This window comes from Podarcis raffonei, chromosome 16 (genome assembly GCF_027172205.1).
Source record: "Podarcis raffonei isolate rPodRaf1 chromosome 16, rPodRaf1.pri, whole genome shotgun sequence".
Classification (NCBI taxonomy): Eukaryota; Metazoa; Chordata; class Lepidosauria; order Squamata; family Lacertidae; genus Podarcis; species Podarcis raffonei.
Genome location: NC_070617.1, coordinates 26146731 through 26281029, shown reverse-complemented (window position 1 = coordinate 26281029; position 134299 = coordinate 26146731). Strand labels below are relative to the sequence as shown.

The 134299-nt window shown below is 46.6% G+C and overlaps 3 protein-coding genes across 13 annotated transcripts; all 3 read right to left on the bottom strand.

Annotated features, from left to right (window-relative positions):
• Nucleotides 1-316: 316 nt before the first annotated feature.
• UNC119B (unc-119 lipid binding chaperone B) lies at nucleotides 317-11009 on the bottom strand. The gene is made up of 5 exons (XM_053368295.1): nucleotides 10778-11009; nucleotides 7505-7618; nucleotides 6418-6526; nucleotides 5466-5638; nucleotides 317-4358 (listed from the first exon to the last, which is right to left on the bottom strand). Exons 1-5 carry the CDS (start codon nucleotides 10977-10979, stop codon nucleotides 4246-4248), a joined length of 711 nt encoding a protein of 236 aa, XP_053224270.1. The 5' UTR covers nucleotides 10980-11009; the 3' UTR covers nucleotides 317-4245.
• A 6995-nt stretch (nucleotides 11010-18004) lies between these two features.
• Nucleotides 18005-41707, bottom strand: MLEC (malectin). The gene is made up of 5 exons (XM_053368147.1): nucleotides 41357-41707; nucleotides 34557-34735; nucleotides 24532-24708; nucleotides 21610-21667; nucleotides 18005-20557 (listed from the first exon to the last, which is right to left on the bottom strand). Exons 1-5 carry the CDS (start codon nucleotides 41598-41600, stop codon nucleotides 20328-20330), a joined length of 888 nt encoding a protein of 295 aa, XP_053224122.1. The 5' UTR covers nucleotides 41601-41707; the 3' UTR covers nucleotides 18005-20327.
• A 15387-nt stretch (nucleotides 41708-57094) lies between these two features.
• CABP1 (calcium binding protein 1) lies at nucleotides 57095-130298 on the bottom strand. Of its 11 annotated transcripts, XM_053368538.1 has the most exons (9): nucleotides 129812-130298; nucleotides 102398-102522; nucleotides 75069-75187; nucleotides 68773-68949; nucleotides 65635-65665; nucleotides 62154-62297; nucleotides 61382-61491; nucleotides 59799-59946; nucleotides 57095-57681 (listed from the first exon to the last, which is right to left on the bottom strand). In XM_053368538.1, the coding sequence occupies exons 3-9, from the start codon at nucleotides 75111-75113 to the stop codon at nucleotides 57656-57658; spliced, it is 681 nt and encodes a 226-aa protein (XP_053224513.1). In that variant the 5' UTR covers nucleotides 75114-75187; nucleotides 102398-102522; nucleotides 129812-130298; the 3' UTR covers nucleotides 57095-57655. The 11 variants fall into 11 exon arrangements, with proteins under 11 accessions (XP_053224513.1, XP_053224512.1, XP_053224514.1 ...); XM_053368537.1 differs by lacking the exons at nucleotides 102398-102522; nucleotides 129812-130298 and adding an exon at nucleotides 95745-95836; XM_053368539.1 differs by lacking the exons at nucleotides 102398-102522; nucleotides 129812-130298 and adding an exon at nucleotides 94488-94570.
• Nucleotides 130299-134299: the final 4001 nt, after the last annotated feature.

Here is a 134299-nt window from a genome sequence, read left to right as displayed (position 1 = left end):
AGCGACAAAGCCACATTATATTTGGATGTTAGAACTAAGAGGGCCTCTGAAATGCTGCTCCTATTTTAGTCCAGAAACAGCCCCCACCACAACCTCAACCAGGAATTAAAGGACACTGATGAGCCCCTATCTCCTGCCTAGCCTCTTTTCAACAGCTAGTACCTATTCTAAGGTGATCTGGACCTTTTTATTACCCACTTGTATTTTCAGGGTTCTCAGATTTCCAGGTTCACAATACACAAGACCTGCCTGCTCACCACCCACCCAGCTCCCAGCACTAAGGTCACGCAATAAATAAGACAACAGCAGCTGTGTATTGATGGTTTTTTTTGCTTTTTTGTTTTTAATTACTATTGCTTTCAACAAAGTAACATTTTATACAAACGAGTCAGCTAGTATACTGTAGGTTTAGGAGACAAACAAGATGACAACAGCATGACGATGGTTCAATGTGGTGATCGTAATGGTCACACAGACTTCTTGGGACACTCCTGTCATCCTCTATGGAAAAATACCTTGACAGAAAAATATAACGTCCGTGATCTCTTTTCTGGAATTCACAAGTTTAAAAGGAACAACCTGCCACTCTCCAAACGGTCACAGATGCACACAGACAGACCAAAAATGGGTATATTATTGTCAGGCAAGACCACAATGGAATAGAAAGCCCTATTTTAAAAACAAATCTTGCAGGGGAAATCTTTCCAATGGCCAATTCAGAGACAAACTGGAGAAAGATGCATTTTGTCACAGTCCTGCAAATGTTCTTCTTCCTGCTGGTAAACCGATCACAGGATACCAGAAAACAGTTTTCTTTTTCCAGTCATCCCAGGAACATCTCTGAAAAATCAGTGGGACTGAGAAAAAACTATCCCCTTGCCTGGGCCTGATGGCCTTATAAAAACCCCCATTAATTAAAAAAAAATACATAGGAGGTCCAAACATGTTTGCTGGTGCTTCACCAAATGGGAAATGTAACAGAGCAGCCCTGTTATGGACCAGGTCTCTCCATTAGTTAGGGTGGGGCAAGCGGACAATGCAATGCGAGGACTTCAGTGCCTGCACAGCCACAGAGTATAAGATGGAAGCAGTCGCTGTCAACACCATTGGAGGGCAACAGTGAACCTTACAGATTAATGCTTTTAAGGCAGATACTTTTCATGGCAAACCTGTCATCAGTATCAATCTGCATACAATACAGAAGTCAATGTATTTCCAGTTCCCTTCCTCACTGACACTTCTTGCTTTCAAGTGTCCTGTGTGGTTTATTCAACATGGAGGGGCTCAGTTTCATTAACAATTCTCCAGAGGGACGAGGGCATGCAAAGAGGAAGACAAGGGCTTGAAATCAAGCCAGGGAGATGGCCTGCCAAACTTAGCAGAGGCCACGAGAAAGCCCCCGTCCCTCAGGTTATGGCTGGGGAGGAAGAACAAATTGTTGACGCCTTCCAATGGCAAGTAATCGCTTGCGGGAGATGGCCCATCTATTCCAGTTATAAATTTAGGTGCCCCTGTCTTTGGATAAATGCTGTTCTTGTATCTAGCCCCCCCCCACCCTGCACTAACACTATGGTCAACATGGCAGAAGCAAACCCTTCCCCTCCTCTTCCATATGCAACCCATGGATGCAGTGTTAGTGCAGCAGGAAGATGGCTCAGGGGGTGGGGGAGGGAGAGACAGGCTTCCACACAGGAATGCAGCATGTGGTCCCAAGGGGCAGCAGCCAAATGAGTGACAGATAAAAGTGCCGGCTGGACGAGGGCAGGTTCATCTTCTATCTGGTGGGGTAATTCAAAGAGCCCCTCTCTCTCTTGGCACAAAGTGTTCCAGAGAGCTCAAATCCACACATTTGGCCACATCCTCTGGGGCATCAGGATACCTGTCTCTCGCTGCCCCACGCTTCCTTCCCCATTTCACATATTTGGTCCCGCAAGGCAGAAGCAGCAACAGGCAGAATTTAACAAGCAAGCCCCTCGCCCCATTTCTGCTTTCGTGATTCTTCTTGAAGAGATGGGAGCTTACAAAGGACACACAGAGCATTAACACTCGGAAGGAAGGGGGGGCAGAGAGTTTCAGTTTTTGAGAAAGAAGAAGTGAGAAGGAGAAGAAGAGAAGAATCTGGAGCCCAGAGAAGGGGGCCAGCAGCTGGGAGTTTATTGCAAAGTACGGTACCTGCTCTTGGCTCAGATTGCTGCCCATCCTTCCCAACTGCTCCTGGGATAAATTCGTAAGAAAGCAAAGGCGGGACGTCCTCGGAAGGAGCCTGAGCAACAGTAAGAATGATGTTTAAAAGGCACCTGGTGTTTTTAATCACATTGACTCTGGAACCCCATAGCACCACCACCTCCTCCTGTGGAATGAGGAAGTGTTTCCCTCAACTGTTCCTCTGGGAATGTGGCCTTGGACATGGGGAGAAAAGGCACCTTTCTGTGGAAAGCATCAAGCGGACTGCAGCAGAACTGACTACCATCATCAATCGGTAGAGACAACTGGGCCACACAGTGCAGGAGCTGGAACATCACAGGTTAGGAAGAAAACAAGAACAAAAATACAGAGGGTTTTCTTTTCTTTTAACCCACAAACTTGGCTACACAGGGACAAAAAGCTCTGCCCTTTTCACCTTTATTACATCCCCAATATTTTGGGAGTGGTTAAGAACATCCTACCTTACAGCTAAAGAGTCCAAGCCATTTTCCTCTTGCGTTTCGCCTCCTACAAACGCTCTAATCTGTAACTATCCTCCTCCCCTCTCTAAAAGGGTTTGTTTCAGGGTAATGTGCATGTGCCTCCACCCCCCTCCAAAAAGGGCTAGTCTCAAGAGCCTGGAAGGCTTTCTCCCGTGCAGGCTGAATTAGCATCTGACACAGAACCGGCCCCTGACTGCAAGGCCTTTGAACACCAGCTTAACTTTGAAGCGAGAGAAAGGCCTGGGAGTGGAGTCCGACAGCAACAAAAATACTGCTTTGTAGTTGCCGACAGCCGCCTCAGGGCAAGATTCCTGCTTCCCTGGCTGATACACACCCTCCTCCCCAGGCCCTCATCCAGTACTCCCTCCTTACCTAACCAACAGGCATAGCGGCATCTCAGCAGCAAAAGCTGGCTGGTTTCCTACACATTTAAATGGAGCCAGTAAAAGCTCAGAGCTACAGATTTCAAGAGGGAAAAGTCCCTTATTTTCACAGCCATGCTGATTCCGTTACATCTCATTGCACTGGGGAGCCTATGGAGCCCACTTCAACGGCAGCACAAACCAAGGCAGGCAATACAAGCTGGTTAACACCACCATTACTTACACTAATACGTTTTGAGACAACAAACAGAAGATTTCTCCTGGGAAAATCTGCCCTGCTGCTTGGACAGGCTCCACCAGGCAATTCCTAGCTCCCGGTAACCTTTGCCCACCTCCTTTTGCACTCCTTTCAAGGAAAAGAGCAAAACTGAGATGCAGAACGGAACCTAGACTGAAGGCAGGATGGAGAAGTGTGTGGAGTGTTCAGGCTGAAATTCTCATCTCAGTCTCCCTCCCCCTAAGCTGGTTGGCAGAAAAGGCCTCAAAAGACCTCACAAAGACTCACAGTGGGACGCAGGCCTTTTTTTGCCAACCGGTACCCAACAGCGTTTAAGGAACATTCAAGACCACAGAACGAAGCCACAATCTGGAGCATCCGTTAAAAAACAACAACACCTCTCCTCCTTTTTGTTTTGTTTTTCGGTTGGTTGTGAATGGTGGGCCCTCACAGTCAATCATACAGGCTGGGTCACTGATTTTGCCAAAGTGATTCACCAGCCCTGCCACACTCCTCCAAAGGGGGGAAACCTGCTATCTACGTTTCATGGGCTATCTGGAAGAGGAAACAGCTTTGTGTCGGAGGACCCTTTGCCCACCGGAAAGGGGAAGAACATACAAGAAATACAGGCTAAGTGCGCCAAACTACAAGAACTGCTACATCAGTTTAACATTTAACAGACAGTCCAACCTGTAACCTGACCCAGGTGCCACTGGGGACCGAGCAGAGGACCAGAAAGCAACAAGGCTGGAAAGGTTTCGGGTTTGCCAGGGGAGCTCCTTTACTGTCACCATTTGCAACCTCAGCCCCTTCAACATCACATCTTGAGCCTCACAGAGCTTTCCGCAAAAGGCCTCGGAGTCCAGGGCAGCTTCCCTGCTCTCCTCCAATGTGACCAGGATGGCTGGCGGTAGTGCAAAGTCCAATGGAGGGGGGGAGGGGGATGCAGCGGCGGCGGCTACTGCCCTCCGTTGTAGGCATAGTCAGCCTTATTGTGCATAATCAGCTTGTTGTCCACAAAGTAGAAGCTGTCTGAGCGGGTCTCGTAGGGGTTCTCGACCATCAGACGGACTGCGTGGGGCGAAAGAGAGGGAGGGGGAGAAAGAGACAGGTCAGTTAGCCTCAGCCATAGAACATAGCACGTAAGGAGATCTCTATATGTAACAACTCCCCTGCTGACCACTTACTAAAAAATTGAGATGTGCTACATGAGATCGCTTATTTTACGTGCAAGAGCAACTGAACTACATAAGTGCAGCCAGTGAATGGAAAGCAAATATTTATTTATTGACTTTATATCCTGCACCTACCTCTAAGGAGCCCAAGGTGGCAAACACATCAATAAGAATCCAATTAAAATTTCCAAAAAAAGAGTTTTAAATAGCTCAGTTGGAAGGTTGCAGGTTTGATCCTTGTACGGGGCAGCTGCATATTCCTGTATTGCAGGGGGTTGGACTAGATGTTCCTCAGAATCCCTTCCAACTCAACAATTCTAGGTTGCTATGACCTTCTAAAACATATTTTTAACACCCAGAGCTTGTAACGAACAGAGAAGTCAACCAATTCAGTGCTTCTGCGTAACCACATTCTTCCCCTGAATGAGGAATCTTTTGACGAGAGTGAGCTGTGCTTACTCAAACTGAAATTAGCAGCAATACTCCCCACTTTTCTCTCTCTTTTTAGGCTGTGGTGGCCACAATTCTAAAAGGCATGGTATTTGAAATCTATCAAGTTCACACTTAAGATTTCTGTGTGAAGTTCTGTTTGGCCCTATCTTCTTCCTTGTGAAAAACAGCTTAAGCAGCTAGCAGGAAGAGGTTAGGTCAGGTTGAAGACTGTGCAAAGTTAGTGCAGAATACAGCGGTTGGGTTACTAACCACGAGTGAACACTGAACAGCTATTGCTGGCGCTACAAGAACTCCACTGGCTACCAACCGGCTTCTGAGTACAACTCAGTTTGAAAAGTTTAAAGCAATGCATGACGTTTGGTAGCTGATACTGAAGCAAAGTCTACTGTATCCTCTTCAACGTCATGCCCTCCAATTTTGGACTACAACTCCCATCAACCCCACTCTGCAGCCTGCAGTGGCTGGGGCAGATGGGATTTATGGTCCAAAATGACTTGGAGGAGACCAGGCTGGTCTTGAACCAGCTCTGGGTCAGACAAGAGATACTTACTGAGGTCCTCTGAAAGTTGTGGGAACTCGTAGATGTGCTCACAAGTGTTCCTGCTGCTGGGGATGCAGAAGCCAAAATCAAAGTCAAAATTCTTGAGAAGGCGGTCTCTGAAGTAATGCCTCTCAATCATACGGAAATTCGACACAGGCTTGTCTCCTACTGTGAACTCCACACTGCAGAGACAGGAGGGAAAGAGAAGAACAACCAGTTAGGTGGTCAAGATGGTCTCCTGACTAGAAGCCAAAACTTGGTTTCTGCAAGGACCCAGCCCTGGAGGCAATGCTGCCTGTGATGGGCACAGACAGAGCTGTAACTAACCTGCAGGAACAAAACATGGGCTGCTCACAAGCACTTGTTCCTAAAGATAACAGCTTTCATTTCCTAAACAGAATAATAGAATCAAAAGTTCCTAGTGCCTATGATTGTGAAGGTATGTTTGAAAAATGTGGCAGCGCTCAATGACATCTCAGCAACTGACAACTGTTTGCAGCAAACAAGCCTAGGGCTCCTTGCTCCTATCCACAACTAGCCAAATAAATTATGCAAAATAATGAAGATGGCTGGGTTGTGACAAGGAAGTGAAATCAAGCATGTTGTGAATTTTTACAATTTGCACAATGCCACTTCTAGTGTTGCAGATATATTGGGTTGTACCCAGCGTTGGTTCTCCTCCATGTAGACCCAATGAAGTTAATGAACCAGACTTAATGTAGGTCCTTTAATGGGCCTACCCTGAGTAGGACTTAGCTGGATACAACCCATTCCTTTTTTAAACTATTTTTTTTATTGTGAATCACAGATTACACCGAGCCCCAGGCACAGCCACTTCTCCAATATACATTCTTTGTGAGCTGATGAACCTGCTTGATACAATCTCAGAATCATTTGATTGCAGTCACAGGGTTAGCAGGGTAGCCCCCTTTCCCCCATCACTCCACAAGCTCCTACTCACGTTGCGCCAACTGTCCGGAGGCGCAGGAAGGCAGGTGTGAACTGATAGCGGACAAAGCGCCCTGCGCTGGTGTCCACCTCCCCGGCGTCACCGTCATCGTCCTCTTGCTCTGCAAGAAGCGACATTTAAGAAGCAAGTCACCCATGAGATATCATGCACACCTTTTGCTGGCACTCCCTCAGCCACACCTGTCAGGAAGGGGGCAGATTCTCCCATCAGGCCACCATGGCCTGCCACCCAAGCTCATATTTGAGCCTTCTTTGTGGCAGCACCTTGCTACTCCCAGAACTGCACCAAGCACTTTTGATGCAGAGCCCCCAACATCAGTTGAACAGGTTTAATTTACCCAGGTTGGTGACATTTTGCATGCTGAATCAATCACACTGTGGTGTCTTTGTTTGTTTTTACTGCTCTACGGTCACTACTGGTGTTAATGTTTTGTGCGTTATTGATTGTAACAGAAATTGTTTGCATTTTAGTATTCTTCATGTATTTTAAACCACTCTGAGGCCATGGACGTAAGATGGTCTATAAATGAAATTAATAATAACAACAATGATAGCGATAAGCAGCTCTCTGCTGGCGATGTGCTAAGATGGTGACTTGATTCATGTTACAGACAGTGTTAGTTCAGCTGGGCTGAACTGCAGGGTGGGCAAAGCTGGTGGTGTTTAGATACAACAGTATCAGGGTCCTATTGTGCTGTATACTGCATGCAAGAGAAAATGTAATGAAGCCTTTCCCCAAACTGGTGTCTGCCAGATGCTTTGCACTACAACTCCCACCAGCTTGTCTATATTAGTGGTGAGCAATATATCATGCAAAGTAGTTTATATAAAAGTTATTGAGTTGCCTTCCTAATCCCTATGGAAAATTTGCAAACTTCTTTAAAATATTTGTTGGGAACTTTAATGTCAGAAGGGGGGAGGGAAGGAGAAAAAGAGGCGGAATTGCAGAAATCATTCAAATCTTTAGAAGAAACTATTTAGATTCTGAAATCCCAGCAATTTCTAGACGGAGACTGGACCTTAGGCTTTATGTACAAGCTCTCACTTTATCTATTTTTTCTTCTTCAGGGCCCACTTACCTAAAGCTGAAGGTTTGGCAATTTCAAATAGCACCGTCCCTGTCTCCAGGTCCCTGATCTTGAATTTGGTGAAATCAATATTGTAAAAGTTGTCCTCTGGTCGGCAGAGATAGTCTAGGAGACAAAGGAAAAGGAAACCTGAGAAGTCCCATGTGGGGGATTACCATTTGGGAAAGACAAGACAGGTAAAGGGATCTTGGACTTCAGGGCTGGGAAGAGCCATTGCAGCCCAAAGCCTTGGAGGTCTACTGCCAATCTGATGGGTCCATCCTGCTAGAAATAAAGCTTCATGCATACATAAACCCAAGGACCTCATTTTTATATACAGGCGGTCACCATTTTAGGTGAGTCCAATTGACGTGTGATCGCTGACACACAGGTCCTTTTGGACCCGCAAGAAGGCAGAACAGGATCGGAGCACACTTAAATGTGCTCCTTCGACGAGTGTGGGGGACAGGAATGGAACACCTGCACGAAATGGCTGCCGCCTGTATATAAAAGAAAGGAGAGTAGATATTGCGGCAACACTGCAAATAAGCCCATAAATGTTACTAGCCTGCTCCCTGCCCATCCCCCCAAGTACTAGCTTCCTATAAAGCATGCACAAAAACACAGGCTTCTAGCCACTTGACAAGCTAGTACAGTGGTACCTCGGGTTACATACGCTTCAGGTTACAGATTCTGCTAAGCCAGAAATAGTACCTCGGATTAAGAACTTTGCTTCGGGATGAGAACAGAAATCGTGCTCCGACAGCATGGCAGGCCCCATTAGCTAAAGTGGTGCTTCAGGTTAAGAACAGTTTCAGGTTAAGAACGTACCTCCAGAATGTATTAAGTACTTAACCCGAGGTACCACTGTACTGCCTTTCCTTGCCCAGGTTTATTGAAGAAGGAAGGATAGAGCAACCCGCCAGTGTGCACAATAGTGAGTTAGATGGACCAATTGTCCCTTCTCCACCAGCCCTCTGTCTTATCATACTGGTTGTGGAGAAAAATGTTAGACACGGAGAGCCAGTGTGTGGTGTTGTGGTTAGGTAAAGGTAAAGATACCCCTGACCATCAGGTTCAGTCGTGACCGACTCTGGGGTTGCGTGCTCATCTCGCTCAAGAGGCCGGGAGCCGGCGCTTGTCCGCAGACAGCTTCCGGGTCACGTGGCCAACGTGACTAAGCCGCTTCTGGCGGACCAGAGCAACACACGGAAACGCCGTTACCTTCCCGCTCCTCACCAGAGAGTGGTCCCTATTTATCTACTCGCACTGTGAGGTGCTTTCGAACTGCTAGGTTGACAGGAGCTGGGACCGAACAACGGGAGCTCACCCCGTCGCAGGGATTCGAACCGCCGACCTTCCGATCAGCAAGTCCTAGGCGCCGTGGTTTAACCCACAGCGCCACCCGCGGTCCCTGGTGTTGTGGTTAGGGTGTTGGAATAGGATCTGGGAGACCGGGGTTCAAATCCCCACTCAGCCATGAAGCTCACATTTGGCCAATAACTCACTAACGTACGTCTAGGATTGAAGGTGGGGTATAAATGCAATCAATCAATCTGTCAATCAATCTGTCAATCAATCTGTCAATCAATCAATCAATCAATCAAAGAAAGGACTCAGAGGAGGAATGGGCTGGTCATTGGCCTGCAGGGAATTCCTGGTATGGAGTGGAACCCATTGAATGCATTACATTAGTACAAGGATTTCTGTTTACATCACAAATTCCCTCTCCATCTCCCTATGCTCTCACCATATCTACTCTGAAGGAACAGATTTAGGGGGTGTGCTGGGGGGGGGGAGAGGAGAGAAGTAGGGAAGTTCTGATGCACAAGTGGAAATTCTTGCACTGACAGAACACATTTTAGCGTTATACTGGAACACCCTATGGTTATTACATGAGTTGTTAAATACAGGGCAACCCTGTATTTCCACGATTGTAGGCAGACTGCAGAGAGAAAGTCATTCTAAGCCAGAAAAGACTGACGGCAGAAAGAAAAGAAGTTATTCAGAATTATGACTGCAGTGATGACTTTCAGGTGTGCTCACAGTTCTGCAAGTAGAAAAGCATAGGGAAGCTATTACCATCTTGTTAATTGAAAGTACTGTATTAAGTAAGAGGGAGTAAAGAGATTATTCAAAGGGGGGGGATGGAAATGCTCTTCAGAGTACCTGATATACTAATATGCGGCAGGGTGGTGCTAGGGTGCCTTGGGGCTCCCAGATTTTTGCGTCTTTGGTGGAGTTACTCTGACAGAAAAAGGGACTGGCTAGTTGGTAAGTAACTAGAGAGGTTGCGCACATGAAGTGGGTGGCAGCAGCAACATAGAAAGCTGATGGTGTACTCAGGGTTTCCTAGTTTCAGGGGCACCCAGGAGTGAGAAGTTATCCATATCAATTCTTTAAATGAATGAATGAATCTTTATTTGCGTCAGCCTTACAGCTAGGGCTAGACAAAGCCCTGAGCAGTTAAATATACATATCCTGAGTTTCTCTTAGTTGCAAATAGAGGGATAGATTTTTTTGAGTGAAACAAGAAAGCAGGGTGCATGCTCTGTCTCCCACAAATTTCCTGCGCTCAGGGACAGGAAGGAAATGGAAACCTAACAGACACTTGGGGGCCCTAGTTTATGGGTCTAGCCGGTGGGGCCATTAAAGGGAGGTTTCTTCGGAACAAAATGCTAGCGGGCGTGTAAAGGGAGAATGTGCTCCGCCGCTCCCAATTTCCTGCGCCCTGATTGGAAAAAGAACATGACTACAGTGGTACCTCGGGTTAAGTACTTAATTCGTTCCGGAGGTCCGTTCTTAACCTGAAACTGTTCTTAACCTGAAGCACCACTTTAGCTAATGGGCCTCCTGCTGCTGCCGGAGAACGATTTCTGTTCTTATCCTGAAGCAAAGTTCTTAACCTGAAGCACTATTTTCGGGTTAGCGGAGTCTATAACCTGAAGCGTATGTAACCTGAGGTATCACTGTATTCAGAGCAAAAGCATAATCGATGTTGGGGTGCCCAGAAGAGTCCATAGAAGGGGCAACCTTCAGAGGCAAGAGAAGATTTTGGGGGGAGCGTGAGGACCACCCCTCCCAATTCCCCTGGCCTACGGAGAGGGGGGGCAGGGTAGATACATGGGTGCCCACCTAAGTGAATCCACGAACTGGGGTGGGGCGGGGGCTCTGGGGAGTCGATACCGGGGCGCAGAGGGGGCTTGGCACAATGTCGGGGTTCGCCCGGGGGGCTCCTCCTTCCTGCTGCTCCTCGCCCCCCTCGGGGGCGCCCCTGCTACTCACTCTCAGTGACGCGGCTGAGCCCCAGGACGTGCTCGGGCCGGACCGCGTCCAGCGCCAGCAGCTCCGCCTCGGTGCGGGGCAACACGGCGGCCCTCAGAGGAGCCACGACCGCGGGCGACGCGTCTCCGGAGCCTCTCCGGCCTCGCAAGCGGCTCAGCGCCCCGCCGGCCCCCGACGCCACCCTGGGCTTCGAGCCGCTCATCGCCCCGTCGGGCCCGCCGCCGCCGCCGCTGCCAAGATGGCTGCCGCCTCCGCCGCCGCCTCCTTTCGTAGCTATGGGAGCGAGGGGGCGTGGCCAGGAGGACGCCGTTGACGGAGGTCGAGGAGGGCGGAGCCAAAGGAGGCACGTTGGTGGGAGGTAGGGATGGTGGGTGGGGCGAAGGACGCCGTGCGCATGCGCACTCCGGAAGGAAGTTCCTCGGACAGCGGAGGGGATGTTGCGGTTTTGGAAGGGAGTCGCGGCGCGAAGCGGTTTGGGGCGTACCTGGACATGGCAGGCAAATCTCCGTAAGACGGATTTTAGGCAGCGAAACCAAAATGTTGCAGGAGTATCCTCCTCCGCAGCTGAATGCTTCATAGGGAAAGATAGCCGCGCGTAGTCCTCTGTTCTGTAAAAAGCAGTCCTCTGTTCTGTAAAAAGCGGACCAGAAAGGGGCCTTGTAACTACCCATTCAGTTGCTATTAATTAGTTTGACTTTTATTATATTTTTATCTGTGCTGGAAGGCGCCCAGAGTGGCAGGAGAAACCCAGTCAAATGGGCGGAGTATATATAAGACAAATATTATTATTATTATTATTATTATTATTATTATTATTATTATTATTATTATTTCTTTTGCTATGGCAAGGCGGATTAAGTGTATTCCCCACTAGGATAAAATCTATTTCATTGTGAGTCATTGTTTCTACGTTTGCGTCCACACATGCAAATCAGCACGTGCAAGCTTCATGCACATTTTTGTGTCCTTTTACTCCCGCCTACTCTGCCTGGTAAGGCAACGCAGCACAGCTCAGACAAGGCCAGAGTGGCTTGGAGGGCTGCAAACTCCGGCCAGGCAGGCTGCTTCTGGGCCACCACCAAGAACCCACCGACAGTCATCTAGGGCTGCAAATAGCAGCTGGGCAGCAGCAGATTTCTCTTCTCCATGTGGTATAATGGCTGAAGTAACAAAACTCTGCACACTGTGATACCAGCACTGGCTTTCAGTAACTGCTGACTGGGCACTCACATCTCACCCTCCCTATGACATGGCAGCCAGGGGTGTTTTGGGTTGTTTGTGTTTTTTTTAAAAAAATAAATGTTTCACCTTCCATCTTTTGCTTTTTCTCTTCTTAAAAAATGAAGCTAGAAATAAAATTATGGTGATGGTGAAGCCCACTTTAAATCAAGCTCTATTATGTGACTCTAGTGCATAACAAAATAAATATTTCCGAAGAGGGGATGATGAATCACAAATCGATCATGCCCAGGGCCTTGGCACAAGAGAGAGAATTGGACAAGGCCCAGCCACTGGGCCAATTCAAGATTTAAGGGACAGGTAGGAATGGACGTCTCTGCTTTTCCTGTGCTTGGGGGGTGCGGTCTAATTATTTCCCAATCTAAGGTGACACAACAGAATTCAGCCAGCTGCGGCTTTATTATCACAAACCCTCTACAAAATACATTTCCCCTTTTTAAAAATTGGACCCACTATTTACTAAATGTATGCTTGCACCCATTCACAGAATGGGATTTGATGTGGAGGAATAGGACGCCCAACTCACACATGAGCCTCTCAGGATCAGGAAAGTTTAAATGCACAAGCCACTAGAATAGAGAGAAATGAGATGCCACCACCCATAGGGATGAGCAACAGGGCAGTTTTCAGCAGAAGCAGGAGCAGTGTTGCTCGGACGCTGTAATAATTCTGAGTTGTGGTGATGGGGTTTTAAAAATTAAGTCTCTTTGCCAGCCTGCAATAGCTGCTGCAGTGCAGTTTAAGCCTCTGGCTCCATACAGCTGAGAGCTATGAACATTGTCTCTGACATAAATATGTCCCTCATTTATTTATTTGTTTGTAAGAAAAACGCCAGTTCCTTTGAGTGACAATATAATTTTGTTTTTATTTATTTTTAAACACACTGCTGGTTAAAACTGCCAGCCAGTAGATTTCTGAACATTTCCCCTGAAACCAGACATCCTGGGAGAAAGAAAAGTAAACCCAAGAAAATTTTATTTGTTAAAAAAACCCAACCAGCTAAATGTATCAGGGGAGAAGAGAAATAAAGCAAGAATAATTCACTCATACCTGTTCCACTTCCCCAGGAATTTTTTTTGGGGGTAGTCCTTTTGCAAAGCCAGTACAATCACACACACACACACCTGTGCTTTTTACCCTTTGCCCAAAGTTATTCAAAAACAAAACATACACCAAGAAGAAAAGCTGCAGATGATTAGACATAGAAAGCAAGAGATGGTTAAAGACACAACCCTCCTTCAAAATCAGGAATTAACTTTGAAGTTACAGAACTACCAGTACAGAAACTGATTCCATAAAGCTTAGGCTTGTAACCTTCAAGCTTACATCTGGCTTGTCCTAAGAGCCCAGGAGATCAGCTGCCTGAAAGCACACCAATGCCTCATAAGTAAGCAGGGGCACAGATCCAAGCTTCACGTGTGGTGTGGGAGAGATTGATAGGAGCCCAGCACGGTAAAGCAAGATGGGCCTCAATCATCTGAAAACTGCAGGAGTTCAAAGTTCCCACCTGCTTTAACAGTGATAAAGAGTATAATCTTGATGAACAACTGATGGACAGGACAGGGGTCTAACTTTGACCCTACCTGCTTAGGAAGGGGGGGGGGAAATGGCCTTTCCTCTGGAGTAACAGAAGGCACTCCCTAAAGGCACCCCAAAGATCACCCCATGTAAATGTGAAAGGCACAGGAGCATCCCAGGATGTGTTCAATAAAGGAGCACAAAAATAGTCCCTCAGAGGCCACTAACCTGCTCCTGGATCTTCACTGCACTCATGACACAAGTTATTCGTTTTTTTCGGACACTTTTTCCAGTGAAAGAAGGCATGCATAGCCTTTTAAAGCCTCCCCAGCTGGCCCTACTATTAGTCTTCTTTCCTGCTTTTCTCCCCTCCCATCACTCAGTCCTTCAGACACCAGGTTTCCCTGGGCAGTCAGGAAGCTTTGTGGGGGAGCGGGTGATGAACCTGAAGGACTGGGGCAACTTGCCCCACGAGTTCTGGAAAGAGGCTGCGGTTAAGGATGCCTTAAAAATTCTGGGTCTGAGATTTTCTGTCTTTCTAGACCTGTACAAAGCAGTCAGCCTCTAAGGGAACAGGCTGCAGGCAGACCGTTTCTGTAAAACCTTTCCTTAACTGCAGACAACACTGACACACCCGCGATTTCCTCCTCAAGAGAGAGATCTTTTGCGAGATAGTCAAGGTACCAGAACATAAAAGCATCCATAGGAGGGTGGAAAGCACTTCAGTTTGTTAGAATAAAGCATCTGCCCAAGGCAGGGGGGAAGAAGGGACAGTAATAAAGGGGTGGTGGTAAAGCATTTGATCAACACTGGCCCTTTCTGAACGGACAAAGTATATGCAACACCCCATAAAAGAATCTCATCTCTTCAAAACCATTTCTCTAATGTTTAACTATAAGTATCTCCCCATCTGTGGCAGAGATCCTTTCTACAACAGCTTACCCAACCTGGTGCCCTCCAGATTTTCAGACTAAAACTTCCATCGGCTTCAAGCTAGCACAGCTGTGCTGATGGAGGATATAGCCCCAAACATCTGAAGGGCACCAGGTTGGTGAAGACTGCTCTATGCTAATGCCAGCAGTTGCGTTCATGATGAAAATGTTTTGGTGCTGCTGCTGCAATGGTCATGAGTTCCAGTGGCCTTTAAACACACTCTCCTTCTTCCTTAAGCTAAGATCAGGAAGTGCCAGACCCCAAGACAATAGTCTATTGACTAAAACTTCCTCTTGTTCCCCATTGGGTGGGGGGAGAGAGAACAACTGCAAGTTCAGACAGTATTTTGACCCTGCAAGCTTATGTTGAACAATCATTACTGAAGAAAGAAGCAATGCTTTAATCTGCATCCAACGCTATCCTTGGAAGAAGCTTAGGCTCAGAGGCTCACAGTTGATTTTACCCTTGTGGATGTCTTGGGAGACCAAGAACAGATGCATATCATACATTTAAAGGACCTCCAATGCATATTTAAAGCACATGACTTTAAAGGCGCTGGGACTTGTAGCTCTGTGAGGGGGGGGGGGACTAGTTCTCAGGACCCTTTGGAGGAAGTCATGTGCTTCAAATGTACAGGTGTGGATCTGCCCTAACACTTTTGCGACTGGTTTCTTTCCCAAGTCCTGACCCTCGTTTTCTCTTCAGCATATATAAAGCCAGGCTGCCTGATCCAACAGCTTCATCTCATTTTCTGGATGCTTTGATTCATGGTGCACTTAAAGAGGATTCTGTTTCAATGCAATCATATGACTGCACCGTGATCTCAGGATGATATGGGAACAACATGCTCCCAACATGCTGTAAGAGATGGTGCCTATCAGAAGGAGTCTGAAACTGCCTCACAAAACAGCAAACTCTCATAGCTGTGTCCCAGCACAGGAAAGGGCATTTCTGCCAACCTGCTCTACCTGCCAGGAGGGCATGTATTAGTGCTAATACAATGCAAGGTGCTGGGGAGGAAGTCTTGCCTGCTGTCACATCATGGAGTGCTAGCAAATCCCAGTGTCTTGTAGAACTGGACATTAACATCAAATCACCTGGGAGGCAGAAGGCTGGCCCCATGCTCCTCTTCTACCATCTTGCTCTAACCCAGTACCTGCAACACAAGAATCCAACATAGGGGTAGAACAATTCTGAAAGCCCAACCATTGACAGGCACCGAATATAAATATGCATGCTCTGAACTGATGCCAAGTCTCGGCTGTAGATCAGGATAGTCTCGATCAATGACTGTTCAGATCAGCCTTTCCCAAAGTGATGCCTTCTAGGTGTTCTGAACTGTAACTCCCATCAGTCCCAACCAGATTGCCCAATAGTTAGGGATTATATTATGGGAACCTTTGCTAACTGGTGCCCATCAGATGTTTTGGAGCACAAATTCCCATTGGGGACTGATGCAAGATGTATTTCAACGTGTCTGAAGTGCACCAGGTTGGCGAAGGCTGGTCCAGAGGGTTCTACTGAGAAGACATTTGGAATTGCTGAGGAATTAAGCTTCCATTCTACAGTTCAGGTTTAGATGTGCTTTGTGGCACCTGCCAGTTTGCCTTCTCTGAAGCATAACTAAACTTGAACTGTAAGAATGGAAGCTCTCCCTAGCTCACCAGCATTTCCTGACAATGCATGGAGTAAAATGCACAGAGGCTGAACTTCCCCGCGGTTTTTGCATTTGTAAATGAGGAATGTCTGGTTCACAGGAGACAGCTTTCCCACCCATCCCACACACATTTGTCTGTTTGAAAAAGAGGAAACAGAAGTTACTTAGAACAGAAGCTTCATTACAAGCAGAACCTGTTGTCATTTCACTACCTGAAAAATAAAGAAGGCACAAATAAGATGGAGAGACATAAGATTCAACTTTGGCATTCCTTCGGTTTCCACCTGCAACGTCCTCCAAAATAAAAATAAAATAAAATAGTGCAGCTCACTGCTACCTCTTAGATGCCAAACATTAGGAAAGGAAGAAAGCGCCCAAGTTGTCTTTTTGCAACTTAATTCAAAAAGAGCAAGCTTATCAGAGGAGCTCTTTCTCAGATCTCCCAAAGCAAGGGCAGCATTTGGCAAACCCAAACTTTTCATTGCACAGCAACTAGAGCCAAGGGTGTCTTTGTAGGCAAAGTGACCAGATCATTTTTCATATCCCAAGCATGGGACTCTCAAGACAATCTCAGCCCTCTCACTGAATCTTTTTCTAGTGGGAGAGCGTTTGAGTCAGCCACTGCTCTATGGCCTTTGAGAACCTTCAAGATTATAGGGAAGAGAAACAAAATCACATCATTTCCTCACTGCGTGCAAGTGCTCTTGCAGCAAGGACCAATTTCTGACCACACCACCAAATCCTGCTCAACCACACTGCATACATTTCAGGCCCTGCCTTACATCAAATGGTCTCTTTCCCTCTTAATGAAACAGATGGGAACACAAGACACATTCAGGGAGGCAGTTAGTACCCATCAGTGTCCTCAAATCAAGAAGGTACAGGGCTGGAGAGAAAAGGGGATGAAAGTGGGCTTGTAAGTTCCTACTGGGTAGTAGGAACTTGGCCCTAAACTGTTGCCCTCCAGATGTTCTGGACTCCCACTTCCATCAGCCTCAGCCATTACAGTCGTAGGATGCTGGGTCTGATGGGAGTGGGGCTCCAAAACATCTGGAGGGAGGGCAATAAGTTGGGGAAGGCCAACGCTAGCAATGAGTTACCTGGCAGGCAGAGGACTTGCTGCATGGTCCTCTTCTCCTGTGGCACCATTTTGCTTGAACCCTGTACTAGCTGCAGTTTTTCTTAAACTCTAGCCTTGTTCTGGGAGAGGTTAAACCTGCACTTCACCCTGCTTTGACCCTCAGAGGACATAAGATGCCCTGCCTGGGATGGAATCCTGCAATTCTAAAGGAATCAGGCTGCCTTCATGACATGCTAGCAGTTCTGTTTATCTGTCAGTCCCAAATGGGCCCAGAAATAAGCAGCTGTCAAAAAGGAAGTTAAATATGCAGGATCATAACGCACGAATGGTATGAAGACAAAAGCAGCCACCCACACTCAAGGCCATGTACCTGAGCTCACATCCCACCTTCCTGCTGTGAAGAGATTAAGCCAGCCAGACCAAACTGTGGCTGAGTTCAAATCAAACCCTTTGGAAAAGAGCTGGGATTGAAAAGACACAGCACTGCTTCCCTGCTCTGTAAAGCAAGCTCTACTGCCGGGAGAAGGGGCAGATGGAAGGAGTAAACAGCAGGATGGCAGTGCAATGGGGCACCTGGCTTCCAAGCCCAGGGATTATTCCACATCCCTGCCAGTATCTGCAGTTATGTGTTTAGATGAGGCTCAACAACCACGGAGAACAAAAACTGGGCAGACGGGTGGTGGTGAAAGAGGAGAAGCAACATTCACTGGGGCCAAAGACGCAGCAGGAGGCTGAATCTGGACAGGCTCTCCTTTAAGCCAAGCAGCTAAGGGTTGGGTGGAGGAAAAGAAGTATCTGGTTGAGTTTAATGCATTTATTGGCAATGTGAAACAAAGGCCCCTTTCAGATACAATTTCCCTATCGAGACGGTACCTGGGAGGAAATCAGCAGAGGACCTCAAGGGGCGCATATGCCCCAACTGTTAACACAGGACAACTTATAGTAACAAACTGCAAACTTCTGCACTCTGAAGAAGGGGTGAAGGAGGCTCAAGGCTCAGGGCTCAAGGCTCCCAAAACTAGGCCAGTCTTGCCAAGGACTGCAGGACAGAGGACACAAAAAAGCTGCCAGCCACATACTAAGACATCCTCAAGTGACTGTGTAAGGAAATGGCAGGAAGTTTATTGTGTGTGTGTTTGGAGCAGAGGGAAATAAGGGTACAGGGAAGGAGCACAATGAAGAGGTGACAGTCTGGATCAGCCACAATAGTCAGTCTAGGCAAGACCACTTTGGCTGGTGACATGAGGAGAAAGATTGCCTGCAAAAAATGGGTGCAAGGGGGGCTCCAGCCTTGCCAGTTGCCAAGTGTCAACTAATGCCCAGTTCACAGTTATGCAAGAATCTTCCCTGTGCAGAAAGACAAGACAAAAAGCGAAATCTGCTTCAAGCCAACAACTGGAGATGCGCCCTCTGTTTAGTTTCCCCATGAAAGGCCTTTCTCTATGCTGTTTTGTTCCTGAACTGGACTGCCAATTCTCACTCTCTTGTCACAGCAATGGAAAACCACAAAGCCACAAAAACCCAATGTACAGATTTAAAATAATTCTCCCTGTTTTCACCGGGAAGCGGGAATCAGACAGGCCCTGCGATGTAGGTGTCACTGAAAACTGATCACAATCCAGGTCAATATGACAGCTCTCTCCTATACCACAAAAGGTTAAAGTGGGCATCTCTCTTGGTCATATTCTGAAACCGCCTCCCCAAAACGAGGAAAGGAGAAGATGCCTACTTGGCTCATCCTTTCACAGTGCATCGCAAATATTCTGGCTGCACAGGATTTGCCACTATACAATCTGCAGTTCTCGGGATGGTACTCCTTTCTTTAAGGGCTATTTCAGACTGTTAATGTTAATCTCCCAGAATTGGGGGGGGGGGGGGGAGAAACAACCAGAAACTGGTGGCCAGCAAACCAGTGAAAGTGAGATACACCTGATAATTCAAAAACAAAACACTGGCACTTGGTTTTTCAAGTCCATTTAAAAACACAAATACACAAACATAACACAACTGAAGCATTTCAAGGAGGTCCAGGGGCATGGAGACAAGTTGTGACAGAGGTCTCCCTGCGCTGGTGCTCCTAAAAACAAATGTAAAATGCCTTCTTCAGCTCAAAAGGTGGCAGGTCTCCTGGAACAAGGGAGATTAAAAGGCTACCAAGGAAATCAAAAAGATCCTAAATCTTTGCCAGAACTCCAATCTTTACGTACCAAGTTCTCATCAGGGACATGCAGAATGGAAAGGGGTCCTGAGTGTCGAAACAGGTGTGTGTGTACGCGTGTGTGCACGCACGTGCATTAGAATAGAGGGACATTTAAAGCAACAATTGATGGGGCATTAGAGGAAATCCCCCAAGGACAAGCAAATGGGAAGTGGGAACCATTCAGGGACAAACAAAGGGTTCTGTGTCGAGAAAAGAAACTGCCCTCTGGAGGCTTAAGCCTTTCCAGAGTGGCCGGTCAGATGCTGCAATGACCATGGAAAAAACATTTCTCCCAGGCAGGGCAGCTGAACAAGACCAACCTGTTCATCTTGCTCCAGTCACCAAAAGCCTTTCTACCCAAACAGCAAGGGTGAGCCTCTCTCTCTTTCAGAAAAGAAAAGAAGTACCATGGGTTGAGTTACAAACATTTCAGCAGGAGTCAAAAAGCCAGCCTATTTTCCCCACCCCCGCAAGCAGTCCTAGCACAAACGTGGATTATTCCAGCCAAGGCTGTGTGATGGCAAAGTCTGCTTCTTCATGCCAACATTTGGAGACGTGCCCCTCCCTGTTCGTTCTCCCCGCTGCTCGCCCTTGCCCCTCCATCCTGCTGTTCGCTGGGAAGATAGTTCATCTGCATCTTAGAGCCAGAACTACCCAGGCTTTGCTTTCAAGATTCTCTGGACCAGAAAAGTGGCGGCTCATGGTGCAGCTGGGTGGCTCAAGGAGGCGGCAGTTGCTGCGAGGGTGGGTAGGTGAAGGCTGCCTTCCTCAAAGAGGATGGTGCAAACTTGCCCTTTATTGTACCTGCTGCTCATTAACAAACCTTTTTAAATTTTCCTTAAATTATGAGAAACCGAAACAGCCTCCGCGCTTGGTCCAACTCCTCCCCTCTGGCCTGCCACTGGCCTTGCAGTCTCGTCCTTCACAACCTGCACAGGCAGAAGAGGGTAGGAATGAAGACACCAAAGGCCACTAATATAGGGAACATGAGGCTGCTGTTGTCCGAGGCATAGGGGTTTGGTGTGCGGGGGCCTGACTGGACCCGGTTCTTATTGGTCTGCTTTTTAGTGCTGGAGCCTTCTTCATACTCCTCTTCGTCTTCCTCCTCTTCTTTCTTCTCCAGGCCAGGGTGGGGCTGTAGCTTTGGGACATCTGTGGGAGGGAAGAGAAGGAGAAATGCCAGGGTCTGTGATGTACGCAGAACAAAGCCAACTGGAGTGTCCTAGAAAAACCTTCCCCAACTTCGGGAAAACCACTCTGCTTCCCAAAATTATTCCAAATTCGGCAAAAACCTAAATTTTGCCATCCAAACTGGTTAACACTGATGCATATCATTTATTCTTTTCTCTTTTTTGAAGTTTAATACTTTTTTAAACATTAAAAGAACACATAATTAGCAAGAGAGACTTTTGAGACTCTTCATATAGCAAGCTTATTGGGGATTAATTACTACCCGAGACTGACTTTGCATGTAAATCCTGCAAATTAATTAGCTTTCTTTTAATTTTTTCTGTTTAAAAACATTTGGTCTTCAGTATATTGCTTGCTTAAAAAAAAGTCTTTGAAACAGGAAGAATAAAACCACAAGACAATAAAATAATAATCATAATAATTAGAGAAAGATTAAAGAAGAATGAGTGGTGTAAAATATATTCCACAGTAGAATTCAAGGTTCATATTTGTACCAAACATACCAAATATTCATGAATGCTGCCAAATAAATTCACATTTAGTAAGAATGTTGCCACACATCATTTATTCTAAGCAGAGAGATCTGTGTTTCTTGGTGGAACATTTGTCTAATGTGGGTGTCTGTACAGAGATGCACAGATGGAAATTGGTCCAAATCAGAGAATGTCCTGCAAGATCCACAAGGATGCAGAAGAGCCATGCTAGACCAAATCAAAAGGCCTATCAGATGCCAGACTAATTTCTCCACAATAGCCACCCAGATACCTCTTGGAAAGCCCAACAGCAAAAGCTCTCTCCCACTGTTGCTCCCCAGACACAGATACTCAGAATATTGAGAACCTCTAGCAGAGGCAAGCTGAAGCTTTCCTTTGTTCCTATGAGGGTGTCATAGAATGGGGTCTAAGGGAGGAATAGGGTCTTACTTGAGCAAACTTTTTGACTGCAGTAACAGAAAAGGCAACTGGTGACCAGGAGGAGGTTGAAATTGGAGGGGTTATAAGAAATAAACTTACCGTCCACTGTTCCCCGGAGGACGTATAGTGCACAGACTTTTGGATTATCATAGTACCCCTGTAAAGAAAGAAGGAAGCAGAGATGAGCTTCATTCTCTGTCAGCTACTCCAAAATTGTCTACAATGCTGATTCATATAAACCATACCGGTTTTAGAAATTCTGAATATTGAGTGGTATATAAATACTTGAAATGAATGAATGAATGACTAAATAAGATAAAAAAAAAGTTTGAAGTCATCAGTTCCTTTAAAAATTAGACCTTTATTTACAACAAAAACAAAGTTAAGTTTAAAGTATTTGAAATCTATGGGTCTGAATGGCAAAAAAGGGAGGGGGAATCCAAGTTTGAATATTAGGGGAACATTCAAATTTGAGGAAGGCAAGGGTTCCCAAATTCAGTAACACTTCCAATAAAGGCAGCTTAAACCACTGATTTAAAGTACAGTGGTACCTCGGTTTTTGAACAGCACAATTCCCAACCAACTTGGAACTTGAATGCTGCAAACCTGGAATTCAGTGTTCTGGTTTGCAAACTTTGCTTCAGAAGCTGAATGTGCTCCTGAGCTTCCGCTTTCACTGTTGCACTGCTAATTTGCGTCCCCCCCATTGTAATCAAAGCCTTTTTCCTCCCATTTTCACGGTTGGGCTGCTAATTTGTGTCCCCCCTCCCCCCCGTAATCAAAACCTTCCATTTCCAATTGCAGTGTTCTGAGGTGGTATTTGGAGCTTATATTTGGTGTTTTAGTTTTTGCTAATCTTTTTTGCATTTTTGCGGCTTTTTTGTTTTTGTGACTGTGGTTTGTTCTTCGTTTTATGATTGATTGATTGATTGATTGTGACTTCTGAAATGGATAAAAGCCCCCCATCCAAACAATGACTATCATCAGTGCTGGTAAGAAAAAGTAATAATTGTAATTTTTATCATGTACATTGATTATTGTTTTCATTTTATTGATCAATGATCTTGTTAGATAGTAAAATTCATGTTAAATTGCTGTTTTAGGGATTGTTTTTAAACGTCTGCATTACTTTCTATGGAAAAGCGCACCCTGGTTTTGGAATGCTTTGGTTTTGGAACAGACTTCCGGAACGGATTAAGTTTGAGAACCAAGGTACTACTGTAATAAAAAAGCACTGATCTATATCAAGTTTTCAACTTACTCATTCAAAGATTTAACAGACAAATTCATGTGATTACTAGATACACATAAAATGTTTCTATTTGCAGCTATGCAGAGCCAAAAACCTCTGGGCATGCAATCCATGTGCCTTCTGTAATATACAGAAGCTTTGGTCAACATGGGTTTACAGGGGGTGGGGGAAACAAGACATCCAAGGAAAGGGATGTGGAGGGGGAAAATAGAGGATGGACAATGTCAGAACAAAGCGATGAGATGCAGGCAGGCATTTATAGCCAGGCTGATCTCTCCTTGCTGAAAGGGGTGCTGTGGTTCCTGATGGTGCCAGAGGCAAGAGCATGTTTCTCTTCATTTTTGCAATCCAAATATTACAGGGAGTGTTTTCTTTTTGGCAGGGTGGATGCTGCTTCCCTGGCTAGTGGAATGGAGCCAGAATGGTTGAATTGTGTCCCCCTTGTGATGCTCTATCTAGGAGCCAGATATGGGTGTGTGGGTGTGGGTGTGTGTACACAAAGAACTTTCCAGTAGTCCTAAGTCCCTGTACTGCCTAACAGCTGCAGTCATGGGTTGATTCTCTTGGCTTCCGCAGCCTCAGGGCAACTATTCAGTTCTCTATGTACATGTAAGGCTCTGAAGAAAGAGCCATGAAGGCTCAGTGCTCGGAAGCTCCTAGACACACAAACTGGCAGTTACTGAGCAAGACAGTCCATTTCCACAACATGGAAGTAAATAGAGTAGCCATTTCATCTGATATCTGCCGTGGCCCAAAATAATTCAGCAAACAGAAAGTGGAATATCCGAGAGCAAAACCTGTACACATCTCTGTACCTCTTGCTTGTTTAGTTGTATTTTAAAACACACATTGAAAGCCACATTGAGAACTCTGGTTAATAGATGAGCATAAATACTCCAAGCAAACATATGAAGATTTACTTCCATATCATGCTTGTATTCCATGTAGATATAATTGTAAACCAAGTTATGTAAGGACACTTAATGTCAACACATATTATTAAGACATTTTACTTTTTTTGTTTTCTTTTTAATCCATCTGGGAAAGGGAAGGAGTGAAATTCCTTAAATCTCTGTTAATATGGCCCTGGAAGACTATTTTGGATAGTCCAAATGTTGTGGAATTTTGCTTATTCACCAACATCATGCCATTGTCAATAGGATTTCTGATCTTTTAAAAGAGGGATATTTTTCTCCTCCTGAATCACAGACATAGGAAGGGAAGTATGTCAAGGGAAAGATTGCCCACACAGCTTGGGGGTGCAGTCCTATTGCAGCCCTTGTTTCAAATCCTGCTTGGGGGTTTAACATAGGCATAGACATAGGGGGTTTAACATAGGTTGGCCATTTTGAGAATAGGATGCTGGACTACATGGGCCCTTGGCCTGATTGAGCAGGCTCTTCTTATGTTCAGGACCTTTGCCAGCAGAGGCTGCATCAGATCTGACTTCCCTACAAACAGTTCTCCATGTTCAGCACTTAACCTTTCTCAAAAGGCATGAATGGTAGCCCTTTACCTGAATAAAGGGAGGCTGGATCAAGAACATGAGAAAACCCATCATCACTGAGAATCAAACCTGCTCTTGCCTAAGCCTCCTCCTGGGGATAGTTGGGCCAGGGGACTTAGCAATATATAAGGAATGAGTGAACCTTCCTAATTCATACCGTGTGTGTGTGTGTGTGTGTGTGTGTGAGAGAGAGAGAGAGAGAGAGAGAGAGAGAGAGAGAGAGAGAGAGAGAAGCCACTTGTGAGCAATGGCCTTTTCTTACCTTGACAAACTCAATGTTAAGTTTCCCTGTGAAAGTTGAGACCTCTCCCTGGACGCTCAGCTTCCCTTTCTTGATGCCAATTGGAATAATCTCATCATGCGCTGTGCTGTGTCCGACTCGGTCGAAAATGTCCAAGTCCTTCACCACCACATGGCCATTCAAGCGCACATCAAAAACCTTTGGAAAGAAATATGGCAAAGGAATGAGGCCTCTTGCATAGTAGAAGTCAGATCAGGAGCAAAGATGGGAGGACAACAAGCTATGGATTGGAGGAACGCCGATGCAGGAAAATCATCCTGACCTTGCCACTGTGCAGGACCAGGAGAGCAGTCTAACTGACAACTTTCATGGGTGTAGCAGCATGCAAATTTTCAAGTTTACACAAACTTCTTAGGGAGGATGGAAGCAGCTGCCTTTCCATACTGCCCAGTGAAAAAGCCTGTGTAACTCAAAAAGCCTATATGTGATGCTACCGACAGTCATTGAACCAAGGGAGATGCTGCCTGGCTGATTTTGTATCTCAGCTGGAGGAGTGTGTTTGTGCCAAGACCTGGAACTCATCTATTGGCAGAAAAGCAATTTCCGTAGCTGGTCAAATAAAGAAGACAAGCAACTTTTGGTTTTGCTTGTAAAATAGGTCTCTATTTTATGGGAAAGGGCTTGAACTCAGTGGTATGGCCTCTAGCAGCCAGGGAGGTTGGGTGAGAGGGCTGCCCCAGGATCATGGGGTCGTGGGTTCAAGTCCCAAAAAGATTCCTGCATTGTATTTTTTTTTTAAAAAAGATATTTATTAAAATTTTCAAAGTTAGTACAATAAAGATATAAAAAAACAAAAAGAAAAAGGAAAAAAATACGAAAAAACAGAAAAACCAAGATACATAAAAATTAAAAACACATTAAGTTCACAATAATTTACTTTCATTGACATATTTTCCCGACCTCCTCATACCTCCCCTTTTTGTATTCCAATTCAAATTATTGATTCAGCAAATCCTTAACCATAATTCTTAACCTAATTCCACCTCTCTTTTTTTCCCCTATCCCTCAGAACATTACAGCTGAAAACATCTTAAATTCCATCCAACATCATTCTAACATTCATTAATTTTACAATATTTCTGTAGATAATCCTTAAATTTCTTCCAATCTTCTTCTGCCGACTCTTCTCCCTGGTCACAGATTCTGCCAGTCATTTCTGCCAATCCCATGTAGTCGATCATCTTCAACTGCCATTCTTCCAGAGTGGGCAAATCCTGTGTCTTCCAGTACTTTGCAATAAGTATTCTTGCTGCTGTTGTAGCATACATAAAAAAAGTTCTATCCTTCTTTGGCACCTGTTGGCCGACTATGCCTAGAAGAAAGGCCTCTGGTTTCTTCAGGAAGGTATATTTAAATACCTTTTTTAGTTCATTATAAATCATTTCCCAGAAAGCCTTAATCCTTGGGCACGTCCACCAAAGGTGAAAGAATGTACCTTCACTTTCCTTACATTTCCAGCATTTATTATTGGGCAAGTGATAAATTTTTGCCAGCTTGACTGGGGTCATGTACCACCTGTATATCATTTTCATAATATTCTCTCTTAAGGCATTACATGCCGTAAATTTCATACCTGTGGTCCACAACTGTTCCCAGTCAGCAAACATAATGTTATGTCCTACATCTTGTGCCCATTTAATCATGGCTGATTTAACCGTCTCATCCTGAGTGTTCCATTTCAGCAGCAAGTTATACATCTTAGACAAAATCTTAGTTTTAGGTTCTAACAGTTCTGTTTCCAATTTTGATTTTTCCACCTGGAAGCCGATTTTCTTATCCAAATTACCGTATTTTTCGCACGATTGGACGCACCGGACCATAGGACGCACGTAGTTTTCAGGGGGGGAAATCAAGGGAAAAATATGATTCCCCCCCTCCCAGCTCTGGGAGCAGTGGACAGGCTGCACGCAGCCTGTGCGCTACTCCAAGACCTTCTCCCTGCTTTTGCGGGAGGTGGCAGAATTCCCCCACCTCCCGCAAAAGCCCACAGGAGCCCCGCGTGACTCCTGCGGGCTTTTCGACCAGGAGGGAGAAGGGACTGAAACGGCCCGTCAGTCCCTTCTCCCTCCTTGGGGAAAAGCCCCCAAGAACCGCTCGCTCTTTAAAGGCTGTGCGGCTCCTGCGGGCTTTTCTAGGAGGTGGGGGAATTCCTAGAAAAGCCAGCAAAGCCGTGCAGCCCCTTTAAAGAGCGCACGGCTTTTGCCTGCTTTTGCGGGAGGTGGGGGAATTCCCCCATCTCCCGCAAAAGCCCGCAGGAGGGAGAAGGGACTGACTCGGCCAGTCAGTCCCTTCTCCCTCCTTGGGGAAAAGCCCCCAAGAGCCGCTCGCTCTTTAAAGGGTGCGCGGCTCCTGCGGGCTTTTCTAGGAGGTGGGGGAATTCCCCCACCTCCTAGAAAAGCCAGCAGAAGCCACGGAGCCCCTTTAAAGAGCGCCTGGCTTTTGCCTGCTTTTGCGGGAGGTGGGGGAATTCCCCCATCTCCCCCAAAAGCCCACAGGAGGGTTGGAGAGTAGCGGGAAGGCGTCGCACGCCTTCCCGCTGCCCCCCAATCTCTGGGGCTGGCGATGGGGGAAGCGCTTTTTTCCCCACCGCCAGCCTCGAAGCCGGGTTGGAGAGTAGCGGGAAGGCGTTGCGCGCCTTCCTGCTGCCCCCCATCCTCTGGGGCTGGCGATGGGGGAAGCGCTGCTTTCCCCACCGCCAGCCTCCAACCCGGGTTGGAGAGTAGCGGGAAGGCATCGCTGCCTTCCCGCTGCCCCCCAATCTCTGGGGCTGGCGATGGGGGAAGCGCTGCTTTCCCCACCGCCAGCCTCCAACCCGGGTTGGAGAGTAGCGGGAAGGCATCGCTGCCTTCCCGCTGCCCCCCAATCTCTGGGGCTGGCGATGGGGGAAGCGCTGCTTTCCCCACCGCCAGCCTCCAACCCGGGTTGGAGAGTAGCGGGAAGGCATCGCTGCCTTCCCGCTGCCCCCCAATCTCTGGGGCTGGCGATGGGGGAAGCGCTGCTTTCCCCACCGCCAGCCTCCAACCCGGGTTGGAGAGTAGCGGGAAGGCATCGCTGCCTTCCCGCTGCCCCCCAATCTCTGGGGCTGGCGATGGGGGAAGCGCTGCTTTCCCCACCGCCAGCCTCCAACCCGGGTTGGAGAGTAGCGGGAAGGCATCGCTGCCTTCCCGCTGCCCCCCAATCTCTGGGGCTGGCGATGGGGGAAGCGCTGCTTTCCCCACCGCCAGCCTCCAACCCGGGTTGGAGAGTAGCGGGAAGGCATCGCTGCCTTCCCGCTGCCCCCCAATCTCTGGGGCTGGCGATGGGGGAAGCGCTGCTTTCCCCACCGCCAGCCTCCAACCCGGGTTGGAGAGTAGCGGGAAGGCATCGCTGCCTTCCCGCTGCCCCCCAATCTCTGGGGCTGGCGATGGGGGAAGCGCTGCTTTCCCCACCGCCAGCCTCCAACCCGGGTTGGAGAGTAGCGGGAAGGCATCGCTGCCTTCCCGCTGCCCCCCAATCTCTGGGGCTGGCGATGGGGGAAGCGCTGCTTTCCCCACCGCCAGCCTCCAACCCGGGTTGGAGAGTAGCGGGAAGGCATCGCTGCCTTCCCGCTGCCCCCCAATCTCTGGGGCTGGCGATGGGGGAAGCGCTGCTTTCCCCACCGCCAGCCTCAAACCCGGGTTGGAGAGTAGCGGGAAGGCATCGCTGCCTTCCCGCTGCCCCCCAATCTCTGGGGCTGGCGATGGGGGAAGCGCTGCTTTCCCCACCGCCAGCCTCCAACCCGGGTTGGAGAGTAGCGGGAAGGCATCGCTGCCTTCCCGCTGCCCCCCAATCTCTGGGGCTGGCGATGGGGGAAGCGCTGCTTTCCCCACCGCCAGCCTCCAACCCGGGTTGGAGAGTAGCGGGAAGGCGTCGCACGCCTTCCTGCTGCCCCCCATCCTCTGGGGCTGGCGATGGGGGAAGCGCTGCTTTCCCCACCGCCAGCCTCGAAGCCGGGTTGGAGAGTAGCGGGAAGGCGTTGCGCGCCTTCCTGCTGCCCCCCCATCCTCTGGGGCTGGCGATGGGGGAAGCGCTGCTTTCCCCACCGCCAGCCTCAAAGAGCAGACTCTCCTGGCTTCAGCGGAAGCAACGCAAAGCCTCCGGAGCGCAGGCTTCGGAGGCTTTGCCTTGCTATCGCTGAAGCCAGGGAGCCTGCATTCGCTCCATAGGACGCACACACATTTCCCCTTCATTTTTGGAGGGGAAAAAGTGCGTCCTATAGAGCGAAAAATACGGTATATGCCTCCATTATCTGATAATAATGAAGCCAGTCTCGCACTTTGTTCTTTAGTTTCTCAAAACTCTGCAATTTCAGTCTATGACCTTCTTGTTCCAAAATTTCCCAATATTTTGGCCATTTGGCCTCCATATTGAGCTTTTTCTGTGCTTTCGCTTCCATTGGTGACAACCACCTTGGGGTTTTATTTTCCAATAAGTCCTTATATCTAATCCAAACATTAAACAACGCTCTCCTGACCATGTGGTTTTTGAATACTTTATGTGCTTTAACCTTGTCATACCACAAATATGCATGCCACCCAAATACACTGTTAAAACCTTCTAAATCCAAAATGTCTGTATTCTCAAGAAGCAGCCAGTCTCTCAGCCAGCAAAATGCTGCTGATTCATAATGAAGTTTAAAGTCTGGCAGGGCAAATCCACCCTTTTTCTTTGCATCCGTTAATATCTTAAATTTTATTCTAGGCTTCTTGCCCTGCCAGACAAATCTAGAAATATCTTTCTGCCACTTCTTGAAACAGTCCATCTTGTCCACAATTTGCAATGTTTGAAATAAAAACAACATTCTAGGCAATACATTCATCTTTATAGCTGCAATTCGGCCCAACAAGGAAAGCTTCAAATTTGACCAAATTTCTAAATCTTTTTTCACTTCCGTCCAACATTTTTCATAGTTATCTTTAAACAAGTTCCCATTTTTAGCTGTCATATTAATCCCCAGATATTTCACCTTCTTAACCACAGTCAGACCTGTTTCACTCTGGAACCTCTCTCTTTCAATCAGTGTTAGATTTTTCTCTAACACCTTAGTTTTTGCCTTATTCAGTTTAAATCCTGCCACCTGACCAAACTCTTGAATTAGTTCCAAAACCCTTTTAGTACTAGATTCTGGCTCCTGTAACGTTAAGACTAAGTCATCTGCAAAAGCTCTCAATTTGTACTGTTTGGCTCCGACCTGTATACCTTTAACCAACCAGTCCCTTCTAATCATGTTCAGCAGGACCTCCAGGACCGATATAAAAAGCAATGGGGAAATTGGGCACCCTTGTCGTGTCCCTTTTTCAATCTTGAATTCTTCCGTGACCACGTTATTTACAATTAATTTGGCCTTTTGTTCAGAATATATTGCACCTATACCATTCTCAAAACCTTGACCCACCCCCATACCCTGTAGGTTCTTTTTCATAAAACTCCAAGAGATGTTGTCAAAAGCTTTCTCCGCATCCACAAATATCAAAACTGCTTTAGTGTTTATATTCACTTCTAACTTTTCCAAAATGTCAATTATGTTCCTCAAATTGTCCGATAGATGTCTTCCCGGAAGAAAGCCCGCTTGATCCTTATAGATCTCCTCCATCAATACTTTTTTCAGTCTCTTAGCCAAAATGTCAGCAAGAATTTTGTAATCCACATTTAATAAGGATATGGGACGGTAGTTCTTAAGTTGAGTCTTTTCAGTCTCTGTTTTCGGTATTAGTGTAATATAAGCCTCCTTCCACGACTCTGGTGCCCTTTTCCCTTCCAAAATTTCATTGCAGACTTCCTTCAGAGGTTGTAATAACCACTCTTTCAAAGATCTATAATATCTGGAGGTCAGCCCATCCGGTCCTGGAGACTTGCCTAGTTGCATATTTTGGATGGCACCTTCTATCTCCTGGTCAGATATTTTACAGTTCAACATTAGTTTGCTTTCTTGTGAAATTTTTTTGTAATCCATTTGTTTTCAAAAAACAGTCAATGTCCATTTCATTCTGTGGCCCTTGTGCATATAGTTGTTTCCTAATCTCATTTGGGTTATGTATGTCTTTCCCTTCTACTTCCAAGTTTGTGATGGTATTTAATTTTTGTCTTTTTTTCAATTGCCAAGCCAATAGCTTCCCACATTTATTCGCTGATTCAAATGTCTTCTGTTTCATTTGTTTAATTTTCCATTCTATTTCCTGATTCATCAATTCCATGTATTGTACTTGATAGAGTTTTATTTCTCTCAAAATCTCCGGAGACTTTGTCTTTACTCTCAGTTTTTTCTCCCCTTCTTTTATTTTCTCTAAAATTTTATCTTTTTTCTCATTTTGACTTCTCTTCTTTATTGCATTCTGTTGTATCAGAAACCCTCTCATCACAGCTTTACTTGCGTCCCAGATTACTCTTTTTTCAACATCTGTTGAAATATTTATTTCAAAATAATCTCTCAAAGTTTTTTGGGCCTTCTTATATACTTCTTCATCTCTAAATAAGGTGTCATTCATCCTCCATCTGAAGGTGCCGGTTGTTGTTTGCTTCATCTCCATCTTTACAGCATTATGGTCAGAGCAAGTTTTAGGGCAGATTTCCACTTTCTTTATCTTTGGTGCCATTCCTCTAGTAATCCAAATTTGGTCAATTCTAGTCCATGTCATCTTAGCCTCAGAGAAGAAAGTTCCCTCTCTCCCCAGGGGGTTCTTAATTCTCCAAATGTCAATCAAGTCCATATTGTCAGTCAGTTCAAAGAAAGCTTTTGGTAGTCTACCATCTTTAGTGACTACCTGTTTTTGTGCCTTGTCCATATTAGTAGATACGACTCCATTCATGTCCCCCATCAGGATTATATTATAGTCCATATAGTCCAAAAGGATCTCATGCAACTTCTTAAAAAATTCGGATTTCCCCTCATTCGGTGCATACACCCCTACAATCAGAAATTTCTCTCCTTGAAGTTGAATTTCAATTGCCAGATATCTTCCTTGTTCATCTTTAAAAATTAATTTTGGTAATAATTTTTCTTTCACATATATCACCACTCCTCTCTTTTTAACCTTGTCAGACGAAATAAACTCTTGTCCCAATCTTTTATTGATAAGTATTTTCCTGTGTAGCCTCATTACATGTGTTTCCTGTAAACATATCAAGTCCAATTGTTCTTTTATTAATATATGAAAAACACCTTTTCTCTTTCGAGGGGAATTAAGTCCATTACAATTCCAACTTAGAAGTTGCAGAGCCATGATCAATTACTTGGTTTTACCTCCAACTGCTCCAAGTTGTTGTTGTTCTTCTGTAGGTGGTTTATCTTTCCCTGGGCCCAGAAGTCCAAATGATAGATTTGCTATGTCTAAGATTCCTTTTCCTGATGCAGTTGGGTCTTCAGCAGATTCCACTTCCTTCTGTAGATCCTCCTCATGGTCTTTCAAAAACTTGTCTTTATCATTCACTGTCCTTATTCTTATTTTCCTTCCTCTGTATTTAAAAGATAGACCTTGGGGGAATTCCCACCTGAAGAGTATTTTATTTCTTCTCAAAAGAGCCACCAGATCTCTGTAGTAGGCTCTTACATCCAAGATATGTTTGGGTATGTCCTTGAAAATCTCTACAAATACGTCTTCAATTTCCAAAGTTCTTTGATAGTGCAGGTTCAGAATTTTATCTCTTTCTTCTTTTGTTCTTAAAGTGATCAAGCAATCTCTTGCTTTATTCTTTCTTTGTCTTCTGCCAAGTCTAAAAGCACTCACTATCTTAAATTCCTCTTTTCCCAAGTCCTGTTGCCAAAAATCTGTAAATTCCTTTGTAAGGAAGTCTGCCAGGTTGTCTTTCTCACTTTCAGGTACTGCTCTAATTCTTAAATTTCTCTCCTTTCCTTGTAATTCTATCATAGACAGTGTCAAATCATGGTCTTCTAATTTCTTATATACCGGTGGTATCTTCTCTTGGACAGCAGATGCAATTTCCTTAGCTTCCTTTGCTATCCTTCGAGTTGAGGCCGATTCCTCTAATAACTTTTCAATGGACTGTGTATTAGAATTCACCTTCTTTCCCAATTCATTTATACTTGTAGTGTTCAAGTCAATTTTTGCTGAGGCCTCAACTACTTGTTTATTTGTCTCTGCAACCTGTTTATTTGTCTCTGCAACCTGTTTAGCTAAATTTTCCAAAGATGCATTAATTTTGCCAAGTGCCTGAGCCAATAACTCTTCAGATGACATAACTTTTGGTTTTACTTGCGAAGCAGTAGCTCCTACTGTACCTGCTGCTCCGGATGTCGAGGCCCTTCTCTGATGTGTAATATCAGTCTTGTATTGACCTAGTAATTCTATCCTGAACCGACTCTATCTTCCCTTTCCCATCTGCCATAACACTCTCATGTACAGTCCAAGGTCAATCTCACGCCTGGTAGATTTGTTTTGAAGAGGAATTCCGGTCAGCGCCAGCGACAAATGGCGGATTCCCTCTGAGCTCCGGAGGGAATCGGCTCCACGGGACAGGGTCTTGCCGCTCCGGCAAAGCGGGGACCCGAAGAAATCACAGGCAGTGAAGCCTGTGAACTTGGAGACTCGGCGGGCTCCATTTGCGCCCCCCCCCCACTGCGAAGGAGCCTTTTTAAAGGCTGCGGAACGGAACGGGGGTGAGCGGCGCAGAGCTGAGAGTCGTCTACTGCTTCCGTGGAGTGAAGCCGCACGGCCATGGTCGGAGAGCGCTGATTTCTTCCTGGGCAATTGGACTCTAAAGCAACTACTCGTGAGTAGGATTAAGTGAATTAATTGGAGGAAAAATTAAAAAAAAAAAAATTTCGGCACCGAATCGGGAAAGGTAAAAACAGGAAGTCTACCTTTCCGGCTTGTAAATAGATCAAAGCAAAGAGATTGTAAAGCTGTAACTTTGAAAGACGTCTTTTTAAAGGTTTAAAATCCAGCACCAAAAAAGCGACCCCCCCCCTGCCTGCAGGAGCGGAGGGGAGAAATTTGAGAAGTATTTACCTGCAAGGAAGGAGGGAAGTAAAGCTGCATCTGCTGCCTCTGAAATCTGGGAACGGACTGCCTATGATAGGGAAAGCCTAACTGGGAAGAATTGCCAGCACGTTAAAGGTAAAGATTTCTGATACAACTCTGTGAACTTCTTTTGACTAAAAAGTAACTTTTAAGGACACTGAAATTGTGGCTTTTAAGGGTACTGGGGACATATAAGGACTATATTTGTTTTAAAAGTTGCAAAGTGAAGTTGGAAGTGTGTCCCCCTAGAGGAGACTATGTTGCAATAACAACTAAGCCACTAAGTAACCAAGCTGTGGAAAATTCCTCTTCAAAAGATTCCTGCATTGTAGGGGGTTGGACTAGATGATCCTCGTGGTCCCTTCCAACTCTACAATTCTATAACCACGACCTGTCAATACAACCGACTGGAAAGAGCAGCAGCAAAAACATATTTCAGAGCTGGAAGGACACACTTGATCTTTTGATCTCTAGTGCAATGGATGACACTGTATAGGAAGGCTCTTGGCTCAGTGGTAGAGCATCTGCTTTGAATGTAGAAAGTTCCTGGTTCAATCTATGGTGCCTCCAGGGTGGTCTGGGAGAGACCCCTGTCTGAAGCTCAGGAGAGCTGTGGCCAGTCAGGGTACATGCTAATGAACTAAATGGCCTGGGTCATAAGAAAGTAACTTCCTATATTCCCATGACAAAGGTCAGTTACCCAACTGGTAACAGTGACTTCCACCAGCAGAAATGGTGGTGATAGGTCCTGCCCCCCCCGAAAGAGCATCTGTGTGTGTGACTCCAGGATACCATTTCGGGGGGGACGGGGACATTGAGTTCTGTTGTATGCTGGAAGAGTGAAGGCAAGCACCCCCACGCCGCGAAAGGTGTGCATGCTTGAGTCCCACATACTCTTATGGCAATACCAGCAGGCCTCTAGCACCTGACCCAACCACTGATGGGTGTTACTCAAGGAAGTCCTTCCAGAACACAGTACTTTTTTTTTACCTTCTGCTGGGACTGTGCAAAATAGACTTCAGCAAACTTCAGCACAAGAACGTAGTCTCCTTCCTCCTTGATGGGGACCTCATAGCCAAAGGTTTCCTCATTGTAGCGTTCCGTCTGGTAGAGAATCTGATCCTCTGGGTTGGATCGCAAGATCGGCAGTTTCATGCCATAATCGGAGGCTGGATTCCAAAAATAAATGGCAACACTCTCAAAATACTTGCTGGAGTTTACCTCTGTTCCTTAATCCCTCCCTCTTCCCACACTTCTGGCTACTCACCTGTCCCTACCAAGAGCTCCTCACCCAAACTCAGCATTTTAAGGGCAAAGTCCTATATCAGGGGACAGATCAGGTGGCTGGAACACTCTGTGAGAAAGTCTACAGCAAGGGTGGGGAACCTCAGGCCCACTGGCTAAATGTGGCCCTCTGTTTCGCTCTGCCTGGCCCTCAGGGCTCTCTCCACACCCTGCTCTGCACCTTCAGGGTTTTTACCTGGGTGGAATGTATCCTTGTGCTCTAACAATGCCTCTTGCTTACCTGGATATGGAGATGTAAGTGTGTAGAAACCATTGACTTTTGCATGGACGGAATACAGCCTGCCCACTTTTGCCTCTGGTTCTGCCAGCCACTGGCATACCTCCCCCCCCCCCAAGTTTGCTTACAAAGAAATTTGGCCCTGGACCATGAAATTTGAAAGGAATCCCCACCCCTGAACTATGTCACACATGCACATATATGCCTTAATTTCTCATTTCGATATGTCACTATCTGAAAAAGAGATGAACACAAATGAACTCCTTGGGTGGAAGTTCTGACAAACTCTCACATGAAAGACACACTTGATGCTGCGATCCACAAGTGACAAACACATAGGTGAACCGGTCCTCTTTGGGGACCACTTGCTGAGCTTTCAGTTGGGTCTGAGTCAGCAATGATAATCCCCTCTACAAGTTCCTCTTTCAAAAAGATGATCTTTGAGCAGCTTTTGTGTTCCAAGCAGACCTCTGACACAAGACCACAGAGTCACTTCACAGTTTTGCAGGACACTGGGGTCTTGCTCTACATGCCAGAAGCAACTAGTCTCTCTCATTGAATTTGGGGCAGGGTGTGGGGAGAACCACCAAGAAGTAAAAGCTTTTATGCACAGTGTTACAGGGCCAAGGTAGCTGTACTTTAGGGGAATTCCATGTATCTTGAAGAAATGACATTGGACTACCCACGTTTTCATGATCCGATACCTGGGCCTACATTACCATGACCAAGCAGAAATGTGAAATTTGTTATGCTTCCACAGAAGTCTTTGCAATTTTCATAATCAAATTTAAGGGCTACCAACACACTACCCCTAGAGGTTACTGCTCCAATCTGCTCTCCCTTCCATCAGCCTCTTCTGAGGGATGGACCACTTGGCTATATGGGAGCAACTGAACAATCCAAAGACTCCTGAGTGCAGAAACACCACAAACAACTCCTTCAGGGGAGGCTGCCCACTGCACCTCTGCATGAGCCAAGTAACACAGAGCTTGGGCTCTTCTGAGGGTTATGAAAGTGTGTATTGTTTCCTTCTAAAAGTAATGCTTTCCAGGCTGGGGGGATGCCTCAGCTATCAGCAGTTTGAGAAAGGCCTGCTGCGAACTGCAGTGTGCATACAAGCTGAGCAGCTAGAACAGCTGTGGACTCATAGAGAAATACTTCTAGAAGCAGCCAAGCATAGCTCTTCCAAAGAAAGCCTGTATGAATGATAGAAAATTAAAACCATCACCACCTCCTTGCTTTTGTTAGCAATGAGTAGCATAGCTTGGGGAGGGCGAAATGGTCAAACTGCAAACGGTGGGGATGAGTGGATCACCCACAAGAAAAACAGGCCAATTCCTCTCTCGACTTTTCTTTCAGAATAAAGACTGGTTAATGTATGAGTTCTGTGTTTCTGCTGGGCTACAGATTTGAGTACAGAGTCAAACCCCTCTCTGCAGCTGTAAATACAGGAGGAAACTACCGCCAGCCCCACCTTTGATGGAGCTTTGAAGGAGGCTTACATGCGGTCTAGCCCTATGCCACTTCAAACACCTGCCTGAGCACAGTGACACCAATGGTCCTGAGTTGACTGGCAGTCTGTTCCTTCCTTCCCACCCACCTCATAGCACTTTGGAAATAGATGTGTTGTTAGTTTGGCTATTTTAGCTACCAGGAAGGCTGTGCCCAGAACCAGTGTGACAAGGAGCGTCTGAACCCACATGAATGTCCTGCACTTACGTGTACTCCTGCAAACACTAGCAAGAGGTTTAGGACCTTTTGCTATAGTTACAATGTGTGTTTGTTATGAATATGTGTTTGCCCATAACCTTATACCCACAAGTAATTATCTGGCAAAAGGAATAGTTTGGCTTATTGCATGAAATGAACGTTGCAGATGCTGCTTCGGACAGCAAAGCTACAATATAAGCAAGCAGCAAATTTTATAGTACATACACACCCTGATCTAAAGAGTAAAAGAAGAGTCCCTATCAAAAGCCTAGAGAGAGTGGGTATGTGACATTTGTCACAGACCCACGCTAAAAGTTAAGCAAGAGCGTACTTTACTCCGATGAACATAAAGAGTGCCTGGTGGATCAGATCAAAGGTCTACCGAGTTCATCACTCTGTTCCCACATTGGACAAACACATGCCTCCTCTGGAAAGCTCACAATCAGGATACGAGTGCAAGAGCACTCTACCTCCTTGTGACTTCCAGCAGCACTGGAGGCAGAGCATAGGCATGGTGGCCAGTACCCACAGATAGCCTTTATCCTCCACGACTTTGTCTAAAACCCTTTTAAAGCCATACAGGTTGGTGGCCATCACTACATCCAGTGAGAGCGAATCCCAGAGATTAACTATGCACCGTGTGAAGAAGTACATTCTTTTCTCTGTCCTGAAGCTTCCAACATTCAGCTTCAGTGGATGGCTCTGAATTCTAGTATTATGAGAGTGGGAAGCAAAGTCATCCTTATCCACTTTCTCCATACCATGCAAAACTTTTTAATGCCCTCACTATATTTTCTTTCTAAAGTTAATGATCCAACCAATGTAACCTTCCTCATGTAGGAGGGGTTGTTCCAGCCCTGATCGTTTTGTTTTCTCTTTTCTGAACCCATTCCAGTCCTACTTTTGAGGTGCAGCAATCAGAATTGCTTTTGCTTGTAAAAGAAATTGTTTTTAGTCCTCATTTCTTACCGAACAAAGCAATTTGAAAGGGAGGAGGCAGGTTGTACTTGCAGAAAAAATAAATCTTTAGCAACGCTTCAGTGCAGTGACACATAACTATTGAAGCTAAGCAATATCTGTACTAACTTGGCGTGGCTCTGAGTGAGAAATCTGGATTTTTACTTGGTACAATGGTGCTAAGAATATTTGAAACAATAAGATAGGAAGCTTATGCAACATGATTACAAGAAAGGGATATACTTCAAAACCACATCCTAGAACTTTAAATCTGGAAACTGATTCTAAGGGTGATCTAGTCCAACCCCAATACCCAGTACAGGAATCTTACAACACCTCAGAGAACCATTCCACCTCTGCTGACAGACTTCTAGCAAATGAGAGCCTGCTATCTGCCAAGGCAGCCTATTCCATTGTCAAACAGCTCTAATCATTAGCAACATTTCATCCAAATGTACTTCCTTGAAATTTCCACCCTCTGCTAAGCAAGATATTGAGCAAGACTAGAATGCATGGTAGACCAGAAACATGACTGCAGCTTACAACCTGTATTGCACAATCATGGAGTCTGTTAAGACGTTTTCCCCATCATGCCTCCCCACCCCAACGAGACGGAAGTGTACAACTGTGCACTGCAGTGTTGTGGCAAAGTCCTTTGTACACTTGAAATCTCCTTGCAGAAGTTTGCCTCTCAGCCTAGATTTGGCTGGCTACCTGACAATTAGCAGGCACAGACGCCAGCAGCCAGCGTAAGCCAAGAGTTTGGATTAGATGTAAGAAGAAAAACTGCAGCCAAGCAAGAGAGAAAGCAACACACACATGCACCTTGGTGAAATTAGCCTGGAAGGACAGTGAACTTCTGGGTAAATGACAGCGAACACAAGGGGCTCTCTTTAAGAAGCTGAGCAATGGCTTAACATATGCTGTCCTCCAACACCTGAAAGGATCAGCACAGCACAGAAGGAAGGAGAAGGTTAACAGTGAATATGTAAATAAAAAGGAATAAAATGGTTGGGGCCGTCTTGTAACACAAGCAGCTATGAGTCTGATAATGAGCAGTTTCCGGCTTACAGTAACCACAAACGGTTCCCAAGAAAAGCACCTGGAACCTTCGTGGAACTCATTTTAGCAAGAGTCAGCAGTCACCCCACCCATCTCTACAGAAACCCACCCCACCCTCTGTCGTGCACCAACCAAAATGGGAGCAGACCACATGCTCATTAAGTGTCCGGTTCCCATGTTTGCTGTTCCCCGTTCATAAGCTAGCCATGCAGATTATAAGGGAAAGGGGGACAGCCCCTGAAGGGACAAAGTCCAGCAGCAAGAGAGGCCAATGCAGTGTGCATTTAGAAAGGGATCTGGGTGAAAAGAGGACACAAATGGAGGGGTTGTGTGGAGCAAAAGAGACAGAAGCTGGCTCAGTCCTGGGTGAAGGAAGAGCAGAACGAAGGGAAGCAGGCCATTGCAGCAAACAGGAGGGACAGTGGGAGCAGCCTTTCAAGGTCACAGGAGATGGGTTACCCTAAGCATGTGTTCACTCCCTTCATTTCATAGCTCAAGAGAGTGGCAAGGTGGAATAATATTGTGCTGCTTTGAATTTCTACTTCTAAAGAAAGGAGAGTTGACATCATGACAGCATAGGAAATATGGTGGGGTTCTGTGAATGCAAATATGGGTGCAGGAGAGGTGGAATGTGGGACAAAAAAACAACTTGCCCAGGAGACAAGGCAGGAGCCCAGAGGACAAAAAAAAAACACCAAAACCCTGAGGACAGGGATTCTCTTTTTAAAACTGGTCTGTAAGCTGCTCTGGGGGCTTTTTAAAGCTGCAAATTGGGGGGTTGGGGGTAAGAATGCTTTCAACAAGTAAAAAATAAAAGCAGAGACAATACTTTATTCTAGGATAAAGAAAACTAGAATTTATATGGCAAGTAATATGTTGTTGTTGTTGTTGTTTTGCAATTGACTGAAGTGTTTTGGAGTGTTCTAAGCATTTTGCCTACATTCTCTCAGAACAACTGTGCAAGGTAGGCCATTGTCCCAAGTCTGCACCTCGGTGGGTGGGGTAAGAGACTGGCTGTGCATCAGAGAATAGCTTGCCTAAAAGCAACCCAGGGAGTTCACTGCTGGGGTAATATTTGAACTGGGGACTTTCCAGGCTACCATCTCAGCTGCTACACCAGCTTCAAACTATTATTAACCACTATTGCATCATACAGTAACGATAGGGTCACATAACCCACTTTAGCCAGAGTTTTGTTGTTAAGAGCAGGGTAGTTTCTTCCTCAGTTAGTGCTTCCAATTCATGTTAGCAGGCATGAACATTCCACATGGCATCTTACTGCTACTAATGACATTAATCCAGCTCAGTCAATCTGGAGCTAAACAAGAGCATGGCTTTATAATTCCAGTGGAAAGGACTCTTAGGGAAGGAAGCAGCAGCAGACTTGCTGGAGTAATAATATAAAGAATTGCCCTGCTGAACCAGACCAAAGCCCCCTTAGTTCAGCATTCTATCTCCAAAGGAGCCACTCTAGTTGCATCACATTCACAGATGTGCTGCCTCTGCATATAGTTCCACGCAGTTAACATGGCAAGCAGCAATTGATAAGATTTATCTTAATCCATGAAGTTGCCTACACAAAACCACCTAGTGGCTGGCTATGCCATGCCTTCTAACAACTGCAAGTTCCATTATAGCAGCCTTCCTCAACCTAGTCGTTTTAAGCTAAAACTTCCACCGGCCTCAGCATCATACATGGATGTGCTGATTGGGGTTGATGGGCATTGTAGTCCCAAAGAACTGGAGGGCACCAAATTGTCAAAGTCCACATTATGTGTTATATGAAGAAGTGCTCCTTCTAATCCTGAACCTATCTGCCAACAGCCTCCATTGACAACTCTGAATTCTAGCACCAAACAAGAAAAACAACTATATGCACCATGCATAACTTTATAAGCCTCTACCCTCATCCGTCTTCAACTGGTGAGTTGTGACCCTACCTGGTCACAGCCTGATTCAAGGTGAGTCACAGCAGCAGCACTTTCACCATAGAAATATACAGTAGAAAATTAAGAAATGGGCCCCCAAACACGTGTCCAGATTAAAGGTGGGTGCAGAGTAAAAAAAAAGGTTGATGACTACCTAGCACCCAGTGTCTGCAACAAATGCTCTAAGAGCTGGTATGCAGGCTCACCATAGTTGTTCTCACCGCTACCACATCAGGCATCCTGCCCCTGCGCATGAAAGCTATTACACCCAACAAACCACCCCATCTCTCCCTGCTGCTTTTAACAGAAGCCACCTAAGGCAACCTTTTTCCAGGAAAGGGGTGGGTTGGTCCAGATGCTTTGGGGTACAACTCCCCATTCTGGGGCAGTAGTGCAAAACCTTCTATAGTCAGTTGGCTGCCTTAGGTCCTTTTTTAAAAAAATAAAATGTGGGTGTAGAGACTATGATTGCTAAGGACAATCCTTCACGCGTAGATGTATTATTCCTGGTAGTGGTGATGGGAGATATTGAACTACGCGTCCTCCCTCCCCCCTCAACTCCTGTGGCAGTGAGTTCCACAGGCTGAACAGGCCCGTCTGGACGTTCTCACCTCGTCCCACCCGTCCTTCGAGGGGGTCCTTCCGGAAGTGGATGCCGTGGACGTCCACATGGGCCTCCCCGCCCGCGTTGACCGCCCAGATCACGTTCTCCGTCAGGCCGGCGCCTTCCACGGCGTGAGGCGGCTGCGGCGGGAGCAGCAAGAGCATCAGCGCCGGCAGGAGGACGGAAGCGGCCAGGAGCGGCGGCCCGCTTGAACCCGCCGCCGCCACCGGAACCGCCGCCACCACCGCCATCTCTGGCTCCTTCCTGGCTCCTCAGCTCGGCAACGGTCCCGCCCCGCCGCGGCCTCAGCCGCCGCCGCGGTGCCTGCTGCTCATGCCGCCCGCGCCTCACACCGACACCGCCGCTTCGGCCTCAGCCGCAAGGGGGCACCCTAACCCGCTAGCCTTTGCCGGCTGCCCGCGACGCCGGCCAATCGCCGCGCGGCGTGGCGGGCTCTCTTCTTCCCGTTGGCTGCCGGAGCCCCGCTATTTGCATATCGGCAGAGCGCGCGCGGGGAGGGAGAAAGAAGAAGCAGCAAGTTGCGTTGAGAGGGCACCAGCCGTGGGAAGTGGAGACAGGCTGGCGGACTGGCAACTCTGGAGGAGCAGGACGGGGCGGTTGGGGTGTACCATTTGCTCAATGACGCGAGGGGGGGGGAGAGAAAAAGCGTTTCAACCGTCACAGCGCGCGCTTCCCGCCTTCCATTCTCAGAGTGGGTGGCGCGTTCCATGTGGTGTGGTCCATTTTATTAACGCGGTGGAAACAATTCGCTTTCTACTTCGGAATGCCTAAACTGCTTGTATAAAATTTGTATAAAAATAAACCATGATAGGGGAGGAGGGGAAACGGCGTTGCCTTTTTCTTGGCAACCCATTTGGCTTGAACGGTCCCTTAGGAATTCACCCCCCCTTCCTCTGAACGTGTTGGTAAGCCCCGAGATCGACCAATCACAAAGCTACAGCGCGGCTGATGAGCGCAGGTAATGATGGGGATTTAGCGCCAGAAGGAAGCCGGAAGCCGGCGCTTGGGCCCTCGGAGGCCTAGTTGTAGTCATGGCAACCGACTCCACTCCTCCACCAGCCAGTTTTTATAGTCCTGTAGACTCTTGAGTGTTAGACTCTTGACTGACATGAGTTTGACCAAACTGCGGGAGGCAGTGGAAGACAGGAGTGCCTGGCGTGCTCTGGTCCATGGAGTCCCTAAGAGTCGGACACGACTAAACGACTAAACAACAACAGATGACAGGACTCTTGGAACTGCTCTCAGAAAGTTGAGGGGAAAATTGTTAGAACGACTATACCTTAGAACTATTTTAAAAAGTATACAGACTAAACCAGTTGCAGCCCCTAACTCAATATACCTGGGAATAAACCCGATTGAATTCAATGGGACAAGGGTGGTTAGAAGTTCAAAGGAGGAAGTTTCATTGAAGTCATGGGGCTTCCAAGTATCGATGCACAAAATTGCACTTTTAAGACAGGAGTAAAGCCCATTGAGGCTTCATTTGGGATCAGCGTACAAAATAGCCAAATAAGTACAGTGGTACCTCGGGTTACATACGCTTCAGGTTACAGACCCCACTAACCCGGAAATAGTACTTCGGGTTAAGAACTTTGCTTCAGGATGAGAACAGAAATCGTGCTCCGGTGGTGCAGCAGCAGCAGGAGGCCCCATTAGCTAAAGTGGTGCTTCAGGTTAAGAACAGTTTCAGGTTAAGAACAGACCTCCGGAACGAATTAAATATGGTACTTAACTTGAGGTACCACTGTGAAGGTAAAGGACCCCTGGACTGTTAAGTCCAGTCAAAGGTGACTGGGATTTGGTGCTCATCTCACTTTCGGGCCGAGGGTGCTGGCATTTGTCCACAGCTTTCTGGGTCATGTGGCCAGCAGGACTAAACCGCTTGTGCTGCAACAGGACACCGTGATGAAAACCAGTGTGCACAGAAAAGCTGTTTACCTTCCCATCGCAGCGGTAGTTCTTTATCTACTTGCACTGGTGTGCTTTTGAACTGCTAGGCTGGCAGGAGCTGGGACAGACCAATGGGAGATAACCCCATCGTGGGGATTCGAATCACTGACCTTCTGATCGGCAAGCCCAAGAGGCTCAGTGGTTTAGACCACAGCACCATCCACATCCCCATGCCAAATAATGCAGATATGGGATTATGCCTCCAGAAAGACAGGAACTGAGCTGGTGGCTTGTCTGAAGGCCATTTGCATGTCCCAAGGGAGGTATTTTCACAGCATAGGTGTCGCCATGGAAAAGGCCTTGCCGCTAACCTTTTATAACAGCAGGTCCACAACAGCCTCAGGAGAACAAGAAAGGCCCTGCTGAATGAGGCCAAAGCAGGAAGGGGATGGGGGGCTAGTTCAGCACCCTGTTCTTATAGTGGCCAACCAAATTCACCAAAGAGAAGCCCACAAACAGCACCTGAATTATTATGTACCTCTTGCATGCCAAAATGGTTTCCATGCAGTTTAGAAGTATAAAATCCATTATTAATAAATATAGTCCATACATAATTAAAATACATAATAAAATGCAACAGCCCTCTCCCCACTTGCAATTCCAAGCAATTTGTATGCAGCAGTGTACTTAGAGGAGAACTTTCGGGAATGGAGCAGCTGAACAGGAATGGCTGGTCACTGGCAACACGCAGGAATGTCACAATAGTTTGGTAAATGGGCTGTGCATACTGGGAAGCAGAGCTGCAGGGCAGGGGGAAGTAAATTGAGGAGATGCTGGGAGCGCAAAAATGCCAAGATTATGCCTCGGCTGTGTGTGAATGCCCTAGGCTAGGGACAAGCACTGCCAGTATTTTTGGAGGAAGAGGAGGAGGCACTGTGACAGCCTGTAGGCTAGGTGGAACTCCGAATTCCAAGCTGAGAAGAGCCTGCCTGTTCTGATCTCCATTAACCACATGGATCCATTGATGCAATTCAAAGGGAGTGACATGAAGCAGCAAGGGACATCAAGAATGGAATTGCAAGAATCATATCCGAGGCAACTCTAGATCTTTCAGTGTGCAGGTCAGTAGGACTCAGTGGGGTGAAGAGACACCAATTTCAGTTTGCCCCAGAGCAACAACAACAGAAATCTGAGGGCGGAAACAGTGATAGCCTTACACACGCACATTTTCACAACTAGACTGAGCTCCATGATATTACATACCTGTGATTTGCCTTGAATCCCACCATATTAGATAATTATCAACCAATTTCCAACATCCCATTTTGGGGGTAGGCATGGTGGCATCTCAGCTTTAGGGGTTTCTCAAGGAGACAGATTATCCAGATTCACTTCAATCTGATTTCAGGCTTTGTTATAAGATGAGACTGCTTTCGTCACCTTGGTGAATGACTTATGCAGGGAATTGGACAGAGGGTGTCCCTGTTGGTTCTGCTGGATCTCTCAGTAGCCTTCAATTCCATTGAGCATTGTGTCCTTCTGGGCCACCTTGCTGGAATGGCACTCGGAGGCACTGTTTTACAGTGGCTTCTTTCCTTCTTGGAGGGGTGAACCCAGAAAATGGTGCTTGGGGAATCCTGTTTGACATCTTGGTAGCTTGCCTGCAGAAGGGACGCGGGTGGCACTGCGGGTTAAACCACAGAGCCTAGGACTTGCCGATCAGAAGGTCAGCAGCTTGAATCCCCGCGACGGGGTGAGCTCCCGTTGCTCGGTCCCAGCTCCTGCCAACCTAGCAGTTCAAAAGCACGTCAAAGTGCAAGTAGATAAATAGGTACCACTCTGGCGGGAAGGTAAACGGCGTTTCCGAGCACTGCTCTGGTTCGCCAGAAGCGGCTTAGTCATGCTCGCCACATGACCCGGAAGCTGTACACCGGCTCCCTCGGCTAGTTAAGCGAGATGAGCACCGCAACCCCAGAGTCGTCCGCGACTGGACCTAATGGTCAGGGTCCCTTTACCTTTACTAGTTTGCCTGCATGGTCCCTCAGGGTTGTGTTCAGTCCCCCATGCTATTTAACATCTACATGAAACCACTGGGAGAGGTGGTCTGGAGTTTCGGTGTTCGGGGTTCGGTGTCACCAGTGCGCTGATGACACCCTGCTCTAAATCCAAGGAAGCTGTCTCAGTTCTAAACCAGTGTCTGCTATCAATAATGGCCTGGATGGGGGTAAACAAATTTAAACTTAATCCAGACAAGACAGAGGTGCTCTTGGTCGTTTGGAAGGCAGACCAGGGAATAGGGATTCAGCCGGTGCTAGATGGGGTAGCATTCCCCCTGAATACACAGGCTTGCACTTTGGGTGTGCTGGACTCAGTTCGGAGCCGGGATGCCCAGGTCGCTTTGTTGGCCAGGAGTGCATTTGCACAGTTCAAGCTAGTGCACCAGTTGCGCCTGTTTCTCCAGATGTCTGATTTGGCCACAGTGACACACACCTTAGTTCCATCCCATTTGGATCGCTGTAATGTGGGGCTGCCTTTAAAAAGTGCTCAGAAACTTCAAATTAGCTCAGAGAGCTATAAGATTATTGACTGGCACTGGTTACAACAGCTCCACTGCCTACTGGTCTGTTTTCTGGCACAGTTCAAAATGCTGGTTATGACCTGTAAAGCCCTGTATGACTTTGGTCCAAGCTATCTGAATGACCACATTCCTTCATAAAAACATGCTGAGACTCGGAGATTTTGGGGGGAGTCCCTTCTCACATGCACATTTGGTAGGGATGCGGGAGAGAGCCTTCTCTGCGGCTGCTTCCAGACTTGGCAAATCCCTAGTGATGTTAGACTGGCTCCCTCCTTGTTATCCTCCTTGTTTCCTTCTGCTTTTAATGAGGAGGCTGGTGCCTTGCTGTTTTTGTTGTGATTTTCTGTATGTTTTAAATAGATCTTATACAGTTTTAATTTTATTAATACTTAATTGTTTTGAAATGATTGTTGCCCAAACAATATGTTTTAGCTGTGATTATTTTATCAGTAAAATGCAGGATATAAATAAATATATTCCAATAGTTATTATTATAGTTCAAACACAGATTTAAGCAAGCTCAGAGGAAAACATAAGCCCCCATTTATGATAGTATTTTTCTCAGGCGACAAAATCATTTCTTTCCACCATCTCTGAATAAGTAGAAAAGCTGTATAACAAATTGACAGGCTGGGTATAGATTTCCCCTGTGTTTCATTTTGGGTGTTTTTGGTTTCTGCGTTGCTAGTTAATAGCCAAAGGAAAAAGTATTTGCTACTGTAGCTTCTGACATAAATTTCATAAAAAATTAAATTGCCAGAAAACCGAAACCCTGGAGAGGGACTGGAAAAGCCCCCAACTGATTCACATCAAGGTGATCTCTCTTCTGCCTTTCTTGATAGCTCTACGGCCACTTTGCAGTCTGCAAACTCTTGTTAAAGTAAGATGCCAGTTTGCAGACTTAGTGCAGAAAGTATTGATCTGATGTGTAGAGATATTTCCTATTCTGATTAATTCAAGAGGGTTCTGGAAGCTTCTCTGAGAAAGAAACAAGCAGAAGGTTTGTGATGTTTGGGTTATTCTTTCTGTGCCGCGAGTTCGGGGGTGACCAAGCCAGCGAGACACTGAGGCAGCCGGCCGGCTCCACCCTCCTGCGCACCTAGGACTGGGCAATCGGGGGGGGGGGCGAGGCAGGCAGATCTTTGCAGCCTGGTGCCACACATGCTTAAGACAGCCCTGGATGGAGCCTCTATTTTTACAGCTACTAAACAGTGGATAGCAGTGGAATGATACTGCAATCCTATACATGTCTATTCAGTGATAAGACCCACCCCCCTATTTTCCTGCCACTGGGAAAAGATCAGGATAAAATATATTGTACATCAAGAGGATTATGATTAATTAACCACCCTTCACCCTAAGGCCCTAGGACTGGTTAGAACATTAAAACACAATTTCAAAAAAGTTTAAAACAATTCACAATAACAAAACTAAGGTGGGTCCTGAAAATATGCACCTCAAGTGCCAAAGGCATATTCAACATCCACTGGAAGCTGCATAACGAAGGTGTCAAATGCATCTCCATGAGGAGGGAGTTCCCCATTAGGGAAATGGTGCCTTGTGATGTCTTTTTATTTATTTGCACCCCATCTTTCTGCAGCGGAATTCAAGGCAGCCTCACACAGGGCCCCCAGACAGGTCTCCCATCCAGGCACTGATCAGACCCAGGCCTGCTTAGCATCAGCGAAGGTGTTGCTGTGGCAGGTACTTTCAAACAATGCACTTCTCTCCCTGCTTCAGCAGACAAGGTGATCCATAGGCTAACTCAAGCCCAATCAGGCCCTTCTTCCGGTGAACTTATTCGGTTCTTTTGGTGGTGGGGGGCAGCCAATTAAGAGGGAAGGGAAGGTGGGAGGTGAGACTGGAAAGTGAAGCAGTGCACTTAATGCTTCCTTCAATGACATTCTGGTTTCAAAGAGGTGTTTGATCTTTGACTTTCCAGACTCTCCAGTAAATTATTCAGCAGCATTTCCAAAGTTCCAAAGGGAATGCCCTAAAAGCTGAGTCACTTTAGTGAAAGGAAGCCTCCACAAGAGCCAAAGCATTTGTAATGAATGCAGGAGAGCATTCCCTAATGTACCTTTTCATTCAATTTGGGCAGCCGGTACTTAAAATGCACAGGTTGGGTGCTTGGTGGCGCTGTGGAGTTATAAATCCCACTCAATCGCTCCATGCCCTCTGCAGATTTCGGAAGAAAGGCTTTAGCAATCACTTGTTCAAGGCATGTTGTTGTTTTTAATCAAGCAAGCGAGCAACCTCCAAAGGAGATGGTCCTAAAGCAGTCTTGCATAGCCTAGTATGTGCGGCAAAACCCATGTCATATTGGGATGTGGGAACTGGCTCAAGTTCGCAGAAGCAAGCCCCTCCAGGTTTGCTCAGATCCTGGTACAAAGTTAGTCAAAGCACACTCATCCCCAGAAGGAGGGAGACCTACAGCGAGTCAGATTGAGGACCCCAGTGAAGGCGGCAGAGTTGCGATCTTCAAAAAGAAAAGATCTTCCAGGTATCAGGCATTCATTGGTAGAAGTCCATGGCCCCACAGCCCAGCCCCTACACAAATGACAGCCCAAATAACAACATTTTATGGGGAGAGCAGCAGACAGACCTGGCACCAGCACCTATTCTGACATAGACACTCAGGAGCTTCTACTGGTCACTAGAACATCATTTCTGACTTATTTTAAAATTATTAAAGCAACCAAGCATGTATGCAGGAGCACAGGAGGCTGCTTTTTACTGAATCAGACCTTTTGTTCACCTAGCTCAGCATTGTTACAAAAGTTGGGTGCCTCCGACTCTCTGCCGAGCGGTAGCAAGAGGCCATAGGGGGTTTCAGACATTCACCCAGGGTCTGTGTTCCTTTGCAGAACTGAGACACAGCGGAGACTGTCGTAGCTTTAAGAAATATGGTTTATTCACCTATTTACACCTTCATTCTTCATGGAGGGAGTCCAGATCTTACAGCATGGTCCTTTCAAGAGGGGCTTGTCTCCTACAGCAGTGCAGCCAGCCTTCAGCCAGCCTGCCCAAGATGGAGCCCAGTCTTTCTTCTTCCTTCTTCTTCCCAGAACGCCCTACGAAGGAACTCTCTTTTCCTGTCACCTCACACTCAGTTGCTTACAAACTCCCCGTCTCTGTTCACACCTCAGGGCAAGGGGGTGCCCTGCATTTCCTTGCGTTTCCAATGGCTCTCAGTTGCCCTGTATTGTTTCTTAATGACCCTGGCTTGACTAGGTCATTTTGCACAGGCAGCTTCTATTTCTCCCTTCACATTCCAAATTCCACATTTATTAATTTATAGGATTTAGTGGGATTCCACCCCCCAAAAAAATCTATAACAGTTTTGTCTACAATAACCAGCAGTGACTCTCCCTCTCTCCTAGGGCTAGAACTTGTGGACATCCAATTACGCTGAATGTTGAAAGACTGACAAAAGAAAGGACTGCTTCACTCTACAGAAGGCAGTGATGGCTACCAACTTGGATGACTCTAAAAAGAGGATTAGACAAATTTATGGAGGAGAAGGCTATCCATGGCTACTAGCCCTGGTACCTATATGTTACCTCCATGGTCAGAATGCTTGTGATTTCCAGTTGCTGGAAACCACAGGAAGGGACATTGCTTTTGTGCTTGGATTCTGGTTGCTGGTTTACTAGAGGCGTCTGATTGGGCACTGTGAGAACAGGATGCTGGACTAGATGGGCCATTGGCCTGATCCAGCAGGCTCTTCCTATCTTCTGCTGCCCCTTTGCCAGTGTTGAAATAAGGCTCAGCTGCCCATGTCGCCAGTTTCTCTGCATGGTATGAAGGTGGCACCATCTCAGGCAGCAAAAAATCTCAGGCCGGCTGGCCAGAGGCAGGCCTTGTTAGGGCTCATTTGCACTGATTACAGCCAATCCTCACTAATCCCTGAAGATTTCTCAGTTTAAGCTGTGACTAGTCCAGGTCGGCCACGGGGCTTTGAAGCACTTAAACGCGGCTGGGGTGACAGGTCAGTGGAACAAGTTATTAGCTGAGAAAGGGAAATTAAGCCCCAGCGGTCCCCCAGGGTGAAGGAGCAGCTCAACGTGTGTTATGTAGGACTGTTACTTGATGAATATTTTCGTGCTGTGTTTGTGTTAAATCAGTGATGTGATTCTGTTGTTCATCCTTTGCAATACCCAGGGCTCTTTAAGTGTGATACATAAATAAAATTAATATAATAATAATAACAGCAGCAGGAACAACTTTGCAGCTGAAACAAAGCTCTTTCATTGCCCTCTCAATAATGGTCCACATTTTGGCATACTAGACTCTCTTGGGCAAGTGCCATAGCTCAGTGATAGAGCATCTGCACTGCAGAAGGTCCCAATTCCCAATGGCTCCTTGCCCCAAATCCCAAAGAACCACTGCCAATCAGCATAGAAAGTACTAAGCTGAATGGACCAGCTGTATAAGGCAGCTTCCTGTGAGGTCTTAAGTAGCCAAATTACCTGCCAGCAACTTGGGAGCTGTAAACGGGTTGCCACCTTTTCAGTGGGTCACTGCAGCTGTGCTTTGAACAGCAGCTTAATATGTGGGCATCAGTAATAAGTGATGGTGTTTCTCTCCGTTGTTTTTTGATGCCTAAATTGTCTGTGTCCCTGTGAATGGGAGCCAAGCCCAACGCAGCCTATCAACTTAAGGAAGAGGTGGTGGAACTGATGCTGGGATTCACCAGGAGAGCGACCAAGTCTGCAACAGAGCTTGTCAGCGGTGTAGCCTCCTGCATAGACTACTAGACAATGTGTCCCTGTGCATGCTGCTGGAATACAACACTCATGATCCCTGACCATTGGCCATGCAGGCGGCTGGGGATTCGGGGTACAGCAACCAAACCTGCAGGGTCACAGTGAGTGAGCCAGTGTGGTGTAGTGGTTAAGAGCGGTAGACTCGTAATCTGGTGAACCGGGTTCACTTCCCCGCTCCTCCACATGCAGCTGCTGGGTGACCTTGGGCTAGTCACACTTCTCTGAAGTCTCTCAGCCCCACTCACCTCACAGAGTGTTTGTTGTGGGGGAGGGGGGAGGGAAAGGAGAATGTTAGCCGCTTTGAGACTCCTTCGGGTAGTGATAAAGCGGGATATCAAATCCAAACTCTTCTTCTTCTTCTTCAAATGCTGCCAGTCACTCTGAATGTGGAACTATCAGCACTGCACACTCCACAGCACCTCTGTATCCTGTTTATCGCTAACATGCTTAGCCACCGCATCGCCTTAGCTGCTCTGGATTTGTGCTAGTGACCTACAAGTGAAAGGCTCACAGGCCTCTGTTCCTGATCTTGCACCACTGTGGTTAAATCAGCGTGAGTCATATAATCATAGCTGAAAGCCATCTCAAAAGTTAGCCCTCTACCAGAACTCGACATTTTATTTTGGCTTTTTAAAATTTTATTTGTATTTTTTATCTATTGTTGGTGTTATAGCTGTTGTTGCTGCTGCTGTTGTTATCTTTATATTTCATCTTTCCTGCAAGCAGCTCAAGGTGACAAACGTAGCTCTCTGCCCATTTCTTTACAACTTGATAGAAGTTTATAAAATCACACATGGCATGCAGAAAGAGGCTAGAGAAAAGTTTTTCTCCCTCTCTCATAACATTAGAACTCACAGGCGTTCAGTGAAGATGAATGATGTGAGATCCAGGACAGATGAGAAAGTTCTTCACAGAGTTAAGCTATTTGCTCTCACAGGAGGCAGTGAGGACCACTCATGTGGATGCCTTTAAAAGAGGACAAAGTCATGGAGGAAAAGTCTATCGGCTATCAATGGTTAGTAGTCACCATGGTTATGCTCTGACTCCATTGTTGGAGACTAACAGTTCTGAAAACCAGTTGTGGGAAGCCACGGGGGGGGGGGGAGAGCGCTGATGAGCTCAGTTCCTGCTTATGGGCCTCCCATTGACCCATCCAGTTGGCCACTGTGAGAACATGTGGATGCTGGATTAGATGGGCCACTAGCCTGATCTGGCAGGCTCTTCTCGTGTTCTTAGACAAGGTTCTCAGGCTCTAGGAACTTGGTAAGCAGTATTGGACTCAAACTATGTTGGCAGCCTCATATATCCAGCCACTTAGAGTTTGGTGCTGATAATGCCAAGGTCGCAGGTTCAGTCTCTGTATGGGACAGATACATATTCCTGCATCAAAGGTGGTTGGGCCAAATGATCTTCAGGGAACCTCCCAACTCTACAGTTCTATGATTCTATTATTGTGGTTTCGTGGCATACACAAGCTTTGCGTGAAGAGGGTTCCACAGTCAGTTATGCTTGGGTCCTGCTTTCTGGTTTTCCTTTGTGGCATCTGCTTGGCCAGTGGGAGAAGAGGATGCTGGTTTATCCTTGAGATAGGTGAGGCTGAGAGAAGGTCACCTACCTAGTGAGATTCATGGCTGAGTGGAGATTTGAACTCTGGTCTGCCAAGCCCTCACCCAGCACCCGAACCACTGCACCATACTGGTTTACACTGCAACAGCATCAAATAAGTGGCCAGCCAACCCCCCCCAAAACCCCTCCTAATGGAAGAGAGTCCACCAGGTTCCCAGGCAGCTTGTTCCACCAGACCAGCCTTGGCCAACCTGCTGCTTTCCAGATGCTTTTGACTACGACTCTCATCAGCCCAGCCAGCATGCCCTTTAGCAAAGGTCCACTGCTTTGTGTTAACACTGGTAGAAAGAGGTCCGTTGAGAGACAAGGGCTGTGGGTATCACGAAGAGCTGCAGCAACAGAAGTCAGATTGAAAGTAATGGGTCTAAGTTAACCATGTCCATTCAGTGGGTCTACTCTGACTAACATTGGGTGCAAACCATGATCTTTATCTTTAAAAATATATTAGCCATTTCTATAACAAAATGGTGCTAATCCCCAAATAAATGGGTTTAACATCAGGGCAGCAGAACCAAACACTGTCTTATTCCTGCAGTCATGATGGTGAATGAGTTTAAAATGCAATATTGCACATGCTCCAAGAGTATTTCTTTTTATTTTAATCAGGGTTGGCAAACTGCTTTGGGAGGCATCTCTCTCTCTCTCTCTCTCTCTCTCTCACACACACACACACACACAGAGAGAGAGAGAGAGAGAGAGAGAGAGAGAGAGAGAGAGAGAAGGGGAACCACAGGCCTGAGGACCAAATCTGGCCCTCCCGGCTTCTCTACAGGCCTTCAGCACACTCCACAGCCATAAGCAAACCCCTCACCGGCCCTGAGTGGTTTTGCCTAAATAGGTAGACTGTGTCATTGAGCTCTGCTAATACCTCTTGTTTGCCTGAATGGAGGGAGTGAAAATCTGTGTAGGAATCAGCGTTCTCCACAAAGCTAAAATTTACATCTGTTACTCCACCCGCTTTTACCTCTGGCCCCACCTGCCACTGGTATATGGCCTCCCAGAAGGTTGTTTAGAGCACAATGTGGCCCTTGAGCTAAAAAAAGGTTCCCCACTCCTGCTCTAACCTATCAGGAAAGTAAAAGCAGGCATAAAGTTTGGAATGGCAGCAGGGTGGCAAGAGAAGTGTTTCTTATGTGCTTCACAACTAATACACGCAGCTGTCTGAAGGAGGCCACCATCAGGTTATTAAGACCAGGGTCCAAACTTTCCTGGCTGCACTCCTAGCTGCAGCATATAGCTAAAGGCAGAACCATGGGGGCAAGTCACACTAGTATGGAGACACGGCGCTTGCATGCTGAGCCGCCTAGCTGGGCGGATCCTTGCTCCGCTTGTGTATTGTCTGCAGGGCAGCTTGGAATCTCTCCCAGTGCTGGCCGGGAGATGAAAGCAGAGGAATAATCCCTGCAATGAGATTATTAGATTGAAGGTTTAATCCCTGAACCTGCCTGTACAAGAAAACAGCCTCTCTCCTGCTGAATTTGGCTTCCGGAGACTGAGTTATACAGAGAAGGAAGCCATCCTTTGGTCTGCAGAATGGTAGGGCAACTCTCACACTCTGGCTTATTCCCATTTTGGCTAAGGCTGGTCCAATAATACTTGGGCAGGTACAGGAGGGCTGGGTGGCTGCACCGCCAGTGGATGTGAACTGTGCATTATAATATATGTTGGAAGTAGATCCTTGAAGGGATCCTTGAAGGCCAGCAGGCCCAGTGGTATCAGCACCTAAAAGGGTTACAGCTGAGGACGATACCTGGCTGAGTCCAAGGAGAGTTGCTGCTGCTCCGAGTAAACCAGCCTTCGCTAGCTTAGTGCCTTCCAGATGTTTTGGACTACAACTCCCATCATCCCTCGCCAGCAACAGTCAGGGATGTGCTTGCTACGGAGGGGGCCTCTTGGTTGTTTCACTGTCCTCAGAATCTCAAGGGCTGGTGGCCCATGAGAGGACATCCTCTGTGCCACCCTGTTAGTTGTGCAATGCTCTCCCCCCAGAGGTGCATCGGGTGCCTTCAAAGTACAGCTTTTGTCAACAGCTGAAAACAAACCTCTTTCTGCTGGCCTTTCCCACTAGAGAGGTGTGTTTTTAAGACCCACCCTGTTCTTGTTATTCTGATTTGTTTTCAACTGTTTTTAATATTGCATTTTTATTTGTTGTGACCTGTCGCGGGACCCCGGCGTGAAGGGTGCGTAATAAATCAAAGTAATAATAAATACATCTAGAGTAGGGCTTCCCAAAGTGGGCAGTATTTGCATTCCCAGGAGGCAGTGGGGTTACCTAGGGAGGTGATAAGAGTCAGGCAGGTGGCAGCAGAGTTCTGGAGGTGTAAATGGCTTTCAGACTTTGAAAATCACTGGATGAAGTTTGTCAGTTTTGTTGAATTGATAAAACTTACTGGATTTTGAATAAATGTGCATTAATTGTTGCTGTTTTGGATGTCATGGTGCAATTATCTTCCTTAGTGGGCCGTGCAAACTGTTGTTCTGGATAATATTTTTCATAGGGTAGGGTAGAGGCAGTGCTTTTTTTCTGGGGGTACTCAAGGGTACACAGCACTGGCACATCACCCCCACCCCCCAATGTTCAAAGCATGGCACTTACTTTAACAACTTCATGGTGAGTGCTGGCACTTCCCCCTCCCCCCAAAAGAGCACTGAATAGAGGGCAGTGGGGATGAGCTTATGGAACCAAGGGGGCAGCGGCTTGAAAAAGCTTGCAAACCACTGCTCTCACGAGCAGACAATAGAAGGTTAGTTGGGCCGATGATCAGCTCCACAAGAAGACAGTTTCATGACACATGTAAGAGCTGCAGGGCATATCTTCAGTCAACTCAGTTATGGTTCCCCCACCCCTTTTTCAGTTATTGTACCATCAGAAAGAACGTGGGGTGGGACTCTGCTGCATTTAGAATATTGCAAACTGTTCTGGTAGTTCCTCCTTAACCACAGTTTGTTAGAAAAGGGTAAGAAATATCAGCCAGGAGTTGGAGCCTCTTACCTGCATAACCAGGGATTTCTAGTTTAGAAAGAAAAGGCCCAGGAGCTCCATGATCCATGTTGGAGGTAGAGGGCTGTCATCTTTTTTGCCCAATGGTTGGGCTGGCATCAAGGCTCAGCATGGTCTAGCACCTGCCAGGAGGGCTTACACCCCAGCAGCAGGACCTGCCGACAAGATCCTGCTCCTCCCCTCCACCCCTTGCAGCCTGCTTGCTTGGTTCATCCACTTCTTACTCTTACTCTGACCCAGACTGCGGCAGTGGTGAAAGAAGGAGGGTCAGAAGATGCCCCTGGTCTGCTTGCTGACTCACTGGGCTCTGCCTGGCAAGCAAGCAAGTAGTACCAATGATGATCAGGAGGAGAAGCAGCAACAACAACTGGTGATTACAACACCCTGAGGAGCGGTTAGGCTCACTTAGCAAAGGGGTCCATGGAAGGTATCTTGCTGACAGGCCCTCCGGAACCTGAAGTGCCTCAGCTTCTTCACACCTGGGACTCACTTTTAGCCCAAACGTTCATTTGAGGACTTGCTTCTTAATTCATTGCTTTTTAAAAACCATATATTTCCATGCGGAGGCTGTGACTGAGCTTAGGTTAAGCTGAGACCCATCTGTGGGTTCTAATCCACCAAGCTGAAAAGATCATTGGCCCAGGGCAGGCATGGGCAGACCTCATGCTTCTCAGATCTACTCAGTGATTGGTTCCCCCCTACTAGAAACCCAAGATGTACCTTACAGTGTCAGGTGGGAAAGACTTAAAGCACATCTCCCCATATGTCTCTGCAATAAATCCTGGGAACTGTAGTTTATACACTATAGCTCTGTGTCTGCTTCCCTCCCCCCCCTTTGTTCTGCTGCCACCAAACCCTATGGAGTCTTGAGGTTTACTTAGGGGGCTGGATCAGGCCCCCAGGCTGCTGGTTAGCTACCACTACAATAGACAGTTCTTCTAAGGAGATATGCTCAGGACTGTGCTGCCTGGTGTGTTGTGACTGCCACTAGAATGGGCAACGGATCAACGTGTGCTAACATGCTTCCTCTGCTATCTGTGGCATCAGGCAAGTGATAGCTGTGACTGCTGGAATTTACTTTGATTATGCCAGGCTCTAAGGCTGCCTTGGAAATGTGACCCCTGGCATCAAGCTTGCTGGTTTCAGACAGAACTTCTGCCTCACCCATTCCTCAGAAACTGGAGTGGAAATAATTCAAAAGAATCCCAGAAACTGTAGTTTAAGGGTGCTTGGAATTGTAACTCTGTGAGAAGGAAACTACAGTTCCCATGATTTTGGGTGTGTGTGTGTGCTTTAAATATATGGTGTGGATGCAGCCAGTGAGGCAAAGGACATGTTAGTACCCTTTCCCCCCATTTTGATGCACAGAAGCCAAGTGGACTGCAGCTGATTCTCTCTTCCGCACTAGCAAAGTGAGCATCCTCCATGGAACCTAAGGACTATTGGTTAGTGTGTGTGGCACACACAGCTCTGTGTTTCAACAGAGGGATAAAGAGGAACAGATGGGGAGGGGCTGCCTTTTCCTCATCAGAGGAGCCCTGATGGATCTGGTCAGTGGTCCTTGGAGTCCAGCCTCTTGTTCTCGGAGTGGCCAGCCAGATGTCTTGCAAATGGAACCTGAGCAAAACAGCACTCTTCCACCTGGGATTCCCAGGATTGGCATTCGGGGGCTTTTACTGCCTCTGACAATGGAGGTAGGACAGAGCCACTGAGGCTTTCCTCCTCCTCCTCCTCCTCCTCCTCCTCGCACCTGCTGTTTCAAGCAGTTGTCTAATGGTAGGGCCGGCTCCATCGCTGTCGCCATCCCCACTGCCTCAAGCCACCTCTCCTCCTCCCACAGAAGAGCCAGGCCTACCAAAGTCTTGCTCTTGTTATTTATGTTTTGCATTTCAAAGGTATATTTGCTCTCATTAACATAACCGCAGGGAGACACAAGAACATTCCGGGGAGGCTATAAATAACTCAACACAGATGATTAACAACACAAGGAGGCATGAGGCCAATACATAGTCAATTCACCAAGGAAAAGAGTGCAATCCGTGGCAGGCACCAATCCCAGGTGGCTTTTTGCCATAAGCCACCAGTTTGAGAGAACCCCTTCCTTCTCTTTCACCTTTGCAGTGCTTGCCGGAAGAGTCAAGGCAGGGAAAGAGTTGTCACCTTCGCTTGCAAACGTGGCTGGTCCTGGAGCCCAGCGTCACCCAGGAACGCTTCCAGTTGCTGGAGATCGTCTTTTTTCACAGTGTGGAAGGGTGAAGGAGCATCAGGGCCACTTTGGGTCAGAGAGGCAGGTTGGCATCTCGCACTGTCTCGAGCGCAGCCAGTGCGTCAGCCTTTGCATAGGAACATTGGGGCTGGGCGCTCCATTCAGGTCCTCGTCTTCCCTCAGCTGCTGATTCGTTTTCAGCCCAAGAACCATACTCAGCGGGACATCATCCTGACAAACTCTGCAGGCAAGAAGGAAAGAGAAAAAGGAAAAAGATCCACATCATACGTTTAAAACACATTTATGTAGCACTTCAACAGTCCTAGCTTTACCCAATAATACTGGGAACTGTAGTGCATCTGTAACTAGGGCTGGACAATATGTCATCCAAAACTGGTTTGAAGTCCATATTGTGATATCAGTTTCAGAATTTTTGACCTGGCAATATATCGCAAATGATGATGTGCGTGCATGCTATGCAAAAATCACAGTGTGGGGGAAACTCTGAAGCCAGCCAATGCTTCTCTCGATTCCTGCAGCCCCTGTTAATTCTGCTGGCTCAGTTCTCCCCTACTTCCTGCAGCAGGCAGCGAATCACAAGAGCAGCCGCCAGCAAAAATCACAATGCAGGAAAAACCATGAAGCCTGCCAATGCCTCTACATATCTCCATCTTTATTTCAGACATCATGATATATTGATATATTGCAATGTTTAGCTGGTGATAAATCAGTGTTGAAAACCAGTTTTCGCCCAGCCCTATCCTTCACAGTGCTACAATTTCCAGCACTCCTAACAAACTACAGTTCCCAGGATTCTCTGAGGGTGTCATTTGCTTTAAACTTATGGTACGGATGTGACAATAGAGAAGGAAGGTGCGTAGAAAGTGGCCTTATACTGAGTCAGGATGCTGGTTGATTAGGGCAAGTAAGGCACTGCTCTGCTAGTCTCAGTCTGCCGACCTCAGACATTCTTCCAGCTGCCTGCCTTCTTGCAATTAAGCCAAGTGGTGGCCCTGTTTGTCAACTTCCTCCTCCTCTTGTACAACTCAGCAGGGGGACAAAACTAGAATTACTTAACTATCATAGGCTCTGGTGCCACCTACTGTTGGCCCTACCAGTCCCAATGGACACCAACCACCACTGCCTACACCAGCCTCCGCCAACCTGATACCCTCCATATATTTCATGCTACAGCTCCCATCAGCCCCAGTCAGCACAGTGTGTGCTCTTATGAACCCCAGCATCAAATGGCCATACTAGGGTCTGATAGGAGTTGCAGTTCAAGACATCTGGAGGGCATCAGGTTGGAGAAGGCAGCTGTAAAGCACTAGATGATCCGAGGGCTGTGCAGGAATAGTGATAATGAATAATCAATCACTTGCTGCTTCAGGCACTGAATATTATTCAGGACATTTAAAAATAAAATAAAAAATATCTTCCTTTGGTCTTCACTAGCTTCCAGATAGCAGCTTCTTAGAAATGTTGACATTATGAACTGACTCAGTTGAGATTGGTCACAGATGGATGAGAGCCAAAAAGCTAAAAGAGGTTCTGTGGAAGAACAGTTTGCCTAACCAGGGAGTGGATTTGGCCCTTTCTGTAGGGGGTTGCATGCCCCCTTAAGGATCAGGTTTACACTGTATGTGTGTTTTATTGTTAGATCCAGGCTTCCTGTTGGAGGTCCAAATGTCCATGGCATGAAACACTTTTCACAGGTTTAGGAGATCCCCAATGGGCAGAGGTAGCCTGGCCACAAATATCCAGGATGTGGCCCTCCAAGCCTCTCTTTCTGGCCCTCAGGACTATCCCTAAGGCCCTGCTCCACACCATTATTGAGTGCTTTTGCCTGCCTCCAATGTTTCCTGCAAGGACAATTCCTGACGGGATGTATTGTCGGGTGAGTGCCAGGAGCAGGTCAGTAATAACTCACAGAGTGTCAGTGAAGCTGACTCTTTATTCAAAGAAACAAATAGCTCAGGAGGCCAGGCTTAATGAGCACAGCAACTCTTCCTGGTAGATCTTGCCCCAATGAGGCAGTTGTGAGGACTGAAGGCCCCTGCCATCACACAGATGCCTCAGCCTCCTTCTCTCCCGGGTCCTTCTCAAGCAATTTGAGACTCAGTCAACAGGTCTGTCTCTGCTCCACCCTCTTCAGGCCTCTTCTGATCCTGGGAAACCAGGGGGGAGGGCAGCTGGTTGCAGTAGGAGGGCATTCCCTTAAGGGTTACCCAGCTGGTGTCTGCTACCACTCCTCTGCGTCCAGCTAGTCCATGACTCACATTGGGCACGCCCTTCATTGGAACCGGGTGCAGATATGCTGCTTGTCCAGTGGGAAACCCCTCACTCACTCTCTCTCACCTTCAAAATCCACTCGTCCGTCTCCATTCAGGTCGACGTCCCTTATTATATCTTCTATGTCCCGGTGCCCCACTTGCTGCCCAAGCAGCTTCTTCATTGCTTCTCGTAGTTCATTGGTGCTGATCTCTCCATCACCGTTTGTATCGAACTGCAAGGAAGCAACAGATGTCAGGGACCATTAGGATGGAACTGGTCAGATTTCTCAGGACCCACCCCTCTCATCTCCACAGCTGCCAGTGTCCTTTCTCACCTCTTGAGCCACTCTGGCAAGAACCTCACCTGATTGAAACCAGACTGGTATCTGTGATTTTGCTTTAAGTTATTTATATCCTGCCTTTTGTGAAAAACACTTTAAAGGTGCATTGCAAAGGTAGGGAAGAACCTGTCCACCCCCACCCTCCCCCAGCTCCCACCAAGCTCTGCTAAATGTTCTGGATGGTGAGAAGTCTAGCAATATCTGGAGGAGGGCACAGAGGAAGATTAAAACTCACGTTTTGATTTATATTAGAATGCCCACATGCAATTCTGCTTTATTAGTTGTTCCAAGATGCTTCCCCATTACTGCACTTTTGCCATCTGGGATGCACCCTTGCAGTATAGCACAAGAAATGTGGGACAAATGCTCCCCAAACATTTGTGGTAAGGAAAGTTACAGGCTTCCAGCAGGAAGTTTTAGGACATGCACTGATAGAGGAGGGAGAAAGGTTGTTTTCTGCTGCTCCAGAGAAGCGGACACGGAGCAATGGATCCAAACTACAAGAAAGAAGATTCCACCTAAACATTAGGAAGAACTTCCGGACAGTAAGAGCTGTTCGACAGTGGAATTTGCTGCCAAGGAGTGTGGTGGAGTCTCCTTCTTTGGAGGTCTTTAAGCAGAGGCTTGACAACCATATGTCAGGAGTGCTCTGATGGTGTTTCCTGCTTGGCAGGGGGGTTGGACTCGATGGCCCTTGTGGTCTATTCCAACTCTATGATTCTATGATTCTATGAAGTTATAGGACATGCACTGATTGAAAGCAAAGCTATATGTGCATCCTGAAAATTTTGCAAAAGTATTGAGAGTGGGATCACACATCCCTGATGTCACCAGGAGCACAAATCATGAATGCACACAAAAAAAGGAGTGTCTGGAGGGGTCCTTGGAGAAATCCCTGGCTCTCCATGGCCACGAGCCATGATGACTATGTATGTTGGAGGCAGTGTGCTTCTGAATACCAGTGGCTGGGAACTACAAGTGACTAGGAATTACAAGAGTTCCTTCTGTGCTCGGGTCCTGCTTCTGGATTTCCAGTCAGGGCATCTAGCTGGCTACTGTGATAACAGAATGCTGGACTAGATGAGCCCCTTTTGGCCTCATCCCGCCTCAGGGATTTACCTTTATTCCCTGCCTGTGAGCTTCCACAAGGCATCTGATTGGCTAGTGTGGGAAGCAGGATGCCTGATCCATTTGCAGGGTACAGAGATGGGTTGTGCATATAAGGAGCTAGATGATCTTTCAGGTATCCTGATCCCAAGCTGTATACCACCTTGAACTGGTAGATAGTTTGCAACACACTGAAGGGGCTGCACAATCTGGCTCTCACCTCCCTGAAGGCATCGCGTAGCTCCTTGACCCCAATCATGTCTGCCGTCTCTGCCAGAAGCTTTGGTCCCATCAGTTCCACAAAGTCATCAAAATCTACGTGGCCGCCCTCTAGGAACACAGAGCGAGGAGGGAGTACAGTAAGATACTGACCACCATTTTAAGAAGAACACAGACAAATTGCAATGGGTTCAGAGGAAGGGCAACGAAGATGGTCAGCTGTATGGAAAACAAGTCCTGTCAGGGCAAGGAGAAAGAGTCAGTTATGTTCACCCTGGAGATGACTCGGGGGAACATGTTTTGGAACTGTAACTCCCATCATCCCTAGCTAACAGGACCAGTGGTCAGGGATGATGGGAACTGTAGTCCCAAAACAGCTGGAGGGCCGAGTTTGGGGGTGCCTGTTTTAAATTGTTAGAAGCTGCCAAGAGTGGCTGGTGCAACCTAGTCAGATGGGCAGCATATAAATAATAACTTGTTGTTGTTGTTACTAGCAGAACTTAGTTTGATATAACCCCAGGTCAACTTTCTACAGATTTCTTTGACACCCCTAGTTGGAATAATCCAGTCCGGAAGTTTGCCAGAGCATGGAGTACAGCAGCCAAGCATAAGCTTAGTCTAGAAGTGGCCTGGGGAGTTGTGCTTGTGCAGAAAGGCAGACCAAAGGGAGATGAGGAAGACATTGGCCAGAAGACTGGAAAAGCCTAACCAGGAGTGAGAGTGGCACTGTGGAGGGAGGAGGGATGCCCCCTTGGCAGGTGACTGGCACTCACGGTTCATGTTGATCTGCTGAGAGAGCTCAATGAGTTCCATTTCCGTTGGCATGTAGCCCATGGTGCGCATGCAGTTGCCCAGGTCTCGGCAGTTGATGTAGCCATCCCTGTCCTTATCAAACTCCTTGAAGGCTTCTCTCAGTTCTGTTGAGGTGAATCCAATCAGAGAACGCGGCTGTCAGTGGTGGCTACAAACGTGGCCTGGAATGAACCCACTTTGGTAAAGAAGGGCCACAGGTCATCTGTGGCAGAGCAGCTGCTTAGCATGCAGAGAGGCCCAGGTTCAGAGAGGCATCTCTAGTTAGGGCTAGGAATTTCTCCTTGGTCTGAAACCCTGGAGTCAGTGTTGACAGTGTTCTCAATGTTTTCAATTAAGGGGTGATTTATATAGGATGCTACCTTATACTGAATCAGACCTTTGGTCCATCTAGTTCAGTACAGTGGTATCTCAGGTTACAAACGCTTCGGGTTACGAACTCTGTTAACCCGGAAGTAGTTGCTCTGGGTTGCGAACTTTGCCCCAGGATGAGAATGGAAATTGTGTGCCACTGGCAGCACACCGGCAGCAGGAGGCCCCATTAGCGAAAGCGAGCCTCAGGTTAAGAATGGTTTCGGGTTAAGAACGGACCTCTGGAACGAATTAAGTTTGTAACCCGAGGTACCACTGCATCATCTACACTGATTGGCAGCAGCTCTCAAGGGTTTCAAGAGTGGAAACTCCCCCAGCCTGACCTAGAAGTGCTAGGGATTTAACCTGTGACCTTCTGCATGCCAAGCAGATGCTCTACCACTGAGCTATTTTCCTTACCACTGGGGTTGACTGTGCCTCAAATTAATGAGTAGGAGGGAAATACCCTGGGGATTTTCTGCCATAGGCCCTGGTCCTCATCATGTTGTCTAGGTCCTCCTGCTATTGAGGCTAAGCTGTGTGAGGTGTCCACAAAATGGACTGCGCCGTATGATCTGACCTGTTGCTGGCATGGAGACAGAAAGTGTGTGAAAGGTCTGTGGCAACAGAGTATTTTAGCATTGCCTTCCCCAGCTGGGTGCCTTCCAGGTGTTTTGTACTCCAGCTCTCATCAGCCCCAACCCAGTGCTACCATTCGTCTGATCCACATGGAAGGAAAGGGGAGGCCAGGAGTTCCAAGCAGACAGGAAGGTGAGGCACCAAGATCAGCACCTTGGAGAGGGACATAGAGGTGAGTTTCAGGAACATGGTCAGTAATCCTACAGCTGAGGCACAACACACAAGTTGCTTCAGCAGTGTCCTGGAGCAACTAGGAGATCTTTATAGCCTGTGCTAGGTATTCATTGACCAGAAGCCTTACTCCCTGAATGCTGCATCTGGACAGTAAAGGGCTACTACTTTCCACTTCTAGGTCCTGGGGTTTCAAGCTGTGGGATATCTTCTCAGGGCTCTCCTGATGCTAGAGGAGACTTTAGACCAGGCTTCCTGAAACTCGGCCCTCCAGCTGTTTTGGGACTACAACTCCCATGATCCCTAGCTAGCAGGACCAGTGGTCAGGGATGATGGGAATTGTAGTCTCAAAACATCTGGAGGGCCGAGTTTGAGGAAGCCTGCCTTAGACCAGTCCTTGGCCCCTCCTCTCTTCTTATGGTTCTTTGAACTGGAAGTAAACTGGACAGTCCTTGAAACAGAAAGAATGCCTTCAAACACCAAGGCTGCCCTTCTCATAGTACAGGAGTGGGGAACTTCAGGCCCAGGAGCTAAATATGGCCCTCTAAACCTTTCTATCCAGCTCCTGGGACTCTCTCCCTAAACCACACACCTTCACTAGCCACACCTCTCAATGGCTCCAGTTCACAGTCTCTGAGAGTGTTTTCACCTGGCTGGGATGCATTTCATGGCCTGCTGCCCCAGCTAAGGAAGGCACACATCTGACAGCTGTCTCTTTATTGACAAGTGAAGCACTTACAGCAGCTCCAGATATACACATGCACCCATATTTTTAGCCTGCGAAGCAGTTGCAGACATAGTGGGTCCACTCCCCTCCTTTGGTTTATATGCCCTCCTCTGATGGGTTGTGTGCCTGCAAACTGAGACTTCTCCTACATGGAAGCCGTTGCTGCTCTTCCCTCTTCAAACCCCTCTTGGTTCTAGGTGGGGAGTCAACCAGCTGTTCCCTTGTCTGAATAGTTCCTCTTCCTCTACCACATCCTGCATGCCTTCCTCTGTCTCAGACTGCCCTGACTCTTCCTTCTCCCATGGGCCTGGCTCCTGCCTTGTGGGTGGCACCAGACCCCATTAATTGCTGGTCCCCTCTCCTGAGTTGCACTCCTAGCCCCCGGCCTTTTCCACACACTCTTTGGACCCCTGCCAGTCTCTGACAATGCGCCCTGGAACTTTTGCTAGTCTGGATGGAGGAGAGAGGTGTTTTGTTTGTTCCCCATAAGGAAATGTGAACTTTAGTCTGAAGAAGGTTCCCCACCTCTGGTGCAGTAGGATACATGGCTACCCTAGTTTAAATAAAAGCATGCACCTCCAGATGGATAGTGAGACAATGCAATTCTTACACTTCCTCAATTTCAAGGAGGACAGGACTATCAGTGGCTACTAGGCAGGATAGCTATGCTCTGCCTCCACAGTCAGAGGCAGTAATGATTCCAAATACAGTCGTACCTTGGAAGTCGAACGGAATCCGTTCCGGAAGTCCGTTCAACTTCCAAAACGTTCAGAAACCAAAGCACGGCTTCTGATTGGCTGCAGGAAGCTCCTGCAGCCAATCGGAAGCCATGGAAACCCCATCGGACATTTGGCTTCCCAAAAAACATTCAAAAACCAGAACACTCATTTCTGGGTTTCAGTCGTTTGGGAGCCAATTTGTTTGGGAGCCAAGGCGTTCGGGATCCAAGGTACGAGTGTTTCTAGGAATCACAGGAGAGGAGAGGGCTCTCGTGCTCAGGTCCTGCTTGCTTGTTTCCCACAGGCATCTGGTTGGCCACTGTGAGAACAGGATGCCGGACTAGATGGGCCATTGACCTGATATAAGAGGCACTTCTTATGTTCTTAAATAATTTGTGAATTATCATTCAGGTTGGTACAAAACCAGGAAGTGAGGGTGGCTGGCATCTCGTTGTTGGAAATCCCAGAAGGCCAGCAGTGCCGTTTCAGCAAAAGCAGCACATGAGCATCAGAGCTGCCCTGCAGCCGACTCAGGTTAAAGCTGTGATCCCTGTGCTGCAGGGGGTTGGACTAAATGACCCTTTGGATCCCCCTTCCAACTCTGAAGTTTTGTGATTCTAAAGGCGCATGTAGTCCAGCCTCTCACAGCGACTACTAGATGCCCTGCTAGCTGCCCTGCTCCCACTTTTGTAACCTTGTAGCTGGCATTCAGCTGGCCTGCTGCCTCTCATCTGGAGGTATCATATAGCCAGCATGCCTAGCTGTCACAGTCTTAAGCCACTATGAATTTATCTACTCCATTTTTATAGGTATAGAGAAGACAATCAAGAACCTTACCATCTATTTCTTCCGGCCGTAGCTCTCTGTCCTGCAAGGGAACAACATCAAGGATTAAAGCCAGCTCCTTTAGACGAAATCAGGGTTAAGGCAGGAACCTCTGAGCATATGTAGAGGCCAATGTCATCCCATTGGTCCATCAAAGCCAGAGTATTGTCTCCTGCAGACTTCACCAACTTGGTGCCCTCCAGAGGCTTTGGACTCCTCCTGGCTACAGCCATATTTTCTCCTCCAGCACAGCCATGCTTGCAGGGGCTGATGGGAACGGTAGTCCAAAATATCTGGAAGGCATCAGGTTGGCCAAGTTGGTCTACTCTGGCCAGCAGCAAATCTTCAAGGTCCCAGGCAGGGGCATAGGGTTCTTTTCTGGCCCTGGTTCCAGAGAGAGCATGTTGAGTGGAGATGTTGCCAGGAATTGACCCTGGGACCTTCTGCATGCAAAGCAGGTGCTCTGCCATTGGCCTACTGTCTCTCCCCCAAGGCAAAAAGGCACATGGAAGAATTAAAACCCCATGACATTATTCTTCCCAGCAAGTGAACCTGAGAAAGAGCTGCTTTTCTGAAGCCTATCCCACTAGCCATGTTCTTCCACATCTCAGATTTACACCAGCTCATTAGAGATGCTCACGACACAGAGCCAAGATTGCCTTGTTTCCAGGAACAGAAAGTGGAGGGCAGAATTAGGCTGATGGCCATGATGAGCTCTGCCTAGAAGAGCTGGGAGCTGCTGGTAACCTCCCTCCCAGCAGCTGGCTAAACTGGTGGAAACATCTCATGCCAGTTGAGCTCCTCCCATGTTGCCCTGAGATCTCCAAAAAAAACCAACCCCTGGCTAGTAGGAAAAAACTGGGGCTCTGGAAGCTGTAGCCACCATCTCAGGAAACCTAGGCAGCTGCCTTCTACTGAGTCAGACCATTGGGTCCATCTAGTTCTGCTCCAGGGCTTCAGACTCAGAAGTCTCCCCCAGGCCTGCCTGGATATGCTGCTGGGGATTGGACCTGGGACCATCTGCATGCAAAACAGATGCTCTACCACTAAGCTATGGCCCCATCCATTCCTCAGATGTCTAGGGCAGAAAGGCAGCTCCTGAGAGAGACTGGAGCATCTGCAGACAAAGGTAACATGAGACAATGATTCAGCCCAGGCAGGAAGTACTTGCAAACACCCAACATTTTGTTTTCAAGGGTGGATGGGATGGGTAGAGAAAGCTACAGCAAGAGAAAGGAAAGCCCAGGTTGGAAATGCACTGCTGGCTGCCCAGGAAGAAGGGGCAACATCTCCAGATCTCCAGGAAATTGAGGGCAGAGGAAGGTGGGCAGACCACTCCCAGTTCTCAGCCTCTACCTCCTTGCCCCCATCAAGCTGCTCTAGGCCCACAGCAGGTTCCCACAAAAGGGTGTCCTCCATTTCCTGGGTCTCAAGCCCACAAAGCTAGTTCCCCACCGACTCCTGTGCTTGTGAAAGAACAGCAGGTGCTCAAAGTCTCCTTCCAGTGGGGCAAACCCACTGGGTTGAGGAGGGGTGGGCCAGAGGCAGGGCTGGGGAAATCCTTCCGTTTCGGTTTCTCTCAGTTGCTCATCTGTCCATTCCGAAGTTCAGTTCTCTGCATTTCCACATCAGTTTGTGATTGTTATTTAAGAAAACAAAAGCCCTAATGAAAATTCATCAGCAATTTAATGTAAATTTCTCCTAATCAACTCATTATTGTATGCAGTTTTGCCTAATGTAGCACATTTTTGCAATTCAGTATTCCCCTTACATAATGCATTTTTTAATGTTACAATATGTGCATTTTTCTGGACCCACATAAGCATTTTTCATGTGTTGCTTAGCTGGAGAACTGCATTGCAAAATTAAGAGAGATGTGGATTTTTCAAAGGGCAGCCGTGTTTTGGTTTGTATGTTGTTTGGGAATGTGCAAATTAGGTAGGATTCACTCTTCAAGGAGAAATTAATCACATTCCTGCCCGCTCCCTAGCCAAAGCAAAGGTTCCTCTCTCCTTGTTGGAGGAGGATCTCTTGAGCTGAAAATCTCCCTCACCAAGCCAGCAATTTCAAAGTGTGCCATTATCCAATTTCTCCTGCTGCTTTTATTTAGACTGATCGGAAGGGGTGGCGGCAGTAAACCTTAGTGGCAGTTTGCCTGGTTCTCTCTCTCTAAGGATTCCCCTCCCCATGACATAGGAAGGGCCAAAGTAAGGGTTATTCTCATTGACAAACCTGGAGTAATAGATGTCCAACTTTACCCCGTAAAGCAGGGTTGGGGACCCTTTTTCAGCCTGAGGGCCACAGTCCCTACTGGGAAAGCTTCAGAGGGCCACATGCCAGTGGTGGGCAGGGCCAGAGACAGCAGTGGGTGGAGCAACACTTGTAAATGTTACCTTTGTACAGTCAGCCAGTTTCTACACTCACAGCCCTCCTATGTACCCTCCTTACAGGGAAGCAAGAGCCATGAGCAGAGATCAGTGACACATTCCAGCCAGCCAAAAACACTTTGGAGACAGGCAATGAGGGCTGTTGCCTGGGGAGAGGCCTGAGAGACAGCTAGAGATGCGGGGGGGGGGCACATTTGACCCCTGGGCCTGAGGTTCCTCACCACTGCAGTAAGGTGTCTCAGGAATCATAGATCTGTAGAGTTGGAAGGGACCCCGAGGGTCATCTAGTCCAACCCCTGCAACGCAGGTATCTCAGCTAAAGCACCCATGACAGATTGACCGATGTAATGATTCAAAGTTGGGCCTGTTGATGTGGCAAAGTGAAGTGACAGGTTTTGGATGCTACTTAGCCGGACCTACCATTAGGACTGGCGCTACCACAAGCCAGAATGAGGCAGCTGCCTCCAGCAGCTGATTTTGGGTGTCGTGAAAGGGCTGCACGTTTGCTTTATTAGCATTGTGTTTTATTTAACCACGGGAAGGAGAGGAGAAGTGATTGTTGGACGTAGTGCTGACCATTTCTCCCCCCATTCCCCACACCCCAACCATTCTGGAAGGAAGTGATGGGGATCTCTTGAGACCCAGGTGGCGACATGCTTTTTATTTTTTGCTTTCAATCCACAGGAGGGCGAGGGCACATGATTCCACACACCCTCTGGGCTCTGCAGTGTTTGCCTTGCCCGTCCGGGTGCAACTTACGTACTGGCTGCCTGTTCTCTGCGAATCCCTTCCTGAGGAAGATACACGCCGGCCCCAGGATGTTGTGCATCACAGCGCAGTTCTGGGCCAGCACCATGAGTGGGCCTTGGTACTCCCCGGCTGTTGACCCCTCCTCGCTCGTCTGGACAGCTGTATAGCATGTCTTGTCCTCATGGTGGATCTTCTCCGCCAAACCAGCAGCAAGCAAATGATACAATAGAGGAAGTTACCTCCCGGTTCCTCCCAGGTCTGCTCCAATGCTTTCAGTGAGCAGAGAGGCCAGCCTAGCCCTTGGCTAACCTTTTGCCCATCAAGGTGTTTTGGACCGCAACTCCCATCAGCCCCAGCCAGCATGGCCAAGCTGGGGCTGATGGGAGTTTTGATCCAAAACGCCTTGGAGGGCACATGGTTGGTGAAGGCTAGTCCAGGCTTAAGGGGAAGACAGACGTAACCATCTGAACAGAGGCTCCTTTCCTGCCACAGGAACCTGGCGTCACCATTTGCAGTGCAAGCAGAAACTGTGGGCTGACTCTTGGAGCTTCCCTTGTGCTTTTAAGGAATATCGAAACGTTTTAAGTATCACATTTTCCCCCCCCTTCACCACACCACCTCCACCCACCCCTAAATAACACTCTAAAACTATTGAAAACTGTAAAGCTGTTGAAAATGTACCACAGGGATTTGTGCAAGGGGAAATATGCTGGCGACATTCGGATACTAGCCATAGAATCATAGAATCATAGAATCACCTGTCTCCTCCCCTGCAAGGACTTGCTAAGAAGTTGCAGAACCTTTCTCCCCTCCCCGGAGAGGTATATGTGTGTACAGGACAGAAAAGATGTGTATAAACAATTTCCACCTTGCTTAGTAAGTTACGTCTGTCTCCCCCCACCCCCTACCCCTCATCTTTCAATACATACCACTTCCCACATACACACCCCTTCTGTTTGTTACAGCTCTGAGCAGCCAGGGACTAGAATTCACTTCCAGCTGCCAAGAAAGGTCGTCCGTCCCCCGTCCCCCGCTTTGGAAATGACATCAAAAGCCCTCTGTGCACTGCAGACGTCCTTCCAGCAACAGACTAGAAAGAGGGCAGAGAAGAAGAAAGGGTTTCTCTGATCTCGTCTGCTGCCTGGACCAAAACAATTGGAGGTGAAATCATGCCTAGCCTGCAAGGCACAGGCGTAGCTCTTTGTGAGTTCAAGAGAAGGCTGATGACAGAAGCGTCTCTTGGGGCTCCTGCTGAACATGAATTGGGCGGCCCGTACATCCTGGCAAGACACTTGGAGCAGCTGCATATTAGTAACCACAGCGCTTCCCATGTGTACCAATATAAGTTTGCTTACAATACACAGGGCAGCCTGGTATTCCCAAGGTGACACCGCTGGAATGTCGGAACTGCATACGGAACTGAGTGCCCTGAGAACGTCGGTGGGCATTTTTTTAAAAGGGAAAGATTTCCAAAGTTGCTAGTCTCTATAAACCCTGAGAAAGAGCAGGATGCTGGAGAGGCCTCAGGCCCAAATTGGGCATTGCAGGGGCAGGTGCCACCCACCTGCGTCTCTCCAATCTGTGTCTACCCTCAGTGACACCTAGGAAAAGATATTGTGTGGAACACCAGCATTGCAGCTGGATTTCCCTGCTCCATTTCAACAGCTGTCTGTATGCAGGAGACGTAAGGACAGACTTAAGTGGTCTGTTCAGAAGAGCTAGTGAATAAACTGGTGTTCTAGTGGGGCCATAATCCCACCTCTATCTCCATGCATTCAATATACACTATTTGGTCATTTGATCAGGAGTTAGGTCTGGCCATATGGGAACAGGCACAAAATGGGCAATGGCCACAGAAGTAAGTGTCCTGCGACTCAGGTTTTTTAAAAAGTAAGTTTTTAGTCCTTAAAGTTATCTACATGTTATTTGTGCATTTCAGGTTGTTCTATCCTTGTTTTTATTGCTCATTTTTAAAAAGATGCTTTGAGTTTCATTTTTGAAAATAGTGAAATAAATTAATTATTATTATTATTATTATTATTATTATTATTATTATTATTAATGTAAAGGAAGATAGCAGAAGGGCAGTGCCTGTTGAAATTCCAGAAGTGACTGTCTGTGCATTTATGTGATCAGGATTTCAAAGAGCAGGGCTTCAATGCTGAGCGTATTTCTTTTTAGCAAAATAGCAAGTATTACAGAATCAGTGGCAAAGGGCACAGCGGGCCTTTGGTCATTCAGTCAAACCTAATGCAGGCCTGTTCGGCTCCCTCACCATCAGAAATCCCGCTCAGCCTCCACCACCCTCCTCTGTTCCACATTACGTGGGGTGCTGTCTTGTTTTGCTTTCACAAGAGGCACCTCCCAGCAGCATTCTGGGGGCCCGGAGTGGAATCTGGTCTTGAGAGTTCCTGGCCCCACTGGAGAAGCAACGGCTGCCTTATATAGCAATGCATCGGCCTGGGCTCTGGCAGAAATGTTTCATCCTGACATTCTCATGCAGCTATAAAAAGCTAGCCGTCTTCCCTTCACAGGGACCTTTGGATCGTACGCAGTAAACATTAACAACCCCATCGTTGTTTTCATGGGAGACAGAGAAAGGGAGCTTGTTTCTTCATGGTGCTGCTGGCAGCTTTGGGCAATCTCCTTCCAAAAATTAAAAAAAGGCAGCGCTGCAAAGCATTGCACCCTCCTTTTGGCAGGGCTGAGAACACGGACACAGATGCTCACAGATTTGCATGCACGGCTGTGTTTAGAGGCCACGTGTGTTTGTTGCACGACACACATATCCAGCTTGATGGGAGCTGGCATTTTTCTTTTTTTAACAAAAACACACAGCCCTGAGTCAATCTGCCAAGGTATGATGCTATTGGCATCACGGCGCAAGAATAGCATCAAGGCCAGAATCCACAACAACAACACATATGTGACAGAAAGCAAAGTACATGGCTCGGTACAGAAGTGTCCTCGTGAAGACCACACAGCAGAAGGGATGTCCCTCTGTTTGCTACATGGGACAGAGAACAAAGTTTTCCAGAGAGGGAAGCATGGATGGCATTGTGCTCCATGCCGAACAGACAGGTGTGTGTGTGTGTGTGTGTGTGTGTGTGTGTGTGTGTGTGTGTTTATATGTTGTCTCTGGTGAAACCCAAAACAGGCTCTCGAAACAATGCAAAAATTATTTCATCATAGGCATTGGTGGGATAACTTGAGTGTCAGTTGACCCTACCATTAGGCAGAGGGCCGGCCCTACCATTAGGTAGGTGAGTGTACACACACTAAGAGAGAGCACTTCCTCCTTTCATTGGCTTGAAACTTGTGGAAAGAGAATTTCATCGGCCCTGACCTTATAATTCCTATGTCAGAGATTTGGAAAACTATCTGGCCAGTAGGATGTCAGCAGTTTACATCTGACCTGCCCCACAAACAATTAATGGGTTAAATACATTTGGATAGTGCCAGGGGTGCCTCTTGGAGATACTAAAGGAAGCACAAGACAGCACACGGCATGTCAAAACAAAGGCTCTGTTCACTGGAACAATGGATAGTTTGCTTCTTCTTTTTTGTTATCTAGGAAGACATGCCTGCCCTGAACAAAAACACTTCAACCATTAGTAAAAATTGGCTCCATCAACCAGTCAGTCAACTAAAACTTTACTTTGATTAATCTATCAATTAAGCCTTGTGAGTCTGTTCAATATCCATTTGCTAGGACTCTCAGCAATCAAATTTAGGAACTGTCCACAAGTTTATTTTGAAGTTTGCAATAGTGGAGAATCAGCTCCATTGCCAGCTCAACAGCCACCCATGTTACCGCTACACTGCTACTGCTGCTGCTGCTGCTGCTGCTGCTGCTGCTGCTGCTGCTTCTGTGTCCACAAACTATTCTGAGCAATTCAACATAAAGCAGTCCACTGGCTGAATGCCGACACTCACACAAACCACCTGGGAGAGGTAGGGATCTGAAACACAGACATTTACATACCAGGAGCACACATGTGGGGAAAGCTTAAACACATGCCAGGACAGACATGTGTTCATAGAGGAGAAGGCCACCCCACAGATAGGTGTGGGGCATAGATGTGAGCATCTGTCCATATGTGTGGCTACGTCACTGTGCATAACTGGATCGATGTGCACACAGATACATGCAGAGGAGCATAGACGTTCATCCCAAGCACCATCTGCACAATCCCACAAACTCACACCCTTTTGAACCTGCGCAAATATCTGCATCTGCTTACAGGGTGGGCTCACTTCACTTTTTCCTTCTGTTTCAATAATCCCTTGCTCCACTTTTCATTAAGAACACAGGAAGCTGCTTTATACAGAGATCAGTATTGTCCTCACTGGGTGGCAGCAATGGCTCTCTAGGGTTTTTAGGCAGGGAACCTTTCCTGGCCCTACCTAGAGATGCTGCCAGGGATTGAACCTGGGACTTTCTGCATGCAAAGTGGGTGCTCTGCCATAGAGCTACGGCCCTTCCCTGTATCACCAGCATCATCCAATTACTAACAGATGGCTACTGTTCCTGCACTGCCACTGATGCCACAACAAGTTAGAAGTGCCTGACTGTGTTATTGGGCAAATGTGTGCCCACCTTCCAGGTTGAACTCCATTCACAGTTCAGCCATGGGGTGTGTGTGTTACTTATTTCCACGAATATACCTTTTTGCCAGAGCATAGAAATGGAAGGGGAAGCGGGGAATCAGTAAATGCTATGTGGGTGCTCTGCTGTAGTGCTAGTTTTATTTATAAAGCCTATCTGTTGCATTCTCTGCCAAAAGTTACTTGAAGTGATTACAGCAGAAAATCACAGGAAGATTCAATAAGAATGTATTGGGGGGGGGGAAGAACCTTGAGCACAACTGATCATGCAGCTAAAATCCAAACACTTTGCTATAGACGAAAACACCCACTGAAACCCTCAGCCGAGTTATAAACACAGAACTTAACAGCAGCATCAACAGCCAGTTAAGATTAACTACTCAAAAACGCGTTTTTAAAAAAGCATTGACAGTGTGCTGAAATTAACATTATGGCTTTCCCCCAACAAATAATTCCAAAGGGTACAAGCTATCCCAGAAAAGGCCCAGCGACTTACCCTCATGGATGGAAGAGACAGGACAAGGCCTCAGAGAAAAGGGGTGTGTGTGTGTGAAGCAGCACATAGGAAAATGTGCACCCTAAACGATGCAAAATCCAGTCCATTTCATGCTTTAAAGGTCATTGTTGTTTACCATGGAAGTGATTCTTCCAGGGTAAATGAGGACTGGCACATAACTGCCGGAAGGGCTGACCTACATTAATGCAGAAGGTGGGGCTGAAGAAACAGCGGCTGGACCCAACCCCAACAGAAAACTGGGGAAGAGCAGAGGGGGATTTGGGAAGGAAGTCACATCTTCCCCTGTCCCAGAGTGCAGTAGCTGCTAGCAATACCCTAAAATCTTTGTTTCAACAGGGATGACAGATCACAGACCCTCATGGAAGCACGGGGGACAACCTAGCCAGGATATGTGCTTGTGGCTCAAACAAAATGCACCGCAAACTCAAACCCTTTAGTTGTGTCCCTAATGAAGAATATGCACTAATGGATTTGCACTCTGCACATCTATGCACAAAGCCAAAAGTGAACCTACACCCATAGAAAGATGCTTCAGTTGGTAGCTTTGTACAAAACATGTGTTATGCTAGTATGTTTAGGTACAGAAACGTGAACACACTTGTAATCAACCAACAAGGGGCACAACCAGTGCTTTTTTCTTAAAAAATGTTAAGGGATACTCTCATTTTCCTACTACTATTGAAATACTGTCCCTCAATGAGGCCAAACTTAGATTCACAAAACGTTTAGGGGTACGCGTCCCCCCAGAAAAAAGGCACTGGGCACAACAATCCCGAAAGGATCTCCTGCACGATTCTCAAGGCAATTAATGGCACCTATACCAAGAGGAGCATCTCCTGATCATTTCTTTGCAGCTTGTGCTGGAGTGCTTCCTAGTGCCTCATGCCCCATGTTTTGCAAACATGTGCCCACAACTGCACATACCTCTGTTTCGACACACAACTGCACATGGACGGGATCATGCTTTCATGCACACAAACACCCACAAGTGACTGTTCTCAGCCTCTGCGCTGCCTGACCGATGACCAACTTTAGGTGGGGACTTTGGGAGACACATCTCCACCTGCTTACCACCAACCCTCCCTACCTGTTTAAGCGACACCAAGTGGTCACCCTGTCCCAAAGATGCTGGGATGGCGACCTAAGCAGCGCACATCGAAGCAGTGGGGGGGGGGGGAACGTACCTTTTTTGAGAGGTTTCTCAGTGGAGACTTCACACAGTTGCCCATAATATGCTGAAGCTGCCTTTCCGGGAGACAGGCTTAGAAAAGGAAGCGGGCAATTGGTTCCATGAAAGGCAGTCCTTAGGAGCAAAGGGAGAGAGGCAGCAGCAGTCAAATCTAGAGCTCCACTGGGCACAAGTGGCAGGGCGCCTCTCTTCTGAGAGCTCTCTTCTTCTTCCCTTCCTTCACTCATTCATCTCCTTCCTTCCTTCCCTCCCTCTCCTTCTTTCTGCTTGTTAACTTTATGCTCACTTCTTTGAAGAGATGAAGCAGGAAGGGAAGGGAAAGCAGCAGAGAGGGAAGGAGGGAGGAACGGAAAGAAAGAGGAAGAGAAGGAGGGAGTGGGTGGATGGATGGATATAATCTACATCAGATTAAAGTTCTGATCCCTCCCACCACTCAGGATAGGAGGAGGAGGAGGAGGAATCTGGTTTGACTCATTGGAGGGAGGATGAAGAGCAAAGAAGCCCCCACAAGAAGTCAGTTTCTACCTTTGCCCTCAGTGCTCAGAGACTGCCACAGTGCTCCGTTCTATCCCCTCAAACACTGAGCATTTCGATGCCCAGAGAAGACAGCTGGGAGGAGCGCAATCCACTTATAGGCACTAAGAAGGGCCTGAGCAAATTGAGTGCAAGAAAACAGATGAACAGAACACATCCACCACCAGTGCAGGGCTTCTTGAGAGGTTTGGCAAAATTTTTCTCCTTGATCAGGGCCTGCATCACACAGATACGGACAGGTGTGGAATGACCCTACCCCTCCAACATTTGGGGGATTCATTCCCCCCCCCCCTCTCTCTCTCTCTCTCTCTCTCTCACACACACACACACACACACACACATTGTAAGGGGGATGGACAAAACCAATATTTTACACTAGGCTTTGAACAGTTTCACCAGCAGGTGAATCAACTTACATTTTTTGTTGATTAATTGGTAGTGGCTGAGGGTGATATAAGCTAAGGGGTTGCATTTGGGGGCTCTTTGGGTTTTGGTGAAAGGGAATAGAATATGCCAGTATGAGGGATGCCCTTCCCCTCTAGTAATACACGGCAGCTTTTGCTTATACAACATCATCATTTATCTCACAAATCCTCTAGTACTTGAAAACAGAGCCTATATGGGTGTTTAAATGTGCAAATTGATGTGAATTTAATCAGTTCATGAATCTGCTGAAAAGCAGAGGATTACTCAACAAAATTAGACTTTCTGTCTTTGGGGATTCTTTCTGTATCACAGAAACCTACAAAGCTGCCTTATACCAAGTAAGAACACTGGGGTCCATTTTCTCTACACTGACTGGCAGCAGCTATCCAGGGTTTCAGACAGGTGTCTTTCCCAGTCCTATCTGGAGACACCAGGGGCTGAACCAGGGACCTTCTGCAGACAGAACAGATGCTCTACCACTGAGTTATGGCTCTTCCCCTTGCTTTCTCCCAGCTCTATACTTGAAATTGAGAGCCATCTGTAATTGACCCTGGAACCCAAAGCCTTGCATACACCATGAAGCCAGAACTAAATGGCTGAATATTTATATATGGGGCTGCCAAAAAAGTTTGAGTCCAAGTTCCTAGAGCCTGAGAACCTTGTATAAGAACACAAGAAGAGCCTGCCAGATCAGGCTAGTGGCCCATTTAATCCAGCATCCATTTCTCACAGTGGCAAACTAGACACCTCAATGGGAAGCCTATAAGCAGGACCTGAGCTCACCAGCACTCTCCCCTCCTGTGGCTTCCAGCAACCAGCATTCGTAGGCATTTAGTGGCTCTCACAGTTGAAGTAGAACAATAGCCCCCATGGCTAGTAGCCATCAAGATGAATTTGTCTAACCCTCTTTTAAAGCCATCCAGGTTTGTGGCCACTACTGCCTCCTCTTAAAGCAAATTCCACTACTGAACTATGCACCGTCTCAAGAAGTCCTTCCTCTTGCCTCTCCTACATCTCCCAACATTTGTAACTGGAGCTGCAGGCCACGTGCTCTACGACGGAGCCACATCCACCCACAGCATTTGCCGGCCTGAGATGCCATTTCCTTTCCTACTTCATGTAAGTGGTTTCCTATCTTATCACAGCACCGACAAGAAAATGGGCCTGGGTGAAGAGAGAAGGGCAAAAGAGAAAGAGGGAGAGATAACAGATCCTCAGACCCCTGGGGCACATGAGAAAGCTAGAGAGTTCCAGAAAGACATCTACTTCTGCTTCATTGACTATGCAAAAGCCTTTGACTGTGTCGACCACAGCAAACTATGGCAAGTTCTTAAAGAAATGGGAGTGCCTGATCACCTCATCTGTCTCCTGAGAAATCTCTATGTGGGACAAGAAGCTACAGTTAGAACTGGATATGGAACAACTGATTGGTTCAAAATTGGGAAAGGAGTACGACAAGGCTGTATTTTATCTCCCTGCTTATTTAATTTATATGCAGAATACATCATGCGAAAGGCTGGGCTGGATGAATCCCAAGCTGGAATTAAGATTGCCGGAAGAAATATCAACAACCTCAGATATGCAGATGACACAACCTTGATGGCAGAAAGTGAGGAGGAATTAAAGAACCTTTTAATGAGGGTGAAAGAGGAGAGCGCAAAATATGGTCTGAAGCTCAACATCAAAAAACGAGGATCATGGCCACTGGTCCCATCACCTCCTGGCAAATAGAAGGGGAAGAAATGGAGGCAGTGAGAGATTTTACTTTCTTGGGCTCCATGATCACTGCAGATGGTGACAGCAGCCACGAAATTAAAAGACGCCTGCTTCTTGGGAGAAGGGCAATGACAGGCCTAGATAGCATCTTGAGAAGTAGAGACGTCACCTTGACAACAAAGGTCCGTCTAGTTAAAGCCATGGTTTTCCCAGTAGTGATGTATGGAAGTGAGAGCTGGACCATAAAGAAGGCTGATCGCCGAAGAATTGATGCTTTTGAATTATGGTGCTGGAGAAGACTCTTGAGAGTCCCATGGACTGCAAGAAGATCAAACGCATCCATTCTTAAGGAAATCAGCCCTGAGTGCTCACTGGAAGGACAGATCGTGAAGCTGAGGCTCCAGTACTTTGGCCACCTCATGAGAAGAGAAGACTCCCTGGAGAAGACACTGATGCTGGGAAAGATGGAGGGCACAAGGAGAAAGGGGCGACAGAGGACGAGATGGTTGGATAGTGTTTTCGAGGTTACCAGCATGAGTTTGACCAAACTGCGGGAGGTAGTGGAGGACAGAGGTGCCTGGCGTGCTCTGGTCCATGGGGTCACGAAGAGTCGGACACGACTAAACGACTAAACAACAACAACAAACTGCTCACAACTGGGGAACTCCCCCATATCAGATGTTAAACCATCATCCTGTGTTGAGAGTTTTTCTTTCGTATTCTCCTTTACAGGCTTTACTTTTGAAAAATTTTGAGTCGTCAGAGTTGGAGTGGCTTCTAAATCAATTAGAGGTAGGAAGCGATTTTGGGTTTCCACCGCAAAGCAATGCTCAGCATTGTCACTCCCTCTTCTATTCCGGTGTGGCACCAACCTTGATAGTTTTGGTTTAGGGGATGATAGGGGCTCGTCAAAGTCTCTCAAGCGTTTGTTCCTACCCATACTTTCCTCAGGCCAAGGATTATACGATTCTTAAAATAACATAACATTTGACACACAAATAAGATAGTTAAGACCACCAGAAGATGGCACCGTGGGTGAAAGCTCCTTGGATGGATAATAATAGTGAAGTTTTCCTCTCCACTGCGGTAAAATCCACTTACAACATCAGTCTTTCGTGGACACCTTGGACCCAGTTTGCAGAAGCTTTTCACAAGGGGAAGTATTGAAATGTGACAGCCTCAAGATGTCTAGGGGGTAGGGTGCCAAATGTCCTGGCTCCACTGGCCTCTCTCAACCCTCTATGACAGCAGCCTGGGCACAAACGATGACTTATCCAGGATTTAAACACCACACAGCGTCTTCCTCTTAAGCCCTCTCTCCAGTTAGGATAATGGCGTTCTCTTCTCTTTTAGCAGCCGAGGCCGGCCCGCTGATAAGAGAGAAACAAGGAGCAGTCTGCAGCAATCTGGAGCAGGGCCAAATCTCTCAGAAAGTTGCCATAGCATGTAGCTGCAGCAATTATAAAATGCTCCAAAGACTGACTGGGTCAGTTAAAATAAAATATAAAGGATTAAGAGAAGATTAAAAGAAATCCAAAGAGCACCGGTAAGCGCGTCTTACCTCGGCGCCATGCTGAAACCCAGCCTCTTGATCCTGAATTTCCAACCTGGGAAAGTATTCCATAGGGTAGGAGCTGCAGCAGAAAAAGCTCTGCCCATAGTTGACACCACCCTTGCCTGCTGAGGGATTTGGAGCCGGGCCTCAGATGTCAATCGGAGGGTGCAAGGAAAAGGCAGCTCCCAAGGTACCCAGATCTCTAGCCTTCTGCACTTTCAAGATTAAGACCAACACCTTAAGTTGAGCCCAGACAGCGAGTGCAAATTATGTACAACTGGAGTGATAAAATCAAATTTCCAAGCCCCTACCAAGCAGGTGGCAAAGACATGAAGCCAGTTGCACCTGTAGTGGCCGGCAGACACTGTTCAGCTTCCTGAGTCACCCGTAAACTGCCTTCCACCAAATCATTGGTCAGTCTACCTCAGGACTGTCTGATCTGACTGGCTTCCTGGAGTTCATGCAGGCAGGTATTTCCCAGCCCTGCTAACTGGAGAAACTGGGAATAAAACCTGGACCCTTATGCACGCGTAACATGTGCTCTGCCACACAGCCACCAGTGATTTCTGGTAGATTCAGTGCATCTTGGTAATGTTGTGAATAAGCAATCAGAGAGGGAGGCAGTCCAGTCCAGGAGGACAAGAAGGCTTGGCAACTCTCCTTGGGAGATCTATTAATGACCAGTGCCTCTGAGGATGCCAAAAGGGGCAATTGATGACTCTCTGCTAGTTTATTCTGGGACTTCAGTGCGTCAGCCTGTGGCGGCCAGTGTCCTGGTAGAGCAGAAGGCATGGAGTCCAACAGTAGATGGAGCCAGAGCCAATGGCAGACAGAGGCAGAGTCAATGACTGGTGGAACCAGCTAAAGCCACATTCACACCATATATTTAAAGCACTATGATACCACTTTAGACAGGCAAGGCTTCCCGCAAATAATTATGGGAGCTGTAATTCAGGGTGATGAGGGTTCTATGGAGACAATGACAATAAAGATTATCGTATCGTATGAGCACATTTGCTTCTATGGAATCCATATTCCATGGCTCACTAGAGGAAATTGCTGTCCTCCTTCGGGTTTTAGTGTTCCCGTTGTTTTGTGTTTCCTCGCTCTGCTGATTTATTGCGACCCAGCGGCTGCTACTTGGGCTGGGTCACTCCGTTCTTTCCAATCTTGTCTGAGCTCTGCCTGGAGAATGTGACTCATTGGCCACCATTCCTTGCCTTCCGAGGCTGTCTGATTGGTCCACCCCCCCCCCTTATCAAAGAATCTGAACATCTGCACTCTCTATGTCATGCCTCTGACAAAGTGGGCTCTGGTCCACAAAAAGCTGATGCCGTAATAAATTTGCTAGTCTTTAAAACAAGCCTTTTGGGGAAGGGTCCCAGCTCAGTAGAAGAACATCTTGTTTGCATGCAAAAGGTCTCAGGCTCCATCCCTCTGTCTTCTGCATCTGCAGTAGGGCTGTGAAAGCGTGCTTGCTTGAAATCCTGGAGAGTTGATGCCAGTCAGGTTAGAACAGGGCTGAGGAACCTTTTTCAGCTCAAGGGCCACATTCACTCCTAGGCAACCTCCCAGGGGGGCACATGCCAGTGGTGGGTGGAGTCAGAGGCAAAAGTGGGTTGAGCAACTGATGCAAATTTTACATTTGTACAGTAAGCTAGTTCTCTCTCTCTCTCTCTCTCTCTCTCTCTCTCTCTCTCTCACACACACACACACACACACACACACAGAGCACCCTTTCCTCCATCCAGGCCGACAAAAAACCCCCCATTTATATGCTTTTACACATGTTCTTTTTTTTAAAATGCTTTTTATGCTTTTACACATGTTCTAGTGGTTTTCTACTGTATTTTTATTCCATCTTTATACTTTTTGTGTTGTGCTTTTTAAATATTAAGTGGTTTGTAAATGTTTTTAAATAAATAAATAAATAAATAAATAAATAAATAAATAAATAGATGATAGATAGATAGATAGATAGAAAGAATTGAAGGAAACATTCCATCAGAGGACTTAGTAGGCTAGCAAGCTCTGTGCCGCAGCTGACCTCAAGAAGAAGGCTCATTGATCAGTGGTACGGCGTCTGCTTTGGATGAAGAAGGTCCCAGGTTCAATCCCCATGTAAGGCTGGAAATGCCCCCTGCCAATCACTGTAGACAATCCTGAGCTAGATGGAGTAAAGGTCCGACTCAGTATAAGGCAGGTTCCTATAGCACAGCATCTGTTTTACGTGAAGGCCTCAGGTTCAGTGCCCATCGGCTCTAGGTCGGGCTAGAAGACACCCAGCCTGAAATCCCTGATCGCTGCTGCTAGTCGTTGTAGGCAATTTGAACTGGATGGAGTAAGCCTTTGACACTGCGTAAGGTTTACATTCCTATGACCCACTTCCTTGGAGAGCTGTTTGTGCCATGTGTAGGAGACCGTATCTGTTTCTGCAGACATAAGAAGAGCCTTCTGGATCCAGCCAATGATCCATCTAGTTCAGGTATCCTGTTCTCTCACTGGCCAAGCAGATAAGCCAAAAGGAACTCTGCAAGCAGGACCTGGACACAAGAGTCCCCTCCTCTCCTGCGGTTTCCAGCGACTGATATTCAGAAACATTACTGCCTCCAACTGTGGAGGCAGAGCATAGCCATTGTGGCTAGTAGCCACTGATAGCCTTGTCCACCATGAATTTGTCTAATCCTCTTTTAAGGCCACCTAAGTTGGTGGCTATCATTACCTCCTGTGTGAGCGAGTTCCATAGTTCAACTGTGGGCTGACCTCTGCACCGTAGCGGGTGTGGAAATACCTCCAAGTCTGAGAAAGGCAGAATAGCTCCCTCCTCAGGTCAGGGGGACCAAGGGGGAAGCACTGAGGACCATCCTCTGAATGCAGCAGCCTTGTTTCATTGCCACCTAAATCTTCTGCAAAGGGGCCAAATCTGAGAGTCATGACAGAGTTTTTCTTCTTCTCAATGTTACGGCAATGGCATAGCAAAGATCCCCCACACTGCTGCTGCTGGGAAGTGCAATCTGACCCCAAAGGCAGATTGAAGCACATTTGATTCTTTGCAGAACACTGGAGCACTTTCTGCAAGGGTCTGGCGTCAGCAGCCAATAGCACTTCCAGTCCATCTGGAGCAGCTGTTGATGTTATGACCAACAAGCTGGCTTCACATCACGCTGTGCATTGTTTGTGTGTTTTTTAAAAGGTCCATGGCTTCAAAGAGATTTTGGGGAGACATAAAGCAGTCTGCTCAAACCACACTGGAATTCCTCATTTGCAAAGGAATTATTTACACACACATGGACATACACACACATCCCCTTTTTCCAGAGACGTCAAGCGCTCTCTGCATCTGGCATTTTTATGAAGTTCTGTGAGCCTGATGAGGGATGTTGGAAATGTAGTGAGCAAAGTCATCTTCATAGGCATGGCTTTTACCATTTAACCATCTTTGCCAATTATTGAGGCCACATCCTTGTTTAGATAGCAATTAAAACTTTTCTATTCCGCCAGGTCTGTGCAGGCAACTCTGAATACAAAGTTCAGTTCATAAGTTTATTGTTCTAGAGACAAAGGCCATGACAAACTTGTATCAAGCAATAGTATTAATAAAATAATTCAGAAAATACAGGCAAAATATAAAAAAAGACTTTGCTAAGATTCTGAGCATTAAAACACAGCTTCCCTTGTGCATCTCTGACAGCTCCAATTCTAATACTATTTTGCCTTTTTAAAATGCAATTTGCCAACATCCATGGTGTAAGAGAGAGAAGTTACCAGAGACACCAACAAACTCAAATCCAGCTTGATGTCAAATTAAATCTCTGAATCACCACATCAACGTATATTTTTTTTATCTAACCCCTTTTGCCTTGATTGTTTTGTTTTGCCTGCATTTTTTTTATTTTATTTTTTTGCAGCCAATGCATAGAGGGCCACTCTTGTGTGTTACAAAGCTATTATTGCCACTCAAAAGAAATTGAACCATTTCTGCCGGGCTGTGCCTGCTTGCTTGTGTGTGCAAAGGTTTCAGAAAGCAATCTCTGGGGTCTCTATTTAAGGCTGACAGATAATGAGTGAAGTCTTCCACCTGCGGTTGACCACAAATACAAAGGCTGTCTGCTTATGGGACCATGCTGTAGCAGCCTTCCAAGAATGCAGTGGTCATCACTTGGAAACGCTGTGCAATAAATGCAGTTCTTAAGGAAACTGGTCAGAATTTGGTCATATAACAAGCTTTAAAATGCTCTTTTCTCAAAAGTGGATACCAAGGGGGAAATCTGGTGTTTCCAGTTGTAGGTCCCTCCTGTCCAGAAAAGCCAATTCCTTAATTGACACTTATTCAATGTCAAAGCAGAGTTTATTTCTAAAACACTTTGACAAGCTGCTTTCCAGAGCAGGTTATCACCAAAGTTCATACAGCACAGAAAAACTCTCAAAAGGCATAGTAGCAATTTTTAAAATATACTTTAAAGGAGCACTGTCTGCTCTTGCCTTAATTGTTGACCATGAGGATTATGTATGAAGAAGAGCTTCTGATATTCCTGATGGTAGAGTATAGTTATTTAGATAGATAGATAGATAGATAGATAGATAGATAGATAGATAGATGATAGATAGATAGATAGATAGCTATAATATATTCTGCACAGTTTCCAAAACCCAGACTGCAAAACCTTAGAGCATTTGAATAAGCACTATCCTACCAAATATCTTTAGGGCAGGTTCAATCAGCTTCCCTCCTTTATTGTAAAAGAACTTCATCAATGCCCCATGGTTTTCTGTGCTTTAACTTTCACTGCTTCCATATGACACTTCCAAGAAAGGCTTTCACTAAAGTGTACACCCAGGTGTCTAAATGAGTATGTTTGTTCAATAGCTCGCTGATCTAAAACATCATTTATACCTAGGACTGTCTTTGCCAAAAATCATAATCTTGGTCTTAAGAGTAATTTGTAGATAGGCTTTCCTGTTTACAGCATGTGCTAAACACCCCTCAAGAGATTTTTGAGGTCCAATCAAGAAAGAGACAGGAGCACTAATTCATCTGCATACATCAATAAGGAGATCTTTCTGTTCCTAATTACTGGAGAGGTGGAGCTTGCATTGGCTAAATATTACACCAAATCATTACTATAAAAGAGCCAGAATGCAACCCTGCTTCACTCCTTATGACATTTTAAAAGCATCAGTCATACCATCATTTAAACCTCTTTTTTGTATTGCTGTATAGTTTGTGGATGAATAGCAGAATTCTTCAGTCAATGTTAGCAATTCGAAATTTCTCCCTGTCTGTTTCAGTTAGTAGTCGAATGCTGCAGAAAACTCAATAAAGGCTACATAAGGATAATTCTTAATGTTCTTAGTATATTTCCTTATGGTTAAGAGTAAAACATCGATCATTGATGCTGTGCCCTCCTCTGAATCCCACTTGTTCTTCACAAATAATGTTGCTATTTTGCAACTAGTCTGATAATTTTGAAGGAGATACCATGCCTATAGCTTTGAGGAGGTGTCTAACCAGCTAATTGGCTGATAGTTTTCTGGATTCTTCCTATCTCCTTTCTTATAAATCAGGAAAATAATACTCAATTTCCACCCAGAGGGCATTTGGCCTGTGTTGTTTATGGTGGTAAATAAGCCAGCCAGGATAGACTTCCATGATGATTCCATGTATTCTTTATAGAGCTCAGGTGGAAGAATATCTTCTCCAGGTTGCCAATCAGGTAGGTTTGAGAAATCCTTAAACACTGCTGGTACATATGTTTGCCCAGATTTTGTTGTTGTTGTTGTTTAGTCATTTAGTCGTGTCCGACTCTTCGTGGCCCCATGGACCAGAGCACGCCAGGCACGCCTGTCTTCCAGCTTGGTCAAACTCATGTTCGTAGCTTCGAGAACACTGTCCAACCATCTCGTCCTCTGTCGTCTCCTTCTCCTTGTGCCCTCAATCTTCCCCAACATCAGGGTCTTTTCCAGGGAGTCTTCTCTTCTCATGAGGTGGCCAAATATTGGCCACCAAATATGTTGGAGAAACATTTAACACAATTAAAGGGAGGAATTGAGGCTTCTTGTAATGATCTCACTTCATTTAAACTCTGGGCCACCAGTTCCCAGAATCTGTCTTCCTTATTTTCCATTACTGCTAGTCCCAGTTCCTGTCACTGGGTTTTCGTATATTCAGCTTTCTTGCTTTTGAGCAGAGTCTTGTATTCCAATCTACATTTGATCACATTTTCTGTGGAAGCCTCTGATGAATTCTTATGCAAATCTCTAATTGCTTTAACCAGAACTTTCTTAGCTGCTTTGCATTGACCATCAAACCAGTCAAGGTGTGTTGTCTCTGTGTTGTTGTTATTAATTATATAAGCTATCAAATAGGGCCTGGGTTCTGTGACAATTTGCTGGAAGACATCAACAAGATTTGGAGATTTGCTCACGAAAAGGTGGCTCAAATTTGTCATGTCCTGTATTTCTCAACACACTCTTGAGGATTTGGTAGTTAGTATGTTTTCTGTTAAAGGACGTAGGATCACTGATATTGGAAAGCAGTTGCTTTCTGTTTGTTCTAGCACTTCAAAAGTGTTCACAAAAGTGAATAAAAATGTAAAGGTAAAGGTAAAAGACCCCTGGAGGGTTAAGTCCAGTCAAAGGCAACTATGGAGTTGCGGCACTCATCTCACTTTCAGGCCAAGGGAGCCAGCGTTTGTCCACAGACAGATTTCTGGGTCATGTGGCCAGCATGACTACACCGCTTCTGGTGCACGGAGGACCATGACAAGTGCCAGAGTGCACGGAAATGCCATTTACCTTCCCACTGGAGTGGTACCTATTTATCTACTTGCATTGGCATGCTTTTGAACTGCTAGGTTGACAGGAGCTGGGGCAGAGCAACGGGAGCTCACTCCATCACAGGGATTCGAACCGCCAACCTTCCAATTGGCAAGCCCAAGAGGCTCAGTGGTTTAGACCACAGCGCCACCCCTGTCCCCTACAAAAGTGAATAATGAAGGAGAGACTATAATGTGATTGAAAGCACTTCCAGCATGCTTGTTCAAATAAGTATATTGACCCTTAGATATGTCTAGAGGACTCTTGTGAAGAACATATAAATTATGTTGGAATACAAATTGCAACAGTTTCAGGCTCTGTGCTTGCATCATCTTGTCCAAAGAACAATGTGAGGTTAGGAAAATATCTTCTGAGTCTAAGCGTAAAAGTACCAAGAGACCCTCTGCAGTTGCTACAACTGAGGCATTAAAATATCCACTAAAAAGTACAAATGCTGTGGGGAAATTATGGCTGATCTGCTCTAGTAGGGATGTTCAACCTGACTAAACATTGGTGGTCAGTGACATACTATTAGTAGGAGGGAGGTAGATATTTATTTATACAGAAAAGAAATACTCCTAATTCAATTTTGATTTCTACTGACAAAAGATAGTTATTTTGCATTCGAAACTCTGCTATCAAAACTTCCCCTCCCAAATCAAGTGATAAAAGGTAGCCAGGCCCCCACTTCCTTGGCCCTTTTTAAAATACGATTAAGAATATAGCCTTCCATAATAATTAATTGGTGTATGTTTTTAACTTTATGGTTTTATGTTTTTAGTGCTGTAAACAGATTTCATATACTATCTTATCATATACAAATATATTTTATAAACAAACAAACAAACAAATTTCTATAAAACAAAATCACCACAATAGCTGGCAATTCAGCCCCCTTTGGACCTTGGTGCTGGGAATCAACAAATTTGTCGATTTTTGTTTCTCTAACGTACTCATTTTTAAATCTTAGATTCAGTGTTCCACATATCCACATCAGCTTGAGATTTATTTATTTTTTAAAAGTTGCTCATGAAAATTCACCAGCATTTTAGTTTCAATTTCTCCTAAAATACACATTTTCAAAGTAGCTTCCTGGGATATAATGCATTTTTAATGCAATTTCCCCTAATATATGCAATTATATGCATACTTTACACCAGTATATGCATTTTTGTGCACATCACTTGGCTGGAGAACTGCACTGTGAAATGTGGAGAAGTGAAGGTTTTAAAGGGCGGCTGTGTTTCGATTTGTGTATCATTTCAGAAAGTACAAATTAGGATCAAGCAAATGGCACATCTAGTCCAGCATCTTGTTCTTATGGTGGCCAGTCAGATGCCCCTATTCAAAAGCCCCCTAGCATCATGGACAAGAGCATTCTCCCCTCCTGCAGATTCCAGCAAACTGGTATTCAGAACATCGCTGCCTAGGCCTCCAAAGCAGGGCCAGTAACAGACATTTCCCAGTGGATTGCACCCCATCAGTCAGATTGGCCCATCTCCTGATACGCCCCAAACCTGGGAACCAGCAGCTTCACTTTAGCTCCTGTGAGGGCCACTTCAGCTTGCTGTGCACGTCTCACATATCATAATGCCAGCATCTGGGTCCACCTCCACCAAGGCCATTTGCTAATATTAAGCAATTATGCTCCACCACACCCACATCCTAACCTGTCATTAGCCTAATGCGACACTGCGGCTGGTGCTCAGGCACAATGACAGAGCATCTGTTTCCCCCCACACCTCCCCCCTGGTATTGCTCCACTGCAAAGAGAGAGAGAGCTGTGCCAGGACTGTCAGCTTGGCCAAGCGTCTCAGAAAGCCCATTATTGAGACAACCACTGCAGCACTGATGAGATGCCTCGCTCTGTCTCCTGTTGCCTGCACTGTGAGTCTCTTCTTTTCTCCTTGGAACGCCCTCTTCTCCAGCTCAGGAACACTTTGCCCTGCTCCGATAGCACGCTGTGTGTGAAGTCACCCCTCCAGCTTGGGGCGTTCCACTCAATGGCTGTACATACTGTTGCAGAACTAACAGGAGGAGCTGGGCTCCCTCCTCTTCTCAGATGGGGAGAGGTACACTATCGGGCTGTGATGTATTTTGACGGTAAGAGTAGCAGGACCTATGTGTGCTTCAATGAGTTCTTTTCTGCACAGCTTTTACAGAAGGAAGAAACCGCCCATTTTGCTCACTAAGAGTCATCTGCATGATCAGGGGCAGAGCATCTGCTCTGCATACAGAAGACCCCCAGGTTCAATCCTCATGTAGGGCTAGGAGAGACACCCTATATGAAGGGCTGCTGGTCACTATAGTCCAAATGTTAGGAACCTGTAGCCATCCAGATGTTGCTAGACTACAGATCCCCTCATCCCTGACCATCCCTGATGGATGGGTCCATAATTAAGACCATGTTCATCCACCAGTCTAGACTGGGGGTTCAAGGGTGAGGGTGTGGCTTGCTATTGTCCATATAACCACCAACTCCTTTCCCAGAAAACTTCTTGATCTTGGACTTAGAGCAGCGGTTCTCAACCTGTGGGTCCCCAGATGTTGTTGGACTACAACTCCCATCATCCCTGAGCTTTGGCCTTGCTAGCTAGGGGTGATGGGAGTTGTAGTTCAACAACATCTGGGGACCCACAGGTTGAGAAAGGCTGACTTGGAGGGTCTTAGAGAGACTGCTTGGGTATGCTCCTGGTCTATTGATTGCCCTGTTACCCAGCAGCATCCCTGATTGGGCTGTCCAAGATAATCTCTGGGGTATTGTTGGATTTCAGGATGATCGTCTTGAGTGACCTCAGTATCCATGTGGAGGGAATCAGAGTTACAGTGGTTCCAATCCTAACTCCAGGACCAAATCAAGAGAGTAGCATTAGGTGAGTGCTTCTCAGCCCCTGAGTAGTTACATTAATGGGGTGCCACAGAGCACTATCTTATCTCCAGTGCTATTTAATATCTATATGAAGCCACTGGGAGTGGTCATTAGGTGTCTTGGGGCAAGGTGCCATCAGTATGCTGATGACACTCGGCTCTATTTCTCCATAACATCTGAACTGGGAGAGGCTGTGCAACCCTCTGGACCAGTGCCTGGATGCAGTGGTTAGATGGATGAGGAAAAACAAGATGATCATGAATCTTGGCGAGATGGGGACACTGTGGATGTGTGGTTCCTGTGTCTGAGAAATTGGTCAATTGCCTACCTCTGAAGGAGAAGGTTTGGGGTCTGGGGGTGATTCTGGACCGATCTTTGTTACTGAAAGCCCAGGTAGCCTCAGTGGCTAGAAGTGCCTTTTACCAGCTGCAACTGGTATGGCAGCTACAGCCGTTCCTGGACTGGGAAGGCTTGGCCACAGTAGTTCATGTACTGGTTACTTCAAGATTAGATTACAGTGGTACCTCTGGTTACGAACTGAATTCGTTCCAGAGGTCCATTCTTAACCCGAAACCATTTTTAACATGAGGCGCGCTTTTGCTAATGGGGCCTCCCACTGCCGTCGGGCCATCAGCGTGCGACTTCTGCTTGCATCCCGGGGCAAAGTTCGCAACCAGGAGCATCTACTTTCGGGTTAGCGGAGCTAGTTACCCAAAGCATTCGTACGGAGAACAGTACGTAACCTGAGGTTCTACTGTACTGCAATGTGCTCTAAGTGGGGCTTCCTTTGCATTTGATCTGGAAGCTGCAGTTAGTGCAGAATGCTGCAGCACGACTGCTGTCAGGAGTGAGACCCTGTCAACATATAACATCTGTGCTCAGAGATCTGCACTGGTTGCTGATTTGCTACCAGGCCAAGTTCAAGACACTTAACAACTTGGGACCAGTTTACCTATGAGATAACCTTTCCCCACACGTGCCCTCTCATCCACTTTAATCAGCAGAATGAGCAATACTATGGGTGCCATATGATACCCATTCTGCATTTGTAAGAACTCCATCATTTCATATGGCAGCGCTTACCCTTTGGAACTCCCTGCCTATTGACACCAGGCAGGTGCCTTCACTGTACTCTTTCTGTGCCTGCTAAAAGCATTTTTCCTTAGACAATTTTTTGTTTAGTCAAAGCCTATCCAAAAGATGTAGAATGTTGACATGTGCTTTAACCTGGTTTTTAGCTTATCACTGATTTTAATTATTTTTGAATGTTTTGAATTTTATTTTTTTTACTAACAATTTCATTGTTTTGTTCTTTTTGTAAACTGCTTTGAGGACTTCTTAGAACCAAACAGTATTTCAGTCTAGTGAAACAAAACAAAAAAGCTATGCTGACTGGAGCTGATGGGAGTCTAGCAATACCTGGAGGGCCACAGGTTCCCCACCTCTGATGTAGACAAGGCATTACTGAGCTGAGCGAACCAGTTCTCAGTTCTTGATATAAGACAGCTTCCTATCTTCCTACAAGACTGACGCAGGGAGGGGGACCAGTTTGCCAGCTGGTATGGTTTCTCTCCTTGACATAACACATGTAATAAGAGGAGACTGGCACTCTGCAATCCTGATCATTAAGGCGCCCCCTGAGGTGCTCAGTACTTCTCTCCACAGACTCCTCCAGGCAACCATTTCACATTTCCATAACTCTGTGTATGGGGGAAGTGCATGTGGATGGACAGTTAACCACCCTACTCGCTCCAGTTCTGCTGTCGTGACCTGCGGGTTCCTCCTGTGTTAGGGTTGCTAGGGGGTTGCCCAGAAGGCTTGAGCCCTGGGTGTTTTCTTCTGGGCCCCTGATCTCCTTCCCCTCTGTTTTAAAAAAATTAAGTCTGTTTTTTAAAAAACTTTGCTTAGTGATAAACATAAGGAGGATAAGGCTCCAAATGGCTATAAACCTTGATGGTTATGTTCTGCCTTCACTGTCAGAGGCAGTAATGCTTCTGAATACTAGTTGCTGAAAACCACAGAGGGGAGAGGGCTGTTGCGCTCAAGTTTCCCTCCTAGGCTTTCCTTTGGGGGCATCTGGTTGGCCACTGGTAGAACAGGATGCTGGACTAGATTAGGGGCAGACTTTGGTAATCTTTCGTAATACGGTGCCCTGTGTGAGGCCAATATTTGGTGCCCCAAAATGGATCTTCTCAATTTTGCATCTCTTTGGCTCAGTGCCCTGTGCGGGGGAACAGCTCACACAACCCTAAATCCGGCACTGGCCTGATCCAGCATACTCTTCTGGTGGTCTTATGCTCTTGGGAAGTCCACAAGTAAGGTCTGAACAGCCTCCCCAATTGCTTGCCTCCAGCATCTCGCCACTAAAACCCTACCTAGATATGCCAGGAATTAAACCTGGGACGTTCTGCATGCACAGCAGATTCTCTACCATCAAGATACAGTTCCCCCTAGTTTGTCTGAAAAAATGGTGTCCTGCCTTTCCACCAAATGGTACTCCCAAGAGCACACTTCAAGAAGAGCACATAGATTGGGAAAACTGCTCCTGCAGACATTACCGCACACACATGCCAATCTAATGTATGAAGCGCTTCCCCAAAGAAGACAAACTGTGTCACACAGAGCTTTAGATGCACTTACTCTGCATCTCCCTGGAGACACCCCCAGCTCCTAGTCTGTCATCTCCTCTCCCCAGTCCCCAGCTGCATGAGAAATGCAGGTTGGGCTTGTGATACAATGCATCATTGGAGAGCCAAATCCCTCTCTCCTTGCATTTCAAAAATCCTCACTTTGGTTTCATGGACTACTTGTGTTAGGACAGTGTGTTGTCTGGGGCTGATGGGAGCTGTATTCCAAAATGTCTGATGAGCACTGAGTCAGGACTGGTTGGTTAAAAGTTACATACTGTAGCCCCACCAAGATTGAGATAGGTTGGCGGCAGAGGTTGTATGAAGCCTGAGCAGTTGGGGGTGTTAATGCTTCTCTCTCTCCCCAGAGGGGAGCCAGTGGTGGCATACTGGTTACATTGTTGAACTAGGACCTGGAAGACCAGGGTTCAGATCCCCACACAGCCAGCAAACTCCCAGGGTGACCTTGGGCCAGTTACCATCTCTCAGCCTAACCTAACTCATGGAGTTGTTGTGAGGAGATGTTGGGGAGAAAGAGAACCCTTGAGCTCCTTGGAGAAAACGTGGGATATAAATGTGATAGATAAACAAACAAACAAACAGTAAAATAAATTTTCTTCCTTATTGTGAAGGAAAGAAATTAACTCCTTCTTCCACCTCCCTCTTTTTCAGAGTTTTCAGGAATTTAATTTGGACCTGCCTTTGCCATCCTAAGGACCTCCAGATGTTTCAGACTACAACTCCCAGCTGTGCTGGCTGGGGCTGATGAAGGTTGTAGTCCAAAACATCTGAAGAGCAGCCAGTTGGTGAAGAGCTTGCTAGAATACTTCTGGGAGGGAGCATCTTATGGAGCAGTCTTTCTGCCCCTTCCTGCTCCATCCCTACAGATAGGCTGCAGAAAGGGACAGGTTAGAGACAATCCCTCTCTCTTTAGCCTCTCCATCACATAGGGAGGATTCATTCCCAGCAAGAACACTTGGAAGCCATCAGCTTGACACAACAGCATCAAGAGCCAGCCTAACCTACCTCACAGGGTTGTTAGGAGGATAAAATGGAGAGGAGGAGAACGGTGTATGTCACCCTGACCTCCTTGAAAGAAATCTAACAATAAAATAAATCTAACAATAAACAAACAAACAAACAAACCATTCTACGCATCCTGCCCAGTTTAAAATCCTGACTGTCTGAACATTTCAGGCCTGGATAAAAAGGACTTTTTAAAAAATGCTCATGCAGAGAGAGCTGTTATCAACCAAATGTTTTGCGAGTGGCAGTGCGGGATTGGACCCACAGCACAACTTAGCAACTGAAGCAAACACTACAAGGTATCCCCACTCCCTGTCCCGCTCTCTCCACCATGTCTAATTCTGGTGCTCTTTTATTTGGCTGACGCATCAAAATAAAAATGCATTTTTAAAAAGGGTCAGTTAAATGGCTGGGATTGGCATTTGTCACTCCCGTAAACTTAAATGTCAAACCTTTCTGGGTGGAAAGATACAGGGGCCACCTGCAGGGAGAAGATTATCAGCACTATTAAAAGGTGGCAGAGAATGAGATAGAGATGGAAGTTGCTGAGATTTTCTTGCACAAGCATCCCCTGTTCATTTCAATGGGACTTGTGCAGGAGACCTTCCTTTTGAACTGGGCCTCCTCTTACTTTGCCAACGGGGCATCCTCCAGATGTTTAGGACTACAACTCCCATAAGTATGTCCATACTGGCTGGGGCTCATGGGCGTTGTCATCCAAAACATCTGAAGAGCACCAGGTTGGCGAAGCCTTGCATAGCTTGTGGTCATGCATAGGTGTCATCCTATGCCGCTGGCATCCAACCCAGACTTGGTCCTGAGACAGTTTTCACAAGTGGAACACCCAGAAACAAGAAGCAAGGGAGGTTTTCTCACCTTCAAGGTGTGAAAATGGTCACCAGTGGACGTGAACAGAGCAGTGTTAAAATCAAACCCAATATTCGAAGGTCAGTTACAGGAGCTCAAAAGACAAGTAAACGGATAGGCAACCCAGGTTTGCCTAAAGTGTCTATTGCATTATTATTATTATTATTATTATTATTATTATTATTATTATTATTGTATTATTTTTAACTGTTTCACTAATTCGCCGTCTTTGCACTTACAGTCTCTCCAACCTTCAGCGCCCCAGCAACACACAGGACTGAAGCATAAGAGGTCTCTCTCCTCTCACTCAGAAAGACAGGTTGACTTGACCCCAAAGCTTCGGGGCCGATACTCAACACACAGGGGTGCGCTCAGGCACAATTCGCACACATACACACACCAAACCGCTGAGCACGACCCCTTCCCGCTTGCTGCATTCTTTTGCTCTTCACCAGCTTCTTTTCCACGGGGATTGCTTCAGGTGGCTTGTTGGTCCCTGCCAATGTCTGCCCGACCCACTTCCTTTCCCTGGCGACTCCTGAGGACTAGCTGCTTAGCCCTGCCTCACTTTACCGGTGCTCTCTTGCGCGAAAACCTCTGACCCGGCGGCTGCCTTGCATCACTTTACCGGTGCTCTCGCGCACGCACGCTTCTGACCCGGCGGTTGCTTCTTCCTGAGAACCCGTGGAAAGGCGCACAGGGAGGACTCCAGGAGAATTTGGAGTTGGGGCTTTGCAGGGAGGAGGAAGAGAAGCAGCTCCAACGTCTGTTTTCGCCCCCTCTCGCCCCCTCCTTCCCTCCCAGCATAGCTCCGCTGGAGTTTCCTGCCAGGCAGCCCCGAAGCAGCGCATTTCCAGCCAGAAGTTTCCGAGCTCTCTCCTCCCCAACCCCGAATCCCGTCCCAGAAGGAAGCGCAGGAAAGAGAGGAGTGGCAAGGAGGGGGCAGCGGAGTTAGAGGAGGGACGAAGGGCCCCTTACCTGGCCAAAGACCGAGCTGAGGATGGGGTGGAGCTGGTGGAAGAGTGGGTCGACTTCCGCACTGGGTTTGGAGGCGGCGGAGCTCTTGCTGCTGCCGCCGCCTCCGCTGCCGCTGGAGGTGCCTTTGGGGGACGCTCCGTCGGGCAGCTGGAGGGACTCTCGGCTGGCTCGTTTGCCGCCCAAGTCCTGCCCCCGACCCGCCGTCGCTACCCCGTCGCTCTCCGCCTCCTGGCTGGCACTCCGAGAGGAGCCGCGCGCCCGGCCGCTCCCGCGTCTCCGCGGAGCCGCCTCCGCCTCGTCGGGCTCCCCCAGGCGATTCTGCTGCTGTTGGTGCCTCCTCAAGCTGCCGTTGGAGGAGACTGTGGCGCCGGCTCCTGGGTGGCACAGGGGCCTCCTGGCGCTGGGCTCGGGGCTGCCTTCGGTGCGGCCCCCGGAGCTGCGCGGCTGCGGCTCGCTGGGCGCCCGCCTGCCGCTCCCGCCGCCGCCCGTCCGCAGTAAGGACGTCTTGGACTCGCTCTTGCGCACCGAGGAGGAACTCATGGTCGGCGCCGCCGCCGCTCAGCGGACCAGCATCTCTTAAGCCGCCAGGAGGAGGAGGAAGCCGGGAGGGAGGGGGTAGAGAGGAGGAGGAGGTGGGGGGGACGCGTCTTTATATCTTCTCCCCCCCCCCACCGCCCCACGCCTGGGGAAGCTCCTGAGCTGGAGGCGACTGCCGCCGCCGCACTTCAGCACCACAGCCCTCGGACAGCGCCCGGAGCAGCAGCAGTAATAGTAGCAGAGGCGCCGCCAGGCACAACCGCCGCCGCAGGTGAAGCGCCTGCAAAGCTGCCGCCGCCGCGCTTCAGCACCACCGCCCGCGGACAGCGCCAGCAGCAGCAACAGCAGCCGTGAATGGAGCGAAGAGGCTACGCCAGGCAGAGCCGCAGGTGAAGCTCCTCGCCCCGCAGAGCCGCCGCCGCAGTAGCCGCAGCCTCCCTCCCTCCGACCGCCGCATCGGCTCCCCGAACCCCGCGGGAGCCCCGGCAGTGGGTGGGAAGCGCCGCGCCGGCGGCGGGATGAAGGCGCAGCGCTGGCCTTGGGAAGGAAGGAGGCGAGGAGGGAGGGAGGAAGGAAGGCGACCCTCACTTCCCAAACAGGAGTAGTGCGGAGGGTGGGGAGAACACTTCGCCAAAAGATGCACCAAAGCTCCCCCCCCACTCCCCGCCTTAGCAGACACCGGATCCCCTCCCTCCTCCCCCCCTTTCCTCGCTCCCTCACCTGTGGAGTCAGCCAACTTTCAACGCCAGGCTCACCCTGGACCAGAGCATGAACTCGTAGATGGGGAATGAAGGCAGAGAGGCACTTTGGAGAGCTCCAGCAGAGGAGGAGGAGGAGGAGGAGGAGAATGGCAGCAGCAACAGCGCCCTGATGGAGGGGGGGCTGTCGCTTGGCACAGCCAGATTTAAAGGGTCCGAAGAATTGCACCCTTGTCACAATACCATTCTATTGCCATCGGAGAGGTAACAAAGTACTCTTGGCATCCACAGGGGTGAGGTGTATCCTGATGCCTGCCTGTCCTGCTTCCCTATGGTCAGCTCAGGAAACAGAATGTGGATGTCACAGAGGGCATCAGGGTGGGAGGCCTCAGAGCCCTGGGTCAAAACTGAGTGGGACATCCTCAGGCACAAGTCCCACCGGTGTGACTGACACCCTGTTCTGTGAGCACCCCCCACATTCAGTCTGAAGGGGGCCTGCACTGACATTCATTTATGACAGTCATCATGGAGCTCAAGATGAGGCACAGGAGTTTTTGCCAACCTGGTCCCCCCCACATGGGAGTTGTAGTCCAAAACATCTAGAGGGGACCGGGTTGGCAAGTACAGGTTTTCAAGTCCAGTCCTAGCCTGGAAATAGCTGAGAACCTCCTGGTGATTGATAAGGACAGCCTAGACAACCAGTGGTGATCTGAGCTAGCAACAAAATTGGGCAGAGCAACAGACACGGCTGTTATCTTTGCACACTTGGCCACATTGCAGTCAAGCAAAAGTCAAAAGTTCTTAACATCCATTCCCTCCCCTCCACACACATCTCTCCATCCTCCAACTGGTTATGCAACCCCCTGAGCTCTGGGCCCTATTCAAAGTGTTCACATTAGTGCTTTATGCTCTAAATAACTTTGGCAACAAATATCTGAGAGACTGCCTCCTTCCGGAGAAATCCTCTTAGAAGTTAAGATCAACAGAGGAGGCCTTCTTGGTAGTTCAACCATCCTCAGAAGTTAAGAGGGTGTTGGCTCAGAAGAGGACATTCTCTGTGGCAGCCCCTAAGTTGTAAAACTCCCTTCTGGCACCTTCACTTTATGGCTTTTTGGGGATGCTGAAGAGGCACCTCTTTACAATAGCCTTTGACACCTGAGAGGTGTGTTTTCAGGACAGCCTCTGTTTCTGTGCCTGTAACTTCTTTTACCTGATCTAAATTCTTTAAATTATTGTAAACTGCCCTGGGATCTTAGAATGAAGGGTGGGTGAAAAATGAAATTAATAGTAAAAATAATTAGCAACAATCACACAAGCAGGAGGCATTATTGCACTTCATGGAGGCCACATCCCCATCAAGGAAAGGCATTCTAGAAGGGTGCAGAATAGGGACAATGATGGGTGTAACCCAGAGGGAGGGGATGTGGTTTGGAGGGAATCCTGAGAGCCAGCTAGAGGAGACTGGAGGGTCATATTTGGCCCATGGGCTGGATGTTCCCCACCCTTCCTGTAGCTATTCTGCAACAGCGTCTACTTGTAAATTCATTAGATCAGGTGGTCTGGCTCAGATCCATTGTGAAGCCCAAGATGCCTGACTGGGAACATCTCATCAAGTTCTCAAGTTCTGTAGTGTAATCAATCTTGGGTTAACTATCCCTCAGGGGGTTGGGGAAAGGGTATTAACATGTAATTGGATTCTCTTGTGCAAAAGTAAATGAGGAAACTGTCCAGGTAGATACCCAATATCAGCAGCCAAAGGTCACACCCTTTTCCACCCTTGTCATTCTCATGTACCTTATTGACAAACATCCAGGCAGATAATCTCTCCCTGGTGGAGTTAGCTTCCCTGCCAGCTATTTTTATGTCAGGGGAATATCTGAAACTCAAATTGAGTGCAGGTCCTTTGGACCATACACCACACCACCAGGAAGCCCTCCAGCATGATATGAAAATGACCTCCTTTCCAGGCTTTTTGCTTCTGATGCCCGGACTTCAGAAACACAGACTGCCTCTGAAGAGAGAGGTTCCATTTTGCTGTTGAAGTTATCATCAAAGCTGGTGGCTATTCCCACATCTTACATGGTAGGTGAGGTCCAGTGATATGACATAGTCTGGCCTCCCCTAACCTGGGGCCCTCCATAGGTTTTAAACTACAATTCCCATCAGCCCCAGCATCATAGATCCATGCAGCCTGGGGCTGATGGGAGTTGTCATCCAAGGTATGTGGAGGACACCAAGTTGGGGAAGGCTGATGCAGTCAGTGCCAAGCTAGATCTAGCAATGTTTCAGATTCCAAGTAGTAATTGCTTCAAGGAAGCTTTACTTTCCAGCTGGAAACCTCATCAGGGTTGAAAGCAGTTGCCTTATTAATAGAGAGGAAATCACTGAGGCAGAAATAGGAATGAGACATTGGCTTTGGAAAGCCCTCCGGAGATCAATACAGCAAAAACTTCCACTGGCAGCAGATGGGCAACACTCCTTCCCAGGAGGAAGGCTACATCAAGGAGGCCTTGGTAGATTAACCAACCCACTGATACTTTATCACAGGGCTGGGACACCTGCTACCCTGCACATGTTGCTGAACTCCTCCTGTGACCCTGACTATTGGTCATGTTGGCTGGGCTAATGGCATACAAAGCACATGCTCTGCCACTAGAACGTAAGAAGAGCCCTGCTGGATCAGGCCAAAGGTTCATCAAGTCCATAGAATCAAGGAACCATAGAGCTGGAAGGGACCACAAGGGTCTAACCATAGGGACCATCTAGTCCAACCCCCTGCAATGCAGGAATCTTTTGTTCAACATGGGGCTCGGACCCACAATTCTGAGATTAAGAGTCTCATGCTCTGCTAACTGAGCTATCACAATGGGCAACCAGATGCCTCTTCTAGGAAGACTACAAACAGGATCTGGGCACAACAGCAACCCTCGCTTCCTGTGATCTCCAGCAACTGATATTCAGAAGATTTTTTTGCCTCTGATCATGGAGGCAGACCACAACCATCAGTTTGGAGACAGCTGTTGTGCTCTGTTATACTCCAGGTTATGATCACAGTATCTTTGACAGCAAAAGACCCAGGTCCAGCCCAGGCACAAGGAATGTCTCCTGCAATGACTTCAGTGGGAGGGATTTTAATGGGCCTGCCGTAACCTGGTCCAAAACAGGTCATAAATGGGAGTCAAACTTCCCATGTTGGCTCATTTACTTTTTATGTTCTCAGCTTCTCTCCTCCTGAAGACCGTGTTTAATTTCAGATCAGCACATAACAGGAGAAGGACATTATACTTTGGGAATGAAAAAGAGCTGGCTGGCTGGCTGGCTGGATTGAACGAGACCAAGGAACAAGCCCAAGGAGGAAAAGAAACTAACACTGCTAAACTGCTCTCTGCAAGAACCGCCTCTCCAGAGGGAGTATGGATTATTTGCCATCTGGCTGGACAGAATTGTCAAGACACTTAATATCTTACATAATACGCTTATTCGCTGCTTGCTTCCCAAGGTGGAACAAACATTTCATTAAGTAACGTCATACAAAGTCAGAGGCAAGACCTACCCGTGATGCCGCTAAGGTGGGGTTGCAAGTCATGGCATCCTGATGCTAGTGCAGCAAAACAGGACAAGGCATCATTGGTACAGCAACTTAGGACAGCATTACATCACTCACACAGAGGGCAATGTAAAGAGGGGCTGTAGAGCATCTGCTCTGTATGCAGAAACTTCCCAGGTTTAATCCCTGGCATCTCCAGGTAGGGCTGGGAGAGACCCCTGTCTGAAATCCTGGAAAGCTGCTGCCAGTCAGTGTGGACAATACTCAGCTACATGGAGCAATGACATGCTGTGTTGTGAGGCAGCTTCCAATATTCCTGTGTCGTGCAAGATTGTGGCAGGGGCTGTTCTAGGGGCTGGAAATTTCTCAGCTTCAATATGGTTCATATTCAGATAGTACCTTCCCTACCTGGCTAATTAACACAGGGTAAAATCTCCACCACAAGCCTCATTGAATTGAATGGGACTTGAATGAAAGCAGAAGGGTGCAGTAGCCATTTACTTCAATGCAGCGAACTTCCCGTGCAATTTGGCCCATGTTAATTACCCAGAGGCAGGATGGGCCGTTTGAATTTTCCACCTCATCTGGGCACCAAAATATCCTGAGTGCAGATTCCAAGGAAGGATCATTTCATCTTGATTCATGCACATGACCTCCTTTTCATCTGAACTGCAAAAAAGTCAAACCTCTTAACTTAATGAACCAGTGAGAAAACCGATGGTGGGGGGAAAGGAATAGAATCACAGCAGAGTTGGAAGGGGCCCCAAAGGTCGTCTAATCCAACCCCCTGCAATGCAGGAATTACAGTTAAATCTGCCTTTGTGTTGTCTGCAACAGTGGCATTCAGCTGCTGCTGGGAGAGAGGCAAACAAGCTCAGTGGCAGAGCATCCCCAGCCTAAAACCCTGGAGTGCTGCTGTCAGTCAGTGTAGACCAATTGAACTAGAGGGACCAATGGTCTGAGCTGCTCCAAGGCAGCTTCCTGTGTTGCTATGTCATTCAGCTCAGCACACAATGCCCTTTTAGCTGCCTTCTCAAACTTTTAATTTCCTAGGTATTGAGTGCTTGAAAGGGCCCTGTGACTGACTGTAGGTCCACAGAGAAAAATGTTCCTTGAAACAGATTGTCTGGAGGGTGCTAAAGATCACTACTTGATTGGAAATGCTTTGAGAGTGCTCAAAAACAGGGAGATTTGCTTTATGGAATAAATTCTGCTGGTTAACCAATGAATATGCTATATGAGTGTCACAGCAAGAATGTGTTATGCTGGCTAGATATTGGAACACTGGAGGAAAGCTCAAATTCCTGTCCTAACAGAATGGGAAGGGAAATTGTACAAATAGGCACTTATGGCAAAGCTATTAAGAGTCAATTGAGGAAAGTCCCTTCCAGCTCTACAATTCTGTGTTTAGACAGAACTGGAAAGTGTTTACCGAATGCTGTCTTTAACCAAGCACATTCTCCACAAGATCCAAAATATTTATTTGAGATGATATAATACAGGGGTTGCCAAACTTTTCTGGCTGATGGGCAAATTTAGATTTTTGAGTGAGTGTTGTGGGTGCCACGCCCTTCTCTCTCTCTCTCTCTCTCTCTCTCTCTCTCTCTCTCTCTCTCTCTCTCACACACACACACACACACACACACACACACAGATGAGAACCCTCCCACAGAAAGACAGAAAGACTTTTGTGCACACACTCACACACTTCAGTTTTCCAAAGGATCTCGGTAAGTCAGATCCAGTAGAATTAATCAGCATCTTGAAAATTACATAGAGATGAAAGGGGAAGTGAGAAAGAATGTCACTTTTCTAACTTCCTCCTTCAGCTGTGGGTACATTTCAAAGGACAAAAAGGTGACTACATTCATCAACTCATGACCATGGAGGTAGCGTGAGAGAGGGCTCAGAGCCTCCAGAGGAGGACCTCAAGAGTGATATAGTTATATTATAATGCCTACCAAATAGTTGATGCAATCCTTTCATATTTTTCTACTTCTTTTTGTTTGTTGCCTTTTTTTCAAATAAGTATGTTTGTTTTATAAAACCGAGCAGAAATGCTAAATTTAAAATAAAACCTGTAAAGCAATGTGCAGACTTTAAATGTGAATGGGATGCTATTTGGCAAAATCATTCAGAAAGAGAAGAGACATTTGGTTTTGATGCTGTTCATTGGGATCACTTATTGTACAGATAGGAAAGGAGACCGTGGGCAATGAGAATTTCAGTTGGGTCTTGTCCTGGCAATCTCTTGGATGCTAAAGGTGCTTGTTACAGTAAAGGCAGAAACTACCATCCTCTCCAGGGCAAAACAGTGCCATCAAAACTGATTAATAAGAAATTAGCTGCTGCAGCAATGACTCGAAGTTTACTTGGACGTACAGCCAATTTGCATATGCATGGAATTTGGGCCATTTCCCAAGGAACACCATCCCACACAAATAGTGTTGGCATAAAGTTTCAGTAACCGTTTTGGGTAGAGGGGGCAGCTTCAATTTTGTTCTGCTCAGCATAGGATTAGAGGGCCTCATAATGGCTACTAGGCATCCTTGTTCTGTTTTTGTTTGCTTGCTTACTGCTCCTGCTCTTGGGCCTTTAACAGCAGCCTGATCTGCACAATGATGCTTTTCCTAGCATTCTGGGATGTGTGTGTGTGTAGATGTACCTACTGTACATTTCTGTCTCATGGTAGGGCTGGCCTAGATATTTCTGTGCAGGGTTGGCCCTACCATGAGGAAGAGTAAAATAAAAATATTTTAGGGTAAGGCTGCCCTGGATGCTTGAAGGGTGTCCCTCAAATCTTAGTGTGACTGTTCATACAGTGATGCAAGTAAAGTCTGAAACATTATCCAGGCCTCGTTTTGTTCCTGCATTGGTGGAGCATGAGGAGAGATACTATTTTATATCAGGCCTACTTTTCTCATCTGAATGATGGAACAATCGCAGAAGCTGCATTCACAGAAATTCTCCCTTCTAAATGCAGAGGTGCCCTATTAGGAAGGAACGCTTTTACTTTAGCAACAACAGTAACAGGATTCTGTGGCTGTGAAAAGCTGGACACTGCAACCTGTTATCAACCGATGTGCAAGATGAGCAGGTTTGTATTAATAATACAGTGTGCACCTTACCTGACCATTTTTGCCACAGTGTTTCATCATGGAACTCTTTGTCATCTAAGTGCTAGAAACCTGTTCTCCTTAAATAAATGGAAGTAGAGTTGCGAGGAAATGACAGCCAGTGTCCAGTGCTGCATCTGTGGAGCCACAAAGTACACAGTCAGTACTGGACCTATTAATATTTGGTGGGGGCGAAGAAGGGGTGTCAAAGATGAATTTAGCTGGGCAAGCTCTGCCTTGGATGTAGCCTTATACCAGGTTGGATTTGCTTGTCTAGTTCAGTAGGTATATATTTATTTTTCATTCTGGCAGATGCTCTCTGAAGCAAACTCTGAGGTCTTTCTTAACTTCCCTTCCCACTCCGCCTGAAATCCTTTTCATTGGAGATGCCCAGGATTGAACCCCAAACCTTCTGCATTCACAGGAATGCTCTCCCACTGAGCGATAATGAGGGGCAGGGAGGAGGCTGCAGTGCAGCCCATTTACAGCTGGAGAGTTATTTGCTGCTGCCCAGAACATCAGGCTTCACTTCACAGGAGAATAATCCCAACAGCAAAGAAGACTTGGGGGCTTTTGTGTGTGTGCTGGCTTTAATCCCCGCACAAATTGTGATTTACACTGGTAGAGTGCCTGAGAGCAGCCAAGGGCTCACTGTACCCAGCCAGTGGGGAAGGTTGGCTGGAGACAGTGTGAGGATCAGAGCTTAGGGCGGTCTACCTGAACCAATGGATTTGAGTTAGAAGAAAGGAGATTCTGACTAAACCTTAGGAAGAGCTTTTTGACAGCTATAGCTATTGAACAATGGAATGGACTCCCTTGGAAGGTGGTTGATTCTCCTTCCCTCCCTGGAGATTTCCCCCTGCATAGCCATCTGTCAGGGTTTTTTTAGCTGTGATTCCTGCATTGCAGGTGGTTGGACTAGAGGACCCTTTGGAATCATAGAATCATAGAGTTGGAATAGACCACAAGGGCCATCGAGTCCAACCCCCTGCCAAGCAGCGGGTCCCTTCCCGCTCTACAATTCTGGTCTGGGGCAGATCTACCATGAAACTAATGAAGTTTAAGCTTCAGGGCCCCTAATCCAGGAGGGACCCCAGAAGAGACTTTAGTCCACATTGCTTTTTTAAAAATTGCTTTAAAAAAGGCATCATGAATGTATATAACATTTCCCTAAAGGCATAGGATTGCTGGTTGCAAAAGGGCCCCCACATCAGTTCAGGTTTCAGAGCTCCCCAAAATATAGGTCTGCCACTGATGCTGCCAGATACCTTTCAGATACCTTTTGAGGGGGTTGCGTAGCCACCGCGTCCCCCCCCGAACCCCTCAAGCAGCTGCATTTACCGTGGAGCCTCTGCAAAGCACACCCATCTTGGGAGGCGATGAAACCGGACTCCCCACAACATACTTTTAATTACATGGCTCCCCCCAAAGAATCCTAGGAACTGTAGTTTACCTTTCATGGAGCTACTGTTCCCAGCAGCTTTAATAAACCACAGTTCACAGGATCCTTTTGGAAGAAGCCATGTGTTTTAAAAGAAGGGATATCATCTTGGTCTATGGCCAAGAGCCAGTGATAGCATGGAATTAGTAAGGCCTGTTATGCATTACAGAAAAAAAGAGACCAGTTTGCATAAAAAGCGCCCGTGGTAGTTTATATCTATAGAGGCACATTGAGAAATAAAGGGTTGTGTTGTGGGCTAGACCTACTCAGGTCCATTCATTCCAATGGGTCTCCTCTGAGTACGACTAACATTTGGATACAACCCAGTTGCTCTAATTTAAATAGAAATATGACGCATCTCAACATAGCGGGGAAGAAACCAGGTGAGTGACTTGTGTGCCTGCTCAGCCTGATGACCAGGCGCTGCTCTGCTGTCTCAGAGGTAAGCAACATGGTGCCCTTCTGATGCTGTTGGATTACAACTCCCGTTGTCTCAGTCTGCAAGCATTGCTGGCTGAGGCTGATGGCAGATGCAGTCTAGCAACTTGCTCCTACGGGAGGCAATGACAGGCACCAATTGGATGGCTTTCAAAGAGGATTGGAAGAATTCATGGAGAAGGCTCTCAAGGGCTACTAGCCACAATGGCTATGCTCTGCCTCTACCATCGGAGGCAGTAAATGCTTCTGAATACCAGTTGCTGGAAACCACAGGAAGAGAAAATGCTCTTGTGTTTGGGTCATGCTTGCAAGCATCTGGGTAGCTACTGTGAGAACAGGATGCTGGACTAGATGGGCCCTCTTGGCCTGATCCAGCAGGCTCTTCTGATTTTCTTAACATCTGGAGGGCACTATGTTAGCTGCCCCTGGGCTGTATTTTTTAAATAAAACATTTTATTGCTTTCCAACAAAATACAAACAAAACATTAAGTTTCCCCCAGTTCTACCCCTCCCCCCCCTCCCCAGAGCAGAATATTAATACATCATTTGCCTTAAGCCTGTGGTGCCAGTCATCAGAGTATTCATTTGAGTATTTTATAAAGGGGTACCATATTCTGAAAAAATAATCCCCCCTTTGCTATGGATGGGCTCCAGTTCACAAAACTCCACATTTCATTGGGCTCTGATTCAGCTGCATGGACTGATTGTCCCTCCATGCTTATTCACAGTCAGAGGCACCCTTGGGGATGGTATGCAAAACCACTAGGCAGCATGGAAACTGGGGCAATCTTCTGTTCCTCAATGAGCTACGGTTGCATTTGCAATGCAAATGAAATGGCCAAAACCAGACTCTGCATCAGAGGAAGGGATTTGGCCTTTAAATACAAATTGAAACAGGCTCAAGCACTTAACACTTGCACACTTTTCATGGCTTTATGCGAAAGAGCAAGCCAGGATGCACAAACTCAAAAACCATTCCTGGGCACTTCAGATCTGACAAGCTGAGTGTGCATAAGGAGGTTATATAAGACACCCCTTTCCAGATATCACTGAAATCTAAGACAATTAAAACAGAATGTTAATAAATGTCTTACGCATGAGAGGGAGAGAAATCCTTCCAGCTATTAAATGGATTAAACTTTGGCATCGGTGGCAGGGTTTGAGGCTGAGTGTCAGAATTGTTTTCTTGTTTCTGAGCAAAAGCAGGAAGACAGACACAGCCAATATTATCTGACTAAAGATGAGGTATGTGATCCTGGGACTAGCCCCGAGAGTGTGAGGAACCCAACAGGTTTTTAAGGGTACTTGTGACATCATAGATGCCCCCCCCCAGGACAGGAACACAAGGAAAGCCCTGCTAGGTCAGACCAAGAGTTCATCTGAGGACTCATCAATCAGTTTTTTTGTGCATTGATGTTTGTTCTGTTTCAGCAGTAAATTGTGGGTTTTCCAGGGGAAAGTGGCAAGACAAAAGAAAAACCTCTCAGACCCACACCTAGAAATCATGTGACAAAGGGAAATGTGGATGAGCCCTAAGTCAGCACTTCTTAGCAGTGGCGGTAACAATCTGGGAAAACTTGCAAGCAGAGCATCTATGTCTTTGTTCATCCACAATAGTGAGACTCCCCAGCAGGGGCATACCTAGGGATTGTCCAGGTTGGCCCTCACCAAGAGCATAGGCCCGGGTGGGGGGGGGGTGCCACAAAAATTGTGTCTCTCCACTCTGGCTTGGAGTGGCTAGAAGCCAACCTGCATGCTCCCTGGGCTGCTCCTCTGGGCAGCTGGGTGAGACACAGGCTCCTATGGTTGTCTCAGTGGAAGAATCTAATTGCTGGCATGATTGGTGCGGTGGAGGGCAGCAGCACCAGAAGAGAAGCTCCAGAACTTAGGCTAGGTGCTCCCCAAAGAAAAGGTCAAAAAGTTCCTGCACCTCTTTTTCTAGAAAAAGTGGGGCTTGGAGGTAGCATGAGAGTTGATGGAAGAAGAAAAAGGAAGGGAGGGAGGGAGGAGGCAGAAGGGAAAACAGCCAGTGGAGCAGAGCTTTCCAAACTGTTCTTGTTAGTAACACACTTTTTAGACATGCATCATTTCGCGACACAGTAATTCAGTTTTACTAGCAAACTGGAGGTTAAATTAACCCCTTTCCAGCCCCGGGAGGAGCGCAAGGAGCGTTTGCACAACACACCTACATACTGCAGCCGACACACTAACGTGTCACGACCCACAGTTCGGGAAACTCTGCAGTGGAGGGAGGGAAGGAGGAAGGCAAAAGGGCAGAAAGATGCACCAATGGAGGTGGAGGAAGAGGGGAGGCAGAACAGAGCAGAACCAACCCTGATGGCTGCGAAGAAAGTCACTGGCAGAGTGCAAAAGGAAACAAAAAGCAAACTTTTTGATTTTCTGGTCCATGGTCTCTCCTGGCTTCGGACGTGCTGACACAGTTCTTTGCTAAGGGCGCAAGGGAGCCTAGGTACACATCTGCTTCCCAGATCCACTCCTCTGAACCTGAAGGCTCCATTGGGATCTAATGACAAAGAGCTGTTCCTGGACCATTTCTCCCCAGCCTGGTACTCTCTAGATGTGTTGAACCACAACTCTCATTAACCCCAGTTAGCAGGCTAGGGCTAGTGGGAATTGTAGCCCAACATACCTGGAGGGCACCAGATTGGTAAAGAAGGCTGTGCTAGCATGCCCCACAAATGTGGCTAATCAACCTTTAAAGTAAGTCACCATACATGGCTGTTGGGAGGCACACTCAGCCTCATGCGTCACCTAGGTCCAGGCCTAGCTCAGCTGGTGCAGGCTGCTCCATTAGGGTTAAAGCAGCACTGCTCGACACCAGCCTCAGGCTGCCCTCCACTAGCCTAGACCTGCCTGCCTTCTAACAACCAGTCCAGGGGATACAGCTTCCTTCTTTTTATCAGTGTTGCCCTTGTTGAACTCAGTAGGGAGGAGGGCTAGGATGGGGCAACACCAGAATTACTGTAGTTGTCTGCCTGCCACCGGTTACGGCTCCCTGCCTTCCTCACCACCAAACCCTATAAGCACCAGCCACCAATGCTCAGGGCATTGATATATCTGGCTTCCTAGCCATTTTCTGGGGCAAACCATCCAAACCATCCAAACCTGAAATGCAGAGAGCAGCACAAGTAGCCTCTGTGTTCAAAATGAGAACAAAATATAAGCTTGCTGGATCAGGCCAGTGGCCCATCTAGTCCGGTGGTCAACCAATGCCTGTGGGAAATTGGCAAGCAGAATTTGTGCACAACATCCCCCCCCAGCCCTGTGGCTTCCACTTCCATCAACTGGTTTTCAGAGCCATTTACTGGCTCTGAGAGCAAAGGCAGAGCATAGTCACTGTGGCTACTAGCTGTTGATAGCCTCCTCTTCCATGAATTAGTCTGATCCTCTTTTAAAGCTGTCCAAACTGATGGAGAGATCCTGAGAAGTCCTGGGACCCCAAGGCAGGAGTAAGAAAGGGGGACTGTCAGCAACAAGGAGCTCTGGAGACAAGGCACAGAGTGCAATTCCCTTGGAGAGGGGAGATTATCAGAGAATGTCATGCAAACAAGACCTCCCTCCTCCCAGCTGCCTGACCCTTGCATGCATGCACACACACGCGCACACGGCTTTTGCAAAGCCATGGAACGGAAATAATTTAGGTTGAATCCATCAAGCATTAAAATCCTTTAGCTGAGGGATTCAAGTGAAAAAATGAGCTGTAGACAGGAATTAGAAGTTCTCTGCCTGGGCTGTCAAAAGGGATTTCCCCCCAGTGACAGAGGAAAAAAAGGAGCAAGGCTGGAATGGCAGGGAGCAAATCCTTCCTGAGTCTCTGATAGGGTTCAGAAGCTCCTTCAGGCTCCAGGTTATGGTGGTGGCCCTGACTGGGGATTCAATCCCCAGCCAAATTGGGCAGGTCGCTCAACACAAGAGTCTTGTTTGCTCAACGCAGAGGAACTGTTGGCATGAACCTCAACGCATCCACGAGTGGAATGGACAAATCTGTCCATTCTCTCTCACTTAATGCATTTGAAAGTTGTTTTCATGGGTAGATGCAGTTTTATCTCCATTTGCCCCAGACATCTGCAGTCTGGTATGCATCATTATTTTTGGGGGTTGCAGAACCGCAATGAGAAGTACATTTCGGTTCTTGTATTGGTTTAAGAAGTGCAAATTGGGTGGGCTGCAAATCACCCTCCCACCTCTAGAACCCCCCAAAGAGAGGAATGAAAAAGCAAATGTAGTGATGGCCACCAAACTGACCGGCTTTAAAAGAGGATTAGACAAACTCATGGAGGAGGAGGTTATCAATGGCTAGGTTCTACTTCCACCATCAGTGAACACCACTGAATTCCAGATTCTGGGAATCACAGGGGGGGAGAGTGCTGCTATTTCACTCAGGTCCTGCTTGTGGGGGTTCACATTGAGGCATTTTCTGAAGGCAACTTCAGGCATTTTCTGAGGCCGTCATATCATGAGGCAAAGTGAGACAGTGGAGTTTGGGCAGCTGAGTGGGGCAAATAGACAAGACACCATCTTTGGGGATATTTTCCCTGCAACTACCTACCAAAGAGGAATGAAAGGAGCATCATAGTGATGTCACAGGCGGCTGCCTTACACAAAATTAGAGCATGGTTCAGCTAGCTCAGGGTGCTCCCAGGCTGCCACCATACTAGACATACTGTCATATACTGGACAAATCAGCTTGTTGGGAGCCCTTGCACAACAAACTTGCTTTCTTAGTAAAAACGTCCCTCTTTGTGCCAAAGAGAGTGATGAGAAAATACCCTGGAAAGTATGGAGTAACACTTGTTTTGATGCAATCACACACCATACATGTAAAACACATGGCTCCCCCCACCAAAGAATCATGGGAACTGTAGTTTTTCAAGGGTGCTGGTAATTGTGACTCCAGGAAGAGTAAACTACAGTTCCCAATATTATTTTAGGGAAGCCTTGTGCATAAAATCTAGGGTGTGGATGTGACCCCCTAATCCCTCTGCAAACAAATCAGAATGAATGCTCATTATGTACTCAGGCTAACCTATTTTACCTACAAACCAATCAGGATGAGTGCCCAATAAACAAGCCTGGAAGTGCTCTTGGAGTTGCAGGTGTGAAGAGTGAAGAGAAAACCGATCAGGATCTCCTCCTGCATTCCTTCAGTCGGCAATATATTCCTATGAACATTACATAGCACTCAAGTAAATTAGGGAGCTGCCTGTGTGCCAAGATTTCTGGGGCCTGCCTCTGCTGTCTGGAAAATACCCTGCAGACGAGCACTGCCTGTACTTTTAGAGGTGGTACCCTGGGCCATCATGATGACAGCTTGTGGGTGAAACCCAGAATTCCAGGGGACTGGACTGAGAAGAGTTTTCCTGGCCTCATCTCCACTTGCCACCTGGCACACTGATGCAATTCAAAGAGGAGGTGAAGAAGCAAGGGATATCATAAATGGAATTGTGACAATCACATCGCAGGCAACTCTTGATCAGCTGCTATCATCCTGCTCATTAGCATAGGATAAGATAGGAGGGAGGAAAGATTATAATTTGCTCAGGGCATCTAAAAAAGAAAATAAAAACCTTTAGTGGGTCCTGCTCAGATAAGTCATCCAGCTGACTGGCAAGATGTTCCCAAGTAACAAAAGGGAGCCCTCCTTCACACAATGCTTAATTAATTTAAGGAATCTGCTGTCATAAAGTGTGCTGATGGCCAGATGCTGATATAGCCTCCTCCTGTTCTTGCTTCTGAATCTAGGAGGTATTAGAGAAGAAGGATGGAGGGGACAAGGGAGCAGATTGCCCAGAGGAACACAAGCACTGTGAGATCATAGCTAAATAGTTGCTTCCTCAAATAGACAATCATTTTCTGCGCAAAGGACTCAAGGACAGAAGTTCCTGTTACAAGAATACATGCAGATGCCTTGCTCTTTTGTTTGATCTTTGATGGAAAACAAACTAACATTACTTAGCATTTGTACAGGGCTTTCAAGTGTTCAAAGGACTTCACATGTGTTATCTGGCTGTGCTCCTTTACAAGAGGGGTAGCCCTCCAATAATTTTTTGGACTTCAACTCCCATCAGCCCCAGCCAGTGCAGCCAATGGTCAGGGATGATGGGAGTTGTAGTGTAGCAACATATGGAGGCCCAAAGGCTAGTCACACCCCAGTAAATTAAGCCAGAATTATTATTCCTCATATTGCCAGGGTGGAATGGGTGGGAACTGACACTGAGTTGGCTGTATGTTTGCCCATCTGGTATGGTGAAGGGGCTGAATATTCCACCTTCTTATTATTTTTGGCTGCAAAGCAAATCTTCTGGAGTTGAAAACACTCCTTCTTCTTCTTTTTTATAATTTAGTTTTCAAATACGCCCCCAATAATAGCCAAATTATAACAATAACAATTAATTCCCAAATTATACAATTATCAAAGTGCCAATCAACTTCCTATTAATACATTTTTGTTAAAATGGCTCCCCACACAATGGTTTGGGTGCATTTCTGATCTTATATCACTGCCTTCCATCATCTTAATTAATGTCACTTACATTTCAGTTATAATAATAATCCGTTAGTCAACAGCTACATAATTAAAGATTTCCATTCGTGATGTTACAATATATAAATTTATAAAACTTTAAGTGAGGAACTCAAACTATTATCTTTATTCTGCCCTGTATGTGAAAACTGTTATATCCATAGAGATTCCTACTGTCCATATATGGTGTTGTCTCTTTCACTTCCCAGCTGCTGTTTTCTCCCATCGTGGCTGGGGGCGGAAATGAATCTCAAAGTTTCTCAGAGGTCTTATCTCTCCGTCCCTTGCTTCGGTGTCTCGGAACAGGCGACAGTCTGCTAGAAACCATTCTGTCTCACTAGTAAAACATGTTGCAGATCTTCCCTCAGCCTAGAAAAAGGTGGGCAGTTTTCGAGCGCACTGAAGATTTAATACTCCTTTCCAACTCCCAGAATCTCTGCAGCGTACTTATCACAGCCCCAAAATTCTTTTCCTTCCAGCAAGAGATTTATGGCCCAATTAAACTTTATCTTAGATTACATTCTGCCACAACTCTCAATCTCTTTTTCCTTGTCTGTTGTTTTTAAACGCAGTTGAGGGGAATTACTCTGTCTTTCCAACACAGTCATACTTGAGCTTCCCCTTCCGCTTCTTTATTCATTTCAGATCACACAGTTTTCATTTTTGCTTGTTAATATCAATATTACTCCAACGTCCCTTCCTCACTTGTAAATATATTTTTATCTTATATTCCGGAAAGGGTTGCCGAATCATAAATATAAAAAAGAAGCCTAGAATAAACAAACTGTGAGCTTCCCTCTCCCCAACTGACTCTCATGCTGAAGAAAATCTTATCTCAATTCAAAACTTTGATACATGTAGCTGGTATATTCAGTAGCATGTTGTTGCAACCTTTTTCCATCATGTGCCGGTACTTTAAAACCTATTAAAGATCCAGTTAAATGGAGAACCTCTGCTTCTTAATGGTGGCATGGGAGGGTTTTCACCAGACGAAGTGCTTTTGCACTCAGTGTCTCCCTGCCTCCCACATTCCATGCCATAGTGAGAGCCAGGTATCAAGATGAACTGCGAGTGAAGCCCATTCCTCCTGTCCCTGGAGGGAATTTGCAAGAATGATTTACCCTCTGTCATCCTTGTTTTTGTTCACCGACAATCCTCCGCAGTCGTGGGGGCTGCCTCCATTAAGGCAGGTGGGACCGGAAGCTGCCCTTCTTTTTAAGCATCGAACCTGAAAGGCCTGATTATAAATAGATTCTTCCTGCAGCTCCCATATGAGTCGTTGAGATAGAATGAGTCAGTTTTGCCAACTCCGTGGCACTCCCCAAACCACTGGGCCAAAAATGTGGCTCTTCTCCCAATAGCAGTGGCCTGGCCCAACAAGGTGGGGGGGGGGGAAGCTTCATTAATAAGACACCCTCTGTCCACAAGGTGAAACCCAAAATGGATTCAGAATATATTCATGACATTGGTTGCAGAAGGCTTTAGGTCAGGGTACGGAACTTTTTTCAGCCTGAGGGCCACATTGCTTTCTGGGCAACCTTCTGGGGGCCACATGCCCCCAGAAGGTGGTGGGCAGGGCCAGAGGCAAAAGTGGGTGGAGCAATGGATGCAATTCTTACCTTTTTACAGAATGAAAAATTCTAAAGACACTCTCACACACCTCTGTTCTTCATCCATGCAAGCAAGAGGCATTATCACTTTCTACACAGTCAAAACTGGCAAAAACGTTCCAGCTGCACAAAATGTTATTGAGGCTTTTCAGGGCCTTCAAAGAAAATTATCCTACTTGCTTCTTATTGAGAACATCAGTGTGATTGCAAGTAAACAGCTTATGAATTGCCTGCTGGAACTACCTCTCTCTGAATTGCCTTAGCTTCAGTTTCTCTTCCTGTGTGTAAGCAGGCTTTAATTATTTATTTCCTCCCATTTCATTTCATTTCTTTTCTTTTCTTTTTAATAGCACAATTTCAATATAAAAAGTGACTATTTCATTAAAACCTCCTCACATGCAGGAACACAAACTGACATTGGGGACAATTATGAGAGAGAGGCTGTTCCAGGGGGGCAAATAATCACTAATCCCCTAGCAGGGATAAATAGGGAGAAATAAAGCAGACCGAACCTGCAAACAACAAGCTTTTAATTAAAGTTGCCCTGGACCTTTGCTAAACAGGTTTTATCTATAAGTAAACATTGTAAGAGGATGTGGCCACAGGGAAAGGCATTGCTGCTGCTGCTGCATGATGGCATGACATTAAACTTCTGTGTCTTTGGAATTTCTGTTGCAATTCCATTTCCAGCTATTGTGGCAAAGCAATGCCCCAGTGCTAAAGTGTGTAAACAACTAAAGGGGCCTGAGGGAACCCAAGTTACTGGAAGGGCTGCAGCTCAGGAGAAGAGCATCCACTTTGCACATATAAGGTGCCAGGTTCAATCCCTGGTAGCATCTTCAGATTGAACTGGGAATGTCCCCTGCCTTGGAGCCAGTGTAGAAAATACTCAGTTCCAAAGTGAGCTCTGGAATGAGGTTCAATTACCACCTATAGGAGGTTGCAAAGGACCTGGAATCTGTCTGAATTTGGGGCTTTGAGACGACTCCCCCATTTTTCAACTAAGGAATTGAGACCTATACACAATTCACCCAGGCTTTGGAGTTGGCAGGATTTGATGGGAGTTTGCGCTCCCTGTGATTGGATCTCTTACTTTGCATGACAATCCCACCCCATTTTAAACAGAACTTCCAGTTTCCAGAGGGAATAGCATTCTGCTAGCATGCCTAGTCAGATGCAGTAAATCTTCTGAATACCAGTTGCTGGAAACCACAGGAAGGGAGGGAGTTCTTGTGCTCAGGTCCCGTTTGCGGGTTTCCTGCAGGCATCTGGTTGGCCACTGTGAGAACAGGATACCGAACCAGATGGATCATTGGCCTGATTCAGCAAGCTCCTATTATGCTCTTATGTGTGAGCTGCCCCCTCCCTGACAAAGAGCAGCCGAGAGAAACTGAAGCTGGGGGTGGCAGTGGTGGTACTATTAATAAATGTTTGCAGTAATTTAATCATTTTGCTAAATTGCCCTCCTATTCCTGATGGCCCCCAGAGCCTCTATGCTGCTGCTGCCTGCTCCTCCTCCTCCTCCTCCCTAGCGGCCTCCTCATGCTCAGACATGTGAGGGAGAGCAAAATAGCAAGGAAATGCTCATCCCACTGGGCTGCTGCAAACTAGGAGGGAGATTAGTCTTGACAGGTGACTCCCTTCCCCCATATCTTCCATTTAGGAACAAGCCAGCGGCCCATTAATGCTACTTGCCACGGCTGTCATTCATTCAGAACGCTAGCAGGTCTTGCTCCTTTGCACCCAGTTGCTGACCCACAGGAAGGGATCACCCTATCTCTCCAACATCTATGGGGAAAGGGCCATAGCTTGGTGGTGGAGCTTCTGCTTTACATGCAGAGGGTCCGATGTTCAATCCCCAGCACCTTCAGGAACGCCTGGGAGAGACTCCAGGCCTGAAATCCTGGAGAGCCACTTCTGCTCTGTGTATAAGACAGCTTCCTATTTAAATCATCCCTTTATTCAGAAGCTTGAGTGCTAGAATCTTACTTTGTTTTTAAGGGAAGGACCATAGCTCAGTGGCTGAGCATCTGCTCTGCATGCAGAAGGTCCTAGATTCAATCCCCAGTGGTATCTTCAGGTAAGGCTGGGAATGCACCTTGCCTGAAATCCTGGAGACATTCTGGTGCACAAAAACAGATTACATAAGAGATGCATGCAAACATTTACTTTAATGATGGATATGCTGAAAAGCACTGCAGATTGTGCATTTAATATTTTTTAAAGTGCATCTTTTATGTTAGGGGCATGGACAAGGTATGTACAATTTAAATGCAAAATATTTCTGCAACCTTTCAAAAACTCTGAACTAAACAAGGAGCTACCATCGAGTGCTGGTGAGATTGAAATGGGAAGCAATTAGGCCTTTTCTCCTGAAACCCAGGTTGGGCTGGGGGTGTCCTGAAACCTTGCTGCCAGGCATTGTTTGAGAATACTGAGCTACAGTGGTCTTAAATGGCATTTGGGCATGTAAGTGGTACACAAACAAACAAACAAACAAACAAACAAACAAACTGTAAAGGTCTTCAAAAGTAAGCACCGATAGTTTAAAATATGCTTGGAAACTGACCAGGAGTCACCAACGGAGCTCTGTAAGTGGCATGGTGTTCCCAAAGACCTGTCCCAGTTCAGCAATTGTGACAGTTTCTGGGCAGTCATCAAGGACAGCCATTACAGCAATCTAGCCTGGGCGGGTTGCCATATGACAGGCAACTCTGATTACCTCTGTCTGTCCAAAAAAGGGTTTCAGCTGGCAATGGTATGAAATGGCAGCACATACACGATGCTGAAATCCTTTCAGCCACTGAAATCCTTACCAGCAACTGTAATATTTTTGTTGGTGGTGGCAGAGTTTAAAAGACAGCTGCTCTGGCCAGAGGCACACTGTATCACAACAATGTGGTGCTACATTATTACATTGGCCACCACACCAAAAGGCAATGCAGGGGAATGTGGCAACAGGAATTGGTGGCAGCACACCACTCTCTGAGCCTTTGCCAACCTGGTGCCCTCCAGATGTGTTGGACAGATGTATAGCTCCCACCAGACCAGTTTTATTTCTACTCCAGCATGACTATGCTGGTGGGAGCATTAGGCTGTATACAGACTCACATTTATGCAGCATCTAGTGCACTCCCACTGTTGGTTTGGGAAATGGTATAGACACCACATTAGCAACAATATAGATCCATCTTGCCATTTCTTATGGAATACTGTGTTTTGATGCATTTCCCGAGCAGCAAAGGAACAGCCTAGCTGTGGTTTAAGTCGGTAAAGTGTACATAGCTACTGTCCATCAACATCTGGAGGTCACCCTGGTGGCTACCCCTGCTCTATAGCCAAATTGGCACAAGTCTGTCTCTGCACCACCACCACGCAGGCTCCTTCCTGCAGGCCTCCCTGCTGGGAATTTTGATGTACCCTTTGTTGTATTATCCAAGCATCACATGCAAATTCAGCCATGGTGGCATTTAGCTTAATCCTTCATCTGCTTCTTCTCTGTCCCTCCCTGGACAGCATTTTCTTTCATCTTAGCTGTGCAGGGACTTGATTTGAGGTTCCTTTTTTTTAATAAAAAAAAGCAAGGGGGGGAAGCAAGTGCACAGCTTATATAATGTCCCTTCCTTATTGCTTATTAATGATTTTGGGAAACAAATCTGCTTTGCATTGTGGGAATTATGCAAAAGCAAGGCTGAAAGGCGCTCTTGCCGTTACTTATGCAGGAACCTTAATGCGCCAGGAAGAGGAGGAGGATTAGCGTGTCCTGAGAGGCGCAGAAGCTTCTGACAGGGCGGCCTTACATCCTTGAGCTGACTAGAAGACATGACAGACAAGGTGTCCCATTTTGGGGTAATTAGGCACAAGTGCTTTTCTGGAGACCATAGGCTCAATGCAAAATTACTTCAGCTACTTAGAAAGTTTGATAATCCTCTCCCCCCAGATGAAAAACCGTGAAGAGGTTGATTGCTATTAAGAAGAGAAGCTTATGAGTCATAGGAAAGAGCACATCAGACTGGATTTGGGAAGTAATGGTGTTATAACATCATCAGCCAGGGGAAAGAGTGCAAGTTGTTACTAGATATCCAGAGCAATGCTTATTCCAACATTTATATCTGGGCCTGGGGTGGGGAACCTTAGGCCCATGGACCTAATGTGCACCTCCAGGCCTTTCTATCTGACCCTTGACGTCTCCCAAAGCAACACTTCTCACTGGCCCTGCTCTGGCATTCTTGAGTGCTTTTGTCATTGGAGTGCATCCTTGAACTCTGATATGCCTCCTGCTTGTCTGGATGGAAGATGGAGAGATGAGGGTGGGAGGTATAGAAAACTAACTTTATTGGGAACATATCAGGGACGCGGGTGGCCAGGGACAAGGGTGGCACTGTGGTCTAAAGCACTGAGCCTCTTGGGCTTGCCAATCAGAAGGTCGTGGTTTGAATCCCCGTGACTGGGTGAGCTCCCGTTGCTCTGTCCCAGCTCCTGCCAACCTAGCAGTTCAAAAGCACGCCCAAAAGTGCAAGTAGATAAATAGGGACCGCTCCAGCGGGACCGCTCCGGCGGGAAGGTAAACGGTGTTTCCGTGCGCTGCTCTGGTTTCGGTGTTCCGTTGTACCAGAAGCAGCTTAGTCATGTTGGCCACATGACCTGGAAAAACTGTCTGCGGACAAGCGCCAGCTCCCTCAGCCTGTAAAGCAAGATGAGCGCCATATCACAGAGTCATCTGTGACTGGACTTAACTGTCAGGGGTCCTTTGTTGTTGTTGTTGTTGTTTAGTCGTTTAGTCGTGTCCGACTCTTCGTGACCCCATGGACCAGAGCACGCCAGGCACCTTTGTCCTCCACTACCTCCCGCAGTTTGGTCAAACTCATGCTGGTAACCTCGAAAACACTATCCAACCATCTCGTCCTCTGTCGCCCCCTTCTCCTTGTGCCCTCCATCTTTCCCAGCATCAGTGTCTTCTCCAGGGAGTCTTCTCTTCTCATGAGGTGGCCAAAGTACTGGAGTCTCAGTTTCACGATTTGTCCTTCCAGTGAGCACTCAGGGCTGATTTCCTTAAGAATGGATGCGTTTGATCTTCTTGCAGTCCATGGGACTCTCAAGAGTCTTCTCCAGCACCATAATTCAAAAGCATCAATTCTTCGGCGATCAGCCTTCTTTATGGTCCAGCTCTCACTTCCATACATCACTACTGGGAAAACCATGGGTTTAACTAGACGGACCTTTGTTGGCAAGGTGACGTCTCTACTTCTCAAGATGCTGTCTAGGCCTGTCATTGCCCTTCTCCCAAGAAGCAGGCGTCTTTTAATTTCGTGGCTGCTGTCACCATCTGCAGTGATCATGGAGCCCAAGAAAGTAAAATCTCTCACTGCCTTCATTTCTTCCCCTTCTATTTGCCAGGATGTGATGGGACCAGTGGCCATGATCTTCGTTTTTTTGATGTTGAGCTTCAGACCATATTTTGCGCTCTCCTCTTTCACCCTCATTAAAAGGTTCTTTAATTCCTCCTCACTTTCTGCCATCAAGGTTATGTCATCTGCATATCTGAGGTTGTTGATATTTCTTCCGGCAATCTTAATTCCGGCTTGGGATTCATCCAGCCCAGCCTTTCGCATGATGTATTCTCCATATAAATTAAATAAGCAGGGAGACAAAATACAGCCTTCTCGTACTCCTTTCCCAATTTTGAACCAATCAGTTGTTCCATATCCAGTTCTAACTGTAGCTTCTTGTCCCACATAGAGATTTCTCAGGAGACAGATGAGGTGATCAGGCACTCCCATTTCTTTAAGAACTTGCCATAGTTTGCTGTGGTCAACACAGTCAAAGGCTTTTGCATAGTCAATGAAGCAGAAGTAGATGTTTTTCTGGGGTCCTTTACTTTTACCTATCTGTACAGAAGGTAATAATCGCATCCCTTGCCCCTCCCACTTTTGCTTCTGGTCACACCTATCTCTGGCATGCAACCCCTGCAAGGCTGCTCATAAGAGAGATTCCCTGCCTCTCCTTGATATTCACTTTTATCTTTACCTTTACCTTATTTACTTGCAAAGTGGCCAACTTTACCAAGTGGGGAGAATGGAGAGAGTACCAGGATGCTGCAAGGTCTCTGGTGTGACTCCCTTTGCTCTTCTCTGCAACCCATCTAGATGGAGGCCATACCCTGCCCCACATCAGAGACAGGAGGGTAATAGCATCCCAGAAATGATACAGTGTGCTATGGGAGTGGTCTATGTTGGCTTGGGCTGATGGGAATTATAGTTAGGGATGGGTGAAATTGTCAGTTTCACTCCAATATCTCATTTTCAAGTTTAGTTTTTAACATTTCTATATCAGTTTGCAATTATTATTTTTCAAAAGCCTTCACAATGATTCAACAGCATTTTAGGGCAAGTTTCTCCTAATACACACATTTTTGTGTGTGCTATTTTCACCAATACATTTTTTTATTATTATTCTTATCACCCACCATTCACCCGAAGGTCCCAAGGCAGGCTGCAACATTAAAACACAATATTAAAAACAGTTTAAAGCAACTTACATGTCCTTTCTTATAAGTCTACAACCTATATGCTCTCTCTCTTGCACACTTCCTTTCTGATATATGCATTTTTGTATACATTAATTGAATCACAGAATCAAGGAATTGTAGAGCTGGAAGAATCCAAAGGGCCACCTAGTCGAGTCCCCTGCAATGCAGGAATCACAGCAGGAATTGCAGGTGCAGGAATTTGGTTGGAGAACTGCCTCTCAAAATTTGGAGAAATGTGGATTTAAGTGTAAATTTGATAGAGTCACATCTAAATGTGAATTGAGCCAAGGTATTCTCCCCATCCTTAGTTCCGGTCTAAAACCTCTGAAAGGCACTGGGTTTGGGAATGCTGAGACATACAACTGATTTAAGGTGAACAAATAAAATGATTCTTTGGCTTCTCTAATGTCAGAATGACATCTCTAGTTATCAGCACATGATGGGCAGAGGGCAAAATACAGCAGGAAAGGGGGATGATTTGAGACGGATGGAAGGTAAACCCAGACAGTACAAACAAAAAAATTTTTTTCTTCCAGTAGCACCTTAAAGACCAACTAAGTTAGTTCTTGGTATGAGCTTTCGTGTGCATGCACACTTCTTCAGATACCTGAAGTATCTGGTATCTGAAGAAGTGTGCATGCACACGAAAGCTCATACCAAGAACTAACTTAGTTGGTCTTTAAGGTGCTACTGGAAGGAAAAAATTTTTTTGTTTTGACTATGGCAGACCAACACGGCTACCTATCTGTAACCAGACAGTACAGATAGTGTTGGAAGCAGAAGACAGAACTTGTGCTTCAGGCAACCTAGAAGATGTTGGAGAACGCAGGGCCCAAATCATCTCCCATTAAAATAGCTGGGTTCATTCCAAAAAGGAACGCAGTGCTCGCTTCAAGGGCATCCCCACTGGTTGGGTATCAGGACTTCATGCGATATAACATCAACTGCTTGGATGCAGAGCCAGCTATTCTAGAGGGTGCCATCCAAGGGGCAGCAGGTCGGCACCTCCAGTCCAGTGCCTGAGTTCAGTACTAGAGTGATGAACTACATCCAGCTCCTCAAGGGGCCCAGCAGCCTTAGCTGTGACCTGCCGATAGCAAGCACAAATCATCCTTGATGCCATTGCAAGCTCCCATCCCTCTAGGGCTGCTGGTGGAGTCCATCAACCGAAGGCTACAAGATAGATTTGGGGTTTTTAAAAATAAAATATATATTTCTTTGTCCGATCCCATTGCTTTTTCCTGGATGAAGAGCTGACTTAGAAAAAGTGACAGCTCTTTCCAGCTCCTTTGACTCAAGCGCAAACATGTCTTGAAAGAGCTGAGAATATTAAACATATTTTTTAAAGCAAACCTCCCACCCCCCCAAAGTGGATTGGGTGCCTCTGAGGCTCAATGTCTTCTTTGGCCTAATTTTAGAGGATGATCCTTCAATACATTTCCTCCCTCTGAACCAGATTCCGAATGGGTTCTAATGTGCAAATCCTGAACTGCCAAATCGACTCAGAGGCAGAACGAAAAGGTGGGTATGTGGGTTCCCCCCCTTTCAACCAATACTTGTTAGCTGCATCCCCTTTGCAGTCTAACCCCCCCCCCCAAAAAAAAACCTCTAGTTTGTTGGTGGTATGTAATGGCTGGGATTTGATTGAGGCTCGAAGAGACAGATGGCTAGGTCTTTGTCGAGGTTGCTCAAACACACATTTTAGATTTGTGCACCCTGGCTTGTCAGTGATTGGCATCTTTTGGGCACTAAGCTGACACCAGCACAAGCTGAGGGCCCTCTGGCTACCAATCAGAGCCTCAGCCCAGTATGGAGCCAATCCGCAGCTACTGTGCTTCATCTCTCCAAAGGTTACTTCTGCCCTGCTGGAAGCCCATGTTGGGAGGAATGGATTAGATAAGGTCATCCCAGGCTGCCTGTCTTCCTGCCATATCCCTCTGAGCTGTGTGAATAATAGATTTATGGACCAATGGCTTTGAGAAGGATAGGAAAGGGCCATAGCTCAGTAGTAGAGTATCTGTCTTGTGTGCAGAAGGTCCCAGGTTCAGTCCCCAAGGGCATCTCCAGGTAGGGCTGGGAATGGCTCCTCTCTGAAACTCTGAAGAGCCTCTGCCAGTCAGTGTAGGCAGTACTGAGCTAGGTGGACCAATGGTCTGACTCAGTCTATGGCACCTTTCTATCTCAAAGGCATTTTCAGATTTGTGAAGTCTATGGAACTTTTTAGTTTTCACTTTTAAATTATAGCAATTGTTTCTAAATTTCCACCTGCACATATAAATGTACACGTGCCATTTTTGTGTGCAAATACGTTCTTCTTTTTTTGCACAAAGCATGACTGAGTCCCAGCTAGGTCAGGCCAGCTGCTGCATGCAAGTGGCTCAACTAAACATCAACCATGCTAAGAACACAGAAGAGGACCCAAGTGGAATTTCGTCCTATGACCTCAGGCTCTAAATGCTACCCATGTGACCGAAAGCACTGGAGAGTTCAGTTACATCTGTGGACCTTTTTAAGCAGATGGGATGACGGGCTTATCGTGTGTGTGCCCCCACCCACCGACCGGTCCACTGAGCAGAAGGAACAGATGCTCTTTCAGAAGGGGAATCCAGAGGGCTGGGATGTTCGTGCGTGCGTGCGTGTACAAAATGGCTTTGAAAAATGCAGATTTTTTAATTATCTAATTATCACCTGGCTTGTAAGGCTAGAAGTTGAATGAGAACTCTAGAAAAAGGCTTTTATCTTTAGCGACAAGGGTCAGAGATGGGGTTTGTTTGAGGCCATGGGTCTGAGACAAAGCAAGTGTGTGGGGTGACAGGGCCGCAGGGGCTCACATGGAATCCTTCTTAGTCCATTAGGCTCCAGGACAATGTGCCCAAATGCGGATGTTCATTTCTGTTTCAGTGACCTTGGAGAATGAGGAAAGAGGGTGGTGGGGAGGATGACAAAAAAGCTTCAGGCAACAGCAGACGGAGGCTTCAAATGGCTGTTTTAATTTTAGCCAGATTGTTTTGTGTGTTCAGTCGAGGTTATTTTAGGATGAAAAAATATGCTTTTGGTGGAACAGCCATGCAGAAAGGATATTGGTTGCCTTCCCATAATCACAAAGACTTATGTAAACGCCAGCAACAACAACAGCCAATTTGACCACACTTTGGCTGACCAGGTGATGGTATCATGTACAGGTGTTGCCAGAAGGATGCTCCTCCGTTTGTATTCTTGTACACCCTCTGGGCATGTTTGCACTGCCTTACTCTCAGGGGCATGCCTTACGCACCTAGCAGATTTTGTCCCAATCTCATTCTCCCACCAGCGTCCTCAACCAAATAACTGCGGTACTGTTGGCATTTGCTAAAAGGGCCACAGGCTTTGTGAAAACATGGAACAAAGTGTGGATGTTATGATTTGTGATATATGCTGCATGAAAAGGTCACATCTAGCAGTGCAAACAGGAGCACTGAGAAAATCCCTGCAGGGCAGAATATAGATGGTCGCAGACCGAAAGAAAGGCTTTCAAAGGGTCCCAGGAGAGTAGTTACAACACTCTGCTCCGCGGATAAGACTCGGTCTTAATCTGGCTGAAGGAGAATTGTTCTGAGATGGTCTTGGTCTTGCTTCCCTTATGAATTTCTACAGAGAGCTTTTTCTCTCCCTAGAACCTAATGGGGTCATCCAATGAATCTGAATGTTAGAAGATTCCAGATGAACAAAAGAAAGCAATTTACAGTTCTATGATTCTATTACACTGCACATAGCTAAAACTGTAGGCTTCACTCCCACAAGATGAAGCAACGTCCACCACCTTGGAGGGCTTGAAAATAAATTGGGCCGAGGGAATGGCTGGACTAGATGGGCCCCCTTTGGCCCGATTCAGCAGCTAGGCTTCCCTTTTGTTCTATGAAGGCCAACTGAAGTGCAACTGACTCAGGATGGTCTCTCCAGACATTTTTTACCCCTTCCTTAGTACTTTTTTCACCTGTTTTTTCAGAAAGAATTGAAGACATTTTTGTTTCAATAAGCTTTTCCAGTTTTATAAGCTTTGGAGATTTTATTTGTTCTTTTGGGGGTCTTTGCTTTGGTTTTTATTAGCTTTTAAAATCCTTAGTTGTCTTTTTCTATTGTTTTAAACCCGTTTTTAATTGTTTTTATCATATGAGTGTAAATTCCCTTGAGACTTGTAGGAAGGGAGATTCATATATTTAATACAACAGACTGTTGCCATTTACTGGGAGTCTGGTAGAAATGACAATAATCTGTGCATTATTTGTGATGCAGCCTCAACCGCTCCCTTCCACTCCAGTTAAAGCAAATCCTGTGCAAGGCAAAGCAATTGATTGTGAAGGATGGCAAAAGGGCACCTGAACAGTTGTGTAGAAGAAGGAATTTGGGCAGGTGCAATGTGTCATGAAGGGCTGAGAAAAGTTTCTTCATAGAATGCTTAATTAACTGATGAAACTCACCACCACAAGAGGATGAAGGCTTTCAGGAAAAAAGTATTAAACGTATTTGTTTAAGAGGGAAATGCGATGAAAACAGCTGCATCTTTAACAGTCTGAGGAAGAGCAATAGCTTAATAGAAAAGCAGCTGCTTTGCATACAGAAGGTCCCAGGTTTAATCCCCAGCAGTATCTCCAAGTGGGGCCAGGGAATATTCCCTGCCTGAAATGCTGGAAAGCTGATGCCAGTCCACGTGGACAATACTGAACTAGATAGACCAAGGGTCTGACTCAGTACAAGGCAAGTTCCTGTATTTTGAGGACTTAAGTTTCATTTCAAAATTGCCACTTGCTTGGACAGTGTAGGAACTATCACAGATCCATCCTGTGTGTGAATTGGGAATCTGTCACCCTGGCATATATTGCCTCAATCCGTTTTTTCTTCCATCTTGTGAGATGTGTTCCTAACTAGCCTACTTGTTGGCAGCAGATCTGCTTTCCTGCTTCACCACCTGCTAGGTGGGAGCTACATGCCAGTTCCTCTTTTCCTCCCCCTCCCCATTTCTGCTCTTATCCCAGGAGTTAAGTGGTGTTAAGTACTTTGGGAGGCCTGAGATGTTTGGCATTCTGCCTCTGCTTGTGCCTCACTGAGTGGTGATGATGACTAAACACTTTACAGGAAAGTAATCAAAATCCCTTCTCAGGTGACCACCTCCCCACTCCTTTCCAGGTAAGCTGGTTTTAGGGAATTAAGGTGGATGGGAGTTCTCCATGGGAGCTAAGAATTGTATATTTTAGAAAATTCATGGCAATATATATACACCACTTGATAGGGAGAAAAAACCCTCAAAGTGGTTTACAAAAAAACCAACACATTAAAATTCTCAATAGACAACATTTTAAAATGGGTATTGATAAATATTCAAGAGATTATTGAAATCAACAGTAAGCAAAAATAGATTAACACATTTCAGCATTCTACATATCTGGATAGGGGTGCCTATGCAAATATGTTTTGGATAGGAGTGCCTATGCAAATATATTTTAAATAGGTGCTGAAAAGAAAACAGAGAAGGTACTTGGCTGATGTCAAGAGGCAGGGAGTCTCAAAGGCTGGGTGCTGCCACAGTAAAATATTTTTTACTTACAGGTTCAGAAGGAGAGTTATGTGGCACCTGCAACTCCGTGGCAGATCACAAAGGGATGCCCTTGGTGTCTCAAGCAGGAATTGCCCAGGTACACTTATGGTACAGAGGCTCTTTTCTATACCCTTTTGTCTTCTCTTTGTAGAAGTTACCTAGAAATGCAGGTTGCACAGTTAACACTGATTATGGCTCATGCAGAAAAAGCCTGCACTGCCATCTCCCCCAAACCCAGACCTTTTGTAGTAAGGAACTTTTTGCAGCATGGTCAAGGATTCTGGGACTTGTACTCCAACAGAAACGGGAGTGGGTCCAAGTCCCTCGCCCGCTCTGAAGAATGGCTGCTGCAGCAAACCGCTGGCTGATGGAGCTGCATTTTGAACATGCACACAGAGAAGGAACCAACTTCAGCGTCGCCTGTGTCCATCACACCTGGCTCACGGACCTCCCAGGGCCAAACCAGAATGGATGTTAGTCGCATCATTAGCCCACTCATGATGGGGTTTCTAAATAAATAGTAGTCACACTATTAGGGGTTGGGAGAAAAGTGGATTAAGACTGCATATGCTTAATAAATGTAAAATACATCCCCCAGGAACTGTAGTTTAACCCCTCACAGAACTGCAATTCCCATCACCCTGAACAAACAGCAATTCTGAGGATTCTTTGAGGTAAGTGCTTGTTAGTTGAAGAAGTCTGATAAACAACAACCTTAATTACTTGTTATCTAATGCCGCAAGCTTCCTTTTTCTACATCATATTGGCATCTATCCAACTCTTACTGTCATGGGCAATAATTGTCTCGCTATAAACCATATAATAGTAGCTACAGTGGTATCTTGGGGAAAATGAAGGAAGAAGGATTTTTCTCTCTCTCTCTCACTGAAGATTCCATTGCTTTGGCTTCTGTGTCTCTCCTAATCAGGCTCTTGGGCTGAAAATAGATTCCTTTTGCTGCGCACAGAGCCCAGCTCACCGCCACGCACTGTGCACACGTCCTATCAGATTACAGGGGAGACCGCACTCACGCGGCCCACTTTGCTGGAGACCCAGCTGCGCCTTTGTTCAATGGGGAAGAGGAATTAGGGGGCCTTGGTGGCAGCAACCTGAGCCCATACAGTTAGAGGACAGAAGGTGTCACTAGGGGGTGTCACTGGAGCCCTTTCCAAGGACTGCCCACTAGGGCTTTGTGTAAGCAGCTCAGGTGATCTATGGCTAGGGAGTAGGAAGGATGCCTCTAGGATCAACGGCAGGCTGGGCACACCCCTGGCTGACACTCTGGAAAGTGGCTGCCTATCAGGGTAGACAATACAGAGGCTAAATGGACCAAAAGTCACAATTCAGCATGACAGCTTTCTATGTTTCCACATTTCTGTCTAAGTCACCACACAGAGAAGTTTTTCCAGACCCCCAAATGTTGTGAGGTTAGGATCACAGGAATCTACCTGGTTATTGAATCAGACCAGTAGTCCATCCAGCTCAGTATTGTCCACACTGGCTGGCAGGAATGGCTCTCCAGATTCAGTCAGGGAACATTGAAACTGCAATGAAAAGATGTACAGGCTGCTCAACTTAAAGAGGGATATGCGTCAGAAATAATAAATGCCAGGAAAATCAGAGAAGCTTATAAAGACCATACAAGGCAACAGTCCCAAGAGAAACCCTTTTTATGAGAGGATGGATTCGGGTTTTCGGGTTGCAGTGTGTGGTGTGGGAGGGAATGGATAACTGTATACACACTATGCCTTTAAAGCACGTTCGAAGCACAGACTTTCCTTCCAAGAATTCTAGACACTGCAGTTTGTTAAGGGTTGCTGCTGGGAATTGTAGCTCTGTGAGTGGTAAACTACAGTGCCCATAATTCTTCAAGGGAAAGAATGTGATTCAAATGCGCTTTAAAAGGATGGTATGTACACAGCCATGCATTTCCTTCTTGTAAGGCTAGTGACCCCAGGCAGGCTGACCATGTGTCCCTTAAACATGTTTTTGCCCTGTTCACATCTAAATAGGGATGTAGGATCTACTCTAGCTGTCATCAACCAGTGAATGATCACATAGTAAATTCTGAAAAAGTGCTACGGGTGTCAGTCACAAAATGGTTGCCATAAGGGTGTGGTTTAACACTAAATGGCTGTCACATCTGAATGAAAGAAAAGGGAGAAGGACACCAAAAGGTGGTACCTACATCAATTTCTATCTACTTTCTCTAGGCTGTGCATGATTTTATTAACTTCTGTCATGTTGTAATGAAATGGGGATGGAGAGAGCCATGTGTCACCTTGAGCTCCTTGCAGGAAAGGTGAGATAACAGCAGCAGCAATAACAACAATAAACAAATACAAACAAACCCACCCCAAAATAAAACGTCCAGTGCTGGCACAGAGTTAGCTTTCAGGTATGATTCTATGATGCATGCCGATTTAACCATAGCGGTGCAAGGCCATGAATAGTTCAGGCAGGCAGGCTTGAGTGCAACAGCGTTCTCCCCCTCCTGCGGTTTTCTGGAGCACACTGCCTCCAACAGTGGAGGTGGTACATAGCCATCAGGGTTGGCGGCCACTGAGCAGGAGTAGCAAATAGTCCTTTGTGCATTTTACAGGGAATGTATACAGAGACTTTTTGCGGGAACCATAGAGAGGCAGGGGTGGGGTCATTAGTGCCCATGGGCACCGTGTTGGCCATATCAGTCTGCTAAGGGAGCGTGCAGCAGAGAAGAGTGAAACCTGCCACCTCTTCATCTGATCTCCCTGTTCTGTGATGCTTGAAGCAATTTTCTGGAAAGAGAAGTAAACAGAATTGAATTGGGGTATATTTGTGAACATGCAGGGGGAGCAGGGGTGAAATTTGGATTGTCTGTCACAGGCACATCCACCCCATCACTAGGCAGGCAGTGGGGGCAGGGAGGTGGATAACTGTTCCATAGAGTCCTTTGTGAACTCATCAAGAGCATTTATGCGAGCCCAGCTGGACTGCAACAGCAGAGGAGTCGAGTGGGGGTGAAAACCAGGGGGATATAATTTTGTGGCTGTCTGCTGCTTCCTGCTTCAAGCCCAGGCAGGCCAAGGTTTGAAGTGCAAATGAGGCAGATGGGAGCAGAAAGGGAACATTTGAAGCTACAGGATGCCACTCTCATCCCATTCCTATAATGTCACCAATTTTCTCAAGGATGCCATAAACATCTTGCACAACATCATGGGGGGGGGGCCACCAGAGCACCCAGCAGGCAAACCAGCAGGGGCTCAGAGTGGAAATATCCCCCACCCCCTGCTGCTGCCACCACACATACTCAGCTTTACTGGGGATGAAATGTTAATTTTTTTTAAGAATTTGAATAAATTCAGGCTGGCTGTGGTTTGCAACAAGGAAGAATCCTTGCACCTACTGCTGTGTTGGTGGCCTTCATTTATATACATAAGGCAGAGCATTTCAAACTGAAAAGCCCCAGAGGACTGTGGAGGAATACAAGGAGGAAAAACGAGTCGTTAACTAGGGAGATGCAATTGCACTTAATGAACAGCAAGAGGGTTTCATTTATTTATATAACATGTTTGCCCTCCTCAGTCTGCCTGACAATAAGAAACAACTAAATAGCATCAAACCAGTTTAAACCTTATGTTAATGAATACTATAGAGCAACACCGAAAAGAGCAACCCACCCTTTTTTGCCTGCAGTACTGTATTTTGGATTTGTGACCTGGCCTGCATTGAAAAGAGCAATAGTCCTCACCCTTTTGAGACCAAGGAGCCACCCTTTAGCCTAAGCATGCATTCAGGGAACCAATTATTCATTTTCCAATATATGTTTTCAAGGCAGAAGCACTGCTAATCTTTGGTTAGGCCCACCCACCATCTGAAGACCAATGGATTAGAGCAGTGGTTCCCAATCCTTTTTAAGCCATCATTCTCTTGGTTCCATAAACTCATCCCCAGTGCCCCATGCCCTATAAAAAGCATCATTCATATTAGCACTTTACACAACCCACTAAGGAAGAAAATAACACAATTCAAAGCTGTAACAATTAATTTCACATTTATATAAAAGTCAGTTAAAACTATTCAGTTGAATCAATCAAACAAAACTTATGAACTTGATCCAATGATATCAGGTTTTCAAAGCCTGTTAGTCATTTACACCTCCAGCGTCCCACTGCTGCCCCCCTGGCTCTTAGCGCCACCCTAGATAATCCCACAGCCTCCCAGAAGTTGGTACCACCCACCATGGGAAGCATGGGTTAGAGGGAGATGCATTATTTGAAGTAATAGGTTAGCCTTCCTCAATTTGCAGTCCATGAAATGTTTTGGACTACAACTCCCATCAGCCCCAGCCAGCAGAGCCATGTAGAGTAGACATTAATCCCTGCTGCATGAGATCAATTTGGGGAGGATGGGGGAATCAGAATTGGTATTTAATAGGTTATCACCACCTATGCTACAGCATATGAATTTACAGATGATACAGGGGTTCCTTACTGAGAGCCAGTGTGGTGTAGTGGTTAAGAGCGGTAGATTCATAATCTGGGGAACCGGGTTCGCGTCCCCGCTCCTCCACATGCAGCTGCTGGGTGACCTTGGGCCAGTCACACTTCTCTGAAGTCTCTCAGCCTCACTCACCTCACAGAGTGTTTGTTGTGGGGGAGGAAGGGAAAGGAGAATGTTAGCCACTTTGAGACTCCTTCGGGTAGTGATAAAAGCGGGATATCAAATCCAAATATTATTATTCCAGATCCAAATGTGCCTGCTGTTACATGTATGTACAATGAATGCAAGATAAATTTTGCCACCCTGTGCTGAGTTTTAACTTCCAGTGACCTGCAGAAGCAGGATGAAAGATGAAGAACAGTGACTTGAGAATTTGCATTTGGAAAATATTGAAAAGGCACCCCCAAAACAAAGTAGTTCCAGGGGGCGAAGCAGGAGTCAAAAGACTCCTTTTGATCCACCAGAGTCCATTTGGTCAGGTGCGTGAGGTGGGATCTTCAGATGGTAAGTTTATGGATGTAGAGTAAAAAATAGCCAAGCATTAAGACCATAAAAAGAGCCCAGTGGCTGATTCAGGCCAAAGCAGACTGATCTAGCCCAGCATCCTCTCAGTGGCAGAATAGCTGCCTCAAAGGGAAGCCCATAAGCAGGACATGGGTGCTGCAGAACTCTCCCCACGTGATACCCAGCGACTTGACATTCCAGCACCATTTTCCACTCCCTTCCTTCTCACCAAAGCCGGGGAGACCTTTCCAGCATGACAGTAGTGTGTGGCAAAAAATGAGTGAAGCAATATGTGGGCTCTCTTACCTCCTTCCTTGGTCCACAGCTTCAGTGATCACTGTTGCAATCAAAGTGTTATGTACTGAAGTTCTCACCCTGGGCCAGCAGGAGGATACTGTAGATAGTTTTCACTCAGGTCCACATAAGCAAAGAAGGGATTGAAAGTGACGTTCAGTGATTGGATAGTTTCAGAAAGTTGTTACAGTTACGTTGTACTGGAGCTCTATATAAGCAGGCTGGCTGAACCCTTCAGTTCAGTTCTGTTCTGTTCTGGCCTGTGAATAAACAAGAGCTGTTTGAAGAATTGCTGTGTCGTCTGATATGTTCACCCACAACTTAACACAAAGCTCCCTTCAAAAGAACAAGACATTAATTGGACATTATCTGCAGTTCTTTGAACAATAGAAAAGCACCATGTCAAATATCTGCACGTACATGTCTCTATGTATATGTGTATGTTTCACATGAAGTTGACCTGCCGAATTGCCTTACCCCCAGTCCTTTTTTTCTAAAAAAATGTTTAGGGGTACGCTCATTTTGACTCAATAAAATCACCATTTTATAGTTCAAATTGGGGGGTGGTAAATGGACAAACATACAAAGATTCACAAAATGTTTAGAAGTATGCGTACCTCTGCATCCCCCCCAGAAAAAAAGCACTGCTTACCCCCATATATGACTGCTTTGGTCTGAGGAACTGGTGCTGTTACAGCACCACGTAATTAATACTGTCTGCATTTGTAATAAATCAAAATTTCAGTTTAGCAGCTTCCTCCCAACATCATGCACGGACCTTCACTGTACTCTTTTCCATGCCTGCTAAAGACATTTCTGCTTACACAAAACCTATCCAGACACATTGTCATGTTTTCATGTGGTTTTTAGCTTACTGTCAATTTTAACTTTTTCTTTTTTGTTTTGTTTACGATAGTTATTTTAGTCCCAGTCTTAGCTTATTATTTATTTTAATTATTCGTCGAAGGCTTGACATAGTTGTTTTTAAACTATTAAACTATTTTTTTAATTCTTTTTGTTAACCACTGTGAGGTGGTTGTTGTTTAAAAAAACTAAGTGGTATATAGAATTCTGCTAAATTGAAATATATATATATATATTTGTGAAACACTATGCTCGTGGCCCCTTCATGGATCACTGCCTTGCCGTGGTGAAGGGGCTTGAAGAACTCAGAGAAGCTATGAACTATGCCGAGCAGGGCACACAAGATGAACAGGTCATAGTGGAGAGTTTTGACCAAATGTGATCCACCTGGAGGAGGAACCGGCAAACCACTCCAGTATCCTTGCCAAGAAAACTCCATGGACAAAGACAACAGGCATATAAAAGTTATGACGCTGGAAGATGAGCCCCTCAGGTCGGAAGGCGTCCAACATGCTACTGGGGAAGAGCGGAGGACAAGTACAAGTAGATCCAGAGCTGATGAAGCGGCTGGGCCAAAGCCGAAAGGACGCTCAGTTGCGGATATGCCTGGAAGCGAAAGGAAAGTCCAATGCTGTAAAGAAAAATATTGCATAGGAACCTGGAATGTAAGAACCATGAACTTGGGTAAGTTGGAGGTGGTCAAAAATGAGATGGCAAGAATAAATATTGACATCCTGGGCATCAGTGAACTAAAATGGACGGGAATGGGCGAATTCAGTTCGGATGACCATCACATCTACTACTGTGGGCAAGAAACCCGTAAAAGAAACGGAGTGGCCCTCATAGTCAACAAAAGAGTGGCGAAAGCTGTACTGGGATGCAATCTCAAAAATGATAGAATGATCTCGATACGAATCCAAGGCAGACCTTTTAACATCACAGTAATTCAAGTTTATGCACCAACTACTGGTGCTGAAGAAACTGAAATTGACCAATTCTATGAAGACTTACAACACCTTATAGAATTGACACCAAAGAAGGATGTTCTTCTCATTATAGGGGATTGGAATGCTAAAGTAGGGAATCAAGAGATAAAAGGAACAACTGGCAAGTTTGGCCTTGGAGATCAAAACGAAGCAGGGCAAAGGCTAATAGAGTTCTGTCAAGAGAACAAGCTGGTCATCACAAACACGCTTTTCCAACAACACAAGAGACGACTCTACACATGGACATCACCAGATGGGCAGCATCGAAATCAGATTGATTATATTCTCTGCAGCCAAAGATGGAGAAGCTCTATACAGTCAGCAAAAACAAGACCTGGAGCTGACTGTGGCTCAGATCATCAGCTTCTTATAGCAAAATTCAAGCTTAAACTGAAGAAAGTAGGAAAAACCACTGGGCCGGTAAGATACAATCTAAGTCAAATCCCTTATGAATACACAGTGGAAGTGAGGAACAGGTTTAAGGATTTAGATTTGGTGGACAGAGTGCCTGAAGAACTATGGATGGAGGCTCATAACATTGTACAGGAGGCAGCAACGAAAATCATCCCAATGAAAAGGAAATGCAAGAAAGCAAAGTGGCTGTCCAATGAGGCCTTACAAATAGCGGGGGAGAGAAGGCAAGCAAAATGCGAGGGAGATGGTGAAAGATACAGGAAATTGAATGCAGATTTCCAAAGAATAGCAAGGAGAGACAAGAAGGCCTTCTTAAACGAGCAATGCAAACAAATAGAGGAAAACAACAGAATGGGAAGAACCAGAGATCTGTTCAAGAAAATTGGAGATATGAAAGGAACATTTCATACAAAGATTACCAGAATAAAGGACAAAAGTGGTAAGGACCTAACAGAAGCCGAAGACATCAAGAAGAGGTGGCAAGAATACACAGAGGAATTATACCAGAAAGATATGGATGTCTCGTACACCCCAGGTAGTGTGGTTGCTGACCTTGAGCCAGACATCCTGGAAAGTGAAGTCAAATGGGCCTTAGAAAGCACTGCAAATAACAAGGCCAGTGGAAGTGATGGTATTCCAGCTGAACTATTTAAAATTTTAAAAGATGATGCTGTTAAGGTGCTACACTCAATATGCCAGCAAATTTGGAAAACTCAGCAGTGGCCAGAGGATTGGAGAAGATCAGTCTACATCCCAATCCCAAAGAAGGGCAGTGCCAAAGAATGCTCCAGCTACCGCACAATTGCACTCATTTCACACGCTAGCAAGGTTATGCTTAAAATTCTACAAGGAAGGCTCAAGCAGTATGTGGATCGAGAACTCCCAGAAGTGCAAGCTGGATTTAGAAGAGGCAGAGGAACCAGAGATCAAATTGCAAACATGCGCTGGATTATGGAGAAAGCTAGAGAGTTCCAGAAAGACATCTGCTTCTGCTTCATTGACTATGCAAAAGCCTTTGACTGTATCGACCACAGCAAACTATGGCAAGTTCTTAAAGAAATGGGAGTGCCTGATCACCTTATCTGTCTCCTGAGAAATCTCTATGTGGGACAAGAAGCTACAGTTAGAACTGGATATGGAACAACTGATTGGTTCAAAATTGGGAAAGGAGTACGACAAAGCTGTATTTTGTCTCCCTGCTTATTTAACTTATATGCAGAATTCATCATGCGAAAGGCTGGGCTGGATGAATCCCAAGCCGGAATTAAGATTGCCGGAAGAAATATCAACAACCTCAGATATGCAGATGACACAACCTTGATGGCAGAAAGTGAGGAGGAATTAAAGAACCTTTTAATGAGGGTGAAAGAGGAGAGCGCAAAATATGGTCTGAAGCTCAACATCAAAAAAACGAAGATCATGGCCACTGGTCCCATCACCTCCTGGCAAATAGAAGGGGAAGAAATGGAGGCAGTGAGAGATTTTACTTTCTTGGGCTCCATGATCACTGCAGATGGTGACAGCAGCCACGAAATTAAAAGACGCCTGCTTCTTGGGAGAAGGGCAATGACAGGCCTAGATAGCATCTTGAGAAGTAGAGACGTCACCTTGCCAACAAAGGTCCGTCTAGTTAAAGCCATGGTTTTCCCAGTAGTGATGTATGGAAGTGAGAGCTGGACCATAAAGAAGGCTGATCGCCGAAGAATTGATGCTTTTGAATTATGGTGCTGGAGAAGACTCTTGAGAGTCCCATGGACTGCAAGAATATCAAACGTATCCATTCTGAAGGAAATCAGCCCTGAGTGCTCACTGGAAGGACAGATCCTGAAGCTGAGGCTCCAATACTTTGGCCACCTCATGAGAAGAGAAGACTCCCTGGAAAAGACCCTGACGTTGGGAAAGATGGAGGGCAGAAGGAGAAGGGGACGACAGAGGACGAGATGGTTGGACAGTGTTCTCGAAGCTACCAGCATGAGTTTGACCAAACTGCGGGAGGTAGTGGAGGACAGAGGTGCCTGGCGTGCTCTGGTCCATGGGGTCACGAAGAGTCGGACACGACTAAACGACTAAACAACAACAACAATGCTCGTGGCCTGTCTTCTCCCCCTCCACCCTTATTTTTTAAAAGGTAAAATTCTGTTTATTTTATGCGACCCATACACGAGTACTGTATTTCATGAGGTGAGAAAGAAGAAAAGGTTTTTCCCACCTCAGCGCTCTGCACTTAAGGCGGGAA

Coding starts and splice junctions, on each gene's coding strand:
- MLEC (XM_053368147.1), bottom strand. CDS start 41,600: ATGGCGGTGGTGGCGGCGGTTCCGGTGGCGGCGGCGGGTTCAAGCGGG. Junction 34,736..41,356: donor CGAAGGACGGGTGGGACGAG/GTGAGAACGTCC, acceptor TTTGGAATCCAG/CCTCCGATTATGGCATGAAA. Junction 24,709..34,556: donor TTGCACAGTCCCAGCAGAAG/GTAAAAAAAAAG, acceptor TTCTTTCCAAAG/GTTTTTGATGTGCGCTTGAA.
- UNC119B (XM_053368295.1), bottom strand. CDS start 10,979: ATGAGCGGCTCGAAGCCCAGGGTGGCGTCGGGGGCCGGCGGGGCGCTG. Junction 7,619..10,777: donor GCTCAGCCGCGTCACTGAGA/GTGAGTAGCAGG, acceptor TTTGTCTCCTAG/ACTATCTCTGCCGACCAGAG. Junction 5,639..6,417: donor CTCCGGACAGTTGGCGCAAC/GTGAGTAGGAGC, acceptor CTGTCTCTGCAG/TGTGGAGTTCACAGTAGGAG.
- CABP1 (XM_053368532.1), bottom strand. CDS start 95,027: ATGAGTTCCTCCTCGGTGCGCAAGAGCGAGTCCAAGACGTCCTTACTG. Junction 68,950..94,487: donor TCAGCTCGGTCTTTGGCCAG/GTAAGGGGCCCT, acceptor TTGGCGGAGAAG/ATCCACCATGAGGACAAGAC. Junction 57,682..59,798: donor CGGACGAGTGGATTTTGAAG/GTGAGAGAGAGT, acceptor TCTTGCCTGCAG/AGTTTGTCAGGATGATGTCC.